This window comes from Enhydra lutris, unplaced genomic scaffold, assembly GCF_002288905.1.
Source record: "Enhydra lutris kenyoni isolate GAN:26980312 unplaced genomic scaffold, ASM228890v2 scaffoldscaffold27, whole genome shotgun sequence".
Lineage (NCBI taxonomy): Eukaryota > Metazoa > Chordata > Mammalia > Carnivora > Mustelidae > Enhydra > Enhydra lutris.
Window position 1 is genome coordinate 13,532,126 of NW_019154111.1, and position 115,553 is coordinate 13,647,678.

Here is a 115,553-nt window from a genome sequence, read left to right on the forward strand (position 1 = left end):
TGTTTTTTTTTAATTGAAAGAGAATAATTGGAACACAATATTGTATTAGGTTCAGGCATAAAACATGGTGATTCTATGTTTATTTCTATTATGAGATGGTCACCACAATAAGTCTAATGACCATCTATCACTGTACAAAGTTGTTACAATATTATTGACTACATTTGGCTGTGTTATACCAGACATATATTATTTGTTTCAGAAGTACATTTTATAATGATAAAAGTGTAATCCATCTAAGAGGTGACAATTATATATACACCTAACAACAGATCTATATCTCACACTGTATACAAAAATTAACTCATGGATCAAAGACTTATATATGTAAGAGCTAATATTACAAAAGTCTCATAAGAAAACAGAGGGATGAATCTTCCTAACTTTGGATTAGGCAATGGTTCCCGAACTATGACACCTAAAGTGTGCTATAAAAGAAAAAAAATAAATTGGAATTCATCAAAACTGAAAACTTTGGTGCTATAAAGGACACTATCAAAAAAGAGAACCCACAGAATGGAAGAAAATGCTGGCTAGCCATATACCTGATAAGTGACTCCTATCTATAATATATAAAGAACACTTAGAACTAAATAATAAAAAGACAACTCAATTAAACCTGGGAAAAGGATTCGAGTAGCTGTTTCTCCAGAGACGTCATATAAATGACTAACAAGCACATGAAAAGATGCCCCACATCATGAGTCATTAGGAAAATGCAAATCAAAACCACAATGAGATACCGCTCTACACCCACTAGGATGGAAACAATAAAAAAGTCAGTTCGTAAGGAGTGTTGTAGAGGATGTGAAGAAATTGGAAGCCTCATATATTGCTGGTGGAAAGGTAAAACAGAGCAGCCACTTAGGAAAACAGTTTGGCAGTTCCTCGAAAGGTTAAAGACAGAGTTATCACACGATGCAACAATCCCAGTCCTTGGCATACACCCAAGATAAATGAATGTGATTGTCCGCACAAAAACTCGCACATAAATATTCATAGCAGCGTTGTTCATAATAGCCCCAGAGTGGAAACAACCCAAATGTCTATCAACCGATGAGTGGATAACCAAAATACGGTGTATACCTACGATGAAATATCATGTGGCAGAACAAAGGGATGGGGTATTGATACATGACACCGAGGATCCTTGAAAACAAGCTCGGTGAAAGAAGACAGACACCAAGGACCACATATTGTATAATTTACTTAGGGGACGTGTCCAGAATAGGCAAATGAATCTACAGAGAAAAAGTGTAGAGTCGCTTGGGTGGCTCAGTGAAGTGTCTGCCTTCAACTCAGGTCATGATCCCCAAGTCGTGGGATGGAGTCCTGAGTTGGGAGGACTGCTCAGCTGGGAGCCTGCTTCTCCCTCCCCCCTCTGCCCCTTCCCCTGCTCCTGCATACTCTCCTTCTCAAAAATAAATAAATAAATAAAATCTTTTTTAAAAAAAGTGTAAATGAGTGGTTGCCCAGAGCTGGGGGAAGGGGGGTGGTGGGAAACAGAGGGTGACTGTGAAAGAGTAGAGGGATTCTTCTGAAATGTTCTGAAGCTGATTGTGCTAATGGGTGCACCGCTCTGTGAATGTATCTCTGTGAATGTATGTCTCTTTGTCCGGGTTTATATACACTTTCGGGTGGCCGAGAGCCGCCCCGCTGCTGTCACACGTGATCACAGCACTTTCAGCTTCACTCAGGAGGTGCTCAGCTAGCAAATCATTGGCCAAGTTTTCATTCACCCCTTTCTGATAACCTACAAATTGAGTTTTCCTGTAGTCTTTATCATCATACACCTGGCGCCCCGGGGTTGGGGGGGAGGGGGGACAGGCTCACACCTGGCACCTGGGTGGGAAGTTGGGGCAGGCTCAGGCCCAGCAGCCCGGGAAGGTCACCGCCCCGCCATCTTGTGAGCTCTGAACGGTACCCTATGAATGGGTTAATCTATGATATGTGAATTATATCTCAATAAAGCTGTTACTGGGGGGAAAAAAAGGGAACCCAAGGTTACTACTGGGTGCCAGGACATCTGGTGTCTCAAGATGGGCCAGCTGTGGTTTTTGATCGGCTGGCCTCTCCCCCTTGTCATCTGATCCCTCTCTTCGTGCTACATGGAAGGAGGAGCGGCTATTCTCCTTCCCTTGGTCCCCGTCCTAGGTCTCGTGTTTCTCTAAAACTGTGGGCTGGGACTGGGTGAGACCAGTTGTTTGACTAGAGCCCCTTTGGCCACTCTTGGCCCAAGCTCCAGTGAGACAGTGTCTCCTCTGGCCAGCCCATGAGAGAGCCCGTGGGCCTCTCAGAGCCCAACTGCCAAGGGGTTCTGAGCTAAACCCAAACAGAGGGCCCTGGGCAAGTGTGAGCAGTGCCCCCCACTCACCAGCCTCCATCTGGCTCCTCAGAGCCCCAGGTGAGTTGGGTCAGTTCTGAGGGAGGCTGTTAATGATAGGCCTTGCCTTTGTTTGGGAATCTGAATTCTAGGGCCCTGATCCAGGATCACAGGAATAGGGTCCAAAGGTACTTCTGAGACTCAGTATCCTCAACCCAATCCTTGGATTTTATAATGGCAAGAGAGATCCCTGTGTGTATCCACCCACTGGTACTTGCTGAGCAATCCCCCTGCCTGAGGGGTGCTCCCAGCCCTCCGTGCAAGGGAGAATATGCCTAAATCTTGTAACTGCATGGATTCCCAGTGCTGCGGAAGAACCAACCAGAAGCAGAAGTTCCCCGTGTGCAGGAGTCACAGGCAGGCAAGAGAAGAGCCAGCAGACATCTCCGCAGCGGTTAGGCATCAGAGCTGGTGGGGGAGAGCCACTTCCGCCACTCTCCAACGGAATGAGCTTGCTTAGGCTGTAAACTCCACAAGCCTCAGTTTCCTTGCCTGTCAAGGTTGTGAGGGATAGAAGAAGAGAAAGAGGTGGGTTAGGGAGAGGAGAGGATTGCCAGCAGGAAGTTACACCGCTGTATCTCCACCTCCCTTCCCCCACCCTCTTAGCTTCTCCAAGCCCTCATGGGATCCCCAGGGGTCAGTCCTTTAGAAAAGAAAGTCACAAAAGAGATTGGAGAAGCCCTAGGTGGGAACAGGCACAAAAATGATGGGCAAGTTCCGCTCCCGGCTGGATAAGTTCAAGGCTTGGCAGTCCCTGTGTGGGCGCCTGGAAACCTTCTGCCCACCCCCTAGGTCCTTTCTCTGCTGCGGGGTTCAGATACGCAATTACATGGCATCAGTCTCTCTGTGCCAAAAGCCAAACAAAAAATGCACGCACGCTCCTAAAACCCCAGCAGTTTCAATCCAACAAGGAAGTATTCCAACTGTGAGTTCTAATCTTCGAGCAGTGTTGTTCAAGTGTGTGGACTGGCATTCTGTACCGAGCAGACATGCCACAGCGTGGGACAGAGCCTGGAAAATCAGGAGGTGGCACCTTTGCAGGCACCTTAAGGACAGGCAAAGGATGACCTTCCCGGAGGGCAACTGGTGGGCTACTTAACCTGAACACGGGGGAGGGGTAGCCAGGCTGCGAGGGAAACAGTTGTGGGATTGGAATCTCAGATCTATGACCAACAACACATCCCCCCACCTGCTACTGCAGCTCAGCTGGTCAGCCAGGGGTGACCTTTGCCTGGGGGGGAACCTGATGTTGTGAGTGGGGAGGGAGGGTTCTGGGGGAATTGCGAGGCTGAGACAGGAGCCACTGAGATTGCTGACTCCAGGGCAAGCTGGAGAGGATTGTCGGAGTAGGGTTGGGGGCATGAGATCCCACACAGCCAGTTGCAAAATACCTTCGCCAGACAAAGTCACGTGGTGTAGGCATGCTCGCCTGTGGTTGTGTGACCCAGATGAAGGGTGCAGAAGAACATACCGTTAACCTTGGTCACAGGGTGGGAGGAGCTGGGCAAGAAAAGGGGCCGGAACAGACGTAATGATGCGTTTTGTCTGCATACCTTTGTAGCATCTCCTTGCATTTGTTACAACCGCTGTGATTTGAAAGATAGCAAAGTACAAAAAAGTAATCATTTATTAATCCTTTCTGTCCCCTCCCTCCTCGCAAAGACCTTTTGCTTCCAGCCAGCAAATCCCAAGAGAAAAATCAACCTGGTACTTTTGGCAGTACAGCCTGAAGCAGGTAAGGTCTGGGAGGTAACTTACGTTGGGGTCTTCTGTGTGCCAGGCGCCACACTATGTCAGGCACACATCCTCATGGAACTTTCTCCACCTGCCGTAGGGTTAGTACTTCATTTTATAGGTGAAAGATTTCAGCTTAGGGAGACGGAGTAACTTAGTGAAATAAGTAGTAAGATTTGCCTATTGGCAGAAGACCCAGGAGAAAACAGAATTCCCATCAAAAGGGTTTAGCTCAGGAGAACTTATTTTTTTAGATTTTATTTATTTATTTGAGAGAGAGAACACGTGCCCAAGGTGAGGGTAGGACAAAGGGAGAGGGAGAAGCAGACTCCCTGCTGAACAGGAAGCCCGATGCAGGGCTCAATCCCAGGACCCTGAGATCATGACCTGAGCTGAAGGCAGGTGCTTAATGACTTAATGAGGCACCCAGGTGCTCCTAGTTCAGGGGAACTTAAAGAAGGGGACAATTTACAGACCTGCAGACTCAGCGATAAGAGAATCCACAAGGGATGATGAACACCAGGGACTAAAAATAGCAGGAAGCCAGCACCACCCCTGGGGGGGCAGAGAGAACAAGGGGAAGGAATAGTGTTATCATGGGAGCCCAGGTGAGCAGAAGGAGGGAAGAAATATCCTCAACCACTCTCCTCGCCTGCCTTCCTGCCTCTCATTGGCTGACCCAACAGGAAGTGGGGGGGGGGGGGCTACAGTCTGTAGGGGCTGAGAGTGGGGAGAATGAATGGGGATGGGGAGAAATGCAGAACCAACAGTGCAGACTGTTGAATGTGGAGTTGGAGTTGAACTCAAAACTCACTGACTCCAGGGAGTTCTTCTGCTGCCCACACATCCCCCTGCCTCCCACACACCACTCTGTATGTCGGGTCATGCTGCCCAGTTAAGGACCCAAGCCTGAGTCTTTCCTGCATTCTCCAGCCAGAATACCCAGAATTCTAAAGAACGGAGCGGGTGTTGGTCAGGTTAGCAGCATCTGGCAGAGAAACGAGAGCCGTGTATTCCAAGCCTGACACTTGTGTGCACTTACAATCCCCCGCTCACACTCCGCCTCTGCCAGGAGCCCCATCCCCCTTCCGTTGGCCTGCATGGGGCATTCCACGAAGGACGATGTTTCGTTTATTGCTATATCCCTGTATCTGGCTTAATGCCTGGCACAAAAGAGACTCACAGTGATCAGTCATGGTAGAACTCAAATGCCTCTTAAAATACCCTTTCCTTGGGGCCTTGGGTTTTTATTTCATAGAGTTTTCCAGAAGCTTCTCTACTTTCTATTGCAGATAAAGAATGTGCTCTTTCCAGCCACTGATTCACTTACGCTTCACAAAACACTTCCTAGGGGGTGCCCTTAGAGCAACAGGTCATGGCTAAGAAGAATGAGCCACTGGAAGTTAAATGACTTGCCTGAGGTCACCAGGAGAAAGTCTGGCAGCTCTCACCAGCGTCTGCTCTTAGCCTCTGCTCCACCCAGTATCCCAGGAGACCTGCCTTATAACAGGCACCATTTCCTTTAACCCTAGTGGGACTAGAGCTACCACTTCCTGGTTTCTTCTCTGGCCTGCTGGCCCTCACTTTCCTCTGCCCCCATGAGCCTAGCTCCAGGCCTGCAGAGGCCCCTCTCAGCAGTGGCTCACGGTCACCCCTCCCCCTGCTGCCAACTGCTCAGGCCTTTTTAGGGGTCCCTACTCCTGGGAGAGATGCTGCCCTCTCTTAAGGTGCATGGCGAGTGGGCTGGGAGGGGAGGGGGAACTTTAGCCCCTGCCTGGGCTTGGGGGAAGGGTGCCTTCTGACTTGCTGGCCTTTACAGTGGGAAGGGAGACTGCTTTGGCAGGATTCATGGCTCCGCCCTCAATGTCCCTTTGCTGTGAGCTCTGGGGCCATCCCCACCTCCCCCTGCTTCCCAGCTGCACTGAGGAGTTCGTGGCCAGCTTTCCTCCCTTCCTCCCGTTGGCCCCCTCTGCCTGCTGAGCCCAGGGCCCAGCCCTGCTCCTAGTCCCGGCACCCCCGCCCCCAGGTCTGAGTTTAGGAACTGGAAAATGGGCAGGGACCAGCCAGCAAAGGGAGGCCTTAGCATTTAGGACCAAGCCTGGGGTTGCTGGTATGGTTAGGGGTGGTGACTGGAGTCCAGGAAGGAAATGCATAGGTGGACAAAGGAGGAAGAAAGCAGGAGACCTTGATCTCAGAGACCTGGAGCAGCCCCTTGGGTGCAATTTGTTATTTACTGAGCCCTTAGTGTGTGCCAACCACTGCCCTATCTGTATACTCTCATCGCCAGTCTATAAAGTAGGTATCAGAATCCCCAGTTTGCAAACAAACTGAAGCACAGTTTGGGGTCTGCCTAAGGACACGTGGAGTCAGCTAAATAGGGTTTTAAACCCAGCCACATCCTTTTCTCCTGTAAGCAAGGAAGAAGCTGAACTGGGAACCCTGGGGCACATGGAGTGACCCCACGGGAGTGGGAGAGCAGGAAAACCAGCTGTCCTAGGGTCTCAGAGTGATAAATTTGTGTTTACTGTCAGGGTCCCCACCAGGGACCATATGTGGGAGATGGTCCCAGCTTCCTGCCCGGCTCGGGAGGCTCTCTAGCCGCTGCCCCTCTGGCGCGGGGCTGGGGTCAGGGCAGAGCTGGGGTCCAGGGCTCGAGGAGTCTATCAGGGAGGCAGACGCCAGCAGGCAGGATGACAGACTCCAGAAGCCCTCCCTGAACAAAGACTGGGTAGGAGGCGGCCTGGTGTGTCCCCACCCCGCCTCCCCCGGCGACTGCTGAGCCGCGACCACAGACAGCGAGGCGGAGCGAGCATGGCGGGGCCCAGGGCCGCCGTGAGGCCCCTCGTCCTGCAGCTCACCATCCTGGCCCAGGTCTCGGTGACCTGCGGAGGTAAGTCCGGGCGCCGAAGCCTCGGGACGGGGGCGGTCCGGGGGACCCCGTTTCTCACTCAGCGCAGCCGGATGTAAGGAGCTGGGGCCAGGCTGCCTCTCCCGACCCCCGCCGCGGGGTGTGAGCGCCTCCGGGGCCAGTCTCCGTCCTCCCAGTCGGTGGAGGAGCGCGCGTGGGGGCGCGCACGGAGGCTGAGGCCCGGGGCCTAGGAGACAGACAGGGGGCTTCCTGCAATGCCTCGGGAGGCATTCCTGCAGGCAGCAGTGGGGGAGAGGCTGTCCTGGAATCCGGGAGTCTGAAGTTAATTATTTGTCTTGAGAAGGGGGGCGGGGAAGGAGGCCCGCCATGGGAGCTGACTTGGAGTTTGTGTCTGGCCTTCTCCTGGAGGGTGGGGGGTGCAGGCAGGAATTGAGGGGTCAGTGCAAGCACTTGGCAGCCGGCTGGGGAGAGGGGAGCCGAGGACAGTTCCATGGGGAGCAATCAGGCTTTGTGAAACGAGCCGGAGCGCTTTCTGCTGGTCTCTCCAGGCAAAGGACTGGCCCTTTCTTCCCTGAGGGTCCCAAAGGACCCGCACCCTCTCTCTGACTCCCTTATTGTGCCTGCTGAAGTAGACCTGTAGGCGTGGCCTGAGAGGAGGGACCGTGGGCGTGGGGGTGTCAAGCTGGGACGGAGCGTTTAAGATGCTGAGCCCTCATCCTTAGGGGACCCTGCGGAGGGTGGGGAAGAGCGCCACCTACAGGAGCCCTACGGAGTTCCAGGTGACAAGATACCCCTCTAGAGAAGGGATGGGAATGTGCACAAGAGGCTTGGGGGCTGGCATTTGTTGGGGTGTTAGCACCTGGATGTGGGGAGTAGCAGGCCAGCCTGAAAAGAATGGGTGGCGTTTGCAAAAGGTCACATTTGGAGTTGGCGCTGGGACCTTCAGATGTGCGACATAGAGAAGTGGTGCCAGAGACCAGCAGGTGGGGACAGGGAGGATGGGGGCAGGGAGGACGGCTCTGACTTCAGCCTCCTGAGTGGAGAAAGAGGAGAGAAGAGTGGGGAGTGGGCTGGGGACAACTGGATGAGACCAGAGGTTGATGGGTTGGGGGGACACAAAAGAGGAAAGCTGAGCCCCAGATATCAGAGCCTGTGGGGATGGCAGGAACCAAGCCAAGGAACTCGGGCCAAAGCAGGTTTGGAAGAAAGAAGACAATTTAGGGTTCAAATGAGGCTCTCCAATCCTCCCTTGGGAGAGTGGGGTTGGGAAATGGGTGACACAGTCCCCTGCCTCACAGGACTAGTGTCTGCTAGAAACCCCTTTAGCCACCCCAGACCTGGCCTCATAATTGCTACCTCTGTGGGGAAGACCCTCCCCTCTCCTTCCTCCTCTTCCTCCTCCAGACCCTCCACTGCCCACCCCAACCCGGAGGAGGCATCTGGTCTATGCGATGTCTGTGGAGTCAGCTTATACCCCTCCCCCACGGTTTTTACTTTCTTGACTGCTGGGGAGGGATTCAAGTGGGGTGGAAATGGCTGTCCGACTCCAGGCCCAAACTCAGGGGTGTGGAGCAGAGGGAACAGCCGCCCCTCCCTGTGCACATGCTCCTTCTCTGGAAGGTGAGTGGGCAGGCGGACGGGTTGGGGCTCAGGCTGCCCCACCCCCGCCCCTGCAGGGTTTGGAAAACAGGACCCAGGAAGCCTTGGCAGCCCCTCACCTACAGGCCCACCTTGGATTCTTGTCCCCTTCAGGTGGGGTCATCCTCAGGGAGCCCCCTCAGCTTGCGGACATCCACCACTCCGGGCAGCAGGAGCCAGCCCATCCCTTAGCCCCTGCTGGGGCCCCCCAGGAGCAGGGGCGCCCCCTGGAGGAACGGCTGGGAAGGCTGGAGGCCCAAATGATAGCACTCAGAGAGCAGGTAGCAAGGGAGGCTGGGCGGGTGTGTGCGAACTAGGGAATGGCGGTGCGCCGTTAAAGGAAAGAAGGGTTGCACCTTTGGGGCGGGGGCGGGGGGGTGGGAGGGAACAGTAAAATAGAGTTTGGTTTTAAATGCACGTGGAGGGGCGCCTGGGTGGCTCAGTGGGTTAAGCCGCTGCCTTCAGCTCAGGTCATGATCCCAGGTCCTGGGTTTGAGCCCCACATCGGGCTTTCTGCTCAGCGGGGAGCCTGCTTCCTCCTCTCTCTCTGCCTGCCTCTCTGCTTACTTGTGATTTCTCTCTGTCAAATAAATAAATAAAATCTTTAAAAAAAAATGCACGTGGAGAAGTTCTTATAGGAACAGTTCTTAATACTTACTCTTTCCTACAAAGGAAGAACCCCCAGAGTACTGATTCATCAATTTAGATGGAGCACCTACTGCACATATTATACATAATCAGAAAAGATTTTGGATGGATAAAGGTCTTCAATTGTTGAGGGGAGGGATTGGGTCCGCTTCTGTCCAAAGAAGAGGTCTGGGGAGCCCCGGGGTCCCCCGGGGAGACTGTCCAGACTCCAGATCTTGAGAACCGTGGTTAAGCGGGCCGCTGTCTGGAGGGGACCTACCCGCCTCTGCCCTGGAAGCGTCAGATTTCCTTCTCCCCCTGGTCAGGCTTCATGAGCCACAAATCTGCCGGGCGTGTCAGATGGTGCAGAGCTGAGCCAGCACCTCCTCCTTTCCCCTCCGCTTCTTTCCCCCAGAACAAGGAGCTGGAGGCCAGGGTGAGGCAGCTGGAGTCTTGTGAATGCCGTCCGGCTTCTGCTCAGTGCTGGGGACTGGGGCGGGCCTGGCCCGAGGGTGCTCTCTGGGAGCCCGAGCCCTGCACAGCCTGTGTCTGCCGGGAGGGGGCTGCACACTGTGAGCCCAAGCCCGGGCTGCCCCGTTGCCGTGGTGAGTGCTGCCCTGTCTCCCCGCCAGGCCCACCTGGGCACCTGGGGATGGCCCTGATCGCCTGGGTGATGGCACCATCTCCTCCCCAGGCTGCAGCCACAATGGTCAGGCCTATCGCAATGGCGAGACCTTCTCCCCGGACGCCTGCACCACCTGCCACTGCCTGGTGAGTTCCCAAGACCCACCTGGGTATCCAGGTATGGGGATCCCATACCTATCCCCCTCACCTGCCTCGTATAAGCTACCTCTCACTATAGCCTGGTGCGCAAGGTGAGCAGTGCCGTCTGCCTGCCCCTCCCCCAAAGCCTTGCCACCAGTGGCTCCAGATGATTCCAACTAGCTCTATTTTCTGGGGCTCAACCTCCCCCATGCACATGGTGGGGGTCCCCCAGCTCCTCTGATTGAGGCCCAAATGATAGCACTCAGAGGGCGTGGCATGGAGGGTGGAGGGGCTGGAGCTGCTTGTCTTCCTACATCGCCCCCTCACCTGTGGACCCTCCCTAACCCTGCTCATCTATCTGTCCCCCTCATCTACCTGCCTCGTCTCCATCCCTTGGCTCCACATCTACCTTCTTCCAGCCTTTCCTTCCTCACTTTTCCATTTAGGAAACTCTCAGGTCCCTTCCTATGATCTCTCGGTTCTGGGAATTTGCTGGCACCTGGAAGAGAAGGTTTCTGGGACTCAGGAGCAGCAGGAGAAGATGGGGGTGGGGGTAGGTTGTCTGTTTTCTGACCTCAGCCTGAGGGTAGCCCACGTACCTTGAGCTGCTTTGGCCTCTTGTTCCTCCACTGTGTCGTGGTCCAGGGTGAGTTTTGGGTTCCGGAGGCCGGGGCCTCAGGGTTCTGAGGCCCGTGCAGCCCCCCTGTTGGCTTCCTCACAGGAAGGAGCAATAACCTGTACCCAGAAGCCATGCCCAAAGGGACCCTGCCCAGAGCCAGGAGCATGCTGTCCGGACTGTGAGCCAGGTCAGCCTCCCTCCAGCCCCGGCCCCACCTCCTACACTCATTCTGGCCCCCAGGGCCATGGTGTGCCACCTACCACGTGCCCAGAGGGCACCTGCCCACTCACTCTGGCAGTCCAGGGAATTCAGAAGGGAAGCACAGCCAGTAAATGCGCACTCTGGCCTGGAGCGGAGCCAGAGCCTCTGTCTGATTTTTTTCCTGCCCTCAGGGGGCTTCTGACCTAGTTGAGAAGATAAACTGAAAGTTAATGTAACACAAGATTTAAGATCCAATGACCAGATTAAAAGAACTGCAGGAGGGCAGCGTGTGGGTATCTGCCAGAGCAGATGGCGGGAAGGCAGGGGGAGCCACTCAAGACTGTGTCATGGCTGGTCACCTGAGCCACATCTTCAAGAGAATGTGAGATTTCACCAGCAGGAGACAGTTATCTGTGGCCCTTTCGGCACAAGAACAGGGTAGGGAGAGGTGTGTTGCCGTGAATCGGGGGGAAAGGCCCAGTGGAAACAGCCTGCGGTAAGCCTTGCAGTTGGACTTTCTTCTGTGGCAATGGGGAGCCATAGAAGGCTGCAGAGCCAGAATGTGGCTTGTTCAAAGGAGTACTGTAGGAATATTCATCTGTTTGGGCTAGATGCAAGAGACCAGTTAGTGAGCTAGTACGGTAGTCATCTAGGCATAGAGCCAGGAGGCCAGGGATGGCAGTGGCTGCAGAGGGGGTGCTGTTTCTAAAGAAGGGGCAGGAGCTGGTGACTGGTGAGGTCCCATGGAATAGTGGGAAGCTAAGAAGGCAGTGGTGCCAGGGACGTGAAGAGAAGCGGGGGTGTGGGGACAGTAGCTCTGCCTGGGGATGCTACTAGCTCACAGTCAGGGACAGGGCTGTCAGATTTAGCAAAGAGAATATGGGATGCTTTGTTAAATTTGAATTTAAACAGCATATACTTTTTTTAGTGTTAAGTACATCTCATGCACTGTTTGGAACATACTTACACTAAAAAAGTATAGATTGTCTATATGGAATTTGATTCAGCTGAGCATCCCGTATTTTATGCAGCAGAATATCAGCTGGTAGTGTGAAGGGCGGGTCAGGGGCTCAGGAGACCAGTGGGGTCTGGAAATGGAGCCTGGGAGTCGTGGCCTGGGCTGGGGAGTGGTCTGGGGAGCTGGTGGAGCTCAGAGAAAAGGGACATGCGCGCATGCACGCACACACAGAACTCTCAGGATACGTGGTGCCTCGAGGCCACTGCTAGCTTGTATATCGTTGGTGAAATTTTGTAAAAAAGCACCTTTTCCTTAATGCTTCTATGGTAAAATAATGGAAATGTAAATGATGTAACATTTACATCAGACACTTGACTGCCATCTGCTGGGAAGTGGTAGGAATTCAGGTTCTCACCTGAATGGTGCCCTTGGATGCAGTACTCTTGTGTGTGCTTTGGCTCCAGTACTATGGGTCTCTCATGCGGGGGCCTGGCCCCGGTTTTGCAGGCTGCCCTGGAGGCCACAGGGCTGGGGAAACGTGGCACCCAGAGCCCTGTGTCATCTGCACCTGCCAGGTAAGGGAATCAGAGCCCAGCCCCGACCACCACACACATCCCCGATGCTCGGCATACCCCAGGAATTGAGGCTGCAGCCTGCTGGGCACACTAGGCCAGCAGAGTAACTCAGCTTGGGCAGTGGAGAGGGAGGGATGGCTCAGTGTCCGCCTTGCAGGCTGGGACCGTGCGGTGCCAGGGACCCTCGTGCTCGGAGCTCAACTGCCTGGAGAGCTACACCCCTCCTGGGGAGTGCTGCCCCGTGTGCCGGCCAGGTGACCTCCTGCCCTGCCCTGCCACTCCATCCCCCAGCCCCCCTGTCGGTCTAGTACCTGTTCGGGGTCATGCCCTGCCTTGGGTGATGTCCCTTTGCCCTGCTGTCTGCTGACCTGTCATCCTGACAACCCTCCCCAGGCTGTGAATATGAGGGCCACTCCTACGAAGAGGGGGCCAGCTTCCTGTCCAGCTCCAACCCTTGTCTCCAGTGCTCCTGCCTGGTGAGTGCCCTCCCCCCACTTGGTCCAGGCCCTGCTCCTCCTTATTCACCCCCTGCCCCTACCTTGGGCCACACCTGCTGCTCTTTCATCCCCTCACATACCTTCTAAGACCTGCTGCCGGTGAGGTTCCCCTCCATCCCGGCCCTGTGGCCCGTCCCCCAAGGGTGTCAGACACCTGCCCACCCTGCCCTCTCTGGGAGCCAGCCCCGGGCCTGGCTGCTTCTCACAGCTCTCGGTGCGTTACAGAGCGGCCTGGTTCGCTGCATGCCCGTGAGGTGTCCGCCCAGCCCCTGCCCTGAGCCGGTTCCCAGGCCCGGGCGCTGCTGCCCAACCTGCCAAGGTAAGAGGCTGCCACGCCATTTCTTCCACTCTGGAGCCCATTCTGCTGGCCCTGACCTGGGGAGTTTGCTCAGTCGGGGAGCAATGCCCCATCAAGCTGGCTCCAGAGATGAGGTGCTTGGGCTTGCATTCTGCCCTTGCCACGTCATGGCTGCGTGCCTCTCAGGGAGCTACTCTGTGCCTCAGTTCGCCATTTGTGAGCTGTGGATGATGACATTCTGTACCCTGATAAATGTTGACCACCATTACCCACTCTGTGCACAGAAGACACAGGCGGGCCATCCAGGCAGACCCCTAGAGGGGGATGCCGAGTCGCACAGCAGTACTATGGCAAAGGCAGGCTGAGAAGCAGGTGCCAGGCACTGCGGAAACTCAGAGGAAGGAGACCCAGTCCAGCCTGGACACAGGAAGGAGAGCGTCCTGGAGACAGCGTGTTCTGGGTGAACCCTGAGGATGGAGAGCAGTTAGCTAGGTGATGGGTGGAATAAGCCAGAGGGCATTCCAGGGAGAGAGGACAGCTTGCACAGAGGCGTGGGACAGACAGTGTGAGGGGGATGTGTTAGCAGGAAGCTGCAAGCACGTACCAATGGCCAAAGCCTGTGGTGAGAGATGAGAGGGCCCCCCCCCAGAGCAGGGGCAGGTGGGCGTGGCCACACTGGGTCCGGGGAGACCTGGAAGGACAGGCTAAGGAGCTTGGGTCTTACCCTATCTGGGTCTTGGGAGCCCCCAAGAGTCTAGGCCAAGGCATGACATAGTCTGGTTTGGGCTCAGGAGAGAGCCCCCAGAGGGCCTGTGGAGGACGGTAGGGGCAGGCTGAGCCGGCAGCTAGGCTGGCTCCCACCAGGCTTCCTTTCTGCCCATCTTCACCCCCACCCAGGCTGCACGGAAGGTGGCTCTCACTGGGAGCACGGCCAAGAGTGGACTGCCCCTGGGGACCCCTGCCGGATCTGCCAGTGCCTGGTAAGCCCTGCTGCTACTCCACACCCCAGGTACCCCATGTTCATTCTTTCATTTCACTGAGCACATCCCATAGGCACTGGGAGGGGACAGAGTTGGAGAAGACCTGATGCTGGGCACTTGGGGCAGGGGGATGGGGCTGTGCCTGTCTGCGTGCCAAGTTCTGAGCATGGCAGGTGTGCAGCAAGGATTTGTGAAGTAACTTAAAGAGCTTGCAAGCTCCAGGAGTGAGACAGGGCAGGATAGGAAAGGCAGCATCAGTTCTGGAGAGATTTCCTAGAGACATCTAGAACTGGGCTGTCCAATCTGTGACCTAATGCGTGTGGTCACTGAGCCCTGGAAATGAGGCCATTCAATCTGACTTGGGCTGGAGCATAAAATACACATGGGATTTTAAAGACTTACTGTGAAAGAAAGGAATATAAAATATATCATTAATACTCTATGTTGATTGTATCTTGAAATAACTGTTCGATAGATTGAATTGAATGGAATATCTTAAAAAGTCATTTTAGCTGCTTCTGTTTTCGTTTTTTATTTTTGTTTTTTTCTCCTTTTTTCCCCCTTTCTACTTTTTGAAATTTGACCACCAGAGAAATTTTTTAAAAGATTTTATTTATTGGGGCGCCTGGGTGGCTCAGTGGGTTAAGCCTCTGCCTTCGGCTCAGGTCATGATCTCAGGGTCCTGGGATCGAGCCCCGCATCGGGCTCTCTGCTCAGCGGGGAGCCTGCTTCCCCCTCTCTCTCTGTCTGCCTCTCTGCCTACTTGTGATCTCTGTCAAATAAATAAATAAAATCTTTTAAAAAAAAGATTTTATTTATTTATTTGACACAGAGAGAGAAAGATCACAAGTAGGCAGAGAGACAGGCAGAGAAAGGGGGGGAAGCAGGCTCCCCGCTGAGCAGAGAGCCCGATGGGGGCCTCCATCCCAGGACCCTGAGATCATGACCTGAGCCGAAGGCAGAGGCTTAACCTACTGAGCCACCCACGTGCCCCTGACTACTAGAGAATTTAAAGGGACTTGTGACGTGTATTATGCTTCTATTGGACAGCACAGATCTAGAAAATCATGGAAGGGGTGGGTTTAGGTCTTAAAGGGTTAGTAGAATTGAAGCAGGAAGAAATGAGGAAAGACACTCCAGGTGATAGAGACTGAATGTTTGTGTCCCCACCCCCCAAATTCCTATATTGAATCCTAATGGTATTAGGAGGTGGGGCATTTAGGAGGTATTTAGGTCCTGAGGGTGGCACTTTCATGAATGGAATTAGTGTCCTTGTAGAAGGGACCCCAGAGAGCTAGCTCCTCCTCTCTTCAGCCATATGAAGACACAGAGAAAACACAGGTGTCTAGGAACCTGGAAGCAGGTCCTTACCAGACCCTTCTGGCACTTGCTCTTGGACTTCCCAGCCTCCGGAACTATGAGAACCAAATTTCCGCTGTTCATAAGCCCCCCAGCCTATGGGATTTCACTACAGCAACTGAAATGGTTGGACCCTCCCCCTCTGTGACCATGTGCTCCCCATCCCTGCTCACACGGACCACTCTCCCCAACATCTGTGAGAAGAGTGACTGGCTGTCCACTTAAGGGACTGGCAGTATGGAGCCCCGATGCAGGTGTGAGCTCAAGGGGTGGGATCTGTCTGGGAGGGGCCGCGGGGAGTAGCGGCAGCTGCGGCTTGATTGCCAGCTCCCAGAGGTGGGTGTCACACCAGGCTGGGCATCTCATTTCATTCCCATAACAGGCTGTGAGCACAGGACTATTGTTTTTTTAAGGATTTTATTTGTTTATTTGAGGGAGAAAGAGAGAGAGAGAGAGCGCGCGCGAGAGTGAGCAGGGGGGAGGGGCAGACTCCCTGCTGAGCAGGGAGCCGATGCAGAACTCAATCCCAGGACCCTGGGATCATGACCTGAACGGAAGGCAGACACTTAACTGAGCCACCCAGGTGCCCGAGGACAGAACTATTACTGTCTTTTTTCAGATGAGTAAACTGAGTCACAGAACGCTTCAGTAACGTGATGGGTTATACATCTGTATTGGTTTCCTGGGGCCCCCATAACAAAGTAGCTCAGACAGATTGCCTTAAGCAACAGAAATGTATCATCTTGTGGTTCAAGAGATCAGAAGTCCAAGATCAAGGTGTCAGCAGGGTTGGTTCTTCCTGAGGGCTGTGACGGCGAATCTGTTCTAGGCCTCTCCCCTGACTTCTGGTGGTCTGCTGGCGATCCTTGGTGTCCCTCAGCTTCTTCCTTCATCCTCACATGTTGCTCTCCTTGTGTGTGTGTGTGTGTGTGTGTGTGTGTGTGTGTGTGTGCGCACGCACGCACATGTGTGTTTTCAAATTTCCCCTTTTTACAAAGACATAGTTACTGGAGCCACCACCCCACTCCAGTATGACCTCATCTTAACTAATCACATCTGCAATGACCCTGTTTCCAAATAGGCCACATTCTGATGTCCCAGGGGTTAGGACTTCCACATATGAATTTGGGGGGGGGACACAGTTCAACCCATAACAGTGCTTAGTAAGTGGATCACAGGGACTCAATTGCTGTTCCTGCCACCTGACGGAGCTCTAATGGCATCTTCCCCTGCCCCCCCCGCCCCCTCCCAGGAGGGCCACATTCAGTGCCGCCAGCAAGAGTGTGCCAGCCTGTGCCCATACCCTGCGCGGCCCCTGCCAGGCACCTGCTGCCCGCTGTGCGATGGTGAGTCGGTGAATGGTGCCTGGTGCAGGGGTGCAGAAAGCTCATGGATGGCCCAGCGCAGTCTCCCACGAAGGCCAGCCAGGACAGGCAGCGGGGGGAGCAGGGTTCCTGAGAAGGGTCTGAGGCACCCTCTTCCCCAACAGGCTGTTTCCTAAATGGGCGGGAGTACCGCCGTGGAGAGCTGGTGGGCTCTGGAGACCCCTGCTCGCACTGCCGTTGCGCTGTGAGTGTGGCTGCCTGGCAGGGAGGGCCTGGCTCCCAGGCCTGCCTCTCGGACGCTGACCAGGCCCTATTGGCAGAACGGGAGCGTCCAGTGCGAGCCTCTGCCCTGCCCTCCTGTGCCCTGCAGACACCCAGGCAGGATCCCTGGGCAGTGCTGCCCAGTGTGTGACGGTGAGCTGGGGGCTTGAGTCACCTGGAGGGGGGCAAGCACTGGCCCCAGAGAGGCTCCAGGGGTGCCCGGGCACAGGGGTTCGGACCTATAGGAAGCCCCTTGGACTACAGTACAGGAGAAGTCCTTGAAAAGCCTAAGCTCCTGTCACCACGGGTGAAGGGCATGTTCTCACCTCGCCTTCTCATGGCAAATTGGGCCCCAAGGTGGGGCCCGAGATCCTGGAGGTGGGGGAGCCTGGCGCATCAGGGTGGGCAGTGGACGCCTCGAGGTGGTGTGAGGCTTCGCCGTCAGCCTCCTGCTCTGTCCCCACCCCCCGGTCGTCCTGTTCTCCTGTCCAGGCTGTGAGTACCAGGGACACCAGTATCAGAGTGAGGAGACCTTTAGACTCCAAGAGAGTGGGCGCTGTATCCGCTGCTCCTGCCAGGTAGCCAGTCCAGCCCTCTCCCACCCCAGATCTGAGTCAGCCCTTGGGGACCCTCAGCCAGCGTCCCTCCTAGGCCGGCGAGGTCTCCTGTGAGGAGCAGGAGTGCCCAGTTGCCCCCTGCACACTGCCTGCCTCTGGCCCCCAACTCTGCCCAGGTATGTGTGGGGAGGGGTCGAGGGAGGAAAAGCTTCAAAGGAGGTCTGCTTCCAGCTGCCGCAGATGGAAGGGGGGATTGCCGGGGCCACCTCCCATGCCGGTGTGGGTTCAGAGACCACCGTGGGGATGGCAAAGCCAGGTTCCTGTGGTCTGGGAAGGTCAGGGATGGCTGGAGGTGTCCCAGTTGCCCCGGTGACAGCCGCCCCCACTCCACTGTAGCTTGTGTGCTTGATGGAGAGGAGTTTGCTGAGGGGGTCCAGTGGGAGCCTGATGGTCAGCCTTGCACGGCCTGCTCCTGTCATGACGGCGTGCCCATGTGTGGGGCGGTGCTCTGCTCCCCAGCCCCCTGCCAGCACCCTACCCAGCCCCCTGGTGAGTGCTCCACACCAGTCTGGCTTTCTTCCCCCACCCCCCGCTTTGTCCAGCTCACCCCACCCCCAGTTTGCTGGGCTCTGATCAGTCTTTCCCACCCAGGTTCTTGCTGCCTCAGCTGTGAGAGCTGCACCTACCATGGCCAAGTGTATGCCAACGGGCAAAACTTCACAGACGCAGATAGCCCTTGCCACACCTGCCACTGCGAGGTAGCTCCCCGGGTTCACCGCTGCCCTGCTGAGCCCCTCCTGGGGCCCACCCCCATTGCCCTCTCCCCTGCTCCCAGGAGGGGACTGTGAGGTGCTCCTTGGTTGACTGCCCTCCCACAACTTGTGCCAGGCCCCAGAGTGGACCCGGCCAGTGCTGTCCCAGGTGCCCAGGTATGTGCTTCTTGCACCTGGGGGCCCTAGACCCAGCTCTCCTGTGACCCTCTGGCCTCACCAGATTCCTTAGAAAGCAACCACCTTTGGACTTGTTTCCAGCTGGACACAACTTGGAACTCTCTGGAACTCACAGAGTATGGGCGGGAGAGAGAGTAGAGATTTGTTTCTCCTTTTGTGCTACTCCAGGACCCGTCCCTCCCATTATGTATGTCCTCTTCCCATCCCCCCCCCACCAGTCAGGTATATTTGCATATCTTTCTGTATAAAGCAGGTTCATGCCACAAACATTTGGGTCTGGCATGCGGAGACTGGGTGCTGGCGTGCCACATTCCCCGGATCTGCCCCGGTGGAGGGTCTGTGCCAGGGTGCGTCTCACAAACACACACACCTGCATGCGTGAGCTCCCGGGCTCTTCCCTCTCAGAGGCAGGTAAATGGGCTCAAATAACACACACACACAAACACACACACACACACACACACACACATGCACACACGCACATGTGTGTGCCCACGCACACATAGGGTGTGCTCAGAGAGATACCCACACCCGCCTACATGGACCCCTCCTCCACTCTCTCCATGGGGCTTCCTCTTGGCCTTGCCTCAGTGGCTCTGGACTCCAAGGATCGATGGGCTACCAGCGCAGCTCTAGAACTGTCAGCCCCTACTGTGCCTCTTCCCCTGCCCCCATGCTCAGACTGCATCCTGGAGGAACAAGTATTTGTGGACGGAGAGAGCTTCTCCCACCCCCGGGACCCCTGCCAAGAGTGCCAGTGTCGGGAAGGCCATGCCCGTTGCCAGCCTCGGTCCTGCCCCCCTGCCCCCTGTGCCCACCCACTGCCTGGTTCCTGCTGCCAGAGCAACTGCAACGGTGAGGTGGAGGGGATAGGGAAAGGGGGGTGGGGGGTGGTCTCCCGGGATGGCTTGGTCCCATCTGTGGGCTTTTAGGGCTGAACGGGCGGCATACCCAGGGAGGAGCAGGCCCCTCCCGTTACTATAGCTGCCCCTTCCCCCAGGCTGTGCCTTTGGTGGGAAAGAGTACCCCAATGGAGCCGACTTCCCCCACCCCTCTGACCCCTGCCGGCAGTGTCGCTGTCTGGTGAGTTTGTCCCCGTGGGAGGAGGCCTCCCAGGGAGGGGGATCTCCTCTGCCCCCCACCGCTAAGCAGCCCTGGCCCGTGGCCCCCCTGTTGCAGGGTGGCAGCGTGCAGTGCCTCACCCGCCACTGCCCTCCGCTGCCCTGTCCAGAGCCGGTCCTGCTGCCCGACGAGTGCTGCCCCCAGTGCCCTGGTAGGCGCGGCCCTTGGGCAGATCTGCCTGGGAGAGAGCGGGGAGGCTCCGCAGCCTCTCCCTGGACCCCTGACACGCTCTTCTCTTGCTCAGCCGCCTCCTCAGGCTGCCCGCGGCCGGGGGGCGGGGTCCCTGCCCGCCACCTGGAGTACTTCTCCCTGCCCGAAGACCCCTGCCACCGCTGCCTCTGCCTCGACGGCTCTGTGTCCTGCCAGCGGCTGCCCTGCCCACCTGTGCCCTGCGCCCACCCGCGCCAGGGACCCTGCTGCCCCTCCTGCGATGGTAACGCCCCGGCGGCGCCCCCAGTGCCACCCCCCCGCCCCCTGCTCCTTCCCACTCTGCCCCAGACCCTCGCCCTACCTGGCGCCCTCTTAGTCCGTAGCACCCTTTCTCCAGCCCCTGACACTGTGCCATCCCAGCATCCTCCTCCTTCCGAGCCCACCCCTCCCACCTCCTGGTTCCCACTAAGAATTGGGGAGACAGTGCCCAGTCCGCAGGGCCTGGGAGGTTGTGGGCCTGGCAGACAGCCCCCGCTCCTGCCCTCCTCGCCTGCCCCCCTAGGCTGCCTGTACCAGGGGAAGGAGTTTGCCAGCGGGGAGCGCTTCCCTTCACCCAGCGCCGCGTGCCACGTCTGCCTCTGCTGGGAGGGCAGCGTCCGCTGTGAACCCAGGGCCTGTGCCCCTGCTCAGTGCCCCTTTCCTGCCAGGGGTGACTGCTGCCCTGTCTGTGAAGGTGAGGGGCAGGGGACTGTGGGGATGAGGGGCTGGGAGGGCGGGGTCAGCATCACCTTTACTGCCCACAGTGGATCCACAACATCTATCACATAATAATGAACACTGGACTAAAACCTGGAGTTGCTCCTGCCACTGATGCCATTGGCTGTGTGACCTTGGACAAGTTACATAACCTCTTCGGGCCTTCTTTTTTTTTTTTTTTTTAATTAAAAATGCGTTTTAAAAATGTGCATTTTTGTAAGATACATATAACGTAAAATTCACTACCTTAACCTTTTTTTTTGTTTTGTTTTATTTATTTATTTGACAGGCAGATCACAAGTAGGCAGAGAGGCAGGCAGAGAGAGAGAGGAGGAAGCAGGCTCCCCGCCGAGCAGAGAGCCCGATGCGGGGCTCGATCCCAGGACCCTGGGATCATGGCCAGAGCCAAAGGCTTTAACCCACTGAGCCACCCAGGTGCCCCTACCTTAACCATTTTTAAGTGTAACTCTAACTTTAGTTCCTGTAAACAAGAGAGGGTTGAACAAAACCCAGTTCCCCAGTCTTTGGTCACCCTTGTACTATCTTAGCAATATTGTTACAGACACTCTACCACCTGTAATTTTATTTAGGTAACTATTTTTCTTTTTTTTTTTTAAATTTTATTTATTTGAGAGCAAGAACACTAGTGGGAGGGGGGAGCAGAAGAAGAGGGAGAAGCAAACTCCCCGCTGAGCAGGGACCCCTCCCCCATGCGGGGCTCGATCCAGGGACTCCAGGATCATGACCTGAGGCAAAGGCAAACGCTTAAGCGACTGAGCCACCCAGGCGCCCCAATGAACTTTCTTCAGATCAACTTTTAAATTTAAATCTTTTTATAAAGGAGTCTTTGTAGCATACTGTAAATGAATTCGATTTGCCAGGAATGAAGGTGACCATAAATATTAATGCAGTTAAAAATAAAACATTAAATCTGAGTCTGACACTTGCCTGCCAAGGTTTTGAGACTCAGACACGCCTCTTTTTTTTTTTTTTTTCCTGTTAAGTCTATTTTTTTCTTTACAGCAGTTTTAGGTTCATAGCAAAAGTGAGAGAAGGGTACAGAGGTTTCCCATGTCCCCCCTGTCCCCGCACTTGCACAGCCTCCCACATGCCCCCACTGGAGGAGGGCATTTTATGAGCCAACACTGACACATTATGACCTGAAGAGCCCCTTCTTTTTTTAAAAAAAAGGTGGTCAGCAAGAGTCAGAGAGCTGTGTGGGTCAGGCTGCCACCATTCTGGGACACCCTCCCCGTCCCTGATTAATCAGAGGGCTGGAACCACATCTCCTGGGCCATCTCGGGCTATCTCCAGCTCTCCTCAGCTTGGGGACGTTGGTGCCTTCTGGCTGGGCAGGGGCCTGCTGAGTGTTTATCTCTGGGAACAGATTCTGTGTGGGTCTTTCCCGATAGACTAGACGATAGACTAGACGGCAGGCTGAACGGAAGGAAGTCTGCCCTTCAGCCAGCTCCCCCACCCCAGACCCCTCGAGCCCTCCCCTCACCCCAGCTCAGGCCCAAGCAGGGAACTGGATCACTGCTCACCTCTCACCCTTTCTGCCCTCTGTCCTCCCCCTCGCCATCCTCTCTTGAAGGCTGTGAGTATCTGGGGGAGACCTACCTGAGCAGCCAGGAGTTCCCAGATCCCCGAGAGCCCTGCAATCTGTGTACTTGCCTCGGAGGCTTCGTGACATGTGGCCGCCGGCCCTGTGAGCCCCTAGGCTGCAGCCACCCACTCACTCCGGCTGGACACTGCTGCCCGACCTGCCAGGGTAGGACAGCACCTGCCCTCCCTGCCCCTTCTGGGGCTCCCAGGGGACCTGTCACCAGGCCTCGCCACTGTCACCCCTCCCCTGAGAGAGCCACAAGGCAAACCCACACCCTGTGCTCTCCTCAAACCACGCCTGTGCCCTCCTGTCTGTCCCTGCTATCCCCTAAGACTCACGGTTGTGCTCATCAAATAACTGGGCCCTGTGCTTCCAGAACTTCCTGCTCTTAAACTGTCTCATTGCCTTCCTAAAATGGCACATTACCACACTCAGACCCATTCGATGGCTCCCAGGCCCTTGAGTCAGCAGTCATGAGAGGCAGCTTCCTTCCCTCCTGGCTTCTTTTGGCCACGATCCTGACTGAGCCCGGCCCACCTCTAGCCTTCATTTCCAGGAGTGCCTGTTCCTCACCTCGTCTTCCCGTGGACCCCACAGGCGGCAGCTTGCCCGCCATCTTTGACCCCAGCTCCAGTCCTCTCCCCCTTCACGCCTGCGGGGCTCCCCATTGCAGCTAGCCAGAGGCTGTCCTCCCACCCTCCCCTCACTGGCCATGGCAGGCCGGACCTGCCGTCTCCCCCAGCCATGGCAGAGGTCCCCGGGCCCAGCCACGCAAGGCCGTGGGGGACTGGGCTGATGGCCACTCTTTGGCTGTGCTTCCTGCCCTGCCAGGATGCCTCTATCATGGAGTCACTGCAGCCCATGGAGAGACCCTTCCTGACCCACTTGACCCCAGCTGCTCCCTCTGCACCTGCCAGGTGAGGTGGCCTATTGGAAACCTGGTAACCTTTCTTCGCTTAGTCCTCCTCTCTGGCCAGGAAGACCTTGTTTCAGCCCACCCACCCCACCGTCTCCCAGGGGTACCATCTGGTGGAAGAGGATTGGATTCGGGACCCCCGGGCCAAGGGAGGGGGGCTGGAGCCTGGCAGGCTCAGTAGGGACACCCTACCCTGGGGCAATGTGTAGCCTGTTTGGAGGTGGTGACAACATGGAGTCAAGAAGTGGCAGTGTGACCTCTCTCCTTCAGGAAGGTTCTGTGCAGTGCCAGAAGAAGCCCTGTCCTCCAGCTCTCTGCCCCCATCCCTCTCCAGGACCCTGCTTCTGCCCTGTTTGCCACAGTGAGCTGCTTTCCACATGCCGTGCTCCCCCTCATTCCCCTCCCCTCCCCCCACCTCTGTCCGCCAGGCCTGTGGTCGGACAGGGCGAGCTGGCACAGCCCCTCACCAAGGAAATGTGTTTCCCACAGGCTGCTTCTCCCAGGGCCAGGAGCACCAGGACGGGGAAGAGTTCGGGGGGCCCCCAGGCAGCTGTGAGTGGTGTCGGTGTCAGGTATGGTAGGGAGGGGGCAGAGTGGGGTAGGGTGGGGACAGGGCCACAGTGCCTCTGGGGCACCTGGCCTAGAGGGCATCTCCTGCAGGCCAGCCGGGTCAGCTGTGCGCGGCTGCCGTGCCCTCCTCTGTCCTGCCCGCTCCAGGTCACGGAGCCGGGCAGCTGCTGCCCTCGCTGCAGAGGTACGCCTGACCCCATGGGGCTGTCTCCTTGTTTTGCCCCTGGCCCCATGCCCTGTATCCACCCCACCTCCCTCTCTTAGCTCTCCCCTGGCCACCCCCTCCCTGTCCACACCACCTGGCCCTCTCACGCCCTGGCTCTTGAGCACTCCTCCTTGCCAGTCTTCAGTTCTTCCTACCTCTCCCTGCCCCTGGCCCACCAAGACCATTACCCCTCAAAACTGCCCCCTTCCTCACCACACTCTGGTCATCATCATCATAATGACGATTCACATTTGCTGAGCACATCCCATCTGAGCTCAGCACTCGACACATATCTCATTTAACCCACATGCTATCAGATAGGTACTGTTATGATTCCCATTTTACAGATGAGAAAACTGAGGTACAGAGAGGTAAACATAACTTGTCTGTAGTCATGCAGCTAGTAAGTGGTAGTCAGGATTTGCATCTTAGCCATCTGGTTCCATATTGTTACCTGGGGCACATGCTTAGCGATGGAGCCTTTCATTCTTTCTGTGTGCACTTATTACACACCTACTGCATGCCAACTGCCATTGCTGGTACTGGTCTACTATTCATTGTAACCCTTGGTCTAGAAAGCAAGCAGACATGGAATGGGATTAAGAACCCAGGGGTTCTGGCCCTCAGCCAGGGTCCTTCCCTGCCACCATGCACAAGAGCTCTGTCCCAGGCCACCTTCTCACCTCCTCCCTGAAGGTCCTGCTCCTGGCACCCACATGCCCTGCCGAGCACCCAGGGTTGGGGGGACAAGGGCATACCGGCAGAACCAGAACTCAGAGCTCACCCGTGCCCACCTGGGACACAGGCTGCCTGGCTGGTGGGGAGGAGCACCCTGAAGGCAGTAGCTGGGTGGACCCCCAGAGCCCCTGCTCCTCCTGCATGTGTCATGATGGCGTCGTGACCTGTGCCCGCCTCCAGTGTGTCAGCTCCTGCGCCCGGCCCCACCAAGGGCTCAATGACTGCTGCCCTCGATGCTCTGGTACTGGAAACCTGGGGCCAGCGTGGGGGAGGCAAGGAGGCAGCACCTGGTCCACATCTCCCTCCGGGGCTGGGCAGCAGAGCCGGGCTGTTCTAGAAGTGGCCCCCATTCTTGCACACACTCCAGTCCCTGGAGCTGGGGGTCACTGCAGGGAGAGAGAACCCCACTTCCTGGTGTTCCTGCCAGCCTAAAGGCTCCCTGGTCCTGTTCTGCTCCTACCCTCCCCCCCACCCTGCCCCAGACTGTGAGCATGAGGGCCGCAAGTATGAACCAGGGAAGAGCTTCCAGCCTGGGGCAGACCCCTGTGAAGTGTGCATCTGTGAGGTGGGTGATGGCATCGCTGAGGGGTGGGGAAGCCTGGACCCTGGGGGGCACAAACACTATGAGGGTCAGAGAGAGGATTGTGCCTCTGTGGCCAGGAGGGGAGGCAGGACTTGGGGTGAAGTGAAGAGCTAAGCGGGGCCAGGAAGTGTGGGTGGGACAGGCACTGAGTGGGGATGTGGGAATGTGGGGGTGGGGGCAGTGGGAAGGCCTTCTGGCTGGAGGGTAGTGTGGGTGTGTATGGGAGGTAGGGGGAGACACCTGGGAAGCGGTTGTGGGGGGATGTTAGAGAATCCCATGTGAAGGTAATGGTGAGCAGACATATGACATCCCACGTCTGGAGACCTGGCAAGGAGGGGGAGGATAGCATGAGAGTGCGGGAGGATCAGTGGTCACATCAAGGGTCAGGCCTGAGTAACTGGCGAGAAGAGGACATCACCTCTGGGTTAGGGCGCAGGGTGAGAAGCAACCTGGGGAGACAGTAAGTCTCTGCAGACGGGAGTTTAATCGCCCAAGACGTATCCAGGGGGAGGTGCAGCGGGCTGATGGAAGAGCCTGGAGTCCAGGGGGAAAGGGTGTGTCTCGGCTGCCAGGGCCTGGAACCCAACCCCTTTGCTCACTCATTTTTGTAGCTGCAGCCTGAGGGACCCCCCAGCATTCAGTGTCATCGACGGCAGTGTCCCAGCCTGGTGGGCTGTCCCACCAGCCAGCTCCTGCCCCCTGGGCCCCAGCACTGCTGCCCCACCTGTGCCCGTGAGTCCCTGGATATGGGGGTAAAAAAAAGGGTAGGATGGCCACCCCCAGAGTGACACTGGAAGAACCAGCCTGCTCTCCTCAGCAGCCCCAGCCTTCACCCTTTCTTGAGTCTGATGGACTTATGGAAGCCCATGCGCTGGCCAGGCAGCCCCCAGGGAGAACTGGGGAACCTTGACTGAAGCCACACACAGTTTATGGGGCCTCTTGCCCAGCAGGTGGCGCTGTGGGGCGGGAGTTTTGCCCTCCTCTGGCTTCTTGAGAGCACCAAAGGGAGACCAGAGGGGCTACAGAGGTGGGGAGTTGTTCTTACCAACACTTGCTAGGATGTGCTTCAGGGAAGGAGAAGAGGACTGACATTATTATGCATCTCCTGCATGCTAGACACTGTACTTGGTGCTTTGAATAAACAGTATCCCATTTAATTCTCGGTTGCCCAGTGAGAGGTATTGTTGTTCCCTTTTACAGATGAGAAAACAGAGGTTTTCTCATCTGTAAAATGCTGAATCTAATGCTGAAGCCAGGATTAGAACCTGGAGTACCTACCTGGCTCTCTGGGCTTCCTTGTGCCATTTTTGCCAGGAGACATAAAAGGAAGTAGCAGAGGGAGCCGGGGAGGCATCCTGATGGTCCTTAGGGACCTCAGGCTAAGGAAACCACGCCCTGTCCACTTCCAGGTGCTCCACTCTAGTTAATGTTCTTTTAAAAAAGTCTAAACTTTTTTTTGCTGACCCCAGAAGAAAGAGGACTTCTCTTGGACTCAGGGTGCTGGGGATAGGAGTATGCCCTAGGCCTACGATGTCTGGGGACACAGTGGGTAGGTGGGCTTTTGCCCCCTGCTGCCCCCTTCTCCCCCCAACACGGAGTTCTTGTCTTCACAGAGGCACTGAGTAACTGCACAGAAGGCCTGCTGGGCTCTGAGTTGGCCCCGCCTGACCCTTGCTACACCTGCCAGTGCCAGGTGAGCCCTTCTGCCTCAGGGACTCCCAAAGCTCTCTCTTCCTCCTCTGTAAGCTGTGGCAGCGCCCCCTGCCCTGCAGCAGCTCCAGGCTCCCCACTCACCCCGACATCCACCCACTTGCCTGAGACATCATACCTGGCCTAGGCCTGCTCCCAATGACACCGTGCTCCCTCCCTGCTGATCTCTGCCGGTGGTGGTCACACGCCCTTCCACAGGACCTGACATGGCTCTGCGTTCACCGGGCCTGTCCCGAGCTCAGTTGTCCCCTGTCAGAGCGCCATACCCCCCCTGGGAGCTGCTGCCCCATGTGCCGAGGTAAGTGCCAGCCTTGACCTGCTGACCTCCCCCTCTGAGCCTGAGCCCACGGGGGAGCCAGGCAGGGGGGCATCCGAAGGCTTACATGGACAACCTAGGGTCTATACTCCAAACGCAGGCTTCATTCTTTTGGAGAAATAAAGGGTTACTCATGGTGGTGCAGAAAGCCAAGAAAAGCAGAGAATGAAGTCTGGATTCTCGAGGGCTCACTTGAGACTTGTCGGTGGGCTGAGGGACTCCGGGCCCACTGACCAGGCTTTGCAGTGAGCTGGCAGCTGGCCCATGGGAAGTTTCCAGCCTCTGGCTCTTTGGCTTCTGGGGCCCTTTCCGCTTCCTGAGCCCTGGGGTAGGGCCTAGCATCCAGTAGGTCATCCGGATACTGGTTGAGGAAATCAGCAGCATCAGGGTTGCCCGTGGGGGGGGGGGTGTGGCACTCCCCTGCTATGGGCCTTCTGGGTGAGCTCCAGAGAGGAGGATGTAGCTGGAGGGACAGTGCTCCCGCGTCCTCACTTCTTCCTTCTTAGAGTGTGTGGTGGAGGCCGAGGGCCGGAGAGTGGCAGATGGAGAGAGCTGGCAGGACCCCAGCAACCCGTGCATTACGTGCACCTGCCACGTGAGCGGGGGTCGTGGGGCGGGCAGGGGTGGGGCGGAGGGCCTTACAGATGGATGAACAGAGGAGTCTCAGGACACTGGACCAGTGAATATGGGGTCTTTGAGGTAATTAGAAAAAGGCGGCCCCTCTGAGTGAGAGCGGGCAGCGGCACCCGTGTGCTGGGGCAAGGAACTAAGGGTTGATTTCATCCCCTACTTGAACATGACTTGGGTGTTCTTTTGGGGAAGGGGCAGAGAGAAGGGGTGGCTGCCTCAGACTGTTACCCAGAGGGCCCCCAGAAGTGTAAGGCCCAGGGCCCCCAGGTCCTGCAGGAGGTCCTTAGCGCAATGACTCCTCCTCAGGGGGGCCACGTGGAGTGCGACCTGGAGGAGTGCCCCGCCCTCTCCTGCCCGCAGGGCTGGGCGAAGGTAACAGAGGCCGGCCAATGCTGTGAGCGATGCCAAGGTGCCAGCCAGAGCAACGGGGGGTTGGGGACGAGCGAGACCCAGTGCGAGGGACGGGCAGTTGACCCTACCCCGCTTCTTGTCCCCTCAGCCCCCGCCCAGTCGTGCGCGCACCAGGGCCGGGCTGTGGCCTCCGGGGAGCGCTGGGCCGTGGACGTTTGCACTACCTGCTCCTGCGTGGCCGGCACGGTGCGCTGCCAGAGCCAACGCTGCCCACCGCTGTCCTGTGGCCCCGTGAGTGCCGCGGTCGAGGGCGGGAGGGGGGTGAGTGGGCACGTGGCACCGACACCCGGGTGAGACCAGGCGGGAGGAAGGAGGCAGGGCTTAGGGAGCGGCCGCCGCGCTGTGGAGCCGGGAGTACCCGGGGCCATGCAGTTCCTAGATGTGGCCACAAGGCGGCGCCCCGAGCCCGCTCGCGGTGAGTCCGGAAGCCGAGCGGGAGTCCCTGGAGATTCCCGGGCGCTCCTCGGTCCCGGGCAGTCTCTGCGTGGGGCATGGCGGGGAGGGCGATATTGCTGACGGGATCTGGGGCTGAGGCCAGGACGAGGCCCCCGCCCTGAGTCCCGGCAGCTGCTGCCCCCGCTGCCTGCCTCGACCCGCCTCCTGCATGGCCTTCGGAGACCCTCATTACCGCACCTTCGACGGCCGCCTGCTGCACTTCCAGGGCAGCTGCAGCTACGTGCTGGCCAAGGACTGCCGCGGTGGGGACTTCAGGTGCGCAGACCCCCGTGCCTCCTCCCTAACTCCCTACACCTGTCCCTGCTGACCCCTGCACCTGGGCCTCTCCCTCCACAGCGTGCACGTGACCAACACCAACCGGGGCCGGAGGGGTGTGGCCTGGACCCAGGAGGTGGCGGTGCAGCTCGGAGACGTGGCCGTGGGGCTGCTGCAGGGTGGAGTGGTCACGGTGAGCAGAGCTGAGGACCCGGGGAAGGTCGGTCCTGCGCTGTCCGCCGTCCACTCGTCAGTCCCGAGGCCGCCCCTCCTCCTGCCTTCCTCCTCCAGGTGGACGGGCGCCCCGTGGCCTTGCCCTTCCTGCAGGAGCCGCTGCTGTACGTGGAGCTGCAGAGACGCACCGTGATCCTGCACGCCCAGCCGGGGCTCCAGGTGCCGCTGCCAGGGCCAGTGAGGGTGTGGGAGCCCCCAGCCGGTTCAGGCCTTCTATCTGGAGAGGCAGTGGGAATACCAGCTAGGGCCAGGGCCAGATCAGGCCAGGGAGGTGAGAAAGTTCTGCTGGATTCTGAGGGGAGGAGAGGAATCATGATCAGACATCCTGAGTGGAGTTAAAGGAGATCTGAGCCTAGTTTCTAATCTTGGTTCAGCCACCAACACGGTGGGGCTCTTAGGTCCCCTCTGGGCCTGTTTTCTCACTGGTAAAACAAAGGGGAGGGGTGCGGATTTTTGGAGCGATGTCAATTAAGGTCTCCTAGGTGGCTCCTGAGATCCTTCCAACTCCCATGCCAGAGAGTAAATTTCTCCCTGCCTTTGGCAAGAAGTACTCTTTGTAAATTTCTAAAAGAAGGCTTGTCTACCCTTGTGATCTGGACTCGAATTGTGCTTTATTCTCTGTAAGGCCCTAATGCCCACGAGAAAGTGACCCTCTGGAAGCGGGTTTGCATTTCACCAGGGGCCCAGCTCCGTGGGGGAGCCTCTCTCCACTCATTCTCCTCCCCTACAGTGTGGAGGGTGCGGACAGTGCCTGGGGCCAGGATGGGGTCCCTACCTTTCCCCACTCCCTAATCCCAGGCTCTCTGCACAGGTGCTGTGGGATGGGCAGTCTCAGGTGGAGGTGAGCGTACCGGGCTCCTACCGGGGCCAGATGTGTGGGCTCTGTGGGAACTTCAATGGCTTTGCCCAGGATGACCTGCAGGGCCCTGAGGGGCTGCTCCTGCCTACAGAGGCTGCCTTTGGGAATAGCTGGCAGGTGAGCGGCACAGGAGCTGGGTGGCTGAGGGAGGCACATTGAGTGGGAGTCTTAGAGCAGCCTGCTTACATGGGAAGTCAGGGGTGGGGGGGACACACCGATGGGTTTGGCCACTGCAGGATGATTTGGGGGCTTCTGGCCTGTCATGGTGCTGGGGCAGGGGTGGGGGGCAGGACGGCCTGATGAAAGAGGCATCACCTAAATCCGCAAGCCCTGCCTTGCCACTCGCCGGCTATGTGACATTGAATAAATCCCTTACCTGCTCTGGGCCTTGGCTTGTCCATCTGTAAAATGGGGACAAGGAGAAAGTTGCCAGTACTTCCTTTGCTGTTCCTGTAGGGAGGTTTCTGAAGCTAAACTAAAATATTTGGTGGAAAGTGTTTTGAAGAACGTAGCACACAAAGGTCAACTGCCAGTGGATGCTGTCCCATCAGGGTCACTCTTCCCACCTAGGTCCCAGAAGGACCGGGACCTAGCCGGCCATGTTTCAAGGGCCGCGAGGTGGATCCGTGCAAGGCATCGGGTTACCGGGCCAGGCGTGAGGCCAACGCCCGGTGTGGGGTGCTGAAGTCCTCCCCATTCAGTCGCTGCCATGCTGTTGTGCCACCGGAGCCCTTTTTCGCCGCCTGCGTGTATGACCTATGTGCCTGTGGCCCCAGCTCTTCGGCCGATGCCTGCCTCTGTGATGCCCTGGAGGCCTACGCCAGCCACTGCCGCCAGGCAGGGGTGACGCCTGCGTGGAGGGGCCCCACACTCTGTGGTGAGGGGCGATGCCCAGTACGAGTTGGGGAAGGGGGTGGCACAGGGGGCTCAGGTCTGGACAGGGTTAGGTAGCAGGAGGGCCTCATCGCCGGGGTTCCCCTATGACCTTGCTTTCCATTCCACCTGCAGTGGTGGGCTGTCCCCTGGACCGTGGCTTCGTGTTCGATGAGTGTGGCCCACCTTGTCCCCGTACCTGCTTCAACCAGCACGTTCCCCTGGGAGAGCTGGCAGCCCACTGCGTGAGGCCCTGCGTTCCTGGCTGCCAGTGCCCTGCGGGCCTGGTGGAGCACGAGGCCCATTGTATCTCACCCGAGGCCTGCCCCCCTGTCCAGCTCACTGGGGACCAGCCCCCCAGACCTCTGCCCAGCCCCGGCCAGTAGCCCCAGGGGTCACCCGGAGCCAGGATGACACCAGGACTCATCAGGTCAAAAGCCTCCCCTTGGAGAATGGCTCCCATCATGGCCAGAGCCGTGGACAGAGGGCTCCATCCAGGCCCCAGGAGCCTGGGCCTGTGTCACACAAAGACCTGTGTGTTCAGTAAGAGGAAGTAAAATTGGGGGCTCTTCTAAGGCATACTTGTGTGTGTGTGTGTGTGTTTTCTCCTGGTGTTAGATGGTGGCGTGGGCTGCTTGGAACATGGGGTCCAGTGGTCTGTGTTCCCCGAATCCGAGAGGTGGCAGCTGTGGGAACTGAGCCCTGGACCTTGCTCACTTCTCGCAGCTGCCTGGGCTGCCCGTGCCTGCCATACCCTGGGGTTGCCTGGGAAAACCTGCACGGGACAGCAGGAGGACCTAGGTATCTCGGTCTCAGCTCTGTGCTCACACTATGTCTCAAGCGTGGCCATGGTCCCCATGCTGGTCCCTCGGTGGTTCACGTAGAATCCTGTGGGGGCGCTGAGGAGCATAGAAAAGGGGCTCAGTCCTCACGTGGTGTTCCCTCTCCTCTCGACTTTGGGGAGGCTAGGTGCATCCAGGGCCTCTCTAAGAGCTGGTGACAGGGACTCCTTGCCTGGGATGGGGGACAGGAGACACAACAGACCATGAGGAAATACGGACACAGACACACACACGCACACACGCACACACATGCACATAATACATACATGCACACAATACACCCATGAACACACATGCATGCACCCACGTGCATATGCACACTCCTCCGAAACCCAGGTAAACACATGCAGCACACACGTGGGCCCCTGTGTGCATTCACAGCCACGCCCACCCTGGATGGTTGTGTGAGCAGCGGACATCCTCGTAAGGGAAAGAACATTGGTTCGGGAATAGAAAAATAAGTCTATTTCTTTGAAAAGTCTCTTTGCAAAAAGGACTCTGTTTTGAGGATATAGGGGCCTTGGGTAAAAGATGAGGGGGTACCCCATTCTACTGCCAGCTCCCTAACCTTTCAGCAGCAGTGGAGGGAGAGCTGGACTGACCTGAGACTAGCCGTCTGGCCAGCTCAGCCCACGTGCGCCAAGGCCCAGGGAGCAGAGGCGGCCCTGGGCTCTCGCTGAGCAGCTGCAAAGCAGCAGGTAGGCAAGGCTGCTCAGGACAGCAGGGGACGTGGCAATGACAGACCAGCTCGTGTCCTTGTCCCTGCCCTTGTCATGACCTACACAAACCATGCCCTCAACCTGCTGCATCTCCTGTCGGATGAGTCAGCAGAGTGACCCGGGGCCAGCGCCTTGCAATTGGATAACATGGAGCAGGCACCTGGGAAGTGCTCGCCCTTGTCCTGCCTGTGGTGGCTCCTGCCCCCACCCCAGACCACGTTTACCCCCAGCCAGTTCATCACGGCCACTTGCCTCCTGAGGAGGAAGACCACACCCCACGTTAGCTAGGGCACCTCGCCTCTGTGGGGCAGCTTGGATTCTGTAAGACGGGATGGGGAGGCTGTGACCCACTTCGCACAGTAAGTGCGCCGTCGGTGGCTGCGGCCCGCGTGGGGCGGGTTACGTGGATGGAACGCCATTGCCAGCGTCATATGTACACATACAACACATGCTCTCAGCATAGGCCTCGCCCCGCCCTGCCGCCCCTTACAGCCAAGAACCCCAGGTCAGAGGCAGGCCGAGGCTCCCTGAGACTTGGCTGGGGTCCAGGCCCCGGCTCACATGTCAGGTCCCCTGCATTACTGAGCTTGGGAGCCTTTGTCTCCTCCTCTTTCCCTGTCCTCCCCTCTCCCAGCTCCTGCAGCAGAGGAGAGGAAAGGAGGGAGGGAGGGGACATCTGCTCTGGTGCCCCCTCCCCATGGAGCAGACAGCCGCACCTGGGGGGCCATGGCTCCCTTGCAGCCACAGGCAGGCCTTAGCCCTGTACCAGCACCTCTTTGGACGCCCTGCGGCCCTGGGCCAGCTCCAGGCCGCCCTGCAGCAGGTGAGGGAGGTGGGGCATGGCCTCTGAAGGGCAAGGCGGAGGCCTGACTCCATCTCGTCCCCCCCAGGTGCAAGAGAGTCGGGCCTGTCGCTCAGGACTGGAGCTTCCCACTGTGTTGCTGGAGATGGAGTGGAGCCGGAGGGCCCGGGAGCAGGTAGGGGGCTGGCCAAGGGGCGTGGCAGAGGGCAGAGTGGGCACCCCTTCCTACCCTGGCACCCCATCTTTTTGCAGCTCCTGTGGGACTTGGAGCTGCTGACTGGGGCAGGGCTGAGCCTCTTCTGGCCCCCCTGGGCCCAGTTCTGTGGTCTGAGGGGCCAGGCCCGGTATGTGCGGAGCCAGCACAGCAAGCCCCATGGTGGGACAGGCGGGGGTCCTGAGCGGTGGGCCAGCAGGGTGAGCAGGGGCCTGGCTGGAGGCAAGAGGGGGCGGTCAGTGTGACATTAGGGTGATGGTGGTCGTGAAGGAGGTGGGAGAAGTAGGGGCTTCAGACACAGATGGGCCTGGGTTCTGTCTCTGTACCCATGCTCCCTGGGGAATGTAAGCCTCTGTTCCTTCAGCTACGAAATGGGGAAGATAATCGATCTCCCTCGGAGGGAGCCCCAGTGAACTCATCCACATGAAGGTTTTGCACGTTGCCTGGTGCCCAGGACCTGCTCATTACTTACAGCCTGATGTTACTGTTGCACAATTAATGACCATCTTGATCAAATCAGTGGTGTGATGACATCTCGAAGGCTTTAGACATGGCTGCAGCATGGGAGGAAAGCAATCCTGGCTTGGCTGAGGGCAGAGGCCCAGAGGCCCGGGGTCTCAGTCACCAATGGTCAGAGGCTCTTGGGGCAGGTTGGCAGCCCCCTCTGAGAGCTGAGGCATCCTCAGCTGTAGCGAGCGGGGGTGTTAGCGGGCGACCGCTAAGGGAGGGCCCAGCCAGCATTGTTGGCCAGAACGGAAGTCTCATCTGAAGGCTCGAATGGGTGGGAGTGACCTATTTCCTCACGAGGAGGGGAAGAGAGCAGGGTCATACATAGGCACGGACACCGGGAGGAGGGCTGATCGTGGGCCATCTTCAAGGCTGCCCACCACACAGGGGATGAGCCCCTGTGGACTGGGGCACCCTCCAACTTTCCAGACTTCCAGGCTATGCCCACTGCCTCAGGCTGGGGACTCTCTGAGCCAGACCGACCAGCTTCCAGACAGGTGAGTCTTTCTCCCAGGAAACTCTGTCCAGTTTGTATTGCCACACAAAAGGGCCAAACACTGGACCCTTTTTCCTATCTCTTTCCACAGTCCTGCCCAGCACTTCTTCCTTATGCCCAACATTCCTCTTGGGGTTCTCACTCAGTTGTACCCGTAGGGTTACCCCACAGCCCCTGGAAAGGGTGACCCCCGAGTTCCAGCTCCTGGGACCCAGGGGTGGGTACAGAGCTGGGAGAGACCACCCTGGACTGGGCTCAGGCATTGGGGTGGGGAGACAGACAGGCTGCCTCCCCTTTCCAGAGCCTGTGGGCTACAAGGGTGATTCTGAGGCAGCCTCTGACCCCTGCAGGGGGCAGGCAGTAGACCCATCATGGGCCCTGGATCTGGGCGAAGCTAGGAGTGACAGAGACCCCCGGTGGGAGAGACCTCCCATGCCTGCAGAGCCTACACCGGGTATGCTGACTCCCTGGCTGGTGGCCAGACAAGATGGGGAGGAGGTGGGAAGTCCTCATCCTAAGTGCCCCGATTCCAGTCCCCTTCTCAGTCATTCTTCATCTCATACTTCTTATTGGGTGCCAAGGAGCACCCGGGGACAAGAAGTAGGTTTTATTTTATGTCCCAGTTCTACCTGTTCAGTACCAGCTGTCTCAGGCACTGGGTCCAGGATTCTGAAGCTAAACTGGGGCTCCGGGGAGAGAGTGCTGGCAATGACTGTGTGCAGTGGCCCAGGGAGGAGGGGATGGAACAGCAGCACATGTCACCTGTTTGCCACCCCTTCCCCCTCCCCGCTGGGCACTGGGAACATACAGAGCATGTTGGCCTCATTGGCCTCATTATTTGGTCCCTGTCACTGCGGGGCTCACAGCTTAATGAGGGTATATCCATAAATAAGCAATTAGAATCCCATGGGATAGATGCTGTGAACCCTGGGCCTATTAATTTGAATGAAACAGACTCTCAAATTTTTGGTTAAATAAACCTAGTTGAGCCATAAGCCTCTCATTGTCGCATCATGCACGTGAGAGAAAAAGCGAAGAGCCAATGCTTGTTTTTCTGATCAACAGAGATTTTTCCAAGGCAAAGATCTCTTGGGAATACAGAAGCATCAGTTACAACTTTATAACCAGAGAAATAAGTTATTGAGTAAGACAACAGATTAGAACTGTGAGGGGACAGGGGTTGGGGTTATGTTCCCTGTTCACGGCAATCGTTTCTAAAGGCTTGGGAGTCTTATCAGACTCCTTTGTTTGAAAGACATTTTCACAAAGAACATACCCATTTGGTTACTGTTGTGAATATTCACACATCCACACTGCATAGATGAAATATTCTTGTGAACATTCTCCATTTAGGATCTTAAGAAATCAAGTTCTTTTAACAGTTTTAGGGATGCAGAATGACTCTCCTTCCTTCACAGCTGCACGGGAGCAGAGACGTTTCCTATCTTTATTTTTAGAGTTCTTTTGTTAATTATGAAACTTGCAGTTTTTAGGGCAGGCTTCAGCCTAAAATTTCATTTCTCGAGTTTCTTTTGATTTTCCTGTCAGCAACCAAGAAAGACCTAAAGAGGATTTTTCTTAATAAGAGCAAAGTAAGGTGCATACGGTGGGTTTCTCGATGGGCCTAGATGGGCCCACCAGGAGGAAGTGGGGTGCCCTTATAAGGCACTGACAAGCCTGGCCAACAGACCCTCCCCCCACCCCACCCCCACCCCTGGGCATCCCGTGGAGGTTTTGAGGACAAGGGTGCGCAGGTTCCGCTCACGTTCCTCTGAGGTGCTCTGCCTTGGCTGGGAGGATGAGGAAGGTGTGGTGGGCTGTTGGCAGGCCCGTCCAACAAGCCGGCACATGGCAGGGAGTTTGAAGAAAGGTGGACCAATGAGCTGCAACAGCACTGAAGTTCAAACATCAGTCGTCAGGGCATCCCCTTCCCCTTATGTGCTGGGGACTCCCTAGGCTTCTTGGTTCCAGTTCAGGTGGAATGTGTGTGAGGGGCTGGGACATGACCAGAGGGTTCCTGACATTGGTCTTTCTCCCTCAGGTGGTTTACAAGAGCCGAACCCCACCACGAGCAGTAGCTTTGGGGACCCAGGAAGCTCTGAGTTCAAGGTGAGAGTCAAAATGTTCTGGGCAAAGGCCCTCTCAGATTGGGGATAGCAGGGATGGGGTCTGCCTTGAAGGAGGCTATTGGGGGGAGGTGATGCCACCTCCTGTAGGCTGGTAGAAGAAGGGGCCCTCCCTGAAGCACCGTTTACACTACATACAGTAGGCTTAATGAGTTCAGGAATCAGGCAAGGGCTGTAATGGAAATGAGGTCCACTGGGACAGCCTCTGAAGTCTCCAGGGTCACTTGGGGAAAGTGGCCCTGGCATGGGGATTCCCTCACAAGCCTGGGTCCAAATGCTCTTCCTTCCCAGGACCCGGCCCAGAGAGGAGAGAAAAGACAAGCCCGACCTACAACCCAAAGGCCATCCACAAGCCTATGGGGGAGGAAGCTCTTGTCTCCAAGACCCTCAGGCCTGCCCTCCCAGGGCCTCTCAGAACCCCAAGATCCCCCTGAGGGGCTGGACTGGAGCCTGGGCCAGGAGAGGGCAGAACTTCAGAAACTGCTGAGGATTGAGATTCCTCAGAGGCAGAGAGAGCAGAAAGAGCGTCCCAGGGGTCGGACAGGGGAGGCCCCCAGGGGGGAGGGCAAGGAAGTTCTGAATGAGAGAGAGAAGATACACCAGGGTCAGAGTGGGGAGGCTACTCAGGCTCTGAGGGAGGAAGCCTCCCTGTATCCCGGGGGAAAGGCTCCCCAGAGTGAGAGGAGAGAGTGTCTTCAAGGTCAAAGACGCAACAGCCCTGAGTGCCAGAGAGAAGAGGTCCTGCAGGAGCCGCAGAAGGAGACTCAGGGTCGGGAAGTGAAGACCTTTGGGGCTTCCCCAGGCCGAATCTCACAAGCCTGGGGTATGGCCGAGGGAGAGGCGCCCACACTGCCCCCGGAGGAAGGCGGCTCCCTGGGAATTTCTAGGGATTTCTGCAGGTCCCCGGGAGAACAGAAGCCTCAGCCTGTGGGGAGAGAGAGCCCTGGCTCCGGGGAAAAGACCACCCAGCTGACGCAGGACCAAACTGACGGCCCAAAGCCGGCCGCAGGAGACCCCAGGGCCGCCCAGGAGGGAGCGCGGCCTCCCCTTCCACCGCCGAGGCTCCCAGGCCCAGGGGCCGAGGCGCTAGCGGCCCCAGGTATCGGGGGCTCGGGCGCGGCGGAGCACCCCGGGCCGGTGCGTGACCCACATGAGTTTCAGGACCTGGAAGGAAGCCCGGGCGCGGCGGAGCAGGTGCCCGGCGGTTCTGCTAGGCTCCTGGGCACCGTCGGGGAGCTGAGGGGTGGCGCGGAAGCCCCCGGGGCCTCGAAAGCCGCGTGGCTCAGGCTCCCGGGCCGGGAGAAGGTGTCGGCGGCCGTGAGCGCGGCGCACAAGGAGACCGCCCTGCAGCGGCTGCTGGAGCTGCACGGCGCGGCCAGGCGCCGGCAGCGACAGGCCCGCGAGCAGCAGCGGCTCTGGGTGCGTATCGCGCCGCGCCGGGCCAGCCTGGGGCACGAGGGGCATGAGGAACACGAGGGGCGGCCGCGTGGCCGCTGACAGCCGCCTCCCGCAGGTCTTGGAACGCCTCCGGCTCGCCTGGAACCGCCACTGCCGGGTGCACCCTCTGGGGCCCCCACCCAGCCCCGCCCAGCTCCCGCCACAGGCAAGACTCCCGGGAGAAGACGGCGGGGCCCCGGCGATCCTGCCCGGGCGGGGGTGGGTGAGGGCGCCTCCCGGGTCCCCTCCATCTCGCACCGGCACCGATGCGGACCTACGGCGGGAGGGGTGCGTCTGCCGGGTGCTGCCTCCTGCTGGCTCCCTCGGGCCCGCGGGGCGGGCGCCCGGGGACTCAGCGCTCGGCCCCGACGCAGGAGGACGAGGTGGGGCAGCGACGGGCCTTGCGGGAGCAGCTGCAGCGAGGGCTCCAGGAGAGGACCTGGCGGCTGCGGGCCATAGGGGCCAGGTGAGGGGGAGGCCGGGGACGCTGATGGGGCGGGGGTTGTTCCCTTTTTCTGGCCTCTGGGATGACAGGTCGCTCTCACCCAGGAACACCCAGAGCTTCCAGCAGCTACTGTGGCCTCCTGGCGCTGAGGAGCCCTTGCCTGGAGAGGAGCGCCCACCCTTCCCAGCCCCCTTGAGTCGTTGCTGAATCCTCAAATGGTTGATGAAAGAGATGGGGTTTAAGGAAAAAGCAAGCCAGCAAACTGCAGGCCAGCAAAGGCAGAACAGAGGTGGTTCCAAGAAAGGCCCAGAACTTTGCCTCAGGGCCTGGGAGGCCAGACACACGGACACACACAGCAGCTTCGGCCCCACCAGGAGGCATGTTATTTCTTCTTCCCTCGCTAAGTCCACTGCCTGGCCACCGTCAGAGAGCCAGGTCCTGAGGGTCAAGCAGCGAGAAGGCCCCATTCTTTCGGAAGAACGATTCAATGCGGCACATCTTACAGGAGACCAGTTCTTGCTTCAGTGGGGGGCCTGCGAAAAGATGTCGGAGGCCAGGAATGGGGCCTGGGGAAGGGAACTTGCGGAGCGTGGGAGCCCTGCCTACGGAGTCCTAGGAATCTGCCTGTATTGTATCCACTTTGGAAGTGTGAAGGAATAAAAGGTACTGTTGAGGAACACTGGCTGTGGGCAAACAGGGAACCAGCTGGGGGTCCAGACCAGCAGGAATGGTCGAACTGGCCAGTCTGCCACGTGCCATCGTTTGCCCCACCTCAGGCTCCTCCACAGAGCAGGTGGCAGGACACCCAGCACTGCTGGTCATGGGGACAAAGCTAGACGGCTCTGTGAGAGTGTTTCCTTCTAACTCCTGCTCTCCTGGGACATGCTTCCTGCTTTTGGGAAAATTCCTCTTTTCCCCTTCCCCTTTAGGACCCTAAGGAAAGTGGGGGAAATTTTTAGGCAAAACATCAGCTGTGTTTATCCCCAGCCATCCACCTTTTTCGCCCAGGCACTCAAGCACGCGGGTGGGCCGGGGGGCGACAAAGACGACACACATGGACACACACGGAAGGCGACCCATGACTGAGCAGCCTCACTTGCAACTCAGGAGCACATAGAGCAAAGGACACGGCCTCACCCAGCAGTCCTGCCACGCTTGCGGGCATGTTCCCTTTCCTGTGCCATTTAACTCTGCATCTCCAGCTACACCACTGCCTCCCCCCTCTCCTCCAGGTGGACCACCTTGACTCTCAGCCTCACAGAGAAAGCAGACTCGGTCCAGATGGACAGCCTTCCCACCAACATCATCTCCCTAACCCTCTATGTGCCCCTGTCTCTCATGTCACATTCCAGCTCCTGGAGTTCCCCGGGTAAGCCCACCCAACCTCAGGCTTTAAATAGCACCTACATCCTGCTGACACCCAAACTTGCATCTTCGGCTCTGACCTCCTTCCAGAGGGGGGACCACCGTACACAGCCGCCTCGTTGGCCCTTCCAGCGCGGCCAGGGCCCACCTGTCTTCACACACCCTCCAGCCCTGCTCCTCCCCATCTTCTTTGTCCAGGCGCTTGGGCCCAACACCCGGGCTTTGCCATGGCCTCCTTTCCCCTTCTGTCATTCAGTCCGTCAGCAGGCTTCATGACTCCTCCTCCAAAACATAGCCTGAATGTCCCTCGGCTCTACTGCTAATCACCCTCGCCCAAGCCATTGTCCTCTCCTGCCAGGGTGACCCAACAGATGCAGACCTCAGCTGCTAGAGTTGACTCTTTCCCAGGAAAGGCCGTTACTTACAGAATAGTTAGTACCCTACCAGTACCATTCACAGGCTTAAAACACTGTGGCTTCATCTCCCACTTGGATAAAATCCAACTTCCTCCTTTGTGTCACTTAACTTCTGTTAGGTCCCCAGAGAGGCCTGTCTGGACAATCCAGCTTAAAGCCTCACCCATCCCTTGCCATCTCCCCCATCAGTCCCTAGTCTCATCGTGGAACTGGTCCTTCTCTAATGGGTCCTTTGTCTTATGTTCACGGCCTGCCCCCCCCCCCCCAAAATGGACACCCCCCAACCACGTCTCGCGTGCCTAGTGCTGACAGCATGGCCTGGCTCTCAGGGCAGGGGCTCCGTGTTCACAAGGGGAATGATTTTGGAGAGGTTGGGGCTCACCCAGCTGCCAGCCATACGTGAAGCTGGTGGTGATGGGGAAGAAGTAGCGCATCTCTGGCATGTCCAGTTTTCGGGTGTTGAGGTAGCGATAGCGCCCCTGGAAGTCGTGGGAGATGCCTTCATACAGCAGAGCCTGGGTGGCGGGCGGGACCGGGTACATTTCTGACTGAATAGTAGGGGTCTCCAGCGCAGGGCTGGGGGCCTTGGTTGGCACCGCTTTGGGGGCCGGTGGAGGTGGAAGTGGGGCTTTGGGGTGCAGGGTGGGCAGTTTGAGGGGTAGGCGCGCTGCAGCCTTAGCCTTCTGCTTGGCCTTCACCATTGTCCCATACTTGCGGTGCCATTCACAGCGCAACATCTTCTCCCGCAGATATTCCTCCTTCCAAAAGTTCTGCCGCAGCGTATCCATGTTGAGCTGCCGTGACATGGTAGCAGGGGAAGGAGCGGTACCCGGCTGCCTGTCCCCGAGGGGTGAGCAATAGCAAGCATAGTCATTCTGACAGCAGGGGCCGCCACAGGCAGTCACCCGGCAACCAGGCCTCACCTCACACAGGGCCAGGGTTCTACTCGCCCTGCCTGGAGCAGACCTCGCACGCCTCACTCCAGAGGCAACCTCAGGCCAGGGCCCGTCGGCTAAGACCCTTGATCTCCAAGCCTCTTGCAGGACCCAGGCTCAGTCTAATGCCACAGGCTTCTGGGTTTCCCGTGTTTCTGCTTCCATCTGTTGGGGTCAGGTCCTTTCCTAGCCCAAGAGAGACTGAAGTCGGGGAGCCAAGGGCCTGGGCACAAGCCTTCTCCCATTCCTCCCCACCAGAGCAGGTCACTGTTGATTCAAAAGACCTATCCTTGAGTTATGACCTCCTGACACAATCTTCCTGGTCCAACTTTGCTATGCCTGTATCTTTGGCCAAACCCTTCCCAGCCCTGCCAATCTAATCCCCCCAAGGGCCTCATCCCATGCATGTCTTTTGCAGCACCCAGCCTTAGTTTGGAGAGAACCAAGAACATTACTTTTTTAATTTAACATCAACAATGACACTGTGTAACAGCACAGGGAAGAGGTAGTGGAGAGAAAACACTCAAGGCTTCCTGTTCCCTAACCAGGCTTGACTTTAATGGCAGAGCCCCAGCAACCTGGAAGCCCCTCACTTAGCCTCTTAGTGGAATGGGAAGGGGCAGGGGGCTGGGGCTCACAACTTAGAGAAGGGCTGACAGCAAGCCTGGGGAGAAGCTGCCTGGCTGTGGGGAAGGCCCTAGCGCAGGTCCTCGGCTGTGAACATGCCCCTGGCCCTGCGCAGGATGGAGTCCTTGGCGGCATCGTAGGGGTGCTCCTTGGACGGGATCTCCAGAACAGCGGGAATGGAGCGCTGGTGGGCGTCGAGCGCATGCCGCACCATCTCTGCGATGTACTGGTTGATGAGGATAATGCCAATGTCATCCCGGTTTAGAAACTGTCTGTTGAGAGAGAGGAGAGGGGATTCCAGGCAGTCCACTGGGAGGTGGTGAGGCTGGGCTGTAGAGGGGAATGGGCTTGACCCAGAAACCGCAGAGTTCAAGGGCAAAGGTTGCTAGCTAAACTCTCTCCATTCTAACCAGGATCAACTTCATTAAAAAATCTAAGGGCCCTGGCTGTCAGGGTTGGCTTCTACCTCCCCTGCTTGGAAGGCTTCCACGTGAACTGGTGCTGAAGATTAGGGCACATGCTGGCATATTCTGTATGCTACGAGGGTAAGAATATGCATGTCTGTCCCTCTATATGTACATGAAAAAAAAGCAGAAAAAGGTAAATAAGCAATTAAGTGTTTACAGGGGTAGAGAAAGGAGGTAATGAAGTGGAAAAAGACGGGGTGGGATGGGAATAAGACTTTTCAATGTGTATACCTTTTAAATATTAATTTGCAAACCACATGAATACTTTAACTTTTCAAAGGAAAACAATTTTTTTTAAGGAGGCTGATGAGACCACTAAAGGCCGTAAGGTCTATGCTGATGAGGCTGGCCGACGGATGAGAGGGGAAGTTTGGTGTGAGCCAAGAATACAGACAAAAGGAGGAAAATCATACTTTCCCCAGAGAGAGAGTCTAGACTGGCATCTCCCTTCCTTGTGATCACCCATACATTAGTTAATTAAAATATTAAAAACTAATTTTACTGAGTGCTTGCTCTGTGCCAGGCACTACAGCTGGTTAGACCTGATGATCTCTGGGTCCCTTTGGATAGAAGCATGGAAAGTTCTTGGAGTAAAATCTGTCCTTCTCCCATGGTAACTTGGGTCACTTTGCCAGAATGCTTAGAGATCAGGCCAGTTGAGGGCCTTTCATACCCCAGGCAGCAGGAACCAGTTTGAGCCTGCATCTCAGGGCTGAATGTGTAGGGAAAAACAGATGAATGTGGTTTGTCCCTGAGACTTGGCAACAGGGGCCTTAAAGAAGGGGTGAGAAAGCATAGGGGGCTGGCATTCTCAATTCAAGTCTCACTTCCTGGTTTAGGGGGCATGCCTGCATTCACACTATGAAACTATTACTCTTGTCCCAGGGCAAGAAATGAGAACTTCAAATGCAAGATCTTAGCAGAAAGTAGGACACTGTCCTAGTATCTGCTTGCTGTGCTCAGGACAATGGGAAATTCTAAGAGTGAGGGAACTGTACAAGCAAAGCGTGGACTTGGCTTAAGAGAGTTGGGACTGGGTTCAAACCCCTCTCCCTCTCTTCCAAATGGTACGTACTTTAGTAGGTAACCTCCCTGAGCTTTAGTTTTCCCACTTGTAAAGGAGAACGATAACCCCTACCTTACAGGATTGTTGTTAGCCTCTAAGGGACGTGAAAATACAAGAAACCCCGACCCCGACCCCACTGCCTAGGTGTTCCCGATGAGTGCATGGTTCCTTTAGAGGCCAATCCGCAAGAGCCGAGTGCTAGCATGGCTGGGGGCGAACGTGGGCGGAGCTGAGACCGGACCCTGGGGCGGCGCCCGTCACGAGCTCTGTTCCCCTTCTTTCCTGACACAGTCATGTGAGGATGAGGACTTGACATAGCCCGGGTTCCCCCAAGCCCCAAAAGGGAACTTGGAACACAGAGGCCTCCTCCGGAAGGGCTGCCGGACCACCTTCCTTGACCCTCGGCGTCGGGGTCTGGAAGCCCAGCGCAGCCCGGCCGCCGGGTCCCCGAGTCGCCCCCGCCTACTCTCCGCGCTCCCACCCAAGGCAAAGGGTCCCATTCAGGCCTCGCGGGCTACCGTACCGGAAAGTGTCTTCGATCTCATTGATGGTTGTATCCTTCTCCACCACCAGGAAATTAGGCTGGCGGTTCTTGTTAAGCTCCCCTATGCCACCCAGCAGGAAGCCAGTCACCGTGTCCTCGTCTCCGATCACCGCGATTAGCTTCCCCCTACCCGCCATTCTCGCAGGCAGGTCCGCGACGGCCGGGAGTCACGGATGCCCCACCTCCGCAGTGCGCCGCCTTTTCGACCGCACCTCCACCCCTAAGACATGCGCAGTTCACCACTCCGCCTCCCGGGACATGCGCATCAATAGTAAAACGGTCTCAATCTGAATACGCCTGCGCCATAAAGAGAGGCCCGAACCTGGGGACTACGATTCCCAGAAGTGCGCGCGGCAACACGGTCTCACGCAAGCGCATTCCGTCGCTGATTCAATAAACCTGTTGAGCCTCCTGCTGAGACAAATCTAGAGCCCGAAAGAGAAGGTGAGGTTTCTGTTCTCCAGGGTAATGTCCAGCTCTGTATCTTGTATGTAAGTATTTAACTATGGCACAGAGTTAACAGCTAGTACATATTTGTTTAGTGGATAAAAGATTGAACAAGTTAATCGTGACTCTGACTAGTGAGGTAGGGATTCAAGTGAACAGGCAATTACAAAGCAGTGTGTTAATTGCTAAAATGTGAGCAGGACCTGGAAGCATCCACTAAAGGGGTAACTAGCCCACTGGGCTGAGGGTGTGCTCAAAGAAGATGGCCAGAAGGATTCAGGAGATAGAAATAAGAACAAGAGGGCATCCTAGGCAAGAGGAACAGCATATGCAAAGGCTTAGTGACTAGAGGGCATAAGTGCCCTCAAGCAAAGGTAAAGAATCAGGAAGTTATCCTGAGGACAAAGTATCCTGAAGTCGCTGGAAAATGATGTCGTGAGATGTATGTTTTAAAGATAGTGCTGTCACGGTGCTGTGTGCAGAGGCAAGACTGGAAGGATACCATTGCAGTAAGAGATAATGGTGGTCTGAACTCCGGTTGTGATAGTGAGAATGGGGAGGAGGAGATGGAGTCAAGAGCTATTTAGAGCAGAATGGACAAAACTGGTTTTCAGATTGAATGTGTTTGGGGATTGAAGCAGAGACCCAAGTGACTCCCAGGCTTCTGGCCATTGCAACTAGATGGATAGCAGTAACATCCCTGAGAGAGTGAGCTCTGTGAGATACAGACTGAAAGGGAAAGGGCCACTCTTTCCTCCTCCATTTTAGCCAACAGGCGTCCTGGTGTTAAGCGTGTGGTTTGTGAGTTTAGACTGCTTGAGACACCCAGATGGTCTCAGCTGGTGGTTATTTGTATGATAGGCTTGGGGCTTGGGCACACCTGGTTTGAATCTTGGCCTCGCTACTTAGAAGTATGATTTTGGATTTATCACCCAAATTTCTCAAGGCCTCAAGTTCTTCAGATAGTAGTATGTTCACCCCCTTGATAAGGCTGTTAGGGTTAAGTGACTAGAGCCCATAAGTGCTCAGCACCCAGGGCCATGCTTTGGTTGGGGAAGAGCAGCTGGGCTGGATGTCTATAAACAGGTGGGAAGCAGGTGATGCTGAGCAGCGGGCCAATTGGCCATTCAGGAAAGCGCTCACACCTGGGGTGAGTGGGGTGAGAGGGTAGAGAATGAGGAGGGGTGTGTGTAGAAGCACCTGTTTTAGTGCCTGGCACAGAATTGGTCCACAGTGGTCACAGGTGGTTGGTACTTAAGAGAATGGATCCTGCCTTCAGGGGTTTTATCAGGTAAAGAGCTGGGCACACTTACCATACACTCACTCATTCAACCAGCATTTATCACATATGGCCACGAGGAGGCTGAGGACACAAGCTTGATAAAATATGATCTCATTCCTCAAGGAGCTCCCTGCAAGATGGGGAGGCAAACCCAAGAGAGGCCCTGGAGGGTCTTATGGGAGCAGGATTCAGAGCAAGGAGGTAGGGAAGGGAAGAAGAAACTTTAAAAAGAGCCCAGAGGCAGATAGGCTACTGAGTAAAGAGGTGAGGAAGGTGTTGTTCCCTGACCCACCACTATGTACTGAATGTCCAGGGGCAGGTCTAGAGTTGGGGGGTCAATTGTGTGAAATGCCTCTTTGTCCTGCTCTGGCTACTGAATTACTCATTTATTCATGTGTTACACCTGTCTGTATTAGACCTTCCAGAGTCAGGGAGCTCTGGCTGGGGGAGGGGTGTGTAAATAAGAAGTCACAGATCAGTGTAGTGATGCAGAGATGTGTCCTGGGGCAGTTTGTGGGGGGCAGATCCAGGAGGGACAGAGAGGGAGCCGGGAAGATGCAGAGGGTGGAGAGGCAGGGGTGTTCCCAGGCACAGACCCAAACTGCAGCATGGCTACCCAGGAAGCTAGAAGCTGTAAAGTGGGGTTGGAGTAGAGGGTGTGGTGTGGAGTGGGCGCGCTGACTCAGGACTTCTTGCGTGAACTGGTGGGGGAAGCTGGTGTGTGAACTTAGAGGCCTTGTTAGGAAGACTAGACGTTAGCCTGGAACCAGCGGGAGCTGCAGAAGGGCCCTGAACCAGAGAGGGCAGATTCCTTTAGATGTGAGCCTCTCAGGCTGCAGGGTGGAGGGTGGGTTTGAGAGAACTGGCTGGGGCCAGGGAGGCTGGGGGGAGAGGCTGGCAGGCCAGGGAGTCGGGTGGGGGGTCGAGGAGAGGCCAGCGGGACAGGGCAACTGCAGGGAGAGAGGCCGGTGGGCCAGGGAGACTAGTAGAGGAAGCAAGCCTGGCCGGGAGGCTCAGGTGAGTGGCTGCTGGGAAGTTAAGTGAAAAGGCTATAGGGCCAGGGAGGCTAGTTCAGGGGTCTGTGAGCTGGGGAGGTTATGTTCACGAAGAGGCTGGTGGGCCAGGGGCGCCAATTGCGGCGGCGGTGGGCCTCCAAGACTAGTTCAGGGGTCCGTGAGCTGGGGAGCCTGAAGCAGGGCGGGCCGCGGGTGCTGCCTGCAGATGCTCGTGGGCCGGGAGACCAAGGGAAGAGCTCAGGCCAGGGCTACCAGTGAGGAGGCTGGCTCCGGTTGGGGTCCTAAGCGAGGTCAGAACTGCCGGCGGGGCCAGAGCGGATCCAGACCGGATCCTGGCCTTAGCTGGATTGCAGGTTCCTGGGTTTGTGTGGGTTCTGCCTGCTTGCTGGGTGAGGAACATTTCCTGTTTGAGTCTGTGCTCACTGTTCTAAGGACCTAATTTTTTGAACATCTTTGAGATCAGGCCGAAGGGAAGCTGGCCTCCCAGGAGCCCTAGGACAGTCTTCCAGAACAGCGTTCACCTCCCTGTCCCAGCCACCAGCTCTCCAGGGTTTGGAGGACTAATCCTGGAGGGCCCTGTCATTGGTTCTTCCAGGTACCCCCACAGCCCCAGCCCTCCCCAGACGGATGGCGGCCACCCGTAGAAAGCACACGCACAACAGCCCAGCCTCCGCGACAGGCCACACTTTATTTGGAGTTTTCCACGAAAGCGACTCCCAGCAGAGCCGCATGGTATGTGCAAAAGTCCCCCCAGAAAGCTGGGCCTCGCAGTGTGTAAAAAAGGCCCCCCATGGGGCAGAGCTGTGCAACCATAAAAAAAAAAAAAAAGAGAAAGCAGTCCTCCAGGAAGCCTGGCTGGGCAGCTAGAGGTCGCCCAGGGCCAGGCCACGTCCAGCGCTGCTGCTGGGTCTGGGTCTGTTTTCTCCTCTGATTGTGCTTTCTTCTCCAAGTCCTGTGGCCACCAGAGGGGCCAGACACGGTCCTTAGCAGCAAGGTGGTCTGGCCGGCAGTGCGGTTTGAGGGTGACCTCTCACACACGCAGACACCCCCAAACACATGCTTCCCGCTGGCCTCAGCCCCACCAGAAAACTCGGGGCTTCCCTTCACCCCCTCCCAACCCCTAGCCCACCCTCGTGTCACATTCGATGGGAGGAACACTGCCCTGAGACAGGTGAGGCCCTCCAAGCCCGGGGGGCATGGCGGGGTGGGGAGGCTGTGCCGCCCGTCCCACACCCCAGGCAGGTGTTAGTGGTCTGATTCTGCGTGTGCTTCTAGGTGTGGTACTTGCGTGTGTGTTTGTGTGTGAGTGTGAGTGCGTTGGCCGGAGGTGGGGGCCGAGGCTGGGGGAGGCACTTCTGGGATTCAGGGCACATTGACTTTGAAGGGGCTTCCAGGGACACTTTCATCCCCCCACTTAACAATGAGGATATAGTCCCCTTTCTCCTTGACAGTGTAGGTGACGTTGTAGACCCGGTTCCCCATGTGCTTCACGTAGACCTCCTCACATGGGGTCTTGGGCCCGTGCACACCCACCATCATCATATTGGTTCCTGGAGAAGGAGACAGAAAGGGCTGGGTCACCCCAGGGGCCCACAGCCCCTCAGCGACCCCATCCCCCTGTCCCTGTGCCCTGGCCCACCCTGGGACACCACCCCTCTCCTCCCTCAGCATGCCTGCTTTGCTGCAGTCCACAGTGAAGGAGTTCTTCTGGCCCACAAAGGCCTGGGACAGCCCCGGGCCCCGTGTCACCACCTTGCTGGCATCTGAGGAGAACTTAGGGATAGAGCTGTAGCTGGAGCCGCGGCTGGAGGATGACTTGGTCACGGTCTCCACCAGGACCGTGGATGTTTCGTGAAGGCTGTGTCCTCCAGACAGCCGAGGACCTGAGGGACAGAGTTGGGGTAAGCACAGACTGGGGGAGAGGCCTGCCTTCCCCTGAGCTGCAGGCCCTCGGCCCCGCGCTGACAGTCCCATGGGCCGTGTCCCCTCCCTTGCTGTGGCACCCAGCGAGCCCGGCTGCGTGCGCCAGCTCCGGCATCCTGAAGTCCTGGGCTTTGGGTGGCTCCAGCCCTCACCCTGGCTTGGCCTGGGAACCCAAGTCACAGGGTAAGAGTCTTGCTTTAAAAAGATCACAGATCTTGGGGCGCCTGGGTGGCTCAGTGGGTTAAGCCTCTGCCTTCAGCTCAGGTCGTGATCCCAGGGTGCTGGAATCGAGCCCCGCATCGGGCTCTCTGCTTGGCGGGGAGCCTGCTTCCTCCTCTCTCTCTGCCTGCCTCTCTGCCTACTTGTGATCTCTCTCTCTGTGTCCAATAAATAAAATCTTTAAAAAAATAAAAAATAAAAAAATAAAAAGATCACAGATCCAACTACTCCTTCACCCTGCTTCCGAAAGGAAAGCCTGCTAAGTATTTACTGAGTTTTGCTCTCTAGAAACCCAGATACCTAGAAGCCAGGTGGGCAGAAAATCAAGTGACAGGCAACAGTAAAGAGAAGGATTTGATCTTCGAAACTGATTCTCTGTGGCTGCACATACGGAGCACAGAGTGAGGGCAGACCCGCCTGTTCCTGCTAAGCTGCCCGTGGTTTTTCGCGTCAGACTGTGACTCAATGTGAATGGCCACTGGAGTCATCCAGGCTGGGCCGGAGGGATGCCCCCCATCCAGGGCACTCACCTGTGACTTTGGCCTTGAAGGGGCTGCCCACGATGTGCTGGGGGCCACCGTACTTGATAGCAATGAGGTAGTTGCCAGGGGCCATGGGAGTGTAAGTGACCACGTGGCCCTCAGGACACTCCCGACAGTCCAGCTGTACCTTGGAGGGGCCATCGATGGTGACAGACAAGGCCCCTGAGCCCGCGTTCAGGGTGTTGACAATGAACTCTGATGACACGCCTGGGGGTTGGAGGTAGCAAGGCTATAGGCAGGAAGGGCTTGGGGCCCAGGGCTGGGCCGAGCCCCAGGCTCCCACAGCAGACCTCTGCAGGGACTCCGCCCTCTGGGTCAGGGCAGTACAGGACCAGAAGCCGAGCACCCCAATATCCAGCCCTCTTCCCCAGACCCAGACACTCACCAGTAGTGCCTCCCTCAAGCCCAGGACCGTAAGCTGACACCAAGCCTGGGTCCCCAGCCTGGCTCTGCTCCCCAACACGGATCTTGAAGGGACTGCCAGGGATGTGGGCACCGTTGAACTTGACATCAATAGAGTGGACGCCGTTTTCATGGGGGATGAAGCGGATGGCGTGCTTGTCTGTTGGGCAGAGGACTAGTGAGTAAGCCTTTGTTCTTCCCCTCCCCATCCCTCAGAAGGGCCTGGCATGGGGGGCAAGGCCAGGGCCAGCTCACCGCTGTCCAGCTCAGAGACGTAGCACTCCTCCACCGCGCCCGAGGGCGTGTGCACACGAGCATCGATCACGCCCCGAGCACCATTCAGCTGCACTGCAAAGGACGCCGGCTGGTTCACTCTGAGACCTGTCTCCTGCAGAGGCCACAGAGGGTGCTCAGACTCCCGGAAGGGTCTGGAGCACTGCTCTTGCTGCCCGCCTAGCCTAGAGGCTCCCACCCCCTGCCGGCCCAGCTCAGGGAGGTGGGAGGCAGGGGCTGGGCCTGTGGCCTTGGCATCTACCTGCCCGGAGGTGGGCCCACCTGGCTGTGCTGGGCACGGTGGGAGGATGAGATGACATACCCTGTCCTGGCTGAGGGGGTAAGACTTACACCATAAAGCAGGCCAGTGCCTGATCATGCTGTATGGCCCAGAGGCCCAGACGAGGAAGGAAGAGTGGCCTAGATTGGTCCCATTGACCCACCCTGGAGAAGGTGGATCAATGGGAAGGACTGGAAGAAGCACAAGGAGGCCAACTGGGGATGGGAGTATGTGAAGGTGAACCTGGGGGTGAGGCATGGTTTCCCCTGCTGACTGTCTCTTCCAAGGCCACTGCTAAGCCCCTGGACACATGGACCTGCCTTCGCTTCCTGCCCAGGTCCTACCCCCGAGCACATACCTGGAGGCTGGTGACGGTGAGGCGGCGAGCGTCATCTGAGAGGGAGGCCACAGGCACCACAAAGGGACTGTCTGGTATGTGCTCATCGTTGAACTTGATGGAGACCTCATAGTCACCTGAGGAGGGAAGGCTGGTCAGCACAGGCCCCTGGACAGGAGATGGGGGTGGCGGCACCTCCGGCCCGCCTCATGCCAGGACAGGCTCGTTGGGTCAGAGCTCAGGTCTAGAGAGAGTCTCACATCTGCAGCCATGCAGGGTGGAGGAAGATGGGGCAGATCAAGAGCAGGCGCCCAGGTGAAGGAGGAGTTCTGGGGCCCCTCTCTCTGCTCTGGTTGGCAAGCAGAATCCCAGTCTGAAAGGTTTGGCAGGCTCAGCCTCCCCCTCCATCATGGACACCTACCTGGTTCCTGGACAACATAGGAGACCCCACAGGAGCCATCTTTTCGGTCCTCAAAGGCGATCTCCGCCTTGCTGGGGCCCTCCACGGCAATGGACAGGCCCCCAGCCCCTGCTTCTCGGGTCCAGATGCTGAACTCAGCTGGGGACAAGGGAGCAGCGCAGAGGCAGCTCGTTAGTACCCTGCGCAGCCCACTGGCCACCCCGCCACCCCCTTGCCTGGCCCTTGCCCCTCACCTGGCACGCCGGCCACCCCTCGCTCCAGTCCAGTGCCTCCAGCCCTCACTTTGTGGGCGCCGCCTTCACCCAGTGGGCCCACAGTGAACTGGAAGGGGCTACCAGGCACATGCTGGCCGCGGTACTTGACAGTGACTGTGTGGGGCCCCATCTCCTGGGGCACGAAGCGCACGCTGTATGCACTGTCTTCTCCCTCGACGATCTCGGCGGCTTCCATCTTGCCTGACGGGCTGGTCACCTGTGCGGTCATGTCCTGAGAACTGGCCTCCCCTGCAGGGAGTGGGGAGCGTCAGGGCGACTGCTCCCAGCCTTGGGCCCTCCCTCCCTCCCTCCTCCCTCCTCCCTCCTCCGCGGAAGCTCTGCTTCTGCCCAGAGCCCCCACGGCCAGCTGCCGTGCCCTCCCGGTCCTGTCCTGGCCTCCCGGAGGCTCCAGGAGGCCCCTGGCCCCGCACAGCCACGCTCACCCTCCTGCTGTCGGGTGATGCTGCCGAAGGAGCCCAGGCGCTCCCGGCCCAGGAAGTCCCCGAAGACGGCAGGGAAGGGGTCGCCCCCAACCTGGGTGGACTCCTCCACCCGCACCTCGCGCTTGGTCTCGCCGCCCCGCGTCTTGCTGATCTCTGTGCGCTCTGTGCGGGTGTAGGTGTGGCTGCTGCGGGTGAAGGTGCGCGTCAGGCGCTCCTGGGCAGACACCATCTGGAACCAGTTTCCTGTGGGACACGGAGCCACCGAGGTGAGCGAGCCAGGACTGCCCTGGGGTGGGCTCTGGGCCCAGCGCCCTCCCTGGAGCCCCACCTCGGCTCTTCCGGGCTCGCACCTGGGATTTTGAGGTTGAGGTCGCAGGTGCTGCCAATGGTGGCGATGGAAGGCGCCTGCCTGCGCCGCGTGATGCTCTCCTTCATGCGGCCCTCACCGGTCACCTTCACAGTGAACGGGCTTCCTAGAACAGGAGAAGAGGGCCGTCAGCTGCTCAGACCCCCGGCCTCGCGGCCTCCCCCTGCCCAGCCGTTGCCCAGAGCTTACCTGGCACGTGCTTGTCCGCAAACTTGATGTTGATGATGTAGGTGCCGGGCTCAGTGGGGCAGTAGGTGACTTTGCACGTGCCGTCCTCCATGTCTTCGCAGTTGATGTCCACCTTGCTGGGGCCTTCAATACTCAGCCCCAGACCCCCGTAACCTGGCAGGAAGCCAAGGACACCTCTCCCTCAGGCCCTGCCACTCTGCTGTCCCCTCCCCATGCTACAGGCTCTGTCTGGACCAGGGGCCCAACATGTATGTTAACCACTAATGACAGCGGGCTCTGCGGGAGGAGGGATAAGCCTGGCACTGAACCAGAGGGCCAGGGCTGGGGCAGTCTGGAAAAGTCCCTCAGTGGGCCTTTTAGGTTCTAGTGAGTAAGGGAGAGTCAGAAACTCAGGACAACTGGGCTTCCAAACTTGAGAGAGGTGACCTGGAACATGCATAACCCCTTCCCCTGGAATGTGAATCCCCAGAGACTGGGCCAGGAAGTTCCTGTTGGGGGGGGTTGGGCAGGAAAGTTCCAAGTCCTCATTAGAAGCACCAGCTGAAACGGCGGGGGAGCGGTGGTCCCTGAGGTGAGAAGCACCTGCATTGCGAGTGTCCACGATGAACTCCGCCACCTGGAAGGTTTGTCCCTCAGACAGACCCTTGCCCCAGACGCGCACCTTGCTGGCATCCCCGATCTCAGACGGCCCCACCAGGATCTTGAAGGGGCTGTTGGTGACATGCTTGCCACTCTTGCGCACGCTTACCACGTGCTCCCCAACTTCCTTGGGGGTGAAGGAGATGCCTGTGGAGAGGGGGTGGTCAGGCACAGGGCCCTGGGCCCAGCAGAGCAGCCCTCCCCCTCCGGCAGCCCTTCCTCACGGCCCGCACTCACCGATGTGGCGGTTGGGCAGGCGCTTTAACAGGCAGGGCTCCTCGTTGCCCGAGGGGGCACGGATGCTGGCGGTCAGCAGGCTCAGATCACTCTCGGTGATCTTCAGGGACACGTCCGTGGAGGTGCCCACGTTCAGCTGTGACGTGCGCATTGAGTCGTCACCTGGTGGGGGAGTTTGACATGTCAGACGGTTAGGAGTCCAGGCAGGCCGTGTCCTCACAGGGCGTCGGAGACCTCCTAGCTGACCCCGCTGGACTCGACAGCTGGGACCCCTCAAAAGGCAGAGAGGCCTGAGAGAGCAGGTTCTTCTGTTGCACTTTGGCTGCCGGAGCTTACAGGTGGGCCCAGTACCCCAGCTGCCCCGTGAGTGCTTCAGGCCTGAATGGGCTCAGCCCTGATCTGTGTGTTTTAATTGCAAGTCACATGGTTTCGTGGAACCGAAACACGAGACTGGAGCAGAGGACACAGACTCCTTGGCTGCCATGGGGCTCTGATCAAGTGGCTTAGCCTCTCTGGGCCTGCTGACCTACCAGAAGAGATTAGCAGTACCCTAACTTCTCCAGAGTTACTTCAGTGACCTAATATGAGATGAGGTGTTTGAAAGCACAGGGGGTGGGCGGATACCTCCCATCTGCTCCAGGGAATAGAGGGATCCTTGAATTTGTCCAAAGATGACCCCTTGCACCCAGGGGGGCCCCCACCCTTTCACCCCAGGTTACATGGACATGCTGGGCTTGCCCTCCCGGCTCGTGGGCCCACCCCTGCCCCACCTGTGATCTTGGCTGTGAAGGGGCTCCCTGGGATATGCTTGTCATCAAAGCGCACGATGATGCTGTAGTCTCCGGGCGCCGTGGGTAGGTAGGACACGGTGCAGGTGCCATCCTTGTTGTCCTTGCAGGTGATCTCAGCCTTGGAGGGGCCCTCCACGGCCAGGGACAGACCCCCTGGAGGAGGAGGGAGGGTGAGATCAGAGGTCCTGCCCTCAGCCCTGCACCTGGCCTCCTAGCCCAGCCCTCTGCCTCCAGCTCTCCTCACCTTCCCCGGCGTCCTTGGTGACAATGGTGAAGGTGGCCGGCTTGTTGACCATGCCGTGGCTCAGGCCTGGCCCGTATGCACTGACATGGCGGCTGTTGATGGCGTCCACGTAGAACTGCATGGGGCTTCCTGAAGGAGACCGAGAGAAGGGACTGTGTCAGCAGCGCAGACGGGAGCTGCCTGACCCCACCACAGCCCCTGGACGTTCCTGCAGCTGCCCTGTCTGCCGTGGGGGGCCTGACTGATGAAAGTCTGCCTCCCATAGTGTCTGTATACAGTCGGCGCTCAATGAATGTTTATTGAAAGAAGGCAGGTGAGGACGAAGCCACAGCGGCCTCCTCTCAGCCCGGCCCCAACTTACCGGGGATGTGGTTGCCGTCATACTTGATCCCCATGTGGTGCAGGCCTTTCTCGGTGGGCGCGTACCTCACCGTGATGGTGCCGTCCTTGTTGTCGGTGATGTTGGGCCGGGCTGTCTTCCCAGAGGGCATCCGTACCTCCCCTGCGGGGTAGCAGAGTTATGTCAGGGACCCTGTTTTTTCCTAGCATGCCCCCCACTCCCTACTGCCCCAGGCCCTGAGAGACAGCCCAGAGCAATGAGATGAAGCCTGCACTGGGGCAGAGAAGGCTTGAGTCTGAGTTCCAGCTATGCCCAACTTGGCTCTGTGACCCTGGGTAGCTCGCTTCCCCTCTCTGGACCTAGAGGAGCTGGTTCCTCCACTGGCTTCCCCAGCCCTCCTGTCTCAGGGCCCCAGGACACTACCTGTGAGTTCCCCTTTCTGTACGGTGAAGGGGATGACCAGGTTGAAGGGCCTCAGCATGGACTCCATTGGCTCTGCGGGCACCACTGGCTCTTCTGTGGCCTGTGGCAGGGGAGAGGAACAGTCATGGCCAGGGAAGGCCTGCAGAGCTTGGCCTGAGTCCCAACAGAAGTCCGAGAAAGGGAGGAAAGAACGAGATGGTTAACGGTGAAACCAGAGCGGCAGGCGGCAAGAGAAGAGGTGCCGTGCTCAGCCCGGGGACCCGCCCGCTCCCCAGTATGGCCCCACGCCAAGCCCCAGCCCTGGCCACAGAGGACTAGAAGGAAGAAATGAAACAGCAGGAGGAGGGCGAGGAGCAGCCCGGGCAGGAGGCGGCAGTACCCAGTGTGCGGGGTAGGTGCTGGGCTGGTGCAGCACATCAGAGGGCTCCTCCACGTGGGCCATGGGGTCAGACGCCTGGGAGGCAAGGCATGGAGAGCACGGGCTGTGGCAGGCCGGCTCACGCCAGCCCGAGCACTCAGGAGCTGCCTCCGAGAATGGCCCAGGGACCTGAGATCTTGGGCCGCCCTTGGGGTAGGATGGGTATCTTGTGAGCTTTCCCTCTGGAGGGCTGCATCGTCCTGCAGGGCCGCCTGGCGGGGGAAGCGGGGAATGTCCAGGGACTCTGGGCCCAAGGGTTGGAGAACGACATGGCCAGCTCCTCCAGAGAAAACTGAGAGACCACTGGGGAGGCCAGAAAATGGGCTGTGCTCAACTCCCAAGTTGGGAGGCTGTGGGAAACCAAAGGCTTGACTCCAGAATGTTCTGGGCCCAGAATCCATCAGACGGGGGGGCGGGTTCTGGGATTCCTTGCTGCTGCTAACAGGGCCCATCTCCCCAACCACTGTCCGGGGCCATGGAGCTTACCAGCACGTGGAAGGGGCTGTTGGGGATGTGCTCGCCTCCAAAGCGGATGGTGATGACGTACTTGCCCGGCTCGGGCGCCGTGTAGTAGATGTCAAAGGTACCATCATGGTTTTCCACCACATCCACGTCAAGCTCCGCCCCGTCGGGTGTGGATACTGTGCACGTCACCTTGCCCTTGCCTGCTGCCTTGGCATCCACCGTGATCACGGTCTCCTCCCCGATTTGGATGCGGGGTCCCAGGCAGGCACCTGCCACCCAGAAGAGCCAAGTTGAGGGTCAGTGGGAGCTGTGCCCGGTCCCTCTCCATTCCCAGCCGCCCTCATGACCTCAGCCCACGGTGAGAAGAGAAAGGGCACTCACCCAGACCATGGCCTCCAATGGACACTGGAAATAGAGAAGAGTGTGAGGCCACACGGCCGTGGGGTGGGGGGTGAGGCGAGGGGAGGGGGGGCGGGGCAGGGGGGGCGCTCTGACTGGCAGTCCCCTAGGGACTAGGCCAGGGACCTGGAAGAGCTGTGAGGGGTACAAGACGGTGAGCAGGGGCAGAGCGTGGGGGGCGCACACCCACCCGTGACAAGACACTTGCTGGCATCCCCGGTGGGCAGGGCGTGGATGCGGAAGGGTGAGTAGGGGATCTCGTCGCCACCATACTTGATGGTGATGGTGTACCGACCACTCATGTCTGGCAGGTAGGACACAGTGTATGTGCCATCCCCATTGTCTCGGATGTTGGCCTTCTTGGGCTTTCCCTCGGGGTCCTGGGAGAGAAGCAGAGGTCAGGCCCTGCCTGTGGCCAAACCCTAGCAGGGGAGACAAGCTACATAGGGACTCACCAGGATCTGGACGGTAAGCAGACCCTCCCCAGCATCTCGGGCGTCAATGGTGAACTCCACAGGCAGGCTGGCAGGGATGCCAGAGGCGTTGAGGCCGGGGCCACTGGCCCGTACCTTGCTGGCGTCGTGGGCAGGAAGCACCTTGATCTTGAAGGGGCTTGAGGGGCAGAAAGGATGGACAGTTTGCTGGGGGTCTGGGGGGAGTCCTCCCCACACACGTAAGGAGGGAGGATTCCCTGGGGCAGGGAGGAGGGAACAGACCACATCCTGAGTTTTGTGGGAGGGTCACTTGAGGACGCCCAGGATGGACCCTGAGCATTTCTGCATTCCCCAGGAAGATGCTGGGTTTAGTTTAAAGAGGAGGGTGCCAGGGGCTGCCTTCTCCCCCCACCTGTCTTTTCCCAAGGCACTAATTTTGTAGCTCTGCGGTAGGAAAGCCTGGGCCAAGGAGAGCCCCAGGGGCTGCGTTACCTCTCTGTGGCGACAGGTAGGTAGCCCCACGGAGGAGCAGGCTGGGGTGGCTGAGACTGAGACCAGCTGAGACCAAGACAGGTGAAAGGGGCACCCCCAGGGCCCTGGTAGGGGCCCGCAAGTATGGCCCCAGGAGGAGGGCCCCCCCAGCTCGGTCACAGCATGGGAGCCCCAAAGTAGTTACCTGCGTGGCACCTCCTGGTCAGCATACTTGACGGCTACCGTGTAGGGCCCATCGGTGGCTGGGGTGTAGTGGACCGTGTGGGTGCCGCCTCCGTTGTCCAGTACCTCCACAGGCTCCGCCACACCTGGGCAAGGGGGGCAGGGTCAGCAGAGCCTCCCAGCACCCCATCCTCCCACCCCTTCTTCCGCCCTGCCCTGACATTCTGTACCTGTGGGACCCAGCACGGCCACGTGCAGCGGAGCTCGGCCAGCTTGGCTGCAGTCCACTGTGAAGGTCTGGGGCACCCGAGCCCTGACGCCGGCCCCCAGCCCTGGCCCCGAGCACTTCACCTTCCCAGGGTCCACCACATCCTTCACCGGCACCCGGAACGGGCTCCCTGCAAGGAGAAGGACATCAGCCCCTGTCCACCTGCCCAGGAGGGTCACAGACACTGAAGAGGCCTGCAGGAGGTCTTCCCTGCCTCCGAAATGCCCCAGGGAGGCCAGACCAACGTGTGCAAACGCTTAAGAACTTGCTAAGAAAATGTAAACAGGGACAGAGAAACTTGGCTGCAGACTGAGGCTAGGCAAACCTCATTAGCTGAGCCACCCGCCTGGAAGAAGTCCTGCCAATGGGAAGGGTGTAAGCCCAACACTTCACAGGCCTGTACCCCTGGGGCTAATGATACACTATATGTTAATTTTTTAAAAAAGTAATAATAAAAAAGTCCTAACTAAAATACAAAAAATGGATTTTAAAAAATAAAATCCACTTCTGGGGTGCCCGGGTGGCTCAAATAAAGTTAGGCGCCTGCCTTCGACTTAGGTCATGATTCCAGGGTCCTGGAATGGAGCCCCGCATCAGGCTCCCGGCTCACCGGGGAGTCTGCTTCCGCCTCTCCCTCTGCCTCTCCCCTGCTAATGCTCTCTCTCTCTGTCTGTCTGTCTGAAATGAGTTGGGAACTGTGTTAGCAGCGTGGACGGGAGCTGCTTAGCCCACCACAGCCCCTGGACGTTCCTGCTGTTCTTTCCACACGCACCTGGGATGGGTCGTCCCCCGAAGGTGATGTTGACGTCATAGTCCCCAGCTGTGAAGGGGATGTACTCCACAGTGCAGCTGCCATCTTTGTTGTCCTTGCAGGACATCTTGGCTTCCGAGGGGCCCTCGATGGCTAGGCCGAGGCCTCCAGTGCCCGCTCCCCTGCAAGGTGACACCCTCCTCAGTTCTGCTAGTGACCGTGAGCGAGTAGGGAGAGGGAGGAGCGGCTGAATGGGGTGAGTGGAGGAAGGAGGGCAGGCCGCCAGGGCCCCGCTGAAGAGGGACCAGCTACAGGCGTTGATCTGAGATACTGGGGCAGGAGGGAGCTTGGGGGAGGACAGGTTTGCTCCTGGTCACCCTTGAGAGGGGATTGGCATGAGGTACACACAGGACAGAGGAAAAGGGCAAGGGGCTGAGGTCAGGGTGGCCACAGCCTCTGTGTTCAGGCAAGGGGGAGGTTACCTGGTCTCCACGGTGAAGTGGTTGGCCTTGTTGACCAAGCCCCCCTCTAGGCCTGGCCCAAAGGCCCGCACACGGGTGGGGTCACAGCCCTCCGTCACAGCCACTCTGAAGGGGCTCTTGGGCACAGCGACCTCGTCATACAGCACCTCCACCAGATGCACGCCTGGAAGCCAGCCACACGGAGCGGGTCGGGATGTGCACGGCCCCAAGAGTGCGACCGTGCTGGGAGCAGTGTCATCAGATCCCCACCCCCCACCCCCGCCCCACTCCGCCAGGCCCTCACCCTCCTCATAGGCTGTGTACTGCACCCGGTAGGTGCCATCCCCGTTGTCCGTCACATAGGTGTCTGTCTTAGCCCCCGAGGGGTTGAGCACACGCGCGGTCACGTGGTTCCCACCCGTGGCCGTTAGGGATCTGGCATCCACAGTGAACTCGGTGGTCACCTCGCGCAGGACACCTGGGGCCCAGGAGAGGGGCACTCAGTGTGGGGCCAGAGCAGCTCTCCCACAGGCACTCACGCCTCCACTCTACCCAGCTCCCAGACTCTTCCTTCCAGACACCTGCTACTTCCCAGCCTGAGCCCAACCTCCCTCTGCACCCGTGTGCTCCAGGCCTGTCTCCCATGGCCCCTGCCTTGTGCCCACTCCCAACCCATGATCCTCTGTTCACCTCAGGTGCCCCACAGCTGCAAGGGTTATGTCTGGGTCTTCTGCCTCCCTGTACCTTGCACCCCCATGCCTAGCCATTTCCCTGGGGTATCCAAGCCCTCAGGACTTGACGGCTGCCCCCAAACCCTCCTTTCACCCCACCGTGGCCCTCCCTAAGCCCTCAGCCCCATTTCCCTCCCCGCTGCTGATGACCATGGCTCCCTCACGGTTCCTCCTCTCACTCACCGTGAGGCTCCACACCGGGGCCCGAGACCTTGACTCCGCTGGTGTCGACAGCAGGCTGCACGTGGACACGGGTAGGGAACTTGGGGACGGGGTGCCCACCGTACTTGATGGTAATGGTGTAGGTGCCAGGGAAGGCGGGGCTGTAGGTGATGTGGTAGGTGCCATCGGCATTGTTGTGGATCAGGACCTCGGCCTTGACGCCGGCGTCCGACAGGATCTCGATGGTCAGCTCAGCCTCACCCGCCTCTGAGCAGTCCACAGTGAAGGTGGCTGCCTCGCCGGCCTTGCCACGCTCCAGGCCTGGCCCGCTGGCCCGCACCTTGCTTGGGTCGAACACAGGCCGGATGGTGGCCTTGAAGGGCGAGCCGGGGATGTGGGCTTCGGCAAATAGGATGTTGATGGTGTATTCGCCCGGCTCCGTGGGCAGGTAGCTGACAGCGCATGAGCCATCGCCGTTGTCCTGGCACTCGATCTTGGCCTCGCAGGGGCCCTCCACGGTCAGCCCCAGGCCGCCTGTGCCAGCCCCCTTGGTGTCAATGGAGAAGGGTGCCGGGGTGCCTACCAGTCCACCCTTGAGACCAGGGCCATAAGCGCAGACCTAGAAGAGGAGCACAGATATGATGTCCTCACCTCGGGCCCCTCCCATGCTTGGTCTCCATGGCTCCCCACCCAGCTCTGCCCCTTCAAATGGAGCAACCACCACAGATTGAGTCCTTCTTAGAACAATTCCAGATGAGGAAGTGCAGGCAGAGAGCCCAAATCATTTATCCCTGGAATTCAAACCCAGGTGCGACCAAAGGCCACGCTCTTAATAACTAAGCTATCTCAGAGGCAGGTCCGGGGCCAGGGGGGTACCTTGGTATCCCCTTGGTATTCACTCCAGAAACAGGGGCCATCTGGCCTCTGCCCCTGTGACTCCTCCATCTTCCCTGTAAACCCCTGAATCCCAGTTCCCTCCAGCTCCTGTCTCCTCACCTTGGAGGGGTCAGGGGGCAGGACACCCTCCACAGCAAAGGGGCTGCCAGGCACGGGGTGACCATCATAGGTGATGTCCACCTTGTAGGGTCCCTCCTCGGGGGGCATGTAGCGCACAGCCTGGGTTTCAGCTCCGCCCCCGGGCTCCAGCTTGCAGGGGATGGGTCGGCGGGAGGGGGAGGTCATCCGCACATCCAGCTGGCCCTGACCGCCAGCCCCTCGGGTATTCACGGAGAACGCCTGTTCTTGCCCCACAGCCGCCTCTGCGGAGAGGGCGAGGGGCACAGTGAACAGGGGCTCCGGCCCACCCCATGATCCCTGTCATTTCCAGGTCCGCTCCTGCCCCACTTACTGCTGTTCAGGCCTTGAACTTTGACTTTGCTCAGGTCAAGCGGGGGCGCCACATTCACCACAAAGGGGCTCTTAGGGACAGGGTCCCCACCGTAGGTCACTGTCACTGCCATGTTGCCCTGTTGGGTACAAGAGCAGGTCAGAACTGGGTGGCTTAGACAAGAGAGCCTGACAACATGCCCGAGGCCATGGACTCGAGGCTCAGGGGGGCACGGCCATAGCACAGGGGTGGCAGGAAAGGGGCCAACACTCAGAAGTGGCCCTCGGAGACTGGAGGAAGGAGATGCAGGACGCGGTCAGCCAGGATGGGTGAGGCAGGGAAGGGGTGGGACGCACCTGCTGGACAGCTGTGTACTTGACAGTGTAGGAGTAGTCATGGTTGTCAATGATTTCAAAGTCCCGCACAGCCTCACCCTTGGCGGCCCCGGCAAAGTGCACGTCCAGCTTGGCCTTGCCAGCTCCCTTGGTCAGCACCGTGAAGTGAGTGGGCTTCCCGACTTCCACACCTGGGGGGGCCCAGCCGAGATGGTGGTGAGGGTCTGGTGGACACGCAGCCCCAACTCCAGCCCAGCCCGGCCCAGCCCCTGCCCAGACACCTACCCGTACGGTTCAGCCCAGGGCCCTCAGCCTTGACCTTGCTGGCGTCATGGGATGGGTCCACCTTAATATGGAAGGGGCTGGCAGGGATCTCCTGGATGGAAGAAAGATTTGGTGAGGGTAGGCAAAGGCAGCTTCTGAAAAAGCCCTCCGCTTTGTGCCTTCTAAGACACACTGCCTGCACACAAGAAGGGCTTGAGCGATGGTTGTGATCTTGTCCGTAAATGACAGCATGTCAAGCCACTGGCTGAGACCTGGAGGGTACAGGCTGCCGATGATTGCCAAAAGCCAAGGCGGGGGTACCTTGTTGGCAAACAGCACCATGATGGTGTAGTGGCCGGCTCCTGGGGGCGTGTACTTGACTGTAAAGGTGTCGTTGTCGTTCTTGATGATGTCGAAGTCGATGTCAGCTTCTGCAGGGCCCACAACGCCGGGGGCACATTTGATGCCAATACTCACATCACCTGAGGGGCGGCAGGCACGAGGCCATGAGTGAGGTCCCAACAGCCCCCACCCCCACTTAATTAGTCCCACTTGAACTCTGCCCAGAAACAGGATCTAGCCAGAGCGGGTACCCCACCAACACAGACCCACGCAGACCCTACCCGGGACCCCACCCCAGGCCGCACACACCCGTCCCCAGCCACAGCCCAGCGCACCTTGCCCAGCCTCACTGCAGTCCACAGTGAAGTAGGTGGGCTCGTTGGCCTTGAGGCCCGTCTTCTCCACACCTGGGCCATACACCTTCACCCGCTCAGGGTGACTGCCTTCTCCCACGTTCACCTGTGGGGAGGGGGTCGGTGCTCAGCACGCTGCCCCTCCCAAAAGGCCTCTTTCCCCAGCACTACCAGCCCAGCCCTGGGACCAGTCTTGGCCTCCATGGGTGGAGTGTGTTGACAAGGGCCCAGGGACAACCAGCATCTCCTGCCCAGGCCTCCACCCTCCCTCTGGGACCCCAGGGTCAAGGGGCAGGGTAGGAGGACACACCCGGAAGGGGCTCTTGGGCACGTTGACACCTCCCCAGGAGACGATGATGGTGTGTTTGATGGGCTTGGTGGGCACATAGGAGCAGCGGAAGGTGCCGTCACCATTGGGGATAACCGTGATGTTGACAGGGCAGCCGTCAGCGTCCTGTGGGCAACACCAAGCAGAGTCTCAGGGTGCTAAGGCCTCCTCAGAGCACTGGCGCCCTCTGCTGGCCTCAGGCCGCCCTCCTTACTCATCGCCGCTCGCGGCAGACCTTAGGCCAAGAGAGCCCAGGGGCAGAGCACACCCAGGGAGCCTGGAATCTGTCTGGAAACCGTCTAGGCCCCCTCACCTCCCAGCCTAGGCAGCTGAAAGGTGTTAGTAGGCTAGAGGCTGGGCTAAATCCACGTTTCTAAAGTTGAACAATGAACACTTTAAAGAAAAATCATCCTCTTATTCATTAACTTTAGGGGTTGGTGGACACCAGTTTGAGGAACTGATCTGGGAAGCCGATGTCTGAATCAAATCATCTTTCAAATGAAAAATTATTAGTGCAACCAAATACACTTTTGGTAAAATATGTTAAGATTATCATCAGAAAACACACAATTTTCAGTTTTGCATAGTTCTCCTGGATCCATGAGAGTCAGTCCTGAGATGTTACAATTTCCTCTGCCTCTCACCCGCCCCCACCCTCACAGGGCTCCTGCCCGGGACAGTGGGGGCTGACAGGGCTGGGCGGTGCCCCACCTGGGCATACAGGTTCAGGTCTCCCTTGCCAGCGGCGCGGGCATCAATGGTGAACTCTGCAGGCTTGTCCACGATGCAGCCAGTGGGCTCCAGGCCAGGCCCAAAGGCCTTCACCTGTGCAGGGGGAGGAACAGAAAGCTAGGACAGGGACTGGAGGAGGGCCGCCTGGCCCCATCCTGGGCCCACATGCAGGTCCCCAACCGCACCTTGTCTGGGAAGCAGTCAGGCACGGCCGGCTGGATGTGGGCAATGAAGGGTGAGTCTTGGATGTCCTCATCATCACAGATGACATGCACGGCATACTCCCCGGGCTCTGTGGGCCAGTACCTCACATCGCAGGAGCCATCCCCCTTGTCATCACACTCGATCTTGGCCTGTGAGGGCCCCTCAATGGAGAAGCCTGTGTGCAAGGTAGGGAAGATCAGAGGCCATGAGAGGCAGCTCGGACACTCCCATCACTCCCTCTGTCGCCCCAGTGTCCCACTCCATCTCATCCTGATGCTACCCAGCATTCCCACCTCCTGTACCCCCATTCACTTCCCACGTCCCTCCAACATACCACTCCCCAGCATTCGCACCTGCTACAATCCAGCCACTTACCCAGTGTCCCCACCTCCGTGCCGATGGCCTCCACCACAAAGTCGGCCGACTTGCCCACCTGGCCCGTTTTCAGGCCGGGACCCCAGGCCCGAACCTTCTGTGTTCCTGCCTCTGGGCTCACCTGTACCTCAAAGGGGCTGGGCAAAGAGGAATCTGGCGTCCATGCTAGGAAGTACCTCTACTAGAGGTACCACCCTCCCCTCGGAGTACCAGGTAGCCCCTCGTCCTCCTCCCACCCCGTTAGAGCCCAGACAGGAAGGCACGGGGTGCATGGCTTACCTGCGGGGGATGGCATAGCCACCCCATGTGATGGTCACCACGTACTTCCCAGGAACCACTGGGTAGTATTCACACTCGAACACACCATCCCCGGCTTCCCGCACCTTCACCGGCTCCTCTGTGCCCTCTGAGGAGATGGGGGGCAGAGAAGGGGGTCAGAGTTCCTCAGTCCCCTCAAGGAGCCCTGGGGACCCAGGCCTAGCCTGAGGGCACTGCTACTAGGGGGCAGAGCTGAAGCTCAGGCAGAGATCACATGTCCTCCCTCTGTACAACCCCCAGGGTAGCATGGAGGGGCGAGAGGATCCTTCCCGGCTTGTAGTCGGGAAACTGGTACAAGAGAAGAGACAATGTGCCTAAGACTCCATGGTGCCTTTAGTCAGCCTCTTTTTGGAGTCTCTCCAGGGTGGCAGGCATGGTGCTGGCCATCACTGCCCTCAGGTAGTCAGACCAACTGACCAGATTTCCTCCCTGCTCTCCCACTCCCCAGTCCTGGACCCTGGTTACTCACTTGGCCCCTTGACGGTGACCTTGAGCTCCCCGCTGCCAGCACCCTTCGTGAATACCTTGAAGTCTGCCACCTCTTTCACACGCACACCCTTGGGCTGCAGGCCCCGCCCCGAGGCGCGGCAGGCATTGGGGTTACAGGCTGGGGGTTCAAGAGAGAAGATCAGGGGTGCTGAGGGGCCTGAGATAGAGCCTTAGCCTCTCACCACTCCTCCCCCACACCTCCCTGGGCATAGTCTCCCTGACATCCTTAAAGGCATGGGCTCGGGCCTCATGCTGTCCGCCTCTGGAGCCCCTGACACAACCGGGGCCCTTGGGAGCCGTGCCGGGACAGGGAGCTGGCTATAAGAAACCGTCCCTGCTGGGCTTCTCAGAGTCAGTGTTGCCTGGGACAAATACATGGCAGAGCCTGGGCAAGAGAGGGGGGCAAAGAGAGCTAGGGGAGGGCCCCAAACCACTCAAGGGCTCCCACCCACAGCCACCTGAGCCTTCCCAGTCAGACCCTCCACAGCAGCTTTAGGACTAAGTCATGCCCCAAAACATTATGCAAGGCCCCAGAACAGGAGACCCCGGCGAAACAGGGAGCTTGCCACAGATCACAGGCAAGGCACGGAGATCAACCTGCCACAGAAGACCACCAATGGCAATGAACCCAACCCTCGCTGCTAAACACGGGCCAAAGAATGGCAATCTCAGCCTGCCACGGAACATAAACTGGACTCAAAGCCCTGGTGCGGGGGCTGGCATGGGGCACAGGCAATGGCATGGAACCTGGGGCCTGCCACAGAATGCCATGGAAGGGGGGCAGTTCCACACTGCCTGGGCCCTGTCCCCCAGGACAGGTGAGGTGGGTCACCTATGGCCATGCCGGCCCCACCTCTCCCGGATAGTACTAATATGCCACCACCTCTCAGCCTGGGGGAGGATGGGCATGGAGTGGTAGACTGGCAGCAAAGGCTCTGAGCGGCAGGGAGAGAACTGAGTGGCAGAAGTCCCCACCTGAGGCCTGTCACATATGCCTCTGCAACCGTCCCAAGGTGGTCCCTGTCTGACAAGCTTTGCTGTGGTCTCCTGGGTCTCCAGGGGTAGTGTGTGGAGAGATGATGTGGGTGAGGCCTCTCCAGATCTACGCCTCCCCCTCCCCCCGCAACATGGCTTCTCTACCTATTTCAAAGGTTCAGCTCTCCCGTCCCATTCCTGGATTTGCTCCTTTCTCCCATAAGCACTCCGACCCAGAATTTGGTGGCAGTTCTATGTCCTGGCCTCAGTGAGCGGGACTATGGGGATGAAGGGCCTTTACCTTCTGCCACGTGGACAGGGAAAGGGCTGCGGGTGATGGGGGCACCGGCGAAGGCCACGTGCACAGTGTGGGGCCCCTCCATCACAGGTCTGTATGTGCATCGGAATGTGCTGTCGCCCTTGTCCTCCAGGGCCACATCCACTGTGTCCCGCCGGCCCTGCGGGTCCACGATCACCACGGCAACATCACCAGTCCCAGCCCCTGCCAGGCACAAAGGCTGTTAGCACCCCTACTCCGGGCACACAGAGCTCCCCTGCCCTGGGCCCACCCACCCCCCTCTGCCCCAGGTCCCCATCGATGTCACCCCATGTGGTCACGGACTGTCGGGCCACCACCTTGCTGGGGCCTGTCCTTACCCGCTGTGTAGATGTCAAAGTAGGTGGGTTTATTGGCCACATTGCCCACAGGCTCCAGGCCAGGGCCACGGGCTGACACCTTGTTGGCATCCCCCAGGGCCATGGCCACATTCACCTCAAAGGGGCTGCGTTCGATGTTCTGGCCGGCAAAGAGCACGGTCACCTGGGGACAGGGCGCAAGCTTCAGCTTCTTGGGGAAAGCACTTCTGAGAGGGGGTGGGCAGGCAGAGCAGTGCCAAGGTCGGGGAGAGGTGGGCCTCTGGGTGTGCTGGGGGGAGGGATGGTGCAAACTGCAGGGAGGGGGGTCCACTCAGCCAAAGGTAAGCATGTGACTGGAATGGGGAGGGTCTGCTGGGAGCTACCTTGTGCAGCCCAGCGACCTTGGGCACATAGGAGACTGCGTAGGTGCGGTTCTTGTCATTGTTGGGAACCACCTTGGCCTATTGGGAAAGAAAAAGATTGGAAGTCACAGTGGCCGTAGCCCCTCCTGCCCCCACAGTGCCTGGCGCCTCCCATGGCGATGCCTCCCCAAGTCCCCAGCACAACAGCGAGTGCTGGTGGCCGTCTCCAGGCCATCCCTGTTAGCCTGTGGTCTCTGGCTCCAAGCCCATGCCAATCCCTCCTGTCCCCAGAGGCTCTCCGTACCTCCTCAGTGTGGCCCTCGGGGTCCTCAATATAGACCAGCACCTCTCCCACGCCGGCGTCCACCGTCTGCACGGTGAAGTGGGCGGGCTGCAGCACAGTATTGCCATGGGGCTCGATGCCTGAAGGGCAGAAGGCAGGGCCGGGGTACTTAGGGCACTCCACCCTAGGGTGTCCCCAGCCACCCAGGAAGATGGTCAGGGGGCTCAGCACCTACCAGGCCCATAGGCGATGGCCTTCTTAGGGTTCAGCTGCTTGGAGCGAACAGGGGCCCCAGGTTTGAGTTTGGCCTTGGGGAACTGGGACAGGTAAGTCATGACAGAATGCTCATCCACATTGGGGTCCACAATCTCCTCGGGGGCAATCACCTGCCACAGGGAGGAAGGGGGTTAGAGGGTGCCCTTGGCCTAGCAACCTCTCTTCTCTCCCACGGTCTGACTGGGCCTCCTCAGAGACCCAACATGCATCCGGGGCCCTCTGGCCCTCTACTCTCCCCCCACCCCATCTGCTCGTGTACCTGGGGCACCCCGAGCCAGTCGTCCGCCTGCTGCATGGCCTCCCGGGCGTTCTGCACGGGCTGGTTGGGGTCCCAGGCCTCCCAGTCAGGGCAGAGGCCTGGAGAGATGGCAGAAGGAGATGACGATTAGGGGGGAGCAGCCAGCCAGAATGCAGGCATCTGCACGTCCCAGAGTGTCACACGCTGCAGAGTCACACCCACGACCACGTGGCTTGAGGCCCCTGACAGGCCAGGTTCCTGCTGACCCCCTATGTTCGGGTCCATCGGCTGGGATGCCCATCACTGTTGAGAGGCGCGCTCCCCCCAACCCCGAGCACCAACAATGAGGCCTTTCTGCCTTGGCTGACGCAGCCTGGCACCGGCCCTGCCAGTCAGCCTCCTGGCTGCCCGGGTCTCAGCACAGACCCTGTGAGGACTCCCCCTCACCCCAGCTGCCCCGGGAGTGCATAGGGGAGGTCGGAGGCCCCATCCTGCACATGCCCCGGACCTGTCCCCCCAGAAGGCCTTCTCACAGCCGGCCTCAAGTCCTAGAGTCCCAGGCACTTCCCACACCAGCTTTAGGGCAAGAGACACCCTCTCCTTCCTCACTGAGCACTTGGAGAAACTGAGGCACTTAAGGGCATGTTTTCAGAGAATGGGTTCTCTTCTGTGGCCAGCCAAAACCCATTCCTCCTAATGGGAAGAATGCTAAGGCGGCTCCAGATCACTCCTATCGAGGGGTACAGAGGTGAGGGGGTGCTTGGTCTGGGCCAGAGCTGGAGAAGGGGTGATGCTCACTGGTTGGGAGGGGGCCAGCTCAAAGGCTGGAATCCATGACCGCCGGAACAGCTGAGCTCACTGCTGGCGGCCTCACCAGCTGTGGGCAATGGCTCAGCAGCTGGGAATGCTTCCCAAGCGGCTAGTGCCCCCACCTCCCACCCGCTGCTCCCCGGCTGACCCTAGGCTGGGGGAGGACTCTCCCAAGGGGCTAGTAGCCCAGCTGATCCAGCCGAGTTAGAAGATGACCTATCTGCTTGGGAGGTGACGGCCAGAGACGGAGCTGCCTGTGGGGCAGGGCATTATTCTGTGATGCCTCCGTATCCTCGTGCGCCCTGAGCTGCCCCCACCTGACTAGGCCAGGGCCTACAGTGAGAGGGGGCAGGGCCAGGGGGTGCCCCACCAGCCTCGGCTCCCCCTCAATCGTCTCTTGGGGTCTCACAAAGAAGAACCTTCTCAGGGTCGAGCTCCTGGCCTTCTTGCTACAAGTTCTACCACACTTCCGTTCTCTCAGCTCAGCAGAAATGGTACCCCTGTGGCAAAGTACGAAGCTCATGGAGGAGGAAGCTGAGGCCTTGGGCTCTAGCTTGGTTCTGCCACAAATAAGCTGTGATCTTGGACGAGTCACCGGCCCTCTCTGGACCTCAGTGTCCCTGTCTGTAAAAGGAGAAACGCTGAACCTTTCACTGCAGCTACGGGATCTGACACTACCCGTCACGAAGGGCCTGACACCAGCAAGGACTCTCGGCTGGAGCAGGGGGCAAGCCCCCCCAGGCGCTCCGACTCCCCCAGCCCTGACACCGCCACTCCGACAAGCACAGGCCTCACCACCACCAGCGAAGGGCTCCGTGATGGGCCCACCGGCCCACTCACCAGGGGCACAGTTGTCTACCAGGGCACCCAGAGCCTTGCCGTCCTGCCAGTCGCGGTTGAAGTTGGTGATGGGCAGCTGGGGCACCTTGTTCTGGATCCAGCCAAGCAGACGCTGTTTGGGGGTCTGCTTGCGGGCATCCTCGTCATCCTCGTCTTCCCACATGGGCATGGAGATGGAGTAGTGCAGGATCAGCGTCCAGATGAGACCAAGGATGAGCTTCAGGTTCCCATCCACGATGGCCTTGCTGTCTGCAGAGCGGAGAGGACAGCGGGGCTCAGCAAGGGCGCTGCCCTCCACAGCTCGGCTCCCGAAGCTGCCCTTAGAGCCCTGGGGGCTCCCGAAGCTGCCCTTAGAGCCCTGGGGGCTTGGGGGGGAGGGGCCGGAACGCCTGATTCTGGAAACTGCCCCCTTCTCTGCCTACCAAAGTCTCACCCTCTGAGGAGGCCGGACCCAGAAGCCTAACATGGCCAGGTCCCTCCCTTCTCAGTGAGGCTGTTTCCCAATGTGCTCCCGCAACAGGTACTTTCACCTGTGGGACACAGGCCTCCATCAGGCTGCAGGTACCTGGGCGATTATCCGAGATTGTAAGCATCCTGGGGGCAGAACACTGTTTTGTTTCACTTTTTAACAGTTTTCTTAAGGTATGCTTGCCACCCAGCGAACTGCCCATATTCGAGTACACAACTGTACATGCCCCTAACGATATCACCACGTCATAAACATACCCATCTCTCCCCAAATTTCCTCACACGAGACCCTTTGTGATCCCTCCGGCCGCCCCTCCTTGTCCCTCCTTCCCAAGCAACAACTGGTCCGCCCTTGGTTACTATGGATTCATCTGCATTTTCTGGAGTTTTATACAAATGGGATCCTATAGTATGTGCTCTTTTTGTCTGGCTTCTTTCACACTAGATAGTATTTTATTACTCTATGCTCAGCTGTATTTATTTATTTATCAGTATTTACTTATACTCAATAAATACTGGTTGAATGGATGCATATCTTAAAAACTTAATTTGGAGAGGAATAAAGCTGACCTGGTTCCAGCCAAACTCTCCTCTGAACACCGTAAAAGGCGTTTGGAACAAAGTTCGGGAAGGAGGGAGGGGGTACAGTGCAAACTCGGGTAAGGCTTGAAAATCATATTTTTAAATGCTGGGGCCGGTGGGATTTCATACGAGCCAGAAGAATGTCACCCATGTGGACTCAAGTCTAGGAAGCTCAGACTCCCCACCCATCCCCTCCTTGGGGGAATGCCAGAACCCACTCCCCAAGATCTGGGGGACCTAGTTCTCCTTCCACAACCAGAAAGAAAGATCCAGGAGCCAAGGTGGACTAGAGCATAGATCTTTGCAAACCAGCTTATATGTAAGGACAATGCAGGACTGAAATCGTCAGCTTCCCTGAACACCACTTTTAGGAGGGGGCGGGGAGAGTCAGCCTTGTTTACTGGTGTTGCCTGAGAGATAGTAGAGGGTGGGGCTGGAGGCACCCCTGCCCCTTAACACATCTTTTCCTTCTCCTCTGGATATTGGGAGAAAGCAGCTAGGAAACCAAAGGCCTGTGGAACTCCAGAGTCCCCCACCCCACCCCCCGCCAGCCCCCCCCTCCCCCGGGAGGGGGAATCTCAGCCTGTGTGTCCCTCTGGCCCCCAGCTCTAGCCCCCTTGGCTCCCCCACCCTTTCACTGATTCATCCTTCCTTCCCCGGCAGCTCCCCAACCCGCCCCCACTCCCCCCCTGGCTCGGCCGCAGCACAATGGTTTGGCAGCTTTCAGATTCCATGACACACTCCCTCCCGGCCTCCCGGTGCTCCGGCGGCGCTCTCACAAACACACGGCCCGCAAGACTTTCACACAGTCTTGACACCCAGTGCCCCGCCACCTCTCATCACGCCGACAGCCTCCAAAGCCAGTGCGCACACACCCGGGAGCATTTCTTGCAAACTGGGGCCAGGTTTCTGGGAGGGAGGCCCTGAGGTTGCTGGGGTGGGAGGGGGTGTCATTCATATTTGCTTCAGGGAGAAGTTTCTCCCCAGGAACTGGCCCCGGGCCAAACAGCAAGTGGTCCACTTTGGCGTGAGGCAGGAGAGGGGCCTGGAGTCTCGCTCAGGAGCAATGACCTTCCCCTCCCTACCCGCCCCCGCTCCCCAGGCCAGGCAGGAGAGGGGAGCTCCAACCAAGCCAGGAGTCCTCCCTCACACCCGGAGCCACCACTTCGTCTCCAGCCTGGGGACACCCCCAAGGGGGTGGGAGGAGTCTGACAGCCAGTCCCCGAGGCCACCCCAGGCCTCAAGTGGAGGGGGAGGAGAGAGGGCCTGGGCGAGGAAGGGGCCGGCACAGCTGCTGCCCCCTCCAGCCCCTCCCTCAGCTGTTGGCTCTAGAAGGAATAGCAACTGTGGAACAGCTGCGGCACAGAGCTCATTAGGCCTCTTTGTTTGGAGGGGCTGAGGGGGTGGTGGGGGCCGGGTCGGGGTGCGGGGGTAAGGGCACACAGCTCGTCAACCTAGGTTGAGCACCCCTTCCTCAGGTGGACTTCTTGGCTCCCAGCTCCCAGGCTAGTCCTAGAAAGATAAGTGGGGAGTCTTTTTGACCCCTCCCGGGTGCCCAGATGCTCCATTTCAGTCCTGAGACAATGCCCAGCGGAGCCCCCCGCCCCCCCGCCAGTCCCTTCGACCACTACGTGGGTCAGAGAGAACCAGAAGAAGCAGAATGCCACCCCTGATGGGGAATCCCTTTACATCTCCCCGCAGGGCTGAGCAGCCCCACTGCCGGTGCCCCCTCCCCCCTCACTTAGCCTCAGGCCCGGCCCCGAATTGCTGACAGCTTATCTCATCAGCGCGAGTCAGCCACTTGGCCCAAATGGGGAACAGTTCCCCTTCCTCTCAGCGGGAACGGAGGAGCGTCCCTCCCACCCCCAAACCATCTTTTGCTTCTTCCCCCTCTACTCTGAGCCGGCCTCTCCACACTTGAGCCAAGGGGCCCAAGCCAGGCACCGTCATGGGGGAGGGGAGAGGTGTGCTTAGGAAGGATGAGGCCTGGAGAGGGGCCGGCCACCCCCACAGTGGGGAAGGGAGGGGAAGGCTGCAGTTTACTATAAAGTCCTGGTAAGGCCCCTGGTAAGGGACGGTACAGTCCCGTCATCAAATCCTAGCATTCAGGGGGGATGACAGCCCCAGAGCGGACTTGTCTCTGACTTCCCCCACACACTGTCTGATGCCCCCCCAACACACACACACACACACACACATTCATGAAGCCCTCAGCCCCACTACCAGGGCCCCCTCCCCCACCCCCTGTCCTCAGGCTTGTCCTTCTGGAAAGCTCAGAGACATCTGCTGTGTCACGGAGGCAGGGCTATTTCCAGGCCAGAGAGGGTGGGGTGAGGGGGCAGTATTGGGGCAGGAGGGGTAAGGCCTAGAGAAGGGACTGGACAGGGCAAAGGGCCCCGGACTGACTTCAGCTGCTAATTCAGGAGGCCTAGAGATGCCCTGACGGAAAGTGGGGGTGGACAGACATTCAATTATCTAGAGAAGTCTCTGGGGTACCCTGGTGGGGGAAGGCACCTGACCCTGTGTGAATCTCCTCTCCTGGGGCCCTGGGATGCACCCCAAGGGGCCCTTTCTTGTAAATCACAGCAAGACTAGGAAGAGCTCACCACAGGGTGAGAGGTAGGGGGTCTTCCCAGGGGTAGAGGGTAGGGGTCTTCCTAGGTTCCAATCGAGCAGGGAGCACTGCGGGGCTGGAAGGGGAGGAGCAGCCTCCGGTCACTCAGAGCCCACCCTTAGATCCCCCGCTGGGCTTAGACGCCTGGAGCGCCTCCCCACCCCCACCAGCACTGATACACCTTCCAAATCTGGTTACACTCAATGACTTCCTCCCTTCTACAGGCCTTCTCCTCCCTCCCCTCAACCCAGACGGTTAGCTGCAGCCAATCCAGGCCTAGGGGGTGGGCTGGGGCCTGGCATGGACTTGTGGGAGCACACTCCAAGGCAGGCTGAAGCAGGAGGTGGACAGGCAGGGGTTAAGATTCTCTGCACTCGCTCAGTGCCTTTTTAGGTTTCTGAGGCTGGGCCCGGCCTGCCCTGGCCCAGGGGCCTGAACCCAGCTGCTGAGCACATGCCTACGGAGGGCCCCCAGCCCCATGCCTGCCTGGCCACCAGCTCTCCCTCTGCCTCCCAGCCCTTGGATGCGCAGTGGTTGGGACCTGTCTTCAGCCGGGTCCTTCCCCTGTGGAGGTGCTGGGAGGCAAAGAAGCTATTTGTTTTGTTTAGGGAGTAGACACTCCCAGGAATCAGTAATGGGCACCGACCCTGCCTTCTCAAGCATGGGCTGGAATGGCCCAATGGCAAGAAAGGGGACAATGAGTCAGTCGGGTTGATGGGAGTGTGTGCGGGAAGGCTGAGCTGGAGGACTTAGGAACGGTAAAGTCGGGACCCCCCACACCTGGACACCCCTGGACGCCGCTATAGGGACAGACCTGTGTGCAGCAGTGCCCTTGTGGCCTGCGTGGCTGGGTGGGGAAGCAAGCCAGGGCCAGGGACCTGTCCCTGTCTCCCTCTGCTCCATTTCAGCTCCCCGCGCCCACCCACCCCTCTGTGTCCGCCGCCCCCACGGGCCGGCCCATCCTCGGGGCAGGTCCCCCTCCCCCCGTGCCCGCGCCCTGCTCGCCCACACTGACCGATGGACACGAGCTTGATGTGCTCGCGCTCGAGGAACTCGAGGGCCACGGACACGTTCTCCAGCTTCATCTGGCGGAAGTTGGGGCGCGGGTGGAACTTGCGGTACATGCGCTTCTGGCTGAGCACCTCGAGCAGCGCGATGAGGCGCAGCCCGTCGCTGAGGTCGCGCTGCAGGTCGGTCAGGCGCTTGCCCACGCACTTGAGGTGCTCGTTGCACCAGCGCGTGAACGTGTTCTGCTGGATCTTCTTCCACGGCGCGTCCTCCGCCAGGTCCTTCTCCGTGGACGGCATGTCGTCCACCTCGTCGCCCAGGCCGAGGCCCGCGGCCTCGGAGTAGCCGTTGTTGTTCATCATGCTGGCGCGGGGCTGGGGCGGGGACTGGGCTGCCTGCTAGGCCGGGGCTGAGCTCGGGCCGGGTCGCTGTCGGGGCGCTGTCGGGGCGCGACCGCGGGATTCGCTGCTCTGCGCTATCAACTTCTCTCGCGCTCTGGCTGGCGGGACTCGGCGGGCCTCCTCCGCTCCTCGGTCGCGCTCTCTCTCTCTCTCCTTCTCTCTCCCTCCGGGGGCGGAGCGGTGCTCGGGAAGTGCGGGCCGGGCCGGGGCGGGGGGTTTAAGAAGCCCCCGGGGCCGCGGCCCCCCCACGCCGCGCTTGCGGCCCCCGAGTCCACGTCAGAGCGCCGGCCTCCCAGGAATGCCGCCCGGCCCGCGGGTGGGGGCCGCGCCGAGCGGGCGGGCCCCGCCTCCTGCCTCCCCTCCCCCACGCGGTCCGGGTGGTGGCGGGAGGGGTTCGGGCCCCCCCCCACCCCAGCTCCAGCCTGGGTCTGCGGCCCAGGCGGGGGTCGGTCCCCGCGCCACTGCCGCGCTGTGGACGTGGATCGCAGAGATGGAAGGCGAGGGGTGAAAGCACGCAGTACCCCCAAACTAAGCATTGCCCGGGCGAGATGAAATACACCCCTTTCAGAGGCTGTGGGACCAAAGAGATAAATGGGGAAACTGAGGCCAGTGGTTGGAACCAAACACACTGAACTAGTGTTGACAGACTTTTCTGGATGAATTGGTGGCAGGGCCGTTGACAGGGCCTGGGAGTCCTGGCTCTTGGCCCAGGCTATTGTCCACCTGCAGGGGAAAGGAAGTGTGTATGCTTGTGTACAGATGGACTGAGAGGAAGCAGTGACACTGCCCAGGCCAATCAGGGAGAAGGCTTGGGGGTGCTCCACTTTACAGGTAGAAAAGCCTCGTTTGAAGCCCAAACCCAGGGTCCCAGGGGGAAGACTGAGGCTACCCCTGACTCAGTGTCCCTGTCACCAGCCCGCTTGGCCTCATCCTCTCAGAATGAAGCTGAGCTCAGGAAAAGAGTACCTGGTGAGTCAGACTGTGTCTACCCCCACTCCCCCCATGTCTGACTCAACCAAGGTGTTGAGAGGGCAGTGAGAGACTCTGCCCCATTGTGCCAGGGAGCCCCCTGGGCAATGTGCCCATTTGGGCCACAGGCAGATCCTTCCAGCAAAAGGGCGGGTTAGCCAGACAGAAACAGGGAGATCCCAGCCCAGAACAGCCAAGGGGAAATGTGACAAGGCTGGTGGGCAGGGAGAGCCCAAGCAAGCCAGCCAGAAAGCCTTAGGCAGGACTGGGCTCAGGGTAAGTCAAGGGTAGCTGGAGGCCTATGGTATGGTGATAGCAAGGAAACTGAGGCACTCGGACAGCGGAGCTGCTTGGAGCAAGGTGAAAGCGCCACAGAATGGACTTGTGTGGAGAATATGTGGTCTGCAGTTCTGTAGCGTACATGCGTTTCATATGTCCTGGTGCCCCTTTTAGGCCAGACTTCCTCAGCTGCCCCATCCTTCTTGACCCAGTAAGTTTGGGCCAGATAGTCCCCAACTCAGACTGTGTGGTGATTGGAATTGGGAAGGTTCTGGGACCTTTTCGGTGAATCATTCTTATTCCTCTTCTACCCGCAGGCATCATGATAAGAGGAGTGAGGATATCTTTGAGGGCTGTCTCTTCAAGGGCAGAATGAAGGCAGTCCCTGTTCCGGAGCTCAGAAACAAGTTCAGGGGTTTTGTGGGGGGCAGTGCTTATGGTAAAAGGTGTCCATGAATGATTTCTATCCCTTCTCATTAGGTAGGGAGGGGGAGGAGCAGAGAAGGAACCAGAAACAGAAAAGGGACCTGCTGTGTGTGACTTGGGAGGGGGGAAGCTCTGGGGGCCCTGATAGTGACAGGCGAGGTATAAATAGCTTGGGCCCTGTGGCTCATGTTCTGTCGGCTGCCTGTGACGAGGTGCTCAGGAATTCCACTCTCCTGTTGGCACCCCCCATCTCCAGAACGCTCATTCCCCCATGCCACCTTTGTCCCCTGTCCAAAACCAACCGTTGGGCATCAGTGCTGACCGTCTGCTTGAGAGGCTGAGCTCTCCTGTGGAGGGATGCCCGGCTGAAGACACATGACACATAGCTGGGTCTCACAGTGAAGTGTGTGCGCGCACGCGCGTGTGTGTAAAAAGGTAAGACATTTGATACCCAGTCTGAGGTGCCAGCTCAGGGTTCAGTGAGGTTGTCTTTGAAGCCCTGATGAAGAAGCTAAGGTACAGATCTGAGACATCGCTCCTGGGGAGGAGAGGAAGGGGTAGGGTGGCTTTGCTTGGAGCAGACAGGCTCTTTACAAACTCTACTGGCTCACAGTCCTGTTTTGTGGGCATTACCTGAGGTCCCCCAGTAAGTTAAGGGCACCTCTTAAGGGGCGGGGGGATTTCAGAGGGGAAGCCAGTGAGTGAAGAAAGAACTCCCAAGTATAGCCTCCCCCCTCTCTCCCCTCTCTCTGCTCTCTCTCCCCCTTCTCCTTCCCTCTGTACAAGAGAGGTTAGTGTGTGGCTCCAGGGGAGTAAGTGAATGGTTGGCAGACAAGGGTGCCCAGTGCCAAGGATGGTTCCCGGCATCCTTCTCACCCCCTCCCACAGAAACCTGAACCTGTTGCTCTCCAGGATAAATCGGGGCCTGACTCAGGCCCCAGCCAGCCAGTCACAGTCATCCTGACCCAGGCGCAGGCTGGTGACTCAGCCCTCAATATAGCCCATGAGCCTGGGCCCAGCCATGAAAGCTGGAACAGACCGTGCACAATGCTGGTCCTGGGGCCTGCCAAGTGAGGCCCTCCTCCCTGAGAAGGGCTGATGTGCTCCTCCCTGAGGCAGGCAGGGGCCCAGAGAGGGTTTACAGGGGGTTTCATCAGCTGAGTATTTGGGGAGTGCTGGCTGGGGCCACAGGCCGTTTATAGCCCCCTGACTCACCACCCACTGACTTGTCTCAGGAGACCAGGTTGCCTGGCCATTCACCTGCCCCTGCCTTTCCCATCAAGGGACACCAGCCACCGACACTGGCCATATTTAACTTGGGCTGAGTGGAATCGAAGTGACCAGGTCTAATGGGCCACGTCTGAAAATCTTGTTTTTCTGGAGCCAGGGACAATTCCACAGACACCTGGGATGATACCAGGTTGGCCAGACTCAGAGTTGGCACTCTGATCAATCAGTGATACCAACTGTGGCCCTTGCGTACGTGCCAGGGACTCTGCGGGAGGCTGGAAAGAGCCAGAGCCTGGTTCTAGCCTCTTCACTTCTGGCTCCTGCAACCTTGGCCAGGTCATAGAATGCTTTAAGGCTTCAGTTTTCTCATCTGTAAAATGGAGTTAATAGTACCCTCATAGGGTTTTTTTTGTTTTGTTTTGTTTTGTTTTTAATTGAAGATGAAAGGAGGTAACATGTGAAGAGAGACCTCTTTACTCTGGCAACGGTGTATCAACAGGACCAGGAGGCACAAAGCCCCCAGTGACGAAGGGGACGGGTTTCTTAAATGAGCCAACGGGGCAAGTGTCCTAACGGGAAAAGTTCTGTATTCTAAGCAAAAAGGCTGGGGAAAAGCAGGACCACTTTCCCTCCATTGCTCAGGCTCTTGGCTCAGGCCTGGGAAGGGACAGATAAAGTCCCAACTGGAGGCTAACTACCTACCAGACCATGACCTCCGTCTTGGTTTCTAATTCCATGTGAAATCACTGATCCTCACAGGCAGGTAATCTTCCAGCCCTTTCCACCACACGTTCTCCAGCCAACTTCCGGCTGGAGTAAAGTGGATAAAAAAACAGAAACAGGGTCTCACTACACTCAACAGCAAGAGGCCAGTGGTACCCAGTGGGTTGTGAAAGAATTTCTCCAATTTAGGTTACAACTGAGAACACACCACCTAACGTGACCGAGTGCAGTTCTTCTCGAATTTTTGCTGTGCATACTAATCAACTGGGGATCTTGTTAAAATGTGGATTCTGTGTCAGGAGGTCTGGGGAGGGGTGCTGAGGGTCTGCCTTTCTAACAAGCTGACCATGCTAGTGTGTGGACCACCCTTCGAGCAGCAAGAGGTGAGGCTAAATCAGTACGGTCTTCCAAGAGGAGTCATTAAAAGGGAAGCAAAAGGCTGCCCCGGGGGCAGCCATGTTTATAGGGGCTGGTCACGATGTTAGCACTGGCCCCAGGCCCCTTAGGAAAAGGCCAAGCGAGAAGTGAATTCGTTTCATGCTTAGCGGTGCCCACCACAGTGCCTCATCCTATAGGTATGCGTGGCTTTGGGTATTTGGGCTGATGGAACAAGCTCATTTGGCGCCAGGCAGCAAAGAGGCAGAGAGAAGGCTTCTAGGAAAGCAGCAGTCACAGAGCTGTTTCGCCCACGGTGGCTTATGAATACCCTCGGGGCCTCTCCTATGGAAGCATTCATATGGAACAGCAGATCACAAGGGGTTCCACAGAAAGGAAGGCAAACAAGGACTCTCAGAAGTTATCCACATCGTTCTGCTTGTCCCCACTTTGATCCACTCTCCATCCTCTTTGCCCTGCTCTCAATTCCAGGGGACTGACTTGACATCACCTGGGCTCTCTGGCTCCCAGCTGGGATTAGCCAGTGAGAGGGGTCAAGAGGAATGTGGCAGGTGGGAAGAGAGGGTGTCAGGCCCTGACAAGGGCTGTACCTCCCTCCCTGTGGGTCTGGGGTCCCTTTCCAGGCCTCTAGGCCTTGCTTCCTCCACCCCACTTCGGGCCCAGGCTGGGAGACACTGGCTGGTGCCCCGGGGACTTCACTATTCCTTGCTGGTTCTCTTAAATCTTCCTATGTACGGAGTCCCTTCAAGAAGCCCTCTTCAAGTTCAAGCTGAGTGTGTCACCTCTTCACTGTGTGACCCTACATGATCAGTAAGTCCTGAGGATCCCATGGGGAGTCACAAGGACCGAGCCACGAAGGCTTGCAAGCAGATCTTCTCAGGGCGCTCTTCTCACTGCAGATGGGTGTGGGCATGGGCCCCGGGGCAAGTCATTTGACCCCCCTTCACACAAAGAACCCAGCTCATTACATTCCTGTGCCTGGAAGAGCCCCTGGAGACAGGGTCTCTGGGTGCAGACCAGTGGGTCTGCAATCCGGCTGGCAGCACAAGGACTGTCCCCCCAATCCCTGAGGTCATCTGTAGGGTGAGAAATATTTAGGAACCAGATCCTTACGTGAGATCCCTGGTGGAAGGGGAACCGCTCTATCCTGATTGTGTTCTGAGGTGTTTAACAAAGAAAAAGCCACAGAGTCTCAGGTAATTAGGTTGATATTTAATGACACAGAACCCAGGTTCTTATACAAGGCAGGAGATGGCAGCCAGCAGCTCCCCATAACCTTTCCAGCCTGGGTGACTGAGGCTAAGGAGATGGGGGACACATGGGACACATGGGTGGGGTGGGGGCTCTGGCACAGTGTGTCCTGCCCAAAGCTGAGGGTAGTGGCCACTGGGGATCTGCCCCCTCGGCTGGCCCAGGTCTGCCATCACTCCATGAGGCAGAACTCTGACTCCTGCGGTCGCATGTTGGGTAACACATACAGAGCCACAGCCGCAATAGCCAAGAACACCATAGGCTTCCACATCCCAAACATGTTCTGTGGGGACCAAAGACAAATGGTGAGTGCCCAGCCTTTGGAACCCTTCCCTAAGCCAGAGAGTGCCCTGTCTACCAGCACTGGAGAGACATCAGAGACCTCACAGTCTGGTCTCCCTCACCTCCTGGGAAACCGGAGTCAATGTGGTCTTAGTTCCGGCGGAGCTAGGTACCCGGAAGTATCACCGGAGGTGGCTGCGTGTACTCCTGCCCCATGGAATGAGGACAATACCAGTTCCTGGGTGCAGGAGCGAGCTCAGGAGGCAGACCAAAGAGCATCCGATGGTTGCAATGAGAAAGGACCGAGCGCCACGGCAAGACAAAGAGGGTCAACTGGGGCCTTTGGGAAAAGCCTGACTGGCTTCCTGCAGGAGCCACAAACTCCGTCAAAAGGATAAGACCGAGGGGGCGGTAAAGAAAGCACGCCACAGAGTGCAGGCAAACAGGAGGTTCTTGGGAAGCCCAAACCTTTTTTGGACAATGATGTTGGTTTGAGGAAACTCAAGGAAGCCAGTCACCGGCCATGGGAGATAGATGCCTTAAAAGACCCCTGGGCACCACCGTACTGACGGACTTCCTGAGCACGGGCCGGTGTGCTGAGGCCTCCAGACACTGCAGGCCACAGTGAATCCCGCTGACTCGTGGGACAATCAGGTAGCATCCTTTAGGGAACATGAAATTGTGGGCAATACCTACTTGGGGAAATAGTTTCTGTTATTACTTTCGTTACTGTATTACTTGAAAGACAGGATTTGGGCTGAGTCGTAAGCTATGGTGTACTAACAGAAGGATGATTTTAGATGAAAGCAGAGCAGAGTACTGATGCTAAGAAGGCATTTGCTCAGAGAATAATGGAACTAAAAAGAGGATTTTAACCCCTCTACAAAAAGCAAAGGAGTCTACATTTGTAGAAACGGTTACTAAAAAGAGCAGCACAAATGAAACGGAAAGCGAAACAATGCTAGAGGTGGATATACAGAGTAATTTATATAATAACTGGAAAGGAAGCTAGAAAAAGCATTTACACGCTCAGATGTGTATGTCCTAATGCACACTGCTGAAAACGTCAGTCCGGTGTTCCTAAAGGAGGACAAAGCAGGGCGCCTGTGTGGTTCATTGGGTTAAACATCTGACTCTGGATTTCAGCTCAGGTCATGATCTCAGGGTCTAGCCCGGCATTGGGCATGGAGCCTGCTTGGGATTCTCTTTCTCTCTCTGCCCCCCTCCTTAAATAAATAAAATTAATTTTTTTTTTAAAAGGGACAGAGTTAGACCCATAAATGTGAACTGGTACCCTTTATACCAGTCAGAGGCAAGTTCCGGATGGCTGAGTGGAGGACTGGTCCCAAAGGTGTAAATCACATCAGGCTTTCCTTTAGACTAGGTTACTAAGTTGACAGATAAAAGAAATGTTTTTGGATTTTATCAAGACATCTGACAGATCTTCCATGATATCCTTGGTGAGAAGGAGAGGAAGTAAGAGTATGGTCCCGGCACAGGCTGCTATGTGACCATTTGTTAGGGGACCAGTGAACTGGATAAAAGAGAGCCTGGAGAGACAACACCCCAGAGGCTAGGCCCTCATCTTTTTTTTTTTTTTTTTTTTTTTTTAAAGATTTTATTTATTTATTTGTCAGAGAGAGAGAGGGAGAGAGAACGAGCACAGGCAGACAGAGTGGCAGGCAGAGGCAGAGGGAGAAGCAGGCTCCCCACAGAACAAGGAGCCCGATGCGGGACTCGATCCCAGGACGCTGGGATCATGACCTGAGCCGAAGGCAGCGGCTTAACCAACTGAGCCACCCAGGCGTCCCATAGGCCCTCATCTTTAATGTGCATGAACAGGGTGCCTGGCTGGTTACATTGAAAGAGCATGTGACTCCTGATCTCAGCGTGGTGAGTTCAAGTCCTAGGTGGGTGTAGAGATCACTTAAATAAATAAAACTTAAAAACAAATGCACATGAATATATGAAGGTAGGCTGGTCACCCTTGAGGAGGATGTGGAGCAGGCAGGGAAATGCATAATTTGAAACTACAAGGTCAAGATTAAAAAAAGAAAAAACAAACCCAAACTCCACATGTTAGTATACCTAATAGGAATGAATAAAAAATTCTGCCTCAGATCCAAAAAGTCAAGTGCAGGGAGAGAATGGGGAGAGGACACTTAGCATATGCGATACACAAAGGGGCCTTATAAACAATACATGCAGAGAGTTAACAACATGACATTAGTTGTCAAGAGGGCTGATGCCACTGGAGACCGTCTGAAGAAAAGTGTGGAGTCTTCCTAATTACGTGGAAGCAACCATGGAAAGCTGTTCAAACTGAGGAGAGACAGCAAGGGGGAAGCAAGGCTGGAATTTTAGTTGTTGCTAACATTAGTCCTTAGAATCCAATTCACGATTCACTGGCAGTATGACCTGACCTCGCCATGCCTTAGCTTTATTACATATAAAATGATAACAAAAGCCACCTCGTTGGGTTCTTGCAAAGATTAAGTGAGTTAATACATGTAGGGTGATTAGAACAGTGCCAGGCGCATAGTATGTAGAATGTAAGTATAGGCTTTTTAAATCATTTACGAGGTGTTTCATCATTTATGAAGCACTTTCATAAACATGAACTCCTGTGATCCTCATGTGAGGAAGGCAGAGGTTTTACCATTCTTTGCTGTCATTTGAAGAAGTTAATTTTCCCGTTCCGCATTTTGCCCACTGGGACTAAGCGGTAAGAGGCAGAGACAGACGGGGCCAGGTTCTCACCTGTCAGCCACACTTCCTACACGTTACACTGCCTTAGCTCCTGGACTGGGAGTTGCAGAGTGGGGCACAGCCAGGCTTCCCAAGAGCACCCTGACCCTGGAGCTCCTTCTCTCACTCTGCGTGGGCTTGGCTGAGGAGCAGAAAGCTTATTGCCTAATGCTTTGGGTCTCCTCCTCTAGGTACTGAGAAATCTCGATGCAGACTGGGTAAGAACAGGTATAAGGAGGGACCCTATTGCTAAAGGAGTCAGACTGTTTTGGGGAGTAAGTGGAACATTTTAAAGAGGAGAAAGGATGAAGAGGGAAAAAAATAGGAGAAGGAAGGAGAAAAGGAGGCTGGTGAGTGCTACCAACGTACGCATTAGCCGCTGCCCCAACCTGTGCATTAAGCCAGCTGCACTCCATTTGCAGGGGTGAGAAGGGAGGGAGGGAAGTGGAGGCAGGGAGCAGGGGAGCAGGAGAAAGGAGCCAGAACAGGCCAGGAGAGAATACTTTATGGGTTCCAAAGACAAGTGGAAGAACCCTAGGGCTCTATCTTGGGCCCCAAGACCACATTCTGCCTCCTAAATTTGGTATCCTGTTGACAGACCAGATTACATGGACCGAGGCCAAATGGAAGGTGCCCAGAATATGTCAGCCTTGGTGCCCTGAGAATACTTCCGTCTCCTTATTTTCCCCAGCGCCACACTCTGTCGAGAGAGCCTGGCTTGGGCAGGCAATTACAATAGAGTCTGGACCCAAAAGGGAACTAGAAAATATTTCCTGGCATTCTGGTTCTGATTCTTCTGAAGACCAGAAGCCCCACACCAGAGAACTTCTCAGTAGAAAGAACACAACATGGTAGTGGTCCCTGTTCCATTTTCACCACGTTGGAGGACAAACGGAGCCTGCCCTCAGACACAGCCCCTGGGCAGGGGTTAGGGTTGCGGCTGGGTCACAGCGCTTCAGAATTCCTCTCTCAACCAATGGGGGAGGCAGCGATGCCTTGTTTTGCCATCCTGGGTGGTGATGGTGGTGAGAGCTTGGTTCTGGGGCCAAACAAAGACAAAGAGCACTCAGGCAGCCTCACAGACAGACATCAGCTCGTCAGAAGCGATCAGGCATTTTTCAAAGTAGCAACAGTGCCGAGATCATCCAAAGTTTTCCCAGCCACAGGACAGAAATTCAAACCGTGTCAGCAGTATGCATTCTAACTCACTGTATGTTAGGAAGACATGCTCAGAGGTGCTACGGGCTCTGCAGTAGCCCAAGGAGAAACCAAGGCTAAACTTCAGCCCTGAGTATCCTACTGTCAAATGCTAAAAGCAAGAAGTAAGCAAGTGAGAGAAAGGGGGAAAGAGGAGAGGCCAGGGCAACCTGCACCCTCCCTCTACCCCTCGGAAGGAGAGGACTCGATACCAGTACCTGTGTTAGGACGACGTCTCGGCCCACCAGCACCAGAGCAAAGCCGATATGACCACCAGGCCTACAAGAGGCAAGGAGAAGATGGGGGGCTCGGGGGCAGGGGATGGCTGCAACATATCAAATGAGAAGGAAGCACAAGGAGAGGCCAGGAGATGGGGGGGTGTGGTATAAAAAGACAGCAACACATGAGTCCAACGGATAATGAAGATGAGAAAACAAAGGGGAAAGAGAAAGAGATCAAGAGGTTAAACAACAGGCAGTGAGGGCAGCCATATCTCTCCTCTGCGCCCAGGCCTGGATCTTCCCACTGGCAGCCTGTGGAGAATGCAGACCTGAATGGGTTAAGCAGCTGCTCAGGGCCAAACCAGGTGGTGGGGCCAGTCTCCTGGCTTGCCACACCCCTCGCACATCTTGTCAAGCAGGGGTGATCTGCACTATACCGTTCTTACAGGTCAGCAACTCTGAAAAAGGGAAGCTCCGAGAGTGAAGCCGGGCTCTCCAGATGAGGAGGACATATACTTCTCCTGGGTCACTCAGTCTCCTGCCTGGCCACCTGTCCCTCCGTTAGCCCACATGCTCTGGCGGCTCTCCACCAAATCTCCCATGTCCTGGGCCCTGGTCCCTGCGATCCCCGAGGAGTCTAATGCTGTTGTTGTGAGACAAAATGCACTAGAACAGGCTGACAGTGGAGAAGTGCTAGTTCTTCGACCGCAACGATCTTCCAGAGAGAAAGTGAATTCGCACACAGTAACGTACACCATTAGCGCGGCCCGCAAAAGATGCAGGACGCGAGGAGGCAAAGGGATGCCTCCACGTGTAGACAAAAGGAATGCGCTTGACTTTGAAGTACAAGGATCCACCTGGCGTTTAGAGATGTGGCACCCAAGGCAAGGAGACTGCAGAGGCTCTGAACCAGTTGTGGTGAAATATGATGAATTCGAAGAAATAGAGCACTGGGGAAGAGGCTGCGGTTGCTCCTACTTTTTACATCCTAAGTAATGGTCCTCTGCCACAAGGTTAACAGAGAACTGCACGCTAGATCCTTAGCCACTGCCGCAGACTAAGCTGCCGGAAAATTCCAGATAGCCTCAGAGCTGACTGGGACATCCCACCACAAGAGACTTATTTTCTTCCCCTGTGTTTAGAGAGACACAAAACTGAGATTCAGGAAGTACTCACTCTTCAGGGAATCAGAGCCCCCAGTCAACCTCAACTAGTGCAGGAATTCGGAAGTACCAGTAGTTAAAATATAGACATACTTCTGTACGGTTGGTACGTTACCCAGAATACTCTCATCCCAACCTCTCAGATCCAGCAGGTAAAGGGTTAGGGCTCTGGCTGCTCTCCCCAGACTGGCCCATAACCCCTGCTGTACAGACTAAAACATTCTATTACTTCGGACAGCCCCCCACCATGCCCTGTAATCCACAGAACCCTGAGCCACACCTGCCTCCCCACACTCCTAACAGCCAACAAAGGTCAACCTAGCAGGGCAGCTCCAGGAGGCAGGCCCGGGCGACTGACACAGGCTGGCCAAGAGCCTGAAGCGGGTTTCACACCGTGGGCTCCTCCGTGCAGCACCAAGTGAGGGGCGAAGAACCTCCTGATGGAAGGAACAAGGGCAACTGGAGGCAAAAGGAGGGAGGACTGCAACGGCCCCACCCTGGCTCCCAGAAAAGGTGATCTCTGAGATGGGTCCACAGCAAAGTACTCTCAACCCACCACCGGCCGTGAGGGCCCACTTCCAGCACTCCCGGCTCCATCTCCACTCTCCCCAAGCGCGGGGCCTCAGGGCTGGCGGGCCTGGACGCTCCTGCAGAAGTCCGTCCTCGGGCCGGGTCACCCCGCCACACCAGGGCACCTGAGGCCCAGAGCCCACTTCCCACTCGATCCAGCCTTCGACCGCAGTTACCTTTTTGCTCTCAGAAAGCCTGAGGGGGTTGTTTCCCTCTGAAGCTTCGGGGCAAGCGTCATTGTTGCTCTCATCTTTGCGGTCTTCTTCCTTGCCCTCCTGCTCTTGGGACTCTTCGTAACAGCCCTCCTCAGCTTTTGGGGACCTCATCTCCGTAGGCTCTGACGGCACAGAAACCAGTTCATTGCAGGAGTCCTGCTTCGTGTCCTTTTTGATTTCCTCCTCCTTTTCCTCCTCTACTTCCTCTTGTAGTAGACCATCTAAATCCGTGTGGCTGGCCTTGTAGTACAACACCACCTCCAGACTCTGTGGGTGGAGGCAGGGCAGGATGGGGGCTGCAGTCATCACAAAGATGCCTACCCTCGTGACAAAGCCGGGCTAGCTCAAGAGCGCTCGTGTCCCCAGCCTGGCACAATGCGCAGGCGGCACTGCGTCTCTCCCTGTGCAGCGTGTGGAGGGCAGTCATGCCCGGCCTCTCTGGACCCACATGGCCATCTGGCCACTGGCCATTTCGGACAGCCACCAGAGCTACAATCTTGGGCTCTGCCCCTCAACCACCACCTCTGACCCCTGCAGGGCGATGGCGACTCCTACTTTTCCCTTCTCCTCCTCACTTCTCACGTCTGAGTACGCCACTGCTTCGAATACGTTCCTTCTCTTCATCCATTTGGCCCCCCTCTTGGGCATGTAACCCAGGAAGAAAAGGGGCCCCAGGAGATGGGGCTGAGCTCATGGGAGCCGTCGTCCATCCTGGGGGCTGTGGTCCTTTGGGGCTGTGTCCCCAGGTATGAGTGGTCTGTGTTCCACTCCCCTTAACTTCATAGGAAAAGGGTGTATGGAATTGCTACCAAGCAGGAACTACTTTAATACAATAAAGAGACCAGAAGCTTCTCTACAAATACCTCATCTGGCCGGGATGGTGGTGGTGGTGATTTTTCTAAGATCTCCTCTGCCTTTCTGCTTATCAGGCTCCTAAGGTTATCACTCACCTTTTTGCTCTCACAGCTGCCCTCAGAATCGGCCAGGCTTGGTTTGGTCCCCTTTTTATTTTTAACCCCGTTGGCATTTTTGTTCATGTTCTCGTTGCCACTTTTCCCCCTGGTTTCTCTGGCAATGGAGGGCTTCTTCTCCTTGAGCTGGCGGAGCTCTTCCTGGCAACACTGCAGCTGGCCCTCCAGCTGCTCCTGCATGGCCAGAAGCCGCCCCTGCTCGTCCATGCTCTCCTGGTACTGCAGCTGCAGCTCCCGCAGCTTGGCCTGCAGCTCCTTGATCTGCGGGGGGCGGATGGCCGGTCACCTCCAGCCCCGCCCAGCCGGTCAGCCAGGCCCTGCCCTCCGGTCCCTGCCTCACAGTTTGCCCTGCTAAGGCCCACGGGGCAGTAGACAAGAGAGGAAACGTTAAACTGTAGGATACTATGAGCCTCTAAGGCGGTTTCAGAAATAGCTGACGATTTACATCTAATGGGGTCAAAAAAGGATGATTTAAATTACGTTTTCACCGGGACCTGTCTGGACGGCTTTTTGATGGAAGCCCCGGCTTCGCCCAAGCTATTTCTCTGCCAGGTGCAACTACCTGAGGAAACGTGCGGTCCGCTCCTGAGACTGTGCCTGGGCTCCTGCACCTCACCCTGGAAACAGAGGCAAATTGCAACCCTGCTCCCTAATTTCTGGTTTTGTCTTCCCTGACTCCCGGCATCACAGTCTCCCTGGTAGGGGACAATACTAAGCAAGCGAGGCCCTCGGACTGACTGTGGTCCGAACTCTCCCGTGCACACAGTGAGTCCCGCTGGACTGTGGACTACTCCTGGGCAGAAAGCACGCCTTCTGTCCCATCCCTCACGGACGCAGAGCACCCTTCTCGGCATCGTAAGGGATCCGAAAGGAGGTGAGGCTCTGCCCTCAAGGTACTTACAGTCCAGTTGAAGAGACAAGTACACCCAAAATAACTAAAGGTGAAAAAATACATCTCTGTAGAAGTGCTCTGGGACACAGCCAAAGAGAGAAGTGGCAAAAGGAAAAAGAGAAAAATTATTCGGAGTCCTGCTGACGAGTATACCTGAACACAGCAAGCACCTGAGCAACGCCCACCAGGGCTACGGCAGGGCACCCGGATTCCGCCCCTGCTCTGACCGAGAAGGCAGCAGCAACGACACAGAGCAGGCAGAGGGCTCTCAGCACTCCTTCCTCAGCCTCCCTGAAATGGCCAGGGCCTGTGGCCTGCTCTGGTTCTAGGGACTCCTAGAAGAAACCTTGCCTCCCAGATAGCAGTTACCTCACTCTTGTCCTTGTCGTTGGGGGAGGCAGTGGGCTTCTCAAGACTTTCCATGCATTCCTTGAATTCCTTTTCACAGGCGGCCAGCTCTTCCTTCAGCTCTTTCTGACTGTCTACCAGCTTTTGCATCCGGTCTTGCAGCCGGTCGTGTTCCTCCTGGCTGAGCTGGTACATGGCCTGCACACCCTGCAGCTTGATCACCACCTTGGCGACCATGTCCTCACAGTGCTGCGGAGGGCGAAGGAGTAATGACCTTGGGGAGAAGGACCTGCCCTCCGGCCCACTCGCTTCCCTAGGCCCCATCCTGGGTACGGAACAATGCGGCAAGGATCTGAAGCCGCCCCGGGGCTAATTCTGCGTTTGTTCCCGTAAAGCACCATCGCTGTGATGGGAGCATCTCCGTGTTAGACAGACAGGGTGCCTCATCCATTGCCAGTGACACAGCTTGGCTCTGACCCTGCTGCCCTCCTCACTTCTCGAACCCTTCCCTGGTGACTTATCTCTTAGTAAGACGGGAGGCTTCTCTCTCCCTGTCTGACCTCTCAACTGGCTACTTTTACCTCCATGTCTTCAGGCTCATTGGGTTCACCATTGGTGCTGCTACTGTAACTCTTGTGACCGGTGTCCGAGCTAGTGCTGCTGCCGTAACTCTTCTTGTAGATGACGCTGCTGCTTCTGCTGCCATAATTCTTCTCACTGCTCTCCTGGGCACTGCTGCTGCTGTTATAGCTCTTGAGAAAGCTCTCACTGCTGGCCTGGGTGCTACCGTAGCTCTTGTGATAGCTCTCGCTCTCCTCGATGCTGCTCCCGTAACTCTTGCGATAGTTCTCGCTGCTGGAGGCCACGCTGCCATAGTTCTTCTCCAGGCTCATTCTGCTGGAGGGGGACTGGACCTGGAGCAGCTGCATTTCTTCCAGGCAGAGCTGCAGGTCGGCCTGCAGCCTCTTCCGCTCCTCGAGGAGCCTGCCCTGCTCCTGCTGCAGCAGCTCCTGCTCAGCCTGTGTGCCCTCGTAGAGCACCTGCAGAGCCTGCATCTGGGCGATGATCAGCTTGGACTGCGAGGGGGGGGGAGACATTACCATTACTCTAGACATTGCCGTCCTTCTCGACACACCCCTCCTGGGGCGGATGTGTGAGAGCCCGCGTCAGACACCGGCACGCCTACACCCCAGTCTCCCCAGAGCCTAGGTCTGTAATTGCCTGCAGCTACTGGCATGTGTCAGTCACTTGCTCACAGGGGAAAATCCACTCAGGAAAGATAATGTGCAATTTCCAGGCTCCCATTTCTGCTGGTTTCTAAACTATGGTACGTCCCTCTCTCCTTGAGGCAGAGCTGGAAGAGTATCAACAACACTCTGGCTCCCTACCCTACCCTCTTCACAGTCAGGCCATACCCATTATCCTGACCTTGGGGCTCAGGCCCTTCCCTTGCCCCCAATTCTAAAATCAGCCCTGGCCTTGACTGTGAGCCTGCAAGAATGCCTCCCTCAGAAGATGTGGACCTGGAATTAAGGTCTCACTACAAGTTCCTGTACCTCCTGCCCCAATTCTGAATCTGGCCTCTGGGCATGTTTCCCAGGGCTTCTGGGCCTGGCTTCTTGGCTGCTGATGCCCAGGATGAGATCTGATCGGTTAAGGAAATAGTTATACCTGGTTCCTGGTCTCTGTGTTATCCAGGCTGAAATCTGAGGCTCCTGGAATCTGACCAAGTCTCAGTTTGGACTTCTGCAATTCCCTGGTTTTCCCTATCCAGGCTAATATTTGAATGAATAGGGCTAGCCTTAAATTGAAACTGTGGGGGCACCTGGGTGGCTCAGTGGGTTAAAGCCTCTGCCTTCAGCTCAGGTCATAATCCCAGGGTCCTGGGATCGAGCACCACATCGGGCTCTCTGCTCAGCAGGGAGCCTGCTTCCTCCTCTCTCTCTCTCTCTGCCTGCCTCTCTGCCTACTTGTGACCTGTCTGTCAAATAAATAAATAAAAAATCAAAAAAAAAATTGAAACTGTGTACCTGCTCTTCCTTGCCTACCCTGAGACCTCAGACCAAATGCATCCCCCAGCCCCAGACTTAGGGGGAAATCTCTACCAGTGTGACCTCAGGGGCATGACCCCTTCGTGGTGCTTGCAATGCATGGATTCCCTAGTCTAACGCTCTTGACCCGGCTGTTACTGCCATCAAAGTTCCAATGAAGACAGTGTGGCCAGTAGCAGGAATGCCACAGGCTAGGAATTCTTCCCTTGGAAATGAACGGCCCCAGATCTGTCTCAGATAGAACACCAAAAGGTTATAGATTCTGATGGCTGAAAGTGTACTACTCAATTATCAACCAGCTCATGAGAAAAGGATGATATGCCTACAGTTGGTCTCAAGGAATCCAGACAAACACTAAGTTGATAGTATAAATCTGGAAAATGATGTTGAAGGGGCATCAAATCACGAGGTGATTAGATTCCCGAGTCAGCCCGGTTCTCAGTGTTCGCAGAGCTTCAGCTGGGTGTGTATCTGACTGAGGGCCTCAGGCCATAGCTAAAGCCACATCTTCATGAGCCCATGCGTGGTCATGGCTGAAGAAGGGGGCCTTAGTCTCATCCTTACTCTTGGTCAGACAGACCTTCCTAACTCTGACCCGTCCATGGAGCCCTCTGCCCTTCCACGCCGTTGGCCCCAGAACCGTCTCCCTGCCTCTTGCTCTGTTACCTTGTCACACTTGGAGGACTTAGGTGATTTGGAATCATCGGGATTCTCCAACACATCCCGGAAACGAGACGTTTTGAAAAAATGCAGCTCTTCATGCAGAGCTGACTGTTCCTTGAGCATGCTTTCTTGATTCTGCACCAGTTTTTTCTGCCCTTCCTGCATTCCTTGGTAGAGCAGCTGTAGTTCACACAGGTCTTGTAACTTTGTAAGGAGCTCCTGACTCTGCGAAGTGGAGTAGGAAGGAAGCGGGCAGGAACTGTGGTAGCTACAGGGGAAGACCCGTGCCTCCTTCCCCTGGGGAACCCTTCCCTTAGGAGTCTCTGGGTTGGCTCTAAATGGCCATCTGGGACAGGGTCGCAGCGGGGGAGCGGTCTTTTATGGAGAATCGCTAGGTGAGTAGCCACGATCTCATGTGTTTGCAGGTATCCTGTAGTTTACAAAGTTCTCTCCAAGTATATTTTCTCCAGAGGGACTAAATACCCAGAGAGAAAATGCTGGACAGATTCCAGACTGTACTATGTATTTTAAGACTTAAAACACTAATCAGCTATACTGAACTTTCTGGTTTAAAGAGACTGGTGACAAGGAGGGGCTGAGACAGCAAGGAGAAGGTTCAGTCCCCGCCCGGTTCTTTTTCCCAGGCGTAGTCACACCATGGAAGCTTCTCCAAGCAGCTTCTCCCTAGTTAGCCACGGCTCCCCGGCCAGGGTTACCTTCAGGAGGAGCCCAGCTTTGGGCAGTGGGAACGAGAGCCTGTGCAGCTCTTCTTGCAGCTGCCCCTGCTCCTCCTGCATCCTCCTCTGATCCTCTAGGAGCTCGCACTGCTCCATCTGCAGCTGCCCCATCTCCTTCTGGCTGGCCTTGTACTCCTCCTGCAACTCTGTCAGTCTGGACAGCAGTGCGTCACACTGTGGGCGGGGCAGGCGCGGAGGGGCGGTTACTTGGTGAGCCGCTGCTCCGCACTGTCCAGCCGGCAGAGCCCTCCTGTGCCCTCCTGGCCCTTGTGGTTCACCGGGGACTCCTTCCCTGTACAGTCCCCTCGGACTGACCATCCCAAGCCACGCTGCGCCCATACAGGTTTAGACACCGAACTTGGGAAACCCCAGCAGGCTGCTCAGGACCGTCTGGCTGTGCTGCAGATTCATCTACTGGTCCTTCTGAGAGCCCTGTGAGGGCAGTGTTACCAACACCCCTCCCTTCTCATGACCCCTGCCCTTTTGGCCCTTCTCTGTGATACACACCATTCTCTGGCCCTGCTGGGAATTCTAGTTCCTGTCGCTGTCATCAACCCCAACTGGTTTTATACCTAATTATACTCCTTACCAATAAAAACGTCACCTGATCTGTTCCCATTTTTGTTTTCATAATCGTCTTTTTAAATCTCCAGAAGAATATGGGCTATTGCTGAATTTGGGTTGAGAAGACTAAATTATCCCATGATTCCAAGAACTCAGACCTTCTAATATCAAACTCATCTCAATGCTGTTTTTAGGACAAGGGGAAAAGCTGGCTCCGTGTCAGCCTGCTTCTCCTGCTCCACAGCTGCTTCTACTAGGAGCAGAGGGCATGTGCAAAGCCACGGACACTCTGGCCTCTAAACTGAGCAGGGAGAGAAGGAAATGTGAGCCTGGGTGTGGAAATGTGAGCCTGGGTGTGGAAATGTGAGCCTGGGTGTGGAAAGGCAGGCGGGCTGTTGGGAGTGGTCGAAACAACCTCCCCATTCTGGGTCTTCCAGAGGCCCTTCCCCAGGGACATAGCCTGCTGCTGGCTGCTCTGGCAGAAGGTGACTTGCTCCACCATCTTTTGAGAATCTTGTGCCTTTTCTCCACCATGTTTCAACACCTTCCATTTCCTATCAGTGATCAGGAGCTGAAAGTGTTCAACACAGGGTAACTGATAATAGCTTGCTTTTTACACACTACGGAAGAAAAGAAAATGAATAAGGAAGGCCTTACTTATCACTACCAGGATTTATTACTACAAGCCAAGTGCAAAGAAAATAGTATTCTGTTCAATTTAAAAAGGGTAAAACTCAAGTTTAGAGAAATTCGCTCCTCTGAAGTCACAGAGTAAACCCTGGAAGTACCTAAGTCCTTTGAACACCCAATCAGCACTCAGGGCATAAGACCACGTCATCTGACAAGAGCATCTGCAACTGCCTGAGAAACCTGGACCTTCTTTTTCTGGGTCTAATGAGAAAAGCTGTATATGTGGGCTTTTGTGTATGTCCTTCTCCACAAATGACAAGATATCACTGAAGTTGTAATAATGAAGGATAAATGTCGACACACATGGAATCAAGTGCAAAATCTTCAGGTGTTCAGACTGGATCCAGCTGTAGTGATCCTACTAAGCTGTAGCTTGGGCCCAAAGTCAAGATCAAGGCAAACTGTTTAAAAGTTAACAGCTAACGGTGGGACTCTGCCTCCGTTTCCTGACTGGCACACTCAGCTGTGACTTGACAGGGAGCTCATCAAGCCCCTCGGCTAGATGACTTCACCTTTTGCCCTCACACCTCCTCTCTCCAGAGAAAATACCCAGGAGATCTCACCTCTCTTAAGTACAATTACCTTATTAGCACACTTCCCCTTGTCCTCTGGGATGGGTGTGGTGGTCTTGAGCTCCTTCAGCTCCTGCTGACAGAGCAGGAGGTCCTGCTCGAGCTGATCATACATGTACTTCTGCCGCTCCAGCTCCTCCTTGCTGGTCTGGTACAGCCGCTTCATCTCCTGAAGCTGGGCATGCATCTCTGCATTCTGGGGTAGGGGAGGCAGGCCCCGCCATCATCCCAGGAGCCCCTGCAGCTGCACTCTCTCCTCTCAGATGGGGACTAAAGGATCTGCTTGGTCCTTTCTGGTCCCAATTTCATCCCACTGGGGGCTTCCAGAGAGGGACCCTAACAGGCTCTACACAGGGACCTTCTGGGGTTTCCTTTTCAGGCAGGTGGGGAAGAAAGAGAGCTACCTTTTTATAGGCTGAGTTTCTGATCTAAAATCAAAGGAAGTGGAGAGCGTCATGACTCTCCGAGATCACCTTTCTGTTAGGTACCTCTTTGTGCCCCGCACCAAGGACTGGACCACAGAACTCCTACAAAGCCCCCTCCTCAGTCCTATTGCTCTCACAGAAGATTCCATTTGGCTACATTCTCCCTCACCTGGAGTTTCTTTTACCTTCTCACTGCTCTCCTGGAAGGAGGCCACGATGTCCTTGAGGCGCTGTACCTCAGCCTCATGGTAGTGCAGGTCCCCGCACAGCTGGCGCTGCACCTCCAGCAGCTTATCCTTCTCGCACGTGATGTGCTGGTACTGGAGCTGCAGCTTCTGGAGCCGGCAGAGTAACTCCTGCGGTGGAGGGGGCTGTGGCAGTGGGCGCAGCGGGCCCGCCGCGGGCAGCACCTCGGGGGTCAGCAACCCGCTCGCTCTTCCGCCCGAGCCCCGCTCGGACACGGCCAGTCTAAGGCCTGCCTTCTCCCTGCCCCTGGCTTACCGGCTGTCCTCTCGTCCAGTGCAGCACTCGTGGGAGGCTGGAGGCCCCTGTCGGGGGTGCGGCCCGGCTGGCAGCCGCCCTTAGTCTAACTCCGCTCTGGGCCACCTTCCCCAAAACCTCTTAGCACCTCAGTTGCCCCTCACCTCCTTTTATTGTTACCTTCTCACTTGGGCTTTCTATGCCTGTGGATTTCAAGACTTTGAGCTGCCGGAGCTCAGACTGAAGCTGGAGCTGCACCTTCAAGAGCTCATTCTGCTCATCCTGGCTAGCATCATACTTTTTCTGCAGGGCACAGAGTCTGGTCTTCAGCTCCTCGTTCTGTGGTGGGAGGATGTGGGCAGAACAGTTACTCTCGAGAAACAGCAGACCCCTCCACAGACCAGTTTGGGTCCTTTCCAGACGCAGACATCTTGAGGAGCTCCCACAGGTCTACGGTCGGGTTTGTTCTGTGAGGCAGACACTCGGTAATGACTACCATCTCTAGAATGCAGCGCTACGTGACTTCTCCAGCTGGTCTCCAGCAGACTGTACCCTCAGTTGAGGGCAAGAGTCAGCAGAGCATAGCCTTGCCCTGCGTCCATCCTTCCCTGAAGCCGCGACTCCACGGAGGCCCTTCTGCCCTCCCCAGACGCCCATCCCCTGGCCATGGTTACCTGTGTGGCATTGTGGGAAGTCTGAAACCGGAGCACCTCGTTCTGCGCGCACTTGAGCTCCCTCTGCAGCCGCCGCTGCTCCTCCTCACTGGTCCGACGATGATGCTGTAGTTCTTGCAACTCACAACACAGCTCCTTACACTGCGCAGGAGATGGAACGGAAAGGCTGACTGAGGACAGGTGCCATGTGCCCTTTGAGAACAGGCTTGGTGGGGGGCAAAGAATAGCTTGGAGAGAAAATGACCTTCGTTTCACTGGAATGTTCACATCAGGCAAGCAAGCGAAACCCCAGAGTACTTCTGCCTGCCACAGTGCATGCCCCCTTTGCCAGCCCTGTGTCTAAGGAGGCATTTCTACCACAGGCCAGGAGAGGGTAAAAGAGAGACAACCAAGGTGCCTGCCTTCCCCTACCTTGTTCTGCATGTCATGCATCTGCTCTTCAGCTCCCAGAAGCTGTTGTCGCAACAACTGGGTTTCAGGATCAGGTTCTAGAAAATCCACTTCTGAAGTCTGAGACTCTGCTGACATCATATCCTTTAGCATGTGGGACTCCAGCCACTTTTCTGTTGCTCTTCGTGTCCTATGATCCAGAACCCCAGAGCCATGTTTGGGTAAGGGCTCTGCCTGGCATCACCTGCTAAGTGTGCTTGGTCCTGATGTCTTTATTTTAGGCAAAGATGGTAAAGAGCCTTCTACTGTGGTTTATCTCCCAAATAAACATACTGAGAAGGTAAAGAAAAAGGTCCCAGCACCTCAATCAAGGCATGTTTGGCTCTGGGAGACCTAAGAGTGTTAGTCTACTTGGGCTCAGGGCTGGACCTTGTGTCGAGCCAGCTCTAATCTGGAGGCCCTACACCATTAGGCTGAATCCAGGCTGTGCCGATAACGAAGGAACCACTTCTGATCAACTCTAGGGCAGAGCAAACCAAACCTCAATCCCTAGAATGGAAAAAAACTACATTTTAGCACCCCAGTCCTGAGACAGTTGGATCTCCATGCCTGCTTCTAGGTGGCATCTGTACCCTTTGAATAATACCACGGAAAGGACCGCTGTCTAGGAGCAGAGGGACAGTCATTAGCCTGACATCTGCCTTCACTAGTTCTACTCAAGAGACAAGCCCAAAATGGAGTCCTGCAGAGTCCCCCCAGCCTGCTGGCTGTACCTCTCACTCTCCAGATCTGCAAGCTGCCCAGTGAGGCTACTGTTGCTCTCCTGCAGGGCCCGGTACTCCTCGTTCAGGAAGCGGTAGCGTTCCCGCAGTTGCTGCAGCTCTTCTGCAGGGGACAAATGGAGACATGTGAGATCCCAGGGAAGAAGCACTGGTAATCAGCCCCTAATTTGCCTGCATAAAAATCGGACCACAGAAGGCTGAATAGCTTCTCTTTTCCTAAAGACAGAAGAGACACCATGTGCAGTGGCTTGGAAGACAAGGCCCCAAAATTACACACTGCTCTGTGTCTGTGTCCTCATTCAGGTAGCTGCCCTTCTTTTCATCTGCCTAGAAGATCTGCCCTGGGTGCCCATCTTCAAAACCTCAACCAAGGCAGAGTCTTGAGATTTTAGGAGCTTGTGAAGGTTTCCACTGAGTTTCTGGGTTATCATAGTTTAACTTTCCATTGAACTGTTTATGATTACCTTCCCATTACTCTTTTAGTACAAGAGCTGAGGGATGTGAACTGCCAGATGTCACACTGCCAGTCTTGGCCCTCTGGAGACAACACCAGCATCTCAAACATCCTTTTACTTACTCTATCACCACACCAAATACACTAGCCAGCATGTGGTCAAGAATTCTAATGATCTTTTATCTGCTGACAGAAGAGCCCATCCCAACCAGACCCATATATCATCCTTAATCATCAGCACAGATCTCGTTGAAATGCCCCAGCACATGTTCTTAAGTACCAGGTACCAATACTTCTTAAAGCTGCAATCATGGGCACCTGGATGGCTCAGTCGGTTGAGCGACTGCCTTCAGCTCAGGTGATGATACGAGGGTCTTGGGTTCGAGACCTACATCGGGCTCCCTGCTCAGCGTGGAGTCTTCTTGTCCCTCTCCTTCTGACCCTCCCCGTGTTCATGCTCTCTTTCTCCAATAAGTAAACAAAATCTTAAAAAAAAAATAAAGCTGCAATCATATAAACACCCCAACTATTGTTTCTTCCTGATTAAGAAATTATTTATCTTAGGGGAGCCTGGGTGGCTCAGTCAGTTAAGCACCGGCCTTTGGCTCAGGTCATGATCCCACGGTCCTGGGATCAAGCCCTGCATCGGGCTCCTTGCTCAGCAGGAGCTCCCCCTGCTTGTGTTCGCTCCTTCTCTCAAATAAATAAAATCTTTTTTTAAAAATCGTTGTTTTCTTTTTTTTTTTTTAAGATTGTATTAGTTTATTTGACAGAGAGAGAGAGAGATCGAGCGCACAAGCAGGCAGAGCAGCAAGCAGGAGAGGGAGAGGCAGGCTCTCCACAGAGCAGAGAGCCCGATGTGGGGTTTGATCATGACCCAAGCCAAAGGCAGACGCTCAACCAACTGAGCCACCCAGGTGCCCCTCAAATAAATAAAATCTTAAAAAAAAAAAAGAATTTTATCTCTTAGAATACCAATTCTACTGATATTTAAAGAACGTTAACTTGCTCCAAGTTAACACAAGGCCTATCTTATCTGCTCTAAGATTCAACACCCTGAAATTCATGTCTAATGTTCCCTCTTTATTCCAATCAAAAGTTCTTGGGGGGCGCCTGGGTGGCTCAGTGGGTTAAAGCCTCTGCCTTCGGCTCAGGTCATGATCTCAGGGTCCTGGGCTCGAGCCCCGCATCAGGCTCTTTGCTCCTCGGGGAGTCTGCTTCCTCCCCTCTCTCTCTGCCTGCCTCTCTGCCTACTTGTGATCTTTGTCTGTCAAATAAATAAATAAAATCTTTAAAAAAAAAAAAGTTCTTGGAATACTGCAGATTATCATGGAAGAAAGGAAACTAATCTTTAATACAAGCCAACCACGTGCTAAGCATTAGACTTGATGGTTTCAGCCTCACATTCAGTTAGTCTGTGAGTACTTCAACATATTAGGCATTTCATTTAATCCTGAAAATAGCCCTGTAAGGTTTTCTTTTTCTTTTTTCAAAATAAACTCTTAATTTATAATTTTAGATTCACAAAGATAGTGCAAAAGTCCCCAGGAGGGCTCTCAACTAGTTTCCCCGATTGTTAACATTTTACCATAGGTACATTTGTCACAACTCAGGAATCAACATTCATACATTACTGTTAACTAAACTCAACATTTTATTCAGATTTCTCTCCTGTTTTCCCTAAAGGATCCCCTTTGGCTGTAAAGTTTCATTAACCAATTTTTACAGATATAGAAACTAAGTTTCAGAGAGATAATAACCAGGCCAAGTTCATCCCGCTAATTAGCACAACTGAGATTCTGAACGCAGGTCTGTTTAACCTCAACCCAAGCTTTCCCACTGTGCTGGCCTCCCTCTCCTGGCACCACCAGTCCAAAGGTTCTTCTGAGAAGCTTGTTACAGCTGGGAAAACTTACAGTTCTTTGATTCCTTGTTGATTGCCTCTGCTTGACCTGGCCTAATACACGGCCCCCATTATACCCAGATCATAAATCTAGCCTCAGAATAAAGGCAGACTCTCTGATGCCATGAATCCTAACAACTAGCTGGGAGACTCATTGTCTGAAAGCAGAGCTCTAAGCTTTTTGGTATCTCATGTATTACTGGAAATAACCTCTCTTCCTCTCCAGCTGTCTTGTGCTCTGATTTGCTGCTCCCTAAAGCTTCTACGTTGGAGAAGGCTCAAGGAGCCTAAGCATTAGCATCCTGGGACCTGGAAGGACGACTGGAGCCCCCACCCCCCAAAAAGAAACATGGGCCAGGCAAACTGCCATGCCAGAGCAGTAGGAGTCTCCCAAGGTGACCAGTGCCTTACCCTCCCATCCTGGAACTGGAGACTTTTTTAGGAAGGGCTTTCCCACAGTCAAATCAACAAATCAATGGCTCTCTGAGAAAAATTCTCAGGGTACATCTCCACAGTGCTATTTCTTATACCACCACTGACTGGTTATGAGACATCTGGGTACGTTTTCCACCCTTATAGTCTTGAATTCAACCTGGAGGTTTTCTCTAGAGGTTCCCAATTCATGATCTAAGACCACCTTCGACCATCTTCTTGGAGACAAACTCCCTCTGCTTGGCTCTACTGACAGACCAGGAAAAAGACTTGCCCTCTCATACCTTGCATCTCAGAGTAATCAGAAAGATTTAAACTATTGGATGGATCAGAGCTCTTCATTTCCATTTCTGCACGGAGGGAGGTGATCTCCATTTCATACTCTCCCCGAATGCGCTCCATGTCATCGAGTTCATTCTGCATCCGGCAAAGATCCTCCTGCAGGGATGCTATGTCACTCTCATGTTCGGTCGCGGAATCCTCTGCTGCTTGCCGCAGATTCCGGATCTCAGTCTGGGCCAAGTGCAACTCCTGTTCTATTTCCTTAAGTTCACTTTCTTTCTCACGCTCTAACAGGGAAATCTCCTCACGCAGAGACCGCAGCTCACCTGCAAAGCCCAGAGGTTGGGATGGTCAAGAGGGTAAGTGAACGAATCTACCATGTTCTAGAGGCAGAAAGTTAAAGGCAGACTTATTATTTGGAAACTACTGTCTCTCTAGTCTCTCTACCCCATCAACGAAGTATAGCTTCATCCACTATGGAATAAAAGGAATACCTAAGAAGAGAATGGAGGGACTCCATGTAGTAAGGTGAGGTAGAAAAGTAGATTCTGGCACTAAAGCAACACCTTTTTGGGCTACTGCAAACAGAAAGTATTAAGTGCTTCTACGTTGAAGACCGAAACTCATGTACAGTATTTTACGATGCACTCTTTCCAAAAATTTCCCGACTAAAAAAATTTACACAGGCTTTTCTCATCTGTTCAGTCTGGAAGCTTAGAAATCACGGAGCCTCACCGCTCCCATGAGCTTCCTGTGGTAAGTACTAGCCCCTAAATTGTATTTTGAGTTCACAGCTTTTCAACTGTGTGATGGAGGCTCATCAAATGGTAACCAAACATGGTTATGTCCTTCACTTTCCTACTACATCCTTGTTTGTTAGGGTTCTAACTTCCCTTAGGTTCCCCTCTAAGGTCTGGCCCTATAAAAACGGCTTTCTCAGAGCCAATGGAGAATGGAGGAAAGTCTTCCGCCCCCAAGCGAGCTCATAAGCCCCCAAGCGAGCTCATAATTCGTAGCGCAAAGGGGCAGAGCCCGCCCAGGGTGGAGAGGCGGGGCTTGCAGGCCCGAGGGGGCGGGGCTTGTCGAAAACTGGGCGGGGCGGACCCTGACCGGGAGTTGGGAAGGCTGAACCCGGATTCCGAAGACACAGCGCCGGTTGACAGTGGGTGTGGGTCTGTCGGGCCGAAGCCGAGGGCTCGGGAGACGGGCTGTGGGACAGAGAAGCGGGTTCTTACTCACTGGTTATGGCCTCCATCTCGTCGGCCCCCCTGCAAGCGGTCTCCCTGGGGGGCCCCCCCGCCGCCGGCCGGTCCCGGCCCCCGCGGGGCTGTGGCGGCCGGAACGGCCTGTCTACACCAGCTACCTCTGAGGCCGCGCGCGCCCCCTCTTGGCGGAAACGGGCAACGCGCGTGCGCAAGGACGGTCTCTATTTCCTCCCGCGGGGTGGGGCTTGGGGGCGTCTTCACCAGCCCTGCAGCCCCTAGCTTGCTTGAGGCTCAATAGAAACAACCCTACTGAGTAAGGAGTCGCTCCAGAATTTGTTTTCCCAAGTAGTTGCCTACCTGCCTCTCTACGAACTTACCTCCTCTTTGTAAGGGAGTATGTCCCTTCCTCAAGCGAAGGTCTTTTTCTGCTCTACTGGATCGTTTCCTTCAATCGTACAAACATGATCTAGTGTAATGAGTCCTATCTTAAAGCCGCCCCCAACAAACTCTCCCTTGACTTCATTTCCATTCCCCTTATTTCTCTGCTTGTCTTCAAAATACGACTGCTGTAATGATCTATACTAACCTTCTTTATTTTTCCTCCCCTTTCCACTTTAATCCCAATCCGATTAGGCTTCTGTCTTCATTGAAATACCTCAGAGTGTTCCATCTTGCCAAATCCAATGGCCATCTTATTTGATTTAGCAACTTTTGACATTGATTGTTATCTCCTTAAAGCACTTTCTCCTCGTGGTGGCCAGGGTGTGAAATGCTTCTGCTGGTCCCTCCTACCTTAGTCTCTTTTGTCCCTATCTCCTCTACTGGACCTTTAAATATTGGAATATCCCTGGGACTAGGCCTTTTTCTCTTCTTCCTATACCTCTCCCTGTGATTTCATGGTGATCTCTCAGGGATTCAAATGCCTCCCAAATGTATATCTCCAGCCTTGATTTCTCCCCTGTTCTAGATTCATATATCCAACTGTTCCCTTATAACATATTTATTTAGATGTCAATAGTCATTTCAAACTCAACATGTAAAAAGATGTCTCCAGTGGTTCCCTGAGCCCTCAAACTTGTTGTTTGCCAAGTCTTCCCCATCCCAGTAAATGACAACACTGTCCATCCAGTTTCTCAAGGCAAAGTCATCTTTCACGTCTCTCCTATTCCCACTCCTCCCCCACCCTCCACCTTATCCATTCATCAGAAGTCCCGAGGGCTTCACCTTCAATATAAGACCCTCCCAAGTCTTTTTTACCATACTTAGAATAAAAACCAAACCTCCCGGCCGGCCTGTAAGGCCATTTGTAATCTGGCCTCGGCCTGCTTCTCAGAACTCTCTCTTATCAGGGCCCTTCACATGCACTCTGCTTCAGCCACAATGGCTTTTGTTCCGTCCTTCAAACACATGAAGCTCATTCCTGCCTCTGAGCTTTTGCAGTTGCTGTTCCTTCTGCCTGGTATGCTCTTCCCTCAGATCCTTCTCATTATTCAAGTCTTATTAGCTCAAATGTCACCTTCTCAAAGAGGACTTTTCTAACTGCCCCATCAAAAAAAATTTCCCATTTCACTCCATCTCTCTATATCATATTGTTATGTTGTCTTCATAGCATTTATTGCCACCTGAACTTATGTTGTTTATTTTTTGCCTCTCCCCATTAGAATGTACTCTTCATTAAGGCAGGGATCTCGTCTGTCTTATTCATAGCTTGTCCTCCAAGTATATAGGCACTCAATAAATGAATGATAAATAAATTAGCACCATTGGGGCGCCTGGGTGGCTCAGTGGGTTAAGCCGCTGCCTTCGGCTCAGGTCATGATCTCAGGGTCCTGGGATCGAGTCCTGCATCGGGCTCTCTGCTCCACAGGGAGCCTGCTTCTTCCTCTCTCTCTGCCTGCCTCTCTGCCTACTTGTGATCTCTGTCTGTCAAATAAATAAATAAAATCTTAAAAAAAAAAATTAGCACCATTGTACAGATAAGGAACTGAGTCTCAGAAAGATAAAAGTGACTTGCTGGGGGTGCCTGGGTGGCTCAGTGGGTTAAAGCTTCTGCCTTCGGCTCAGGACATGATACTAGGGTCCTGGGATCGAGCCCGGCATCGGGCTCTCTGCTCGGTGGGGAACCTGCTTCCCCCTCTCTCTCTGCCTACTTGTGATCTCTGTCTGTAAAATGAATAAATAAAATCTTTAAGAAAAAGAAAAAGTGACTTGCTGAAGATCCTAAAGCTTGTTACATGGCAGAGTTGGACCCAAGAATCTAGGTGATCCGAGACCAATTGTGAGCTCACAGTTTTCCCAGCTACAACACATCTCCAGCCATTTCTCTCCTTCACCCTCTTCCCATTCATTGTCTACTTCTCCTGCATTTACCTTGCCTTATATCTTTCGCTTCTCTTTTCCTCCCCTTCCTACACCTTTGCTTGTTCCTCCCCAGGCCTGGTTCCCAGCCTTGATTTTTTTCTCCATTTATATTTCTCTTTTGGTTTCATCTCAGTTCTCCTGGGAGAGTCCCTGCTGTTTTCTAGGGCAGTTCCCCTAAACCTTCTGGAAGCCCATGGAAGTAACAAAAGCTGCCTCTTTTTTTGGTGGTGCAGTGGAATGTGGGACACCTGCCTTGCTGCTTTCCAGAGACAAAGGGATGTGGGTGTTAGAAGAAAGGGATTTGGGGCCATAAGCTTGGTCCTAGGGAGCAAGTTCTCATCTGCTTCCCTTAAAAGATGCAGAGTCCCCTTCAGTCCCCTCTCACTGGCTCATTGCTCTTCCCATGGTGTCCTTGTAGGGACAGGGAAAAGTAGTCTGGTTTGGTATTCAGCCCTAATTACCTGATCCACCCCCCCAGAACAAAGGGAAAGGGATACAGGTGTGAAGGGAGGAAGCTGAAGGAGAGAAAAGGGAGCTTGTCAGCCAGAGAGAGAAGATGTGAAATAGGAGGGCAAGAAAGGGCAGGGGAGGGCAGAAGAGCCAGACAGTGATGCAAAGAAGAGCAGCTATTAGGTAGAGAAGAGAATGGAGAGAGGAGAAAAAAGTGAGAATAGTAAGCAGAAAATGAGGAGAAAGGACTGAATTAGTTTATATTTGTCTGTTAGGCTTCAGCCAAACCCTCAGGACAGAAGCACTCGGATGGCCACCTGCCCTCCAGCCCGAGTGCTGGGAATTACCTTGGAGCTGCTGGATCTGCTTGGTGAACACCTCTGCCTGCTGGGCGCTGGCCAGCCGTTCATCCTCCAGGAGCCCTGCAGGGAGAGGGGGAGCAGGCATGATCCTGGGATCCAGGGAGCCCAGGGCTTCTGGCCCCCTCCCAGGCACTTACCCTGCAGCTCCAGGGAGTCGTCCTCATGCTGCCCCGCCAGCTCCCGGGTCTCTTCCAGCTCTGCCACCAGCTGTAGCACCTGAGCCCTCAGCTCTTCCAGCTCTGTCTCCGTGAGGCTCAGGCCCCGGTGCTTGCTGACGGATAGGGAGCTCACGCTGCCCCCTTTCTGCACCTGTTCTTCCTCTTCTTCCACCTCTTCTTCCTCCTCCTCCTCTTCCTCCTCATAGAGAGCGGGGAGCAACACTTCCCCTGGAGGAGAAACCCATCCCACCAGGGGCTCAGAGTCAACTTCCTTTCCAGAGTCCTTCAAGGAACTCTGGAAAGCTCATGGTCCCAGGTCAGGGATGGTATAATAGTGCCACCTGGTGTCCCCCAAGGAGCCCCTGGGCAGGACCTGCACTCATGATGAGTCCTCAAGTGGAAGGTCACCCAGCCTCCACCTGGCCCAGGCTCTTTCTGGACCAGGACGGTACCAGGTGGCCTCCTATTACTGCCTTCGGGCAAACTGAGCAGCTGGGGGCAGGTTAGCCATGTGAGCTGGCACAAGGATACCTGCTTCTTCCAGTCCTGGTGGTCCCTGCGGTGTGGGACAAGTACTCAAGAAAGGATTCAGACACTGGGTATGTCTTTAGGCTGAATGGGGCAAGGGTCACAGTTCCAGGTTTGTCCAAAGTTAAAAAATTATCCAGGTGGTTTGGGAAAAATTAGCCTTTCCATAATTAGAAAGAGTTAGTTGCCTATCAGTAGTTAGAGAAAAGAAAACATCTGAATGAAACGATTCTAAGTATTTCAACGGAAAAACCCTGGGGCCCTTTCTTTCTTTCTTTCTTTCTTATCTATCTATCTACTTATTTATTTATTTATTTGACAGACTGAGATCACAAGTAGGCAGAGAGGCAGGCAGAGAGAGAGGTGGAGGCAGGCTCCCCGCTGAGCAGAGAGCCCGATGTGGGGCTCGATCCCAGGACCCTGGGATCATGACCTGAGCCGAAGGCAAAGGCTTAACCCACTGAGCCCCCCCGGCGCCCCCCCCCCCCCCCCCGGGGCCCTTTCAAATATATTTTCACGTAGCCTTTTTTGAAATTTTCTGCAAGGTCCACCTTTCTTTTCTTTGCAGAGTGTCAGGAGGCCTCGCCCTTCCATGAATGTTATGAAGCCCCTCCCTCCACGCTGACCTTAGGGCAGTTTTCACGTTCAAGTCCAAGGTTGTACTTGTGTGAAAAAGAGATCCTACCAGGGCACCTGGGTGGCTCAGTGAGTTAAGCCTCTGCCTTTGGCTCAGGTCATGATCTCAGGGTCCTGGGATCGAGCCCTGCATTGGGCTCTCTGCTGGACAGGAGCCTGCTTCCCCCATTCTCTCTGCCTGCCTCTCTACCTCCTTGTGATCTCTCTGTCAAATAAATAAATAAAAATCTTAAAAAAAAAAAAAAAAGAAAGAAAGCCTACCATTTTAATGCATGAGAAACTGGGGTATAGTGGTCCCTAGCCTCTGGTTGGTGAGTACCCCCTCCTTTGCTGCAATGCAGTTCCTTGAAATAGCAACATTTTATCAGAACACTGATTATTTGCTTTGTTTTACAATTCTGAATCCCTGGTCTCACAACAGCAGCCCAAGGTTCATCTGGGACCCCTTGTCTGTGTCATCTGTCCCCCTTAGGGGAGCAGGGTTGCCCACACAGTGTGCACGTGGACCTCGGGACACTTCACAAGAAGTCCCAGGAAGCGGACCAACATCCTCTCAGGGGCCTGGTGTTGGCAGCAACTGCCAAGTCACAGGGACGCGGTGGGGATCTGTGTGTTAGAAGGTTGGCCTTCTCACCAGCCCCCTCCCAGGCAATTCTTTCAGGCCGGAAGAGATCCTAGAGAATCAAAGCCAAAAGGCTTACATTCAAAGTTAGTGGTGGTGGCACCAGAAAGAGAATGTGCACTTCACATGCTCACTTCCCTGCTTTTCAAAAATATGAGACAGCTTGGGATCTGGGTCGGGTGGCAGTGAGAACAAACCCCCTGCTGAAAGGCTGCTTCAAAGCCCTGTCCAACGAGGCCTCTTTCTCTGGCAGCTCTCCCAGGACACACAACCTGGTTAGCTGGTGATTAGGGCCCCAAAGGGATGTGCCCAGAACCTCCCTCAAAGCCTGAGCGCTGAGGAGGGGTAGAATTCAGACCTAAAGGGTGGAGGGGGCTCAGGTGAGCTAGAGAAAGGGCTCTGTCCTGCCCGGGAGTTCTAAGGACCAGATGGGGTAAGGAGGAGGGAAGGGCAACTGGCTGAGGGGAGAGAAACAAAGCTTTTTTTGGAAAACTCACCCTCCATTGCTTGCATCCCCCGCCGCTCCAGGGACCCCCAGCGTTGGCCCTTCTTCCTTTCACAGCCCTCAGATGCCTCATAGGAGCCTAAAGTGGTCACTGTGGGTCCTGTGAGCAGGGAGAGAGGAGGTGCGGTGGGCTGCTTGGGGGGCTGGGATGCCCAGGAGAGAGAAGGGGACGTGCCTTCCAGCCCTCCGGAGCCCCGGACTTTTTTTTATCCGGGTGGAAGTGCTTGGCTCACTCTGCCCAGGCTGCGACTCTACTCCCTCAGCCGCCCCTCGAGCGGGGCCTAAGGAGACCCCGCCCTGCGCTGCCCAACCCTCGCAGCATCCCTTGCTCCAGGCTCCTTTCCCAGCACGGAGAGAAAGGGTGTGTGTCTCTTTAGCGGGGAGGGGACAGGGAGGAGACCGGCAAGGATGGAAGCGAGGGCAAGGGCCAGGGAAGATGAGGCTGAAAGGGTGAGGTGCTGCGTGGAAGGGGAACGAGGTGATGCGGCTGGTGGGGAGGGGCGTATGGCAAGGGGTTCTGGGCCGGAGCCGCTCCCCTCCTGTCCACTCTCCCCCTGGACCTCGTCCACCCCAACCTCTCCCTGCGCTCGAAGCCTTCGGTCCGGAGTGGGCGCAGGGTCTGGGGCCCCCAGGGCTGGACGGTTCGGGGCGAAGGACCGCCGGGGGAGGATGCGACCGGTGTGGGGAAGACCCAACCCGGAAAGATGGAGACCGGGCCCGGGGTGTGGGGCAGGATGGAGGGAGGAAGACGGGACGGAAAGGTGGGAGCAGCGGAGGGAGGGTGGGGTGGGGGGAGAATGAGGGGGTCTGGAGGGAGGAGAGATGGAGAAGAGGAAGGAGTGGCGGCGGAGAGGTGAGGGAGAGGCGGCTCTGACCTGGGCCCGGGCAGCTCCAGCCCGTGGCGCCGGCCCCGGCGCCCGCCTCCATGGCCGCTCGCGCCGCCGCCGCCGCCGTCGCCGGTAGGAGACGCCGCAGCCGCCAGGCCGGGGACCCGGAGCCGGGTGCGCAAGGGGAGGGAGGGCGGGCCGAGGGGGCGGGGCCTGGCCGGCCACCTGACACCGCCCCCGCCCGGAAGCCCTCCCTGCACCGAGCTCCGGGACCTGGTGGAGGCAAGCGGGCGCAGAGAGGCCAAGGGAGCCCGTCCCCCGACACACCCCAGGGCCCGGGCGTAGGAGAGGGGGAGCGGACGGGAGCTACTCAGGGCTTGAGGTTGCCCCAGGAGTGGCCACAAGATCCCCTGGTTCTGGCGAACGGTCCTGCCCCCAGTCGGCTGCGCTCGGGGAGACCCCTCGCCGCCCCGTGTCAGAGCCCCGTCCCGCGCAGCGATGGGGGAGGAGGAGGACAGAGCGGGACGAATCCTCTGGTCCTGTTTCCTCCAAACGCTCAGACACACGCCCACCAAGCAGGACCCGAGTCCTCCACCTCCGCAATGGACGCGGACCCCAGGCCACCAAGCCCCATTCCTGTGCGGTGGCCTCTTGCGTCCCAGGGTTGCGTGAAGGCAGGAGAAGGGAAGTCAAGGCGAAGATCCGTGAACTGCAGGGCCCTGATCTCTCTGCTTTCCTCGCGCCCCCACCAAGCCAGAACCAGGGACTCTCTCAGGAGGACCGCTTCTTGGCCCCACGCACTCCTCGCTGCCTGAAGACCTCTTCTCTCCACCGCTCTGCCTTCCCACCCTGCCCCACACCCTCTGAGCTTCGAGCCACCACCCCTACTCACCCTGCCTCTGTAGCACTACTGATTTTCGCTCTCACACGAAGGAGATGTGGAAACCCAGAGGGCTTATTTCACTTAGTCATTCATTCAGGGAACATCATTTACCTGGTGAGTGCGATCTTAAGGAGGCAATTGTTCTCACGTCTCTCCAGGTCTCAGCCAGTAAAGAAGTGAGTACACTCGAGAACCAGGCAGTCCCAACACATCCAGAAATGTATTAGGAGATGCTTGAGCCAGGGACACATACCAATCCCTTTCCTTCCATATCCACTCACCAGGTTATGGACATACATTGTGTTCACGCCCACGGGCGTCCAGGTTCACGAGCCCTCCATATTCTTAAGGTAAGAGGCCCTTTTTTGCAGGGACATCCCTACTTATTCTTCAGCCACCCATGGGGAGTCACCCCTAGCAGCCTTCCCTGATGTCCACCCTTAGACCAGTAGAGGCCAGCAGTGCCCCTCCCATCCTTCCTTTTAGGGCAGCTCCTGTCACTTTCAGGTGTCAAGGTCAGGTGTATACTCTTGTGTCTGCCCAACTTCTGGAAGATTGGGAAGTACTTTAGTCATTTTTGTATCTCCAGCATCTGACAAAGTATCTGACACAATGAATGAGAAAGGTAAATCTCTCAACTACCTGGTGAATGCTGTCTTAACATTCAATATATGATTTCACATGGAGTTAAATGTGACCTATTAAGCATAATGTTGCCCTATAAATGTCTCCCTCCCCCCACCTCTTTTTTTCCTCCCTCTCAAACCCCCAGCTTGGTGCTCTGAGAAATGAGGAGCTCAGATCAAGAGGGTTTCATTTGCTCCTCAGAAGATAGGATTACACCCCAGATCCTATGGTCATGGTGATCTAGGTGTGGGGAAAGGCTGTTGAACAAGCCCACAAAGACCCCATTCAGGGAGTCTGCTGCGGTTATCGGGCCTGTTCAAACATGGCTGGCATGGCGGTGGCAGGGTGTCAAGATGGGGGCATAGAGCTCTGGAGACTGACAATCTGGAAGGTTGGAAGCCCAATGGCTGTTTGCTCTGCCCAAGCACAGCCCATTGTAGTCCTGGCTCAGCCAGCAAGTTCAGTTAACAGTTGACCTTGACTGTCAACTTCTTGGTTCATGGAGGGAGGGGCAGGAGAGGAAGTTGTCCACTATGACATCCAGTGATCTAGGCTTTCCTCAGGGAGTTCTGATCCTGAGTATTAGGACTAATCTCTCCTTGTCTCCTGGGGTGCAGGTCACTGTTCACCCTTGATTTGGGGAGCATTCAGGAGAGACCTGAACCACTCTGTTTTCAGGACCCAAATTTGGGCAAATCCCAGCCAGATCCGTACTGGGTTGAGGGTGGGGGTGAAGTTAGGAGGCAGGAGGTAAAGACTTAGCTGGCATGGGCGGAAGGGGACTGTGGTCCAGGGATGCATATGTGAAGGGCCCTGGAGTGGTAGGGATGCCAGCCAGGTAATCAGTTTAGGGGGGATGATCTGACTTAATCCTTGTAATCCCTGTACTCTGGACTCAGCCTCCCCCTAATCCCATCCCATCAGATCATCCCCTCTGAGGATCAATGCAGCCATTTATCCCCCTTTACCCTTATTTCGAAAGGCCCATTAAAAAAGAAAAAAAGAAAGTGAATATTTCAAACAGGCAGAAAAGCACAGTACAGAATATAACAACAAATAGACATGTACTCACCACTGAAATCCAACAACTGTTCCTTTTGCCGTATTTGATTCAGAGATAGCCCCTCTATTTATGGTTTTACAGTTTTACTTTATATGTTTGTATCCACAAACAACAAAATATTGATTCGTGTATTTAAAAAATCTCTCTGGGGGCTCCAAGCTGCCTCAGTTGGTAGGTCATGCGACCTTTGATCTCCGGGTCCAGAATTTGAGCCCCACTTTGGGCCTAGAGATAACTTAAAAATAAATAAACATTCTGCAAACTTTCTTCTTCTCTCCACATTTTTTTTTAGCATACATCCGTATTTCATTTAGCACTAATTAATGAATTTTAACTGCTGAATATTATTTCAGTGTTTGAATATATCACAATTTATTCGTTCTTCTGCTAATGGGCATCCAGGCTGTTTCCAGTTTTTCTGCGTTAGAAAACAATACCTTAGAGGTGCCCAGGGTTGCGAGATTGGCCCACATGGGCTCCTGCTTGGCCTTCGGTGGGGAGGCTGCTTCTCTCCTTCTCCTTCTGCCCCTCCCCTGGCCCCACTTGCAGGTGCTCTCTCTCTCAAGCAAACAAACAAACAAATAAATAAGAAAACAGTGTTTTAGTGGTCAGTGCTGTGCCTGTGTCTCTGGCATATACGTAAGCACTTCTCTAGTCTAGATACTGAGAAGTAGAATTTCTGGGTCATGGAATATGTGCACCTTAAACTTTACTGATTTTTACCAAATGGCTCCATAAAGCCGTTGGACCAATTTACTTTCCACTAACAGTAGCTTTCAGGGCTCGTTTAAAGTCACTAATGTATTTATAAATTTCTCTGCTCACCATTCCTTCTTGCATTTCACTCCTTCCTGATTTGTTCCCTTCTTATGAAGGGTATATTTTAGCAGCATTTCAGTGAAAGTCTTTGATGAACATTCTCAGATGTCTTTATTTCATACAATTTAAATAGAAATGTAATGGGCATAGAATTTTAGATTGACAGCTTTCTCTTGGCCTTTGGAAGATATTCTCTCTTTTTTTTTTATAGTCTTTTGTTGCTAATGCTGTCTTATGCTTTCACTAGTATCTTTTAACTATTCTTCCATATTTTATATCTCATCACTTTCCCTTCTCCATATTTTGAGTGATTTCACCAGCTCTATCTTCCCATTCACCAATTATCTTATATCAGCTGGGTCTAGTTTACTTTTTAATGCATCATTGAGTCTAATTTCAATGGTGTGTCTTTCCTCGTGTTTTTATTTTTTTCCCTAAATAAGGTGCTTTTTTTTTTTTAACAGTGCAACATTTTCATTGTGGTTTATTTTCTTGTCTTTAATAATTTTAAGTATAATTACTATATAGTGTTTTTCATGTTGTTTCCTTATGTTGCTGACTCTTCCTTATGGTGGATTGCTTCCTTGTCTAGTTTGATATTTTATTGTGAACACTTCTTCAGTAGGTGTTTGTTTCTTCAGTGAGAATTCCAATGCCCTATGTTATGAAACATTGCAACAGAGCGCTTTTTTTCTTTTTTAATTTTTTAAAAAAGAAAAGGAATTTTTTATTTATTTTAGAGAGAGAGCAAGCAAGAGCAGAGGGAGGAGCAGAGGGAGAAAGAGACAATCCTCAATCAGGCTCCCCATGGAGCCAAGTGCAGGGCTCTATCCCAGGACCCTGAGATCATGACCTGAGCTGAAATCAAGAGTCACTGCTTAACTAACCAAGCCACTCAGGTGTCTCAATGACAGAGATCTCTCTTGCTTCTGTGAGGCTATACGGTATTCCAAGGGTACAGAACCAGGTTTAGATTTAATTTCTCTGCTTGGAGATTATAGATAACATAAATCCAATGCAATACAAGCATCTGCTCAGGCTCAAGACTAATTTCTGGGATGACTTGTGTTTCTATTCCTTTTCGTTGGTTCCTTGGACTGGTGTGCATCATTTTTCGTCTTTTTTCCATGGACAAAGTAGATCTTTGATGTTCTAAGCTTTGTGTAGGGGGTTCAGACCCAGCTTCTCGTCTCTGGTGGGCTGAAGTAATGTATCTTATATCTAGAAGCACTAAAACACAGCTCCAGGTCCCTGGGTTTATATCTGTTTCTGAAACCCACCATGGGCCACTGTGACAGCTTCCTCTTCTCTTCTCTTTTGTTTTTTAAAAAGATTTTATTTATTTTTAGAGAGAGAAAGAGAGAGAGAGAGAGCAAGCATAAGTGGTGGGAGACGCAGAGGAGAGGGAGAGAGAGAGAATCTCGAGCAGACTCCACACTAAGCACAGAGCCCCACTCGGGGCTTGGTCCCACAACACTGAAATCATGACCCGAGCTGAAATCAGGAGTTAGTCACTCAACCAAGTGAGCCACCCAAGAGTCCCCTACTTCTCTTTTCCTTGGCTTTGTATTCCTTCTTTAATTCTGATATCTGGGAATTTCCTTCTATTTTTTTTTTTTTTCAAGTAGGCTCCATGCCCAGCATGGAGCCCAGTGTGGGGCTTGAACTCACAATCCTGAGATCAAGACCTGAGCTGAGATGGAGAGTTGGATGCTTAACCAACTGAGCCACCCAGGGAATTTCTTTTCTTTTCTTTTTTTTTTTTTAAGAAAATTTTTTGCCTCATCCAAATATTAATTTTGTTTTAATACTCTTTTTTTCTTTTAATTTTTTAAGTAATCTCTACACCCAATGTGAGGCTTGGACTCATAACCCTGAGATCAAGAGTCACATGTTCTACCAACTGAGCCAGCCAGGCACTCTGATACTAATTTTTAAATCCTATTGTATTCAACCTTTCTATGTGTGTGTTTTAGGGACACTGGGTGAGGAGATAGCTACATTAGTTTAGTCTGTTGTGTTTCCAGAGTTGGTCTCTACATTTACTTTATCTTTTTTTTAAAGATTTTTTAAAAATTTATTTATTTGACAGACAGACATCACAAGTAGGCAGAGAGACAGGCAGAGAGAGAGGTGGAACCAGGCTCCCTGCTGAGCAGAGAGCCCGATGTGGGGCTCGATGTGGGGCTCAATGTGGTGCTCGATCCCAGGATCCTGGGATCATGACCTGAGCCAAAGGCAGAGGCTTTAACCCACTGAGCCACCCAGGCGCCCCTACGTTTACTTTATCTTTTAGCATTATTTAAAATAATCCCTATGTCTGTAAGGTGCATTATAGTTTGCAAAGGATTTTCGAATACAATTTCTGCTTTAATCCTCCCAAAAACTCTAAGAAAAAAATATTACTGTCCCCATTTTACCAATGGGAAACCTGAGACTCAAAATTGTAACTTTAATCCTACCTTTTGGACTTCAAATCCAGTGCATTTCATAGCTTGAGTTTTATACAAGGAGCTTGTCTTTTCTTGACCTTGGGCTCAGACCCACCCCCCAAATTGTCCTGATTATTTACCCTTCATCTGAGGCCCTCCAAAAGGCTCTTTTTGCCTAACATAATACAACTCTTTGACTCTTACCTTCTCTAGCTCAGCTCCTGATGCCAGTCGCCTCCCTCCCCATTTGGCCTCAGAGGAAATAATGGGGTATATGTGGGCCATGGCTAATGGGGAGAATGACTGGCTGCTTGTCCTTAGGGTCCTTTATCCACTCACCACTAGGCCGTCTTTATGCCTCAACCCTAAAAGGGGCAGGCAGTGTATGTTGGGGTGCAGGAAAAAGAAATCAGGAAAATAAGGGCTCGTCCGGGATTTGAACCCGGGACCTCTCACACCCTAAGCGAGAATCATACCCCTAGACCAACGAGCCACTGATGATTATGTCTGGCCAGATGTGCCTTCCCTGACACATCAGCAGCAGGCTCGGTTTGTGGTTCTTAGAGGTGGAATGTTCTCCCAGGCTGGCAACCAGCCCAGGCATGCTGCACTCCAGCAGGCTTTGCCTCTCTCCTGGCTCTCTCCGGCCCTCCCTGGCCCACTGTGGAGCCATGCACCAGCTCCAGGCAGGGCCCCCTTCCCAGGACCAACCGGTTCTTCCCCGGGGCTACCACATGGACTTTGGTGGGGGTGCTGGTGAGAAAAGGCAGAGAAGAAGCCAGGGTCCAGCAACCTCTACTTTCCCAGGGATCCCCAGGTCAGAGGGAGCCCACACCCCGTGAAGAACAACCCTTCTTTCTTTCCTCATGATCAGACCACCAGAAAATAAAACCTCTACATCATCAGCCTCCTGGATGAGGAAGGAGAAGCCTGACTCACATCACCTTGACTGGAAGACATTTGCCAACTTAGTTTCTTCATCTGTCAGTCGGGGAAGGAACGCTTGCCCTGTGTGCCTTGCAGGGTAATTTGGGGAACAGGCGCGATGATGTCCATGAAGGCGGTCTGCAAATTGTAAGATGCTGTACAAAGGAGAGGGGGGTGGGGGGAAATACTCAATAGGAGAGTTGTTCTTTAATGCTTAATATGGGCTGGGTGGTGGGTTCTGTGCTTTGCTGATTTTTTTTAAGGCTTTATTTATTTATTTCAGGCAGAGATAGAGAGAGAGAAACAGGCAGAGAGCCTGATATAGGTCTCAATCCCAGGACCGCAGGATCATGACCTGAGCCAAAGGCAGACGCTTAACCAACTGAGCCACCCAGGTGCCCTTGCTCCGCAGATCTTATCTAACCTTATAACAACCGTGTGAGACAGGTCCTGTCCCCATCATAAGAATAGGAAATCAATCTGCATTTGGCTTACAAGAGGCACATTTATCTAAATCCGAAGGCTGTTTTAAACACAGTAGACATTGCTGCCCAGACTTTCTAGAAAACTAGAGATGGAATACATCCTGTAAATACTCACACTCCCTCCCACACCCCAGCCTGCCCTGCTCATCCTGCCCAGGAGGCTGCAGGGAAAAAACCTGCCAACAGGCTAAGTGTGGCTTGGGTGGGTTCCTTCTGGCTGGGAGTTTCCCAGTGAGAGTGAGGAGGAGGTTCAGAAACTGGGGTCTTGTGGGCGAACCCAGTGGGCCCTGCCAGGGTCTGTCTTTCATTCTTGATTGTACCATAGCCATCACTTCGCCTCCTCACCTACTACCCCTGGGCCCTGCTTGGCCGCAGAAGGCAGAGCCCTCCCTGTTTTGCTGGTCTTTGGGGTCTAGCCTCGTGTCTGGCACTTAGCAGTCCTGCTGACAAGAGACTCCCAAGCGTTCCTATGCGCTGGGCTCTGTGTAATCACTTCACCAAATTAATCTCATCTTCTCAGTTCGACCGTTAGTGTAGACATCACTTAGCAAATGTCTGTGGAATGAGTGAGTGAGTATGTGAAAGAAACGTCTCAGGGGAATACACAAAAAACATCACTTGTGGCAACAAATATTTGGGCTGATTCTCATCTCTTGGCTCTGAGTGGAAACCATAAGCCCAAAGAAAGCCTCCTGCCTTCCATCCTTTTAAAGCAGGCTTCCTCATGAGCCCAGCCCCCTCTTGGATAGGCAGGAAGAATGGCCCCTCACTTTTTTAGAGAGAGGATTGGCCAGCGTTCGTTTGTATCTGGGGAAGTTTCATGGTCTCGATCCAGGAGGGCAGGACCAGACAACCGGTTCTCCTAACTCATCGTGGCCAGGGACAAAGGCAACAGCTCATCTATTCTAAAACCAAAGAGACTTTTTTGGGAAGCTGTTCCCCAGCTCTAAACTGCCTTATAAATAATAGCATAGCCGACAACACGTCATTCCATTACCTCAGCAAGCATTCCCTAAATTGCTCCTCTTGGTAAATGTGCCAGGAAGTGAGGTGGCTCCAAGAGAGGCTCCTAGGGGCCAAGAATGTTTCAGGGATGAGACGGGGCTTGGATTCCAGCCAGTGCTTCTCTCTAGGGGGTGCTGTTCGAATTTGAGGCAGGATCTTTCTTCCTTGTGTGGCCTGTCTGGAAGTGTCCTGCCCACTAAATACCAGTAATCCTTTCTTCACCACCGATACAGTCATAAACCACCCCGCCCCCCAACACACTCTGCCTCCTCCAGGATGGCAGGGGTCTGGGGAGAGGAATCCACTGGCTCC

General features: G+C 55.9%; 5 protein-coding genes and 1 non-coding gene across 11 annotated transcripts; 1 reads left to right on the plus strand and 5 right to left on the minus strand.

Moving 5' to 3' along the window:
- The first annotated feature begins 6,928 nt into the window (after positions 1 to 6,928).
- LOC111152045 (kielin/chordin-like protein) lies at positions 6,929 to 31,559 on the plus strand. The gene is made up of 42 exons (XM_022510330.1): positions 6,929 to 7,007; positions 8,739 to 8,905; positions 9,667 to 9,856; positions 9,946 to 10,022; positions 10,738 to 10,822; positions 12,302 to 12,369; positions 12,527 to 12,623; positions 12,763 to 12,845; positions 13,092 to 13,185; positions 14,062 to 14,144; positions 16,756 to 16,849; positions 16,993 to 17,072; positions 17,149 to 17,242; positions 17,582 to 17,667; positions 17,741 to 17,822; positions 18,043 to 18,195; positions 18,298 to 18,404; positions 18,482 to 18,575; positions 19,278 to 19,451; positions 19,597 to 19,679; positions 19,776 to 19,869; positions 19,963 to 20,151; positions 20,431 to 20,601; positions 22,219 to 22,395; positions 23,062 to 23,147; positions 23,417 to 23,507; positions 23,636 to 23,718; positions 23,807 to 23,900; positions 24,727 to 24,900; positions 25,142 to 25,224; positions 25,854 to 25,974; positions 26,856 to 26,935; positions 27,151 to 27,250; positions 27,775 to 27,863; positions 28,205 to 28,307; positions 28,398 to 28,540; positions 28,848 to 29,020; positions 29,102 to 29,213; positions 29,312 to 29,413; positions 30,066 to 30,230; positions 30,684 to 30,990; positions 31,122 to 31,559. The coding sequence occupies exons 1-42, from the start codon at positions 6,929 to 6,931 to the stop codon at positions 31,370 to 31,372; spliced, it is 5,058 nt and encodes a 1,685-aa protein (XP_022366038.1). The 3' UTR covers positions 31,373 to 31,559.
- Positions 31,560 to 38,997: 7,438 nt separating this feature from the next.
- On the minus strand, positions 38,998 to 41,161 carry LOC111151862. Its single transcript, XM_022510089.1, has 2 exons — positions 40,738 to 41,161; positions 38,998 to 39,107 (listed from the first exon to the last, which is right to left on the minus strand). Exons 1-2 carry the CDS (start codon positions 41,159 to 41,161, stop codon positions 38,998 to 39,000), a joined length of 534 nt encoding a protein of 177 aa, XP_022365797.1.
- A 560-nt stretch (positions 41,162 to 41,721) lies between these two features.
- LOC111152026 (ATPase H+ transporting V1 subunit F) lies at positions 41,722 to 44,257 on the minus strand. The gene is made up of 2 exons (XM_022510299.1): positions 43,974 to 44,257; positions 41,722 to 42,189 (listed from the first exon to the last, which is right to left on the minus strand). The coding sequence occupies exons 1-2, from the start codon at positions 44,129 to 44,131 to the stop codon at positions 41,988 to 41,990; spliced, it is 360 nt and encodes a 119-aa protein (XP_022366007.1). The 5' UTR covers positions 44,132 to 44,257; the 3' UTR covers positions 41,722 to 41,987.
- A 3,309-nt stretch (positions 44,258 to 47,566) lies between these two features.
- LOC111151946 (filamin C) lies at positions 47,567 to 74,327 on the minus strand. Of its 5 annotated transcripts, XM_022510184.1 has the most exons (48): positions 73,973 to 74,327; positions 69,294 to 69,542; positions 67,665 to 67,762; positions 67,365 to 67,515; positions 67,151 to 67,269; positions 66,868 to 66,945; positions 66,506 to 66,668; positions 66,150 to 66,350; positions 64,854 to 64,991; positions 64,346 to 64,472; positions 64,067 to 64,203; positions 63,673 to 63,866; positions 63,467 to 63,580; positions 62,738 to 62,881; positions 62,410 to 62,533; positions 62,054 to 62,214; positions 61,754 to 61,844; positions 61,490 to 61,659; positions 61,155 to 61,272; positions 60,803 to 61,065; positions 59,828 to 60,425; positions 59,218 to 59,391; positions 58,935 to 59,097; positions 58,474 to 58,634; positions 57,664 to 57,831; positions 57,456 to 57,579; positions 56,801 to 56,957; positions 56,536 to 56,725; positions 56,328 to 56,351; positions 55,968 to 56,215; positions 55,443 to 55,517; positions 55,064 to 55,163; positions 54,662 to 54,802; positions 54,301 to 54,429; positions 54,036 to 54,209; positions 53,266 to 53,427; positions 52,972 to 53,175; positions 52,390 to 52,542; positions 52,184 to 52,306; positions 51,834 to 52,076; positions 51,370 to 51,639; positions 51,137 to 51,274; positions 50,737 to 50,852; positions 50,081 to 50,213; positions 49,809 to 49,985; positions 49,412 to 49,630; positions 48,413 to 48,622; positions 47,567 to 48,289 (listed from the first exon to the last, which is right to left on the minus strand). In XM_022510184.1, the coding sequence occupies exons 1-48, from the start codon at positions 74,325 to 74,327 to the stop codon at positions 48,102 to 48,104; spliced, it is 8,157 nt and encodes a 2,718-aa protein (XP_022365892.1). In that variant the 3' UTR covers positions 47,567 to 48,101. The 5 variants fall into 5 exon arrangements, with proteins under 5 accessions (XP_022365892.1, XP_022365893.1, XP_022365896.1 ...); XM_022510185.1 differs by lacking the exon at positions 55,443 to 55,517; XM_022510188.1 differs by lacking the exons at positions 51,834 to 52,076; positions 55,443 to 55,517; positions 56,328 to 56,351 and having other exon boundaries at positions 73,973 to 74,291.
- Positions 74,328 to 84,052: 9,725 nt separating this feature from the next.
- On the minus strand, positions 84,053 to 107,100 carry LOC111151982 (coiled-coil domain containing 136). Of its 2 annotated transcripts, XM_022510236.1 has the most exons (18): positions 106,166 to 106,181; positions 103,862 to 104,110; positions 103,710 to 103,784; positions 99,349 to 99,672; positions 96,267 to 96,378; positions 95,515 to 95,683; positions 95,104 to 95,244; positions 94,610 to 94,768; positions 94,135 to 94,305; positions 93,535 to 93,720; positions 91,678 to 91,872; positions 90,965 to 91,186; positions 90,278 to 90,286; positions 88,829 to 89,323; positions 88,269 to 88,496; positions 86,987 to 87,268; positions 85,998 to 86,303; positions 84,053 to 84,192 (listed from the first exon to the last, which is right to left on the minus strand). In XM_022510236.1, exons 1-18 carry the CDS (start codon positions 106,179 to 106,181, stop codon positions 84,091 to 84,093), a joined length of 3,441 nt encoding a protein of 1,146 aa, XP_022365944.1. In that variant the 3' UTR covers positions 84,053 to 84,090. The 2 variants fall into 2 exon arrangements, with proteins under 2 accessions (XP_022365944.1, XP_022365945.1); XM_022510237.1 differs by lacking the exons at positions 85,998 to 86,303; positions 86,987 to 87,268; positions 88,269 to 88,496; ... (5 more) ...; positions 94,135 to 94,305; positions 94,610 to 94,768 and adding an exon at positions 107,049 to 107,100 and having other exon boundaries at positions 96,267 to 96,375; positions 99,382 to 99,672; positions 106,166 to 106,273.
- A 6,145-nt stretch (positions 107,101 to 113,245) lies between these two features.
- On the minus strand, positions 113,246 to 113,317 carry TRNAP-AGG. Its single transcript has one exon. It is a non-coding gene; the product is annotated as a tRNA-Pro (tRNA).
- Between the last annotated feature and the right edge of the window lie 2,236 nt (positions 113,318 to 115,553).

Coding starts and splice junctions, on each gene's coding strand:
- LOC111152045 (XM_022510330.1), top strand. CDS start 6,929: ATGGCGGGGCCCAGGGCCGCCGTGAGGCCCCTCGTCCTGCAGCTCACC. Junction 19,870..19,962: donor GTGCTGCCCCCAGTGCCCTG/GTAGGCGCGGCC, acceptor TCTCTTGCTCAG/CCGCCTCCTCAGGCTGCCCG. Junction 20,602..22,218: donor CTGCTGCCCTGTCTGTGAAG/GTGAGGGGCAGG, acceptor CCTCTCTTGAAG/GCTGTGAGTATCTGGGGGAG.
- LOC111151862 (XM_022510089.1), bottom strand. CDS start 41,161: ATGTCACGGCAGCTCAACATGGATACGCTGCGGCAGAACTTTTGGAAG. Junction 39,108..40,737: donor CACGTATGGCTGGCAGCTGG/GTGAGCCCCAAC, acceptor ATCTTTTCGCAG/GCCCCCCACTGAAGCAAGAA.
- LOC111152026 (XM_022510299.1), bottom strand. CDS start 44,131: ATGGCGGGTAGGGGGAAGCTAATCGCGGTGATCGGAGACGAGGACACG. Junction 42,190..43,973: donor GAGATCGAAGACACTTTCCG/GTACGGTAGCCC, acceptor CTCTCTCAACAG/ACAGTTTCTAAACCGGGATG.
- LOC111151946 (XM_022510184.1), bottom strand. CDS start 74,327: ATGATGAACAACAACGGCTACTCCGAGGCCGCGGGCCTCGGCCTGGGC. Junction 60,426..60,802: donor TGCCCCCTGACCCCTCCAAG/GTGAGGAGACAG, acceptor CTCCTCTTCTAG/GTCTGCGCTTATGGCCCTGG. Junction 52,307..52,389: donor TGCGGACAAGCACGTGCCAG/GTAAGCTCTGGG, acceptor CTCCTGTTCTAG/GAAGCCCGTTCACTGTGAAG.
- LOC111151982 (XM_022510236.1), bottom strand. Junction 95,245..95,514: donor TGCATGACATGCAGAACAAG/GTAGGGGAAGGC, acceptor TCTCCTGCGCAG/TGTAAGGAGCTGTGTTGTGA. Junction 94,769..95,103: donor CTTCCCACAATGCCACACAG/GTAACCATGGCC, acceptor CTCCCACCACAG/AACGAGGAGCTGAAGACCAG.